General features: G+C 35.6%; 1 protein-coding gene and 1 non-coding gene across 2 annotated transcripts; both read right to left on the reverse strand.

Moving 5' to 3' along the window:
* Positions 1-17,355: 17,355 nt before the first annotated feature.
* TRNAR-CCG (transfer RNA arginine (anticodon CCG)) lies at positions 17,356-17,427 on the reverse strand. Its single transcript has one exon. It is a non-coding gene; the product is annotated as a tRNA-Arg (tRNA).
* Positions 17,428-37,889: 20,462 nt separating this feature from the next.
* Positions 37,890-94,563, reverse strand: LOC145675023 (uncharacterized). The gene is made up of 4 exons (XM_081745389.1): positions 94,360-94,563; positions 82,511-82,591; positions 64,183-65,664; positions 37,890-57,948 (listed from the first exon to the last, which is right to left on the reverse strand). Exons 3-4 carry the CDS (start codon positions 65,644-65,646, stop codon positions 56,011-56,013), a joined length of 3,402 nt encoding a protein of 1,133 aa, XP_081601515.1. The 5' UTR covers positions 65,647-65,664; positions 82,511-82,591; positions 94,360-94,563; the 3' UTR covers positions 37,890-56,010.
* Positions 94,564-144,179: the final 49,616 nt, after the last annotated feature.

Here is a 144,179-nt window from a genome sequence, read left to right on the forward strand (position 1 = left end):
GGGGTCGCCATCTGCGGCAGTTTAGGCTATTATAACAAAAGTCTAGGTCATAGATCATATCAATAAAACATGCACGCTATATATACAACAATAACTACAAGTTAAACCAGAAACTTCCAATAACTCGACAGCTTCTTACTTCGAAATAAGGGAAATGTTCAAATAACAGCAATCACATAACCTAATAAAGAAAATTAAAAGGAGAAATAGCAATAAAATACAGCGGAGAAAATAGAAAGAGTAAATACAGGGTTATTCAAAAAGAAAGAACAGATTTCAAACATTTATTTCTTCCAAACTACAAAAGATAGAAACATGATTCGAACGTTACTTGATTAAGAAAAGTTTACAATTTAAACAGCCCGGATAGAAGTTCCAATCATGGCCGCATTGGCGCTGTTTGTCTGTAGTCATGGTGTCCACATTCTGGAAAGTCAGGGAAAATCAGGGATAGTCAGGGAAATGGATTTTAGTCAGGGAAAGTCAGGGAAATCACAAGAAAAGCTTGCCAAGTCAGGGAAAGTCAGGGAAAATGCACAAGAAATTGTACGATCAATTACAAACATTACAATTAGAAAGATTTCTTGTATGTTTTGCAGTTGATTCCTGGAGGGACAAACACCATATGTTGATGGAAATGTACAAGTATTTTTGTATTCACCTTCTGATGCTTATCAGAAGGTACTTTCCCGCCTTCCTAGCGGCTCATTTTTTTCTTCCGTTTTTTTTTTTTTTTTTTTTTTTTTTGTTTGTTTGCTTTTTACTTGACAGTAGAGTATTTTGAATCTCTTCTTGGTTTCATACATACTTTATTTTCATCTTTTTCTAACACCTGTACTATAGGAATACCAAGTCAATATTTCAGGCTCTTTGGTAGGCTAAGCGAAAAAAATTCAGTTGTTAATATCAGTTGAAATGTTTCGCACGACCTGAGCCCAATAATGAAACATACCAAAACTGAGGGCTTGTCTAGATACTTAATAGATTGTTTCGCATGGCCTGTACCCAATGATGAAAAGCAACAGGATGATTCAAAAGACTTGCACCATAAACTACATCCGTCAATGATGCAGGCATAATGGGCTTGCTTATTCCGTGAGCGCTTGCTTCCCGTAAACAAACTTGGCCTAGCTGTCAGTCCAAAGTCCTTATCAGTTAACTATTCCTTTAAACACAGTGTTTTTTATATAAACAGGGCTCCCACTTGTCCTGTTTTCCTATATTTTGGAAATTTGTGACAATTATTATAGGACAAATATATATGTCCTTTATTTCCTTTATTTTTCAAGTGCAGTCCCAATGATGATTTAAATTGCTACATATTAGCAATATGCTAATTGTGTCTTAGGATTTTTTCTGAGGGACTAGAATATGCATATGCCTTTATGAGCTATACATATTTGCTAATTTAATTGTATTTAAATTTTTCTTGTATAGATCATTAGTTTACAATGCCAAGAAAAACTCGATTTTGCGATCAGTGGCTAAGTGATCAGTCCATATTTATTTTATTATTATTTTTTTAAGGATACAGCAGGTCTACTAAGTTTAAAAAGTAAAAAGATACTCTTATTTTGTATTAATCTAAATCTTGTTTCCGGTTGCCCTTGGAGGTGAAGGGTGACCTTTTCTTACAATACATTTATATTTTTTTCTGTGCTTCAGAGCATAATATTCTATTGTATCTACCTATCTACATAATTTCTAAACCGCAAAAGTTGGACCGCTTTGTAGTTACTAACATTGATATACTTACGAGATAACAGGTGCTGATAGTAAACTGTTACCCCAATTTGATTACCATCACTAATATATGTACGAGCTTTCGAGAACTAACTCACTGTTATCATCAGGCTTAGATGGGAGAATAGGATGGGTGAGGGCAGCACGGACGATGATGTGAACAGTGAGTTAGTTCTTGAAAGCTCGTACATATATTAGTGATGGTAATCAAATTGTGGTAACAGTTTACTATCAGTACCTTTTGTCTGGTAAGTATATCATTGTACGTAATTTCTAATTTCACTTCCAAAAATATTTTAGATGCCTTTCTTTGCATTGCTTCAGAAATTAATATCACTTTCTCTTTTTGCAGGTTTAAGTGGGATGTCAACTCAATAATCTGACCTTATGAGTCATCATAATGGCTAATAAGTCAACTTCTTTTAATGATCAATGGCTTGATGAAAAGTTGTACCCGGAATTTTCATGTTGGATTGGACGTGTACATGGAAATAGTGGATGTGCGTTTTGCAAAGTATGTTCAAAATCATTCAAGCTTAGTAACATGGGACGAAGAGCAGTGTCCTCTCATGCTAAAGGACCTCAACATCTTAAGAACTTGAAAGCTAAACTCATGCAACCTGCTGTCAGTGTGTTTGTGCCTTCCAGTTCAACAGGTCAGTCATCAGGTACAAGTGACTGTAGCCAGGAATCTGATCAAACTGTGTGTAAGCATAAAGATGATCAGCCAGAATCAAGTGAAGGAAATGGTGAAATCAATAGCAAAAATAAAGAGCGTGGTTTACATTCATACATACAGACCGAAGAAGTTATGAAGGCAGAAATAATATGGACTTTGGAGTTGGTTGCAAAGAAAATATCCTTGAATGCTTGCCAGAACATTAGCCAAACTTTCCAGTTGATGTTTCCTGACAGCTCTATTGCTTCCAAATTTACTCTTGGGAAGACAAAAGCCTCTTATCTAGTAAATCATGGCTTGGCTCCATATTTTAAAGATTGTGTTATGGATAGAGTTAAACAGGCTTCAGATTATGTCATATATTTCGACGAATCTCTGAATAAAGTAGTTCAGAGAGGCCAGATGGACCTAGTCGTAAGATTCTGGGATGTAAATCAACAAAAAGTTTCTACATCATATCTAAATAGTGTATTTTTGGGACGGGCAAGAGCCGATGATCTTTTGGAGAGATTCAGAGAGGGAATAGGTCTTTCATTAGACAATTTACTGCAGGTTTCCATGGATGGACCAAACGTAAATCTCCTCTTCAGGGAAAAACTAAAGAGTGAAATGTGCCAACGAAATCCCGATGGAAAAAGTTTGATAGACACTGGTGTTTGTGGACTACATGTTTTGCATGGTAGCATGAAAAATGGGCTAAAGGCATCACAGTGGCATTTAGACGAGACTCTTAGGGATATGTATTACCTTTTTAATAACAGCCCAGCTCGCCGGGCGGAATATACTACCATTACAGGATCCACCGATTTCCCAAAAAAGTTCTGTTCTATCAGATGGCTTGAGAATGTGGATTGCTTGGAAAGGGCTGTGAAAATTTATCACAGTGTGAAGAAATTCATACAAGATTCTACACTACCTAGTTGTCGGCAACAATCTTCTTTAAAGGAACAGATGAAAGACCCTCTGTTGAAGAGTAAGTTGGCTGGTTATAGAGTTGTTTCAGCAGAATGTGAAACTTTTCTTCGAAGATTTCAGTCTCTAAAGCCACTAATGCCTTTCTTGCACACAGCACTTTTGGACTTAATGCATAGTTTATTGGCTCGATGTGTGAAACCAGAAATATTGCAGCAAGCTGACTCTGCTCAAAAACTGATGTCTTTGGAACTTTCAAATGAGAACCTTCTTCCTTCAGCAATGATTGACATTGGTTTTGCTACGAGGAAAGTATTAAGAGAAACCGTATGTACAGACAAGGAAAAAGCAGAATTCAAACTTGAGTTTCGCAAATTAATCATAGGTTTAGTTCAGAAGTTGCGTGAAAGAAGCCCGCTGAAGTACAGGTTTGTGCGTGGTGTCACTTGTTTTGCCCCAAGTATTATTTTGGAGCAGCCATCTCTAGCAAGAAAGAGAGCGCAGATTGTTCTTGAAGACCTTCACAGTGCAAACAGGATTTCGTCAGATGTGGCTGAACAGGCAAAGAAACAGTTCAGTGTATTGTGTGTTGAAGCACAAGGTTCCTTGAAATCATACTTTTGCGAGTTTACTGCAAGACACGACGATTCTGTAGGATTAGATGAGTTTTACTACAAGATGCTAAAGGATGATGTCAAGTTTGCTAGCCTTTTGAATGTAGTGAAAATTTGCTTGATAATGTCACATGGCAATTCTCCGGTTGAAAGTGGTTTCTCCATCAACAAATCACTACTTGTAGAAAATCTTGTAGAACACTCTCTGGTGTCTCAAAGACTTGTGCATGATGCTATCAGCAGTGCTGGGGGTGTAGGTAATATATCCATCACCAGGAGCTTACTACAGTCTGTAAAATGTTCCAGACGAAGGTACTAAGATTATCTGGACAAACAGAAAAGTGTACAGCGCGAAGAAGAAAAGAAAGTTGTAGAAAAGAGAAGGATTAATCAAGAGCTAAAAGATTTAAATGACAAAAGACAAAAGTTGCAGAATAACTTGAAATCAGAAGAAAGTGCTCTTCAAGCAAGAATCGATGAGCTGGAAAAGAAGAAAGGCAGTTTGTAATATGGAACACTTATTAAAAATATAAACTCTTTTATTCCCCACTTTTATGGATAGTTGTGCAATCATAAGTGAGAAATTTACATGTGAACACATTCTCCATATTGTACAGAAGACGCTTTATTATTATTATTATCATTATTATTTTTTATTTTAAACCATGATATTTTTCAGTTTTATGTCAACATGTGCTAATATAATACATTTTGTAAACTTGTAAATGTACGTTAAAAAATCTTTCTGTATCTTTGTAATCTTGTGTGCATAATGTGTAATAAAATGTAATAATATGTAACCATACAGTTCAGCTCAGTCAATTTTTAAGAAGAAATTTTTAACCTTTTAAATGAACCTCGCATAAAAGTGTTTCCAAGAATTTTTCTCTCAGCCAACAAACGAATGTTCATATATGTATGTACATTTTGTCTGCGACGGAGATCGCAAGAGTTCCTCTCTCCTTCCCTTATAAGGACCTAAAATTCAGCACAATGGACAAACGTCGTCTCAAAACATTCCTGTCTATGGGCTGTCATGGCTATTTTTAGCTCTTGACATCACCAAACTGCGTAGCAAACCGATTCTTTTGCCTAGCAACACGACGAGACGAAAAGAAAAGGTGCTTTAGTCTGACTTACACTTACGAAGAAGCAACCACGTTGAGTATGGTGTGCGCAACTAAAATGAAGAAACAATTTAAAATAACGTTTAATTTTTTGTTAGTGTAAAACATAACTTTGGAAAAAATGTAGTGAGAACGAAGATGATCACAAATTTTAAAGTATTCGTTTACAAATAAATACAAAGTCATTACAGCGAGATGGAGTAAGCCAGCAGCAAAACCACTAGTTCATCAAAAAAAAAAAAAGATGTAAAGAAACCAACCCGCAACCTTCTGGACATATCTTCAGGAGCCGCCAATGACAATTCCTTTCCAATTGTCACAGTGAGTAAACAGTGCTAGTGAATAACAGAATCAACCGTGTGATGAAATATAACGAATAATTCGTGTCTACCGCGACATCCGCGTCTTTCGTATTAAATGGGCTTATATTATTGGTTATTAAAAGTGAAGTGCCACTATTTATGTATTATATGTTCATAAAGCTTTAGTGTTGTGAATTAAAAGTAAAAATCCAATAATTGAGTATCCTTTGAAAATAATAGCAATGATTTAAATTTACATGTGTTAATTTTAAGAAATAACTTAATTCATTTTCTTTTTTTTACAGCACGAGTGAATAGCGCCTATGCAACTTAGTAATACATACATTAATAAATTGCATCTGCGCTAAATGTACAATTAGAATTTATTTTATGTTGGTTCTCTAAAACGTTCTGGTTCGAATTCCTAAGATGTGTGTCCAGTGGCTATATGGTAGGCTGAAATGAATGATGCGATTGTTATCACATATTCAAGGAGACATATTAGTAGCAAAGGATCGAATCCCGGACCATGGTAGATGTCCGACCCCACCTAGGGATCTGTAGGATTTATGTACTGCAATTAAAGTCTTTACTCTGGTAACGCACACATGAGGATCGAACCCAGTACTATAATAATAATAAAAGGCGTACCGAATAAGATACGGACCCACGCGTGTCACAATAATGGCTTATCCCGAACAGTGACCAACGAGAACCCAACACAATCCAATTGTGTTACAATAATGGCTTTGCCGAACAGGGACAAACAGGAATCGAACCCTTCGGGTTACAACAATGGCGCCCGAACAGGGACAAACAGGAATCGAACCCTTCGGGTTACAACAATGGCGCCCGGACAGGGACAGAACTCCTGAACCGCTAAATCGAAACTAGTAATTTATGTACTGGAACGTTTGATAAAACCACATAAAAGTGACGCTAATTGTATTTTTGATCAAGGTAAATTGTAGTGCCTTCTTAGTACTTTTTAATTTTGTTGTTTGGATTTCGTAAATCAGTCATCATGTATGTGAATGGAGAAATGGTACCTGTCATGAAGGAAATGCGAAAATTTCTAAAAGAAAGAGAGTATGTAATGGTAGAAATGCAATTTAGATATAGAATAGAACCATTTACATTGCGAGATGTTGAAAATGCTTTGAATGTAGATCAGGAAGTATCCAAAATTCGTAAAAGAGCTAAACAGGAAGCTGCAAAATTTCTCTTAGAAAGCAATATAGAATATAGAGCAGGAGTTGAAGATAAAATTGTGTCTCAAATGCATGAAATACGCGAATCTGAGCTTTATCGTAGAGTTAAAAATGAATGTGTTTATAAATCAAAATCTGTTTCTTTGTCAGACATCAAACGTAAGTTAAACATTGACTTTGAAATTTCAGAGATAGTACGTATTGCGAAAGAAAGGGTAGCCGAAAGGATATATAAAAAGTACTTAAGACATCACAAGATTAGTTGTAATAAGGATTCCAGCGATGAAAAGAAGGTAAACTGTAAAACAACATCACGAAAATGGGTTAGGTTTGCTGATTCTCCTGTAAATGTTAATAAGTCAGAAAATGTTCAAAATTATGAAAGTTGTAGAAGGAAAACAGTACCATTAGAAAGAAAATTTGCTAAAAATAGCTTAGAATTTATTGAATATGAGTCTGTAGGTACTTTGTGGGACATTGCCCCCGTAGCTAAGAAAGCATACGCACGAACAGTGAAAAATGAATGTGTTGAAAGTTGTACTATTTTGCCATGTGTTAGGTCTCAGTCACCTCCTATTGTAGTAAATCAAGCCAATATTGAATTTCTTGACACTGAATTTGAACAGGTTGAAGAAATGTCTGAGAGTGAATTAAAGGTAGAAAAACAAATCATTCCTGTTGTTAATCACGTTAACATTGAGTTAGGCCAAGCCAAAGAATTTGTTTTGTCTCTGTCGAATAGCGTTTCAGAAAGAAAAGAAACAGAAAGAAAAAAGAATAACAACCCAGCTGTCTTGCAAACCCTACCAACCAAGTCGATCACGTCTAGCGTAGCTCCGTGTGTGAGCGAGCGATCAGCTGTTCCAGCTGTCATTTGTTTGTTTTGTAAGGGGACAAAAGGCATTCAGGGAGGCGATGCGTGCTTTACTACAGAAAAGTTTATTAAAGTGGTAATAAATTGCGTTGGAAAGGGGAATGAAAGTAGCCCATATGCGCAACCTTGTAGTGTGATGTATTTCTTAGAGGAAAATTGTTTTTATGGCACCTTGCTAACCAGTAAATTGGAATGCGTTCCGTTTCACAAAACTTGTTTATTTTTTGTGTCTGTTAGGGTTGTAGAGATTTGTCAAGAGAACAGTAGTTCTTTAAGCTGCGAGTTGAAAGTTAAAAGTATACAGATAGGACAAATGAATTATGTCACCTTTTGCATAGTTACTTGCACTTTCATTGTGTATTTAGAATATAGTACAAACGGCTTTACGCCAGATAGGCCTAATGGTAATGAACATAACTCAATAACGTGGGAAAAGAAACTAAAAACCTGTCAAGAATATTTTAGTAAATTACGAAATGTTGTTTGTCAAAGGGCAAGAAAATATAGTTCACAGGTTCAAGGTGGCAAAAAGCACCGGCAAAATAAAAGGAAAGTACGTAAAGTCAGACGAAAACTAAAAAGAGTTAAACGCATGCTGTATTGTTTTTCAAAATTTTCCAAGTATGTTCGTAAATGTTCTTTGAGGAATAAATGTAACAGTCACACCAATGCTCAGACAAGTGACCGAAGTTTAAAATTGAATCACATTAGTAACTTAGCGATTCGTGGCGTAGTAAATAGGTCAGGTGCTGACCACTCATCACCTACAAATAAATATCACGAACCTTTTCAGGAAGAATGTGGTAACTGGGTGAATAAATCCTTTACGTTTAATCGATTTGAGAGTGAAAGTGACAGTAAAATTAAATGTCAATCACCAGCTACTGTCGGCGATGTGCTATCAGCTGATCGTGACGTCATAACAAAAGCTAAGCATACAGGTAAATGGAAAAACCTAGTGAAAAGAAAAAAGCAATCTAGTGTTCAACCTAAATATAGTAAAATTGGTGCACGTCGAAAATTATCACAAAAGAAAAGTAATTGCTACTCAAGTAGGGATAAGTTAGTCAATTTCTTGTGCTATGCAGTAGTCATACATGTTGAGAAACCATTCACGTTATTTGTTTATTGGCAAATGAAACCTTTGAAAATTGTTTTTGTGTTGAAAAAGCCTCGAGTAGGTGTAGGATAAACGAAACTTCGTTAAGCCGGACTGCTTGTATTGCATGAAACCGACACTTGCAATGGCTTTGATATTTTAACAAAAAAAAAAAAAAAGGTTGGATTAGAGATACCATTTTTAAAATTTTGATATTTGAGATATACATAATATGAAATTACTTGTAATCGCATATTTTTTTTTTGTTAACGCATTCACAACAAAGTCTTAGTTTTTGAATCATAGAAAATATAGTGTTTCTTTTCGAAGTGCAAGAGTGCATTTGCGTAATGAAAATTATCAAATATAGTGAAAAGAAATAAATTTGCGTAGTGAAGATGTAGAAAATTTATATTAAATGTGTCATCACAGTGTCGCAATTTTATAAAATTAAAAATGTTTCGGATCACAAATTTAAATATTTCGGTGAGAAACCATTCGGTAATAAATCTGAATAATCATTTTTGAAACTAATTAGTGAAATTTCTCAATTTCTAAATAATAATTATGCGTCAATTAATAGTAATGTATACTTACGAGGTGGTATGTCAATTTATTTGTTTTAACCAATTAGTATGCCTCTGGGATTACTAATCAGCTGAGGATACTTGAATTTTGATGTGGTAAGTTATAGTAGTCACCTGTACCCACCTTCATGACGCGTCGATTAATGAAAAGAAAATGTAATGAGACATCCTATTATAAATAAGTATCAAGTAAGTGGTGTTCATGCCAGTTGTTAGCAACCATTGTTGCATTCACTTTGCATTAATCTTTTCGTTGAATACGAAAACATTTTAAGTCTTAACTCGAAGACATGGAAGCAAAGGTCCCTCCAACTATGGGTTATTCATATTATGTAATGCCCGGAGTAGGCAATTTTCTTATTAGTCCCCTCTATGTTATTTTTAAATTTTATCCAAATATCCTATCTTTTCACTTTGCTTCGGGGATGGAAATAAATGACATTTTAATGTGGGTAGGTATCTTCAAAATTTAGGAGAGCAGACACTTTAAAAAGTGTAATGGTGTGACAAACCATCCACTGCTCAGTCCATTCTTGGTCAAGTTTTAACCAGAATGTAATAAATGTAAAATATTATGGTAAATTAATATTGTTGTAGATTTAAGTCATAATTTTTATACCGTAAACAATATTTCGAAAATATTTATGTGTGCTCGTACTTGAATTTAATTTGTGTGCTATATATTTGGTTTATAGTAGCAATAATAATTAAAATACTACTACTAATAATAATAATAACAATAAATGAAAACAGATATACAGTTATTGTATTAGTTTTCAAGAATATTAGAAGTGGTTTTTAATGAAAATAAATATTGAAAATGAATGCTTTTTGAAAATAGTAAGAAAATAAATTCATGTTACACTTAAAGGTACAAGGCACTACATTAGTAAATATTTTAGGTTACAATAATTATTAAATATATTTGTAAAGATAATATTTTGTGTTTAATGGTAAACAATGATAGTAATTAGTTACTCCAATTATTAAATATGTTATTTTAAAGGAAAATACCAATAACTTTGTTTATATTTTGATGTGTTTGAAATTGTGGCACTTAAATATTTTGAAACAACAAATAATAGTAAAATGAAAGACATTGATAAACTTTACTGAAATTATGGCCCAACCGTAATCCGAAATTCGTTTCGTATGGCCCACGTGTTCGTTATCGTATTTCCGAATGGACTTTGAAAGTTTTTCGTTATATCGTCACAAGAAGAGTTAAGTGATGTTAACCCTTTGAAGACCAATGGATGAAATTTGGTGACACTAGTGAAGTGATCAGTGTTGCAGGGTTCTGTTTGTTTTTCCTCTTCGATCAAAAACAAACGTCCTGTCGAGCGCCTTTGTAACCATACAGTTCAGCTCAGTCAATTTTTAAGAAGAAATTTTTAACCTTTTAAATGAACCTCGCATAAAAGTGTTTCCAAGAATTTTTCTCTCAGCCAACAAACGAATGTTCATATATGTATGTACATTTTGTCTGCGACGGAGATCGCAAGAGTTCCTCTCTCCTTCCCTTATAAGGACCTAAAATTCAGCACAATGGACAAACGTCGTCTCAAAACATTCCTGTCTATGGGCTGTCATGGCTATTTTTAGCTCTTGACATCACCAAACTGCGTAGCAAACCGATTCTTTTGCCTAGCAACACGACGAGACGAAAAGAAAAGGTGCTTTAGTCTGACTTACACTTACGAAGAAGCAACCACGTTGAGTATGGTGTGCGCAACTAAAATGAAGAAACAATTTAAAATAACGTTTAATTTTTTGTTAGTGTAAAACATAACTTTGGAAAAAATGTAGTGAGAACGAAGATGATCACAAATTTTAAAGTATTCGTTTACAAATAAATACAAAGTCATTACAGCGAGATGGAGTAAGCCAGCAGCAAAACCACTAGTTCATCAAAAAAAAAAGATGTAAAGAAACCAACCCGCAACCTTCTGGACATATCTTCAGGAGCCGCCAATGACAATTCCTTTCCAATTGTCACAGTGAGTAAACAGTGCTAGTGAATAACAGAATCAACCGTGTGATGAAATATAACGAATAATTCGTGTCTACCGCGACATCCGCGTCTTTCGTATTAAATGGGCTTATATTATTGGTTATTAAAAGTGAAGTGCCACTATTTATGTATTATATGTTCATAAAGCTTTAGTGTTGTGAATTAAAAGTAAAAATCCAATAATTGAGTATCCTTTGAAAATAATAGCAATGATTTAAATTTACATGTGTTAATTTTAAGAAATAACTTAATTCATTTTCTTTTTTTTTACAGCACGAGTGAATAGCGCCTATGCAACTTAGTAATACATACATTAATAAATTGCATCTGCGCTAAATGTACAATTAGAATTTATTTTATGTTGGTTCTCTAAAACGTTCTGGTTCGAATTCCTAAGATGTGTGTCCAGTGGCTATATGGTAGGCTGAAATGAATGATGCGATTGTTATCACATATTCAAGGAGACATATTAGTAGCAAAGGATCGAATCCCGGACCATGGTAGATGTCCGACCCCACCTAGGGATCTGTAGGATTTATGTACTGCAATTAAAGTCTTTACTCTGGTAACGCACACATGAGGATCGAACCCAGTACTATAATAATAATAAAAGGCGTACCGAATAAGATACGGACCCACGCGTGTCACAATAATGGCTTATCCCGAACAGTGACCAACGAGAACCCAACACAATCCAATTGTGTTACAATAATGGCTTTGCCGAACAGGGACAAACAGGAATCGAACCCTTCGGGTTACAAATACGACAGTAAATAAGGTGAGAGTTGGCTGGCTATGGGGATGGTGGAGGCCAGAAAAAGTCGGGGAAAAATTGGAAATGCAGTCAGGGAAAATCAGGGAAAGTCAGGGAAATTGAGATGGAATTTTCTGTGGACACCATGGTAGTGAAATGGCGGCGTCACCACAGGAGAAGTCTTTTTGTGTGCTATAATTGGCAAAACTGGAGTCCATTGTTGAAGTTCAGCGAGCATTTCGCCGTCAATTTAATAAACAACCACCGCATCATAAGCAAATTTACGAGTGGCATCGAAAATTCGTAGAAGATGATTGCATCTGCAAAGGGAAAAGCACGGGACGTCCACGCACATCGAACGAGAATGTCGAGCGTATTCGTACACTTTACGAAAGGAGCCGAAAGAAATCCACATCACGAGCAAGCAAAGAACTTAACAATCCTCCTATGCCTGACACTCTTGAAGGTCTACGACATCGAATTGTTGAAGCTGTGAATTCGATAACTAGAGACCAGCTGATTCGTGTGTGACAAGAAATGAGCCACCGTTTTGACATTTGTCGTGTAACACACGGTGCTCATATTGAATGCACTCCATAATTACTAACAATAAATTGTCAACTTTTCTTAATCAAGTAACGTTCGAATCATGTTTCTATCTTTTGTAGTTTGGAAGAAATAAATGTTTGAAATCTGTTCGTTCTTTTTGAATAACCCTGTATAATACAGTAAAAGTACAAAAGGAAATGTAAATATAAATAGGAGTTTCAATATCAATAATAACAACGTTTAAATTCAAATGAAGTTTCATATTTACATACAGGTGAAACGAAAGACAAAATTGTCTATATTAGACATTTCATAAACCGAACACACTCCTCAGAATCCAGAAAGAGGTTTCGGAACATAAATCAAAATTGTTAAGATTAGTTACTACCCAAAACTTGCAATAAATTATAAGGAAACCTCGCAACACAAGAAATTGAGAAAAGATTTCCGTCGATCTGGTGAATAAAAGAAGAAACCCTCGAAAACATTACAGTCATATTGCTTGGTAATAAGTTGGCTAAATATTTACTTGTATACATTTTTATTTCTACAAATCATTCTCAGCAAGTTACAGAAATGTGTAATCATCCAAATGTACGTGTAAGATTATAATAGCATTTTTACAAAGTGTGTGTTGGAAGTGAGGAAGATTTCTAACGAGCTATCACAAAATTGTAAGTTTTCATAAAACTTTTTGCATAAGCGTTTCGCAGCAACAACACTTCCAAAAGGTGATTTTAGTGCAAGGAATTTGCATGATCATATTAACAAGTTTCTTTTTTTTTTTTCTTTTTTTTTTTTGACTTTTTGTTTCATTTCGTTTTACTTTCATCCATAGTCATACATGAAGCTCGAAGGAAGACGAGCGTATGAATTGGACACGTCAATAAATAAGATACAAAGAAATAGTTATTACATACTAAAAGACAATAACGCTATGGTGTTATATGAGACAAAATTACACTATACAATCTACAAGCTGCATTTAGTAGACAGGTATTCATCTACTGAATAAAAACAATTGTTCAATAGATACTTCTTTGTAACTGATTTAAATACATTCATTGACTCAATGTTACGAATATCTTTAGGGAGGCTATTACATAATGTTGGACCTAAGTATATGGGACGGTTTTGAAACAATGATGTATGGTGATTTTGAATATGGCGATTTTCCTTATATCTAGTATTATGACAGTGAAAGTTTTCTTTATTGTCACGTGAAAATTAATAATTGTAACACATAAAGACATGGCAGTGATGAAATTTGTAGTCTTATAAAAAGTTTTTTACATGGTTCGTTTACTCTTTCATTTGCTAATAATCTAACTTTTTTTTTTAATACGGAAGATTAATTTACTTTTTGAATAATTTCCCCACAAGGTAATGCTGTACAATGGTTTTCTTTGTTGTAATTGATTGTTTATGTTTTTTATTTCCTGTTGCAGTGTGTCGTAATTTTCACCTGTAATGAGAATACTTGAGTTGAGTTGATTTTGAGTTTAACGTCCCTTTTTAGCAGCGAGGCTATATGAGACGTGGACCTACTGATTAACGTGGAATCCGAACCACATGAGCTCCCGCCGGGAATCGAACCCGGGTCTCCCGCGCCAGAGGCGCGTACAATGAGAATACTTGTATCGTCTGCATATAAGGTTGACGCCACTGAGGTTGAATGTAGTTAGGAAGATCATAACATATAGCAGGAAAAGGACAGGTCCCAAAACCGAGCCCTGTGGAACACCGCTTAAATCTGGGTTGGAATGCGGCAAGAAATGACTACGGGATGACGTTTCTTTATTCGTATATATTATTTCGACCGATTGAGTCCGGTTTTCCAGATATGATTTTAACCAGTCATTTACTACTCCGCGTAAGCCGTAGACTTTTATTTTCTCAATTAGCATATTATGAGGTACTAAATCAAAAGCCTTTGACAAGTCCAGAAAAATACCTAAACACTTCTTCCCCTTATCCAATGCTTCCAGTAGCTGTTCAATATAATTATACATTGCTGTAGTTGTTGATTTGTTCTTTTGAAATCCATGCTGCGACGTAGAAATAATGTTGTGCTTGAAAAGAAAAGCAATAATTTGCTTAAGTATTGCAGATTCAAATATCTTTGAGAAAGGAGAAAGTATTGAGATCGGTCTAAAATTATCTGCATTTGTTTTTGTGCCTTTCCTATGTAGAGGTTTAATTTTTGCATGTTTTAATCTGTCAGGAAATTTACCGAGTTGAAAAGACAAATATATTAAGTAATGTAACGTTCTTGCTAAATGAATGCTACTCTTTTAACTATGGACATTGGTATTTCATCTAGACCCGTGGACCATTTATTTTTAGATCGTTTAGTTAATGTTAAAATTTCATTTTCCGACACTGGGCGGAGAAATATTGTTATTTATTTTGTTAAACAATAACTGCTCTGAAGGAGGCTGACTATTTGGATCTATAGTTTTCTGAATATTCGTAAAGTGATTGTTGAAAAGATTGGCAATAATAAATGGATCGCTAGTAAGATTGCAGTTTGATTTGATTTCTATGTTTTCTTCAATTAATCATTCTTTAGTATTAGTTTGATCTTTAACTAAACCCCATAATGTGGCGGTTTTATTTCCAGATTTTATTGTGCGTGTCGAGTAATATCGTGTTTTTGCCAATTTTAAGATATTTTTGTAAGTCTTTTTATACCTTTTATAGTACTATGTCATGTTACTTGTTAACTCGCCTCTCTTATATGCTAAATTTAAAGATCTTAACTTCTTACTAGAAACTTAAATCGCAGGAGTTATCCAAGATTTGTTATTTTTTTATTAGAATAGGGCGCAGTTTTCTGGGAAATGCCTCATTGAAGTAACGAGTGTATGTCTCATGGAAAATGTTCCAAGCTTCATTTATCGATTTTATGGAGTACATTTCCTCCCAGGTTTCATTACTTAGTATAAAATTAAAATGGGTGATATTTGTTTCATTAAATATTCTTGTGTATACAAGTTTGACTTTCGTGTGTCTGTTTCGATTAGTTTTTTTGTACAATGGGAATATTTAAATGAAATAATTGAGCTTCATAATCCGAGAAGCCACTATTTACGACTGTAACTGTGCAGTTTATATATGTTTTGTTATAAAGTAATTGATCGAGCGCGGTACGACTACGATATGTAATTCTTGTAAGTACATTGACCATTGCTGTTAAGTCATACGTATTTAAGAATAGAGTGAGTTGACCATAGATATCAGTTACAAGGAAGTCTACATTCAGGTCGCCTATTATAACAAAATGTTTATTAGACTGAGTAAAATAGTCAATAATTATTTCAAAGTTTTGGATAAAAATATTCAGATCGTTGTCAGGAGTTCTATAAACACATATTACAACCAGGATATGAGCTAATAATTCAACTACATAACTTTCAAAATGTTTATCCCTATTTAAATAATCAAATTTTGTTAATATTTTGGTTTCAATACCTTTTCTGCAATAAACACTAGCCCCGCCCCTTAACATATTTGATCTACAATATCCAGTAGCTAATGTAAACTCAGAAATACCTGTCACCATAATCTCGTGTTGCTTCATCCAATGTTCAGTTATGCATAGAACGCTAACCTCATTTGTGGACTCAGAAAGTAAAACGTCCAGCATATTTATTTTGTCAATAGTTAAACCTTTTTTTGTACAGTGCACACGAAATATTGCAAAATAAAATTCTGAGAAGTGATATAAATTGTACGTCAGTTGTAGAAATCTGCTGAGAAAGATGTCATGGGAAGCCGAAACACATTCTAGTCGGGGTCTTTGGTTGTAAGTTTTGCCCCTCAGATTGGTGGCTTTTGTCATGTTTTTTTTTTTTTTTTTCTATTTTTATAATAAACTGTTTAGAAAAAAATAAATAATCTAATATTTATTTTATAAAAATATACACTTTTTCATTGTATTATTGAAGCTATGCTTTTGCATACGAAGAAAAAGTCCGACGAACAATATAAACGAATGTTTGGATGATTTTAATTCTATTTTGTCCATATGACAGTCTGAAATGCTTTGATGATAAAAGTACTAAATTTATAAAACAGTTTCAAAATACAAAGTAGTCAATCATTCCATTTCAGAATAACAAATCAGACAATTCACAGTAAAGATTTGTACTGAGAAAGAAAATAGCTTTTCCCCGAAATGTACACAATTCAATAATCTTAGGTGTTTTTTGGGTAAGAACTTTTTAATGAATGGTAAATATGCATCCTATTGAAACAAGAAGCTGTTGCTAGAAAAACGGTTTATTTTGTGATTCGAATGTTGATCCTAAAAATTTTTCTCAAATTTTAGGCGCATTGTAACAAAACATTATTTGGTGTGACTAAAATGTCTGAGTTTGCTTCTAGTGGAGAACCACTTTATGTAACTCGATCAATAAATGAACCGAGATCTCAAATTCCGTACATGTACAGGCTGGGGCACCCAGTCATTTAGAAGGCAGTGTGTCGTTGATGAGGGTTGTGTAAAAGTGCACCATGGAGAATACATAATTGAGAGTGATTTTGCTTTACGAGTTACTTTGCTTTTGCTTACTGGACATTCTAAACATTTAGCCGTGAAGAAACATCAACAGTGCATTTGAGCAAGGGGTGGTGAATTAATGCCATTGGTTTGTGAAATTTTGTGCGGATGACACAACATTGAGAAATGATCCTCATGGCCATTGGCTGATAGGAAAAAAATGAAATGAAATCTTTAAGTTTTGCGTCCCACGGCTATGCCGGTTAGGCTAAAGGAGACGGTGATAATGAGAAATGAGTGAAATGGTTAAATGAAGAAAGTGGGAGGAAACGGGAGAACCCCGAGAAAACCCACGAGCACGGTGTTTGTCCACTACAAAGTCCACACGGCGCGAGCTGGGATCGAACCAGCGACCCCAAGCACCGGAGGTGAACGCTCTACCACTGAGCCACCGCGCCCCCACACTGATAGGGTATAGACCCTCAGATGAATAATCTTGCAATTACAGATGAATTAGTCATACAACGTACCATTGTCGTTCGATGTCTCGGCAGAATCGAGAAGTTGAAAAGTGGAACTCACGGACAACATGTGAGTTGATACCAACCAACAAGGATCGCCGTCTGGAGGTGCGCAGTTCACTCAGTACAAGGAACAACTCTCTGCATCGTATTGTTACTATTGATGAAAAATGAGCGTGTTATAACAATCGTAAACTGTCAGAACAGTGATTTTAGTAATTCTTTTCGGGCTATCATCCAAGTGAAGATATTGACATCCGACGTTTCGAATGCAGACATCGCATTCATCTTCAGGGATTGTAATGAAGAGACCGGGGACGTGAACATCTATATACGTATAATGACTATTTAGGGGCAGAGCTATGAATGGGGCTTGTGATTGGCTGAGGGAAATGCTGGCTGCTGATTGGCTGAGGGATGCTGGCTCCGGATTGGCTGTTGTGGCTACGAGAAATGGCTTTGTTGAATGTCAGTTTTTGTTCCTGAAAAGGGCCGACCAGATGGGGCTGAGTTGAAACCCATTGTCTCTATTGAGACTATTCCTTCGACGTCAGATAGCTATGGTTTCCTTTATTGTTCTGTTCCAAAAATTGTTGGACTTGGCTACTTTGGTAGTATTTGTAAAATCAATTCTGCGTCCAAGTTCTAGACTGTGCTCTGCTAGTCATGATTTTTCAAGTTACTGAAGTCCTATGTAGCTGTTGCGTTCTTTGCATCGTTGTTCTATTGTACGTTTAGTCTGTCCTATGTATGCTCTGCCACATTCACATGATATACCTGGCTGGTAGCCGGGGAAGACTTATTAAAATCATGTCGCCAGGAAAAATTCAAGTCCTTCTGTCAGAACAGTGGTTGGATCATAATCAATGTTTAGGATGATTGCGAAAACCATGCCTCTGACCATAAGTGTTGCTGGTACAACAGTCCATGATGGGAGTGATCCGTCAAGGCGAAACCATCATTACTGACCTTTATAACACTGAAGTCCATGAAATATCCTGCAAACATCCACCAATAGTCAACAGACATTGGTGTTCTAATATTGCATTACAATTAACACTCGCATGTTGTGACAAATGAAACCCTCTATGAATTGTAATTTGAAACCTATCATCATACCACTATATTCTACTGACGTCTCTTCCACCGATTATCATATCTCTTCCAGCATCTTGATCATTTTTTGGCAGGAAAAAACTTCTCTGATGACCAGACGACGAACCTGGTGGTTGAGAACAACTTCGCATTGCCGATTATAAAAACTTTTCGTCATGGGATCTAATCGTTGGGAAATCAATGGTAAAAAGTACGTAGCTGCAGCCACAGACTATTTTTAACTAACCACTTGTTTTAGTCTTTTTCTCTTCCTTTGAAAGCAGCACACGTCGGCAGACACTTCAATCGCCCCATCTCAATAATAAAAAGAAAAGAAATGAATTTTAATGTTTTATGCGCGGTGATTACATTACATTGAAACGATTTTATTTATCATTGCTGAAAAGTGAAAGAAATTTTAAGTTCAACATTTGATTAAGGTTTTCAAGAATTTTTTGATTTATTCAGATGAAAATAAGAATCGCATTTAGAGGATTCAAAAACTAGATGGCGAGATTTATAATAGAAATTTAAACAACTATAACGCCTTCTTAACAACTATATATTCATGTCAGAATTGAACAAAAGGTAATAAGAGACGGATCTAATGGAATTAAATGGTGCCTGTGTTAACTTAAATATGGTGTTTCAAATGGAATGAACTTCCATTTTTCAATTGGTTTTAATCCCTCTTTATTGATGTGTGAAATGCAATCCAATATGTGATATTATTAGTGTGTACGTCAATAGATTTGAGACAGCCAGCAAGAACAGTAAGTACACTAAATTTATGAACTTTTTCATTTTTGCCCTTTTTGGATCAACAGTACTTCAATTCCCGGTGGGTGTATTACATCAAATCACTATATTAAGTATATTAAGTATTTTACGAACTATATGACGCACTTTTTTCTTCGAAAAATTGCCTCCAAAATTCAGGTGCGCCTTATACTCGAAATTAATATTAAAATGTCTAGTGTTTGATTTAAAATTCCCGCCAGTCTTAAAAATGGCCATATATTCGATGTGCGGGAAACCTATCTCTATCTGATAATATTGGATTCAACTGGCAGCAGCAGTTGTAGCGAAATTTATTGATTCAAAAAAAAAAAAAAAAAAAAAATCAAGTATCGTTTGTTCTCCGTTCGCTCTGGGCACTGAGGCGATGAGAGTTGTTTGTTCCTTGCCACCAGCTGTTACGTAGACAGTTGTTTCTGTGTTCGTAGGAAGCCACGCCCCTTTAAGAACTCGTGCGTGCTTCACACGATGACGAAATCTGCCACTCAGCTGCCGGGCTGCTACGAATGTCTCGTTGTAGTGCAATACAGGTAATCGCTAGGGAAAGTACGGAATCAGCGTTTTGAGTCAAAATGAACGTTCGTAACTTAGAATTCTTGTTGAAACATGTTTAAAAACGAAAAGTAATTTAAAGTTAGTGATAATAGTTATCATTATGAATGCTATTTGGCATTGTATAAGACTCAAAACTACTGGTTTTGTGGCTGTTAAAAAAATAATGTAGAGGAAATAAAAGGAAGAAATAAGCGTGTATCGAAGTATACTAGTTTATATGGGTGGGTTAATCCCTTGTTCAATTTAAACACCATTATTACAGCGTAGGAGGAAAGAGTAGTTTCTGCTTGTGTGATTAGTTGTTACAATATACTAGAAGGCTTATTTTAAATGGGGACAATTTACAACTGAGTGAATGATTTATGATAAATATCTTATTAGTGGCGAGAGGCGGTGGGTTACGTCTTGCATTTGAATCATAAGAGCTCTGGGTTCGATACCGTTTAACTAGAATTGAATGCTAGTCCCAGTATAATCGATAGGACTTAATAGGATACGTTTTAAATATTTGGAATGAATGATTTCAAGCTATTTGTTACTGTGAATGGAGACTGGTAATGTGAAAGGTCCTGGATTCGAGTACATATAGACAGTCCTTAGTATCTCATAAATAATACGTATGAGTACGCTTAAATATATATTTTCTAAATACTAGGTACTAATAAATATATTGAATTTATTTAATAAATAGTTATTTAAAAATATATATATATTAATGTTAAGTTGGTGAGCAGACCATATTCATATTATTCATGTTTATATTCATATTTATTTGCCTGTTCATAGCTTACAATATGAGGACAACCCCCAATTAAGTATTACAGTTGTCAGATATGGCTTACATTCTCTATATGTTGTCAGTAAGATATGTTTCCACAGAGTAATAGCTTTTTTCTAACAATAATTCTAACAGAGTATTTCTGAATATCCGTTTTTCGTTAATTTTTTTTTACTTTGTTGGATATTTATTATATAATTTTATTCAATTCATATATACAGTTTTGCTAAAATTTGCATAGTTCTGCTGGATAATATACATATTACAATTCTGCCTAGTATTGTATGAGTGAATCGTATTAGCTAATGTAAATAGATCCTTGTGTTCGATTACATACATAATTGTGCGATATATATATAAACTAGGTAATGTCAATAATTTATATTTTTTAAAAAACATTATTACATGAGGATCGTTCAGGCATACTAAACATTATTCTAATAATTTTTTTCTGTATTCGGAATGTACTAGCACTTATTCTCGAATTCCCGCAAAATATAACACCATAGTTTATTATTGAAAAAAAAAAAAAAAAACTTGCTATAATATAAGGACATGACAGCTTCCTTGCACAAACTATCTTGCAACCTACGGAATGCAAAGCACAGTGAACTGAGTTTAGTATTAATGTATTCAACATGAGTATTCCATGTTAAATCTTCATTAACAAATACTCAAAGAAATTTAATAGATGTTTAACATAATTCTACAGTGTCTACAGTTATTGGTACAAGTTCATTTCTTTGGCCCGGGAATCGAAATTTGACAATGTTAGTTTTTCCTAAATTCATAGTTAATTTATTTATGTTTAACCAGCTAATAATTTTTGTTAGCGTCTTTGTAGTGAGCCTTTCTGCTTCATTTACTGAGTCTCCACTGACAAGAACATTTATGTCATCAGCATACATTTATATCATCATTTATGTCATCACAGTCTAGTCTGTTAACCAAATCATTAATATATACGACAAACAAAAGAGGACCTAATATTGATCCTTGTGGTACTCCTTTTGTTACTTTCATTATAGATGATTTAAACATTTTTCTTCTGCCATTTACCTCTTTACAGATGCCAACAGTTTGACTACGTTCAAATAAATGCGACTTTATCCAATTGTTTGCCACCCCTCTGATGCCATAAGAATACAAATTTTCTAGCAAAATACCATGGTCTATAGAATCGAACGCCTTAGATAAATCAACAAAAATACCAACTACATCGCGTACTAATCCTTGGGAGAATTTTAAGTAACATATATGTATATGTTTTCAGAGCCGTAGGCTCGCCTTGTTAATTACTAACATATACCGTATTATTATCGAGCATTACTCGGTTGGGCTCGACTGTTCAGATATTGCCTTAAGTGGCCATGTATTATCTCATCCTCAGTTATTAACAAATATCAGGCAGCCACAGACGTTAATTGTAATAAAATATTGTTATTGTTTTTCTTAACAAATTGTTTGATATCTCTGGGATTGCGGCATATGTATGTATATTATCCCAGTATTACTTCTAGTTCTTCTTGAACTTTGTGTGTGTCTTTATAACACAACTTTGAGTAATACACAGTGCACTGATGCGATGAACATGAGTCTAACATTTGCTAATAAAAATGGTAAAAATGTTGGTATTTTTTTTAAAAATGCTTAAAAATTAAGGTATGTCTTATAGTCCGTAAAATACGGTATTGTAAATTCTATTTGACTTCATAAACTGTAGATTTGGTTGAAACTTCGAAATTAATTAGAAAATTATTGATTCTGTAAAATTAGCATGAGAAAATATATATATATATATATATATATATATATATATATATATATATATATATATATATATATATATATATATATATATATGAGCACAGAAACTGTGAAATTGTTTACACAACTCAATGAAAATAGGTAAAGGTATGTTATATTTATATGTTTATTACTCATGTTGTTTATTTTAGAATAAATGTACTTGTTGTTGAAGTTAGGGAATATTCCTTTAAATTTGGTTTCTTACCCAACTCTCCGCATCAACGGTGTGAATCAAAAACCCTTTCCATAGGTGGCAGCTTACCCAGTTTGGTGCATTACTGCTACAAAATTTGCATTTGAACATAATCATATCCTGAGACAAGTCATATAATAAAATTCCAATGATGAGTGGTGTGTAGAAATTGAGGAATTAGCTGTATTTGTCCACTGCATAGAACATAATTTAATCTCATCATCAACGATCGAGGAAGAAGTGAAAGAGAAATATTAAATAAGTTTCCAAGCTTTGCACATGATCTTCGGTCACAGTATCAAGAATGCTCTTTCATCTTTGGCAAATGAAAAATAAAATGTAAGTTTGAAATGGCTCAACTGCTCTAGATTTACTAACGAGTTATTACTTTTGCAATGTGAAAGTGAGAGTATGAAATGAACTTTCATATATTTTATCTCGTACTTTTTTTTATATGCATTACAAAGATTAATTAAAAATAAAAATAAACAAAAAGTAAAAGATATCACCTTTCGTTTTCATATTTCATTTTATACTCTTATAATTTTATTTATTTTCGATAATTTTTATCTTCCAATCATTTTCTCTTTATCATGCAATTTTCTTTTAATCATCGTTTATTATTCCTTTGTTGTTCTGCACTCCTACCGACCTACCCGTCACATTATCTTCTTCCACCAAACTGCATCTACTTACAGCCTGGTAACACTACCACATGACCTTGCATTCCAATATGGCGTCCACCTTAATGCCTCTCAACTATTTATCTATGCCTATCAACTAAAAATAACGTACAAAGAGTGAAAAAGTGACTGACTGGACAGGAACTCGAACCCGGAACCTCCGCTATACTGTGCCGACGCGTTAACCACTACGTCACCCAGTCCATTTCCCAGAACAAGCACTCTCTCTCCCACCCTCGAGGTCGGTGCTCTGCACTCGGACCGCGTGGGTTGTACCACAGTTCCTTGCTGTGTTTGAACAATCCCTGTGTCCATATATATATCTGCTCTTTATGTCTTTCTTTCCTCCCAACTTCTTCCCCATATGATGAAGTAAGTTAGCGAAAAACCTCTAATATAGATTTCAGTGTTGTAATGATGTTTCCACTATTTTCTGGTAAGTGATTTATTATACAAAGTGTGACATATGTAGAAGTAGTACTACAGGGTTTCTACTGGTCAGGGAAGTCAGGGAAAACTCAGGGGAAAAGGCTGGAAATCAGGGAAAGTCAGGGAGATTTTATAAAATATATTTTTTCTAACATTAGTTGTACACCAATTTCAGCTTAGCCAACCATTATAATACCTATTTGGTTTCTATTGCGACTTTTTTTTTTTTTATTGCTGTACGTATGAGCAATTGATTACTATTTGTCTCTATAGAATAAATGTTCTCATGTATAAGTATTCACCGTTATATATTTCTTCTTTATATGCCAACTTCGTCCGCCACCTGTTATGAAAGTCAGGGAATTTCCTACCAAAGGTCAGGATACGTTAGGGATATAGGTTTCTCCAGATCAGTAGGAACCCTGTACTAAATTTATATTTATGAATGGAAGCAGGAGCACTAAATCGGTTAATGTTGTATTGAAGCACTATCCTTTCTCTCCATCTGCGTAAAGTTTAAAACTCGCTCAACCTTGGTAGTTCCTTGGTGTCACTCCGTCTTAAAGTGTGTAACCATGCGGTGAAAGTGAAACAAACGATTAACATAGATTTTTTTTTTTTTTTTTTTTTGTGCAAGTTAAAAAGTTGCCAACTAAAACATTCCAAATGCTGATCAGAGCGTGCGATGACATTGTATATCTATAGTACAAGTCCAGTGGTGTAAACGTTTCTCTGAAGGGAGGGAAAGTATTAAAAAAAAAAAAATGAAATCTTTGAGTTTTACGTCCCACTGTTATGCCGGTTAGGCTAAAGGAGACGGTGATGATGAGTAATGAATGAAATAGTGGAATGAAGAAAGTGGGAGGAAACGGGAAAACCCCGAGAAAACCCATGCACACGGTGTTTGTCCACCACAAAGTTCACTTGGCGGGGGCTGGGATCGAACCCGGGACCCCAAGCACCAGAGGTGGGAAAGTATTCAAGGCAATGATCTTTCAGGCAAACCACGGTCTTCAGTTACTGATACAAACATCAACAGATATGCGAAGTGAACACAATTGAACGATGCAGTGGCTAAACTAATTGAACTTGGGCAGGGAATTTGTTCGGAGAATTATTACAGAAGAATTAAACTTGAAGAAAATCTGTGTCGAGGTTGTGCAGAAAAATATCTCGCAGGAAGAAAGAGAGTGCTTCAAGAATTGTGTGTGACAGTTACAATACATTGAAAAGGAACCAGACTTGCTGGAATCTGTAATACCTTCGATTAAACATATATATTTTGCCTACAACTCAGAGACTAAGGGACAATCCATGGAGTAGAAATGCCCTGGTTTTCCAAGATCGAAAGAAGCACGCATCCATCCTCAAAACTTAAGGCAATGTTTGATGTACATAAAATTGTAATATTTGAGTGGGTTTCTACTGGGAAAACAGTCAATCAGCACATAAGCATTGAGATTTTGACCAGACGTCGCAAAAAAGTGAGGAGAAAGAGACCTCATTGTAGAAAAACGAACGGATTCTGCAGCAAAACAACGCACTGGCTTATAAGGTTCTATCTATCTGCAATCAAATTACTCCCCATACTTGATGACTCTCGCAATACACAACTTTTTTCTTTCTTCTTTTCAAAGGGAACTCGTTTTGCCTCAGTTGAAAAAGTCAAGTTGAAAACGGCGAAATCGTGTCCGTGGGTTTCCTCAGGATTCCTACATACTTTCCTCCAACATTTCTTCCCACTTCAATCATTCATTTTATTAATCATTCGTCTTACTAGCCTAAAGGGCATAAACATGGGACGTAAAATTGAAAATATATATATTAGGAAGCGGCAGATCTCCTAATTGAACTTATAGAAAGCAAACGACAAGCATAATCACCATCATCAGGACAGATGACCGAAGTACACTAACACCGCCGCTGTCCATGAAGAGGGTATAAAACACGCTGCTGGAACTCCATCGGCCATTGTACCCTTTTACAGGAAAAAAAAGAGGAAATAATATACATATTGTACTATTTACATATGTACATTTTTAATGTATATACATATGTACATCATATTTACAGTAGATTATATTACATTTATATACAATATTTGGTCTAGGAACTAATTCGTGCGGGTGGACAAGAGATGGCGCAACGAACGGAGCGTCCCACAGTTCCGTGTATCCACACGTGTTGCAAACCCCTGTCATCGCGTATCGTTCGTAGTATAGGGCAGTGGATTAAAGCGTCAACAACACCAGTTTGTAGTTAAGTGAACATGGCGCAATTTGTGACTGATAAAGTGTTTTTGCGGGGTGTCCTGCTGCATTACTTTAACATGCAGAAAAGTGCGACTGAAAGTCATCGTATTTTGGTGGAAGTGTATGGTGACCATGCTCTAGCTCAGCGAACGTGTCAGAAGTGGTTTGCACGGTTTAGAAGTGGTGATTTCGGCTTGGCAGACCAAGAGCGAGCTGGACAGCCAAAAAAATTTCAAGACGAAGAATTGACAGCATTGCTTGAGCAGGATTCGTGTCAAACGCAGGAACAACTTGCAGCAGCATTAGGCGTTGATCAAACAACAGTCTCCAAACGCTTGAAAGCCATGGGAATGATTCAAAAGATGTCACATTGGGTTCCACATGAATTGAAAGACAGAGACGTTGAAAGACGAAAAACCATTTGCGAATTGCTGCTTCAACGACAGAGCAGAAAGGGGTTTCTGCATCGAATTATTACGGGTGATGAGAAGTGGATCCATTACGAGAACCCTAAACGAAAAAAGGCCTGGGTGAAACCAGGTGAACCAGGTCCATCACAACCAAAACGAGATATTCACTGTGCAAAGGTTATGCTGTGCATATGGTGGGATATGAAAGGTGTGGTGTACTATGAGCTGCTGCAACCGGGTGAAACTATGAATGGAGAACGTTATCGACGACAATTAATGCGTTTGAAGCAAGCTCTGGCCAGAACACGACCAGAATGGGAGAACAGACATGATAAACTTATTATTCAACATGATAACGCTCGCCCACATGTCGCAAAACCGGTCAAAACCTATTTAGAAAATGTCGGATGGGAAGTTTTACTCCACCCGCCGTATTCACCAGACGTTGCTCCTTCGGACTACTACTTGTTCGATTGCATGAACAACGATTTGATTGGACAGCGGTTTACTTCTTCAGAAGATATCAAAACATGGGTCTCTGACTGGATCGCTTCCAAGGATGAGGACTTCTTTCGCCACGGAATCCGTACATTGCCTGACAGATGGGCGAAAGTGGTGGCTAGCGATGGACAATATTTTTCTTAAGGTATTTATGTATTTTGTGTTTGTACTATCCCAGCTTCAATGTGTGCGTACCAACCGCACGAATTAATTCCTAGACCAAATATTTACAGTATGGTACATAATATTAAGATATTTTACAATTATATACATCTTATAGAAGTGGATTACATTTTTTTTTTAAATTTTTGAAGTTCTTCAATTTTTTAGATTTTTGCAATGTTATGCTTTTTTGTGTTTTTATTTGTATTTTTGCTACTTTTTTACTTTTAGTGTTTATATACAGATGTGTGTACATGTTTATAAAATTGTACGTATTTACATTTTGTATAGCAATATTTACACATACACAAACCCTGCTGAAGTTCAAGAAGAGGTAAAGCTAGAATCATTTTCTGCTGCAACAGACGAACGTTCTCCAAATTGTAGATTTCTGCCATAAACTAATTTTTGGCTTTCCAAAACTTGCCTTTCAAATTCAATTAATTTAGCCACGAAAATGTGAATTTCCTGTAAATTTCTTGAACTATTTATTTTCCCACCTTCTTGTACTTTCTGAGAGAAAAGGTACGGAAGCAGTTCGTTTACAACTATGGCGACCCTGTTTGCAATCCAATTATTTACCAACCCATCTTAAACCTTCTAGTTTTGCTCCTTTGTTCGGTGCTTGGTTTGTCAAAGTTTCTTTCGAAGCTTGGTCACATGTTTCTTAAACTTGCACCTGGTCTTGTCTTCCGTTTTAATGATGACCGTTTCCAGCGCATCGGAGAGATTAAGTTGTTGCAAACCATGAGGTACTTCGACACTTCTTCAAACATCTGGCTTCCGCCCTCGGCACTTATTTCTCACAGTACTTTTGCTCATGGGTTGCCCACTAATCTTATTTGACCAATTGTTGTAACTTGTGAAAGAACACGAACTTCTGGTTCTATTCTCAGACTATTTCTTTGTTGATGTTGGAAATAAAAGGATAATTCTGCACAGATGGTGGTAACTGTATCGGCTCTAGAAAAAAAAAAAAAATCTCATGGTTGCTTTGCTGATTGAGATCATATTTACAAGAAGAGTCCAGGGATCTTGTCAGATCTTATCACTTCATTGGTGTTGGCATGAATGCAGAAAATGCCCTAAGGGAATACGACGAATGAAATGTTACCAATAGAGCAGAAACTCCCAATTTTAAAAAAACATGTCCTCCAATTCTCAAATTGGTCCCTAATGAACTTGGCTGCTGTACAAATCTTTCCGATTCGTGTCAACTATACCTGAGTTACATATGGAAATGGGAAAAGAAGAATTGGTAGCTCAGCAGTGGATTTTGAAGATGACCGTACGATACCTCTTTAAGATTGGGACTTCTCATAATTTTCTAGCACATAGAAACTGTTGGATGTGTTGTTAAGTAAGATTTCATTAGAAGATTTACAAATATTAACAGGTTGATCTTTTTGCAAGTATGGTAGTGTAGAGGCGTTGTTTTCTTCTCGTGGAGAGGAATATACTGCATTTCCACTGCGATCTAATGAGGTCTTTGGCGATGATGTCAAAAACTCAGGCCGAGGAGTACTTGGGCCACTTCCAGGAAGATTCTCTCTAGTTGACTTGGCGCTTACAGCGAAGAGAAACGTAGGTGTCGGCGTCTTTTTGCGAGGTAGTATTCCCTCCTCACCAGATGGCCCTCCTGCGTTTGGGCCTGGATGTTTTGAGCCCTGATTTTTTGGGCCATAATGACCTTTTCCTTCCCCTTTTCTAAAGCAATCCATAACTTCTATCATGAAAGTATTAACAATATTGTTTACAGAATCTGATCTACTCATTTCTACAAAAGTTCTCAGAACAGAGATATTGGTTTTCATAGTAACATTAGAAGCTTAATTGTTAGCAAATTATCTAGAAATTTTTAAAGAGAAAAACAAACTGTTAAACTTCTACACAGCCTATATTCTTAAAAGAGATGAATGAAACCTTTGTAAGAAGTCTTCTTCTTCTTCTTGACCTCAGCCATAGGTTGGTGGGCAACATGGAAATTTTAAAACTTTTCTCTCCCTTGGGAGAGCTGTTTTATACTTTGATAAGAAGTAAGCAGGCTATTTTCATTTAAATTTTGACTTTCCTAACATGTAAGAAGATTAAAACATTCTCTAAACAAATTAACTTTTATTTTCAGAAATACTCTATCTTGCTCTTCTATAACACCTAAAAACTAGATCTGAATCGCCCTCCCTGCTGGTTTAGTGACTAGCACATATGACTTTGGTGCACGTACCCCCGAGTTCTATTCCCGACAGAAAAGCACACAAGTTAATTTCACAATCTTTCACTTTTATTAATCATTCACGACGTCCTTTAGACTAAAGAGCATAACTGTTGGACGTGTCATTAATCATTTCAGTTTTGGAACTTAATGAAGACAAAATGTACATACAGCATAAACATATTTAAAAAAAAAAAAAAAAAAAAAAAAAAGTAAATTGCATCGCATTTCTATGTGAATATGACATCGATATTGAATTTAAATACCAGAGAGTATGAATGGAATCTCAATGCAGCATATATATCATGCTACAACGTATCTTAAAGGAATTGAGGTTCTTTGAAGATAATATCCATATACAAGGCGTGTTTTTAAGTAAGTACGTTTTGAAATTCGCCCGCTGCAGCGCTACAATCAGCATCCCGACACCCTGTGATTCGGTTTCTGAATGTTAAAAGCATGAAAGCAGCTAAAATTTACTGCCAGATTAGTGAAGTGTATGGAGAAAACATTATGAGTGGTGAAAACGTACGGAAATGGATTAGAGCTTTTAAAGATGGCTGCACAAATGTTCATATTGAGGAACAAAGTGGGCGATCTTCTGTAAGCACTGGGGGGCGCGGTGGCTCAGTGGTAGAGCGTTCACCTCCGGTGCTTGGGGTCCCTGGTTCGATCCCAGCTCGCGCCGTGTGGACTTTGTGGTGGACAAACACCGTGCTCGTGGGTTTTCTCGGGGTTCTCCCGTTTCCTCCCACTTTCTTCATTCCACCATTTCACTCATCTCTCATTATCACCGTCTCCTTTAGCCTAACCGGCATAACCGTGGGACGTAAAACTTAAAGATTTCATTTCATTTTTTCTGTAAGCACTGCAGACTTGGTACAGTGTAAGCACTGCAGAAAGTTGACGAAAAAGTTAAAGACAACAGAAGCTTTACGATTTCGTCGTTCTCTGTTATCTTTCATAATCTTTTCTCCTACACTTTACTAATCTGGTGATGAATTTCAGCCACTTTCATGCTTTTAGCACTAACTTATGGAAACGAATCACAGCGTGTATTTCACATTCGGCGGGATTCTCAATCTGCTGAGGCATTTTAACTACTCGCAAACAAACGTAAACATGAACGAATGTTTCTGTAATGGCGTCTGTGGTTTTCCAACAGATGTAGTACACGGCGCGCATGCGCGGGATGCCGAATGCAGCGTACCAGCGGCAAAATTTCAAAACGATACTCACTTAAAAAACACGCCTCGTACTAATCGGCCAAGTAGTGAGAAACGCCCACTGGATTTTTCCCAGGAGGGCAAAAGACTGACACACAAGCAAAGTCGCGAACATTGATGCACACAATACTTCATGTAAAATTATTATTGATGCATAGGTGGCAATTGCCTCTTCTTGCTCCCCGCTGAGAACGCCCATGAATGTTGTATTGGGTCAGGTGGAATTAAATGCAAAATTCTTAACGCCGGTACTTTAAAGTCGCGGCCACCGATAAACGTCCCTTACCCAAAAAACAGCCCCTTACGCAAGCATAACCACAAGTCTTTCCTGTGCGTGCTAAGGGACAAGGTTGTCACGTTTTTTCTTCAAAATGTGTGGACACCATATGTTATTTTTCCTTCTAGAGAAAGCCATTGAGAAAATCGTAGTAGAAACGTATTGTAAAAAATACATGTGAACTGTGTAATAAAATATGATCTAAGAAAAATGTTAAATGATCCAGTGCTTACAACATAGGCTAATTCAAATAGGACGAAAATATCAAAACTAAACACGAATCATTTTATTTATTTATTTTGTTTTTTAAGACACACTTATCTAGACTATTATAAGACAAAATATTCCCTTTTCAAAAAGCAAGGCCTAAGAAAAGATATTAAAAAAAAAAAAAAAATGTGTCCTATAGGGAAGTGAATGAGGGTTCAAATAGTTCTTACCAAGAATAGAATATATCACAAATCCTTGAAGTTAGGAAGATAAAACTAGGGGAATAAACTCTTCATTAAAATTAACCGAAAACATGTTTCAACGATTTCGAAAATTTCACTTCTATAGAAAAGAAAGGTCTGTAGTAATACTCAAATTTCCGATTATTTGTTCAGAAAATGCCGAATGTGAGGATTTGCTTAAGAAGGCGCGAAATTCAGTACATACGAACTTTATTACAAAATACAGGCCGCGAGTTTCAGATTTTTTAAAAATTCCTTTCATGAGAAGGGGAACTGAGGTCAATTTCTATTATATTATAATTTTAGTTTTATTAAAGAAATATCCTCAGATAATCAAATACGAACATTAGTGCAAAATGTCAGCAAAATTGCTAATTTCATTAGCACTCGGTTGATAAAGCCGTCAGTACCGAAACTTAAAACAAAATTTAAAACAGGCTATTATGAGAATGGTATCTATATATACACTTTACTTTTGTATTGAAATCAATGTAATTCAATTGAGTGTAAATGTCTTACATGAAAACGTATCCCAAGATTAGTGACGTGAGCTGGGTCTATGGTTCTCATCATTGAAGCCAATAAACTGATAATATTAAATAAATGTTGTTTCGAATTATTTTATATTATTCTAATATGTGGTCTCCTTTCACTAAAATAACTAGGTACCCAGGGGTTGAGCCCCCTTCGACCACCTTCATCCTCCCTGAAACTAGCTTTGCTCCTCTTCAAAGTATACGTTTTTTTTTTTTTTTTTTTTTTTTTTTTTTTTTTTTTTTTTTTACTTGGACTTCTCTGGCAGAAGGACCACGTCATCTAAAGTACTTATGAACGGCCGAAAAAAAATAGAATTTCCAATTAGCAAGAAAATACGTAGATAGCAGCAACCTACAATCACTTCGAATCGAACAAAACGTTGAAGGAAAGTGGAGAACTCAAACTTACCAATTGACAACATTGGTGGTCATAAACTATAAATCGAAGCGTTCTATAAGGAACGAAGTTTTCTGAGAAAGCATTCTAAGTTAAGATTTTTAATTCCTTATTTTCGTTTCTTTAATTTTCAAAACAAAGCGAAAGAAAAGTTTTAACTGTTAACCTCTTTATGTGTGTTGCTGCTCATTCGTGGGTGAAGATATATGTCATACTGTCTTTCTTTTCTTTCCTTTCTTTATATATAAACTTCAAAAATTTTTGATTCATTTATTATGGCTTGCAAAAACCGGAAACTATAATACTCAAGGGAAGAAAGGAAAATTACCATATTACCTTCCTTAAATTGTAAACTATAGCACCAAAAGTAAGTCTTTTGCAGAAATTCAGAATAAATATTGACCCTTTTCGATGCAATATTCCCCTTTCCACATTTTTTGTCCTTTTTTAAATTTCCTTCAGAAGAAAATAGGATTCATTTTTAAAAAATGGTATTCTTTGTTAGCTTATTTTTCCGTATAGATCTTTTGTGGGCAATAAACAAACAAGTAACTGTATCGAAAACTGTCGAATACCGACAAAATACAAGTTGGTGTTTAGCTTGAACTTTTTTTTTTTTTTTCTGTTATGACAATCTGGAATGGAAATCTGGCAGCATTGACTCCTTCACGACCTCCAGTGAAGTTTGCGGTTGCTAATCCACAGGGGGTCGAGGAAAGTCTTTCCTTTTCCAGGAAAAATGGACATTTATCCATGGCCCCAATTTTATGCATGTAGGCTGATATCTGTGTGCCAAGCTTTGGAACTACTACAATGTAGTAGAGGTCTGGACTGTCCGGAGATTTTAGCCCGGGCCCGGCCCGGACCATTCATTTATAATGTGAGGCCCGAACCGAGTCCGAAGTATATTTTAGCATTTAGGCCTGATCCCGGTCCGAGCTTATGTGATAATCAAATACGCCCAAATTAATGAAACTTAATAATTAACGCAAAATTGTATTTTTATTGACAGCAGCAGTTAGATTTTAATTTGCAGTTGTGCTTTAAAAGTTTTGCAGTTGTGCTTTAAAAGTTCTCCAGAAATAACGGTGTAATAAACATCGTTGTACAGTATATTGACAAAGTTAGGCTCGAGAAATATGGTTGTGTATTTAAAAATTTACGGCTTGAGCCGGTGATGTGTTTTGCTGGCCTGCGGACCGGGTCCGGCTTAAGCTCGCGGGCTCGACCCGAGCCCGTGCAGACCTCTACAATGCAGGGGCCCTGACAAGTCTGCATGCAATACCACATGGCCTGCCTTTTCAGTAAGATCATCTATAGCATTCTTTTGAATGATGTACGGCTGTTCAGGTAGATTATTCTTTTCTCAGCTGGAAACAATTAGTTCGTTTACGCCACACCGTGCTTGGAAATCTTAAAAGTCTTATGCTAGTTTGGGCGCCTTATCGAATATTGTAATACTGCCAAGATGCAATATTGGTCGTTTCAAACCCTTTTTGATGACGTCACAGTTCATCCTTAAGAGAAAAATTTTGCTTTCATACAAGGTACATTGGTGAAGTGTCCTCTGGGGATTCGTGTAAAATTAATTCAAATCCAAAGTTATCCGCAGCCCAATGTGTATTGTACTAATTTTAGCGGCTCATACCGGTAATTTCCATATTTATGGGCCTTCATATATCCGAAATTCAATCACACACTACTGTATCGTTCGGACACAAAATTGCTTTTAGTTTCTTTAGATGTAACTGGGTATGAATGTGGGCATATGCAAAACAAATTGGATCAAGTACTGCTTCTCTAACACATGTTACCCATATTGAATTCCGCCATATTGGATTCAACCTTCGATTTTTCAAATGGGAATAGGTGCAAGTGATACATCAAATTCATGTACAGTGAAACCTGTCTATGTTGCCACCATCGGTTCCATTGAAAAGTGGTCAACTTACAGAAAATAAATGTGATTGGTGTATTTTTAGAATAGGATTTCTAATATTACTCGATTGTAAAATTTTAATAAGCAATACCACGAGAGCTACTTTTAAATAATGCATATAGAGTAGTCATAACAATACACAGTACTAGAAAAAAATACTCCAGTATATTTAATATAGTTGTAGCTTTTTCTTCCTGAAAACTAGTCTGGTACACTGAATTATTCGGATGAAAAATACAATCACACAAACAACTATGAAATCGAAAGTAGTACGCCATTATTGAAATTCGTATTGAAACACACTGAGTTATTCAGATTGAAAACAAGTAAAGCAAAATTATAACTTCAATAATTTATATGCAGTTTATATTCTTCTTTTCGGCAGTGACACATATTTTCTGTAGATACCTTTCGAAAAGTAGCAAATCAGTTATTAATAACAAATTTATTCATGGTAGTTCATTCTACCTAGGTATGTCTTTTATTTTTTTATTTATTTATTTTTTCACATATGCACATTCTAATTTTGTAGTAACTACCTCTTCTTAATGAGCTACAAGTGTTTCCCTTGGAGAGAAAGATGTTTTGAGAAAATCTTCAGGGAATTCATATCTCAAAACCTCCGCTACCTTTCGTCAAGCAGTCAGGTGCCAATAGTTGACAATTGAGATGGTTAGTTTTAATCTTTACAATTTTTCGGAATTACTCAAGCTACCCACTGATGGAAGGAGCCGATATAGCTAATTGTTTTACCAAAACAGACAGGGTAAATAAATACTTCAACCATTTCCTGAATTCCTGTACATGTTTTTTCTTATTCGCATCTTCCTTCACCACCTCTTTGTCGGGGCAGTGTTCTGGCCATTGACCTCCAAGAACAAATCGTGGGAATCTATGCTTCTCTGTTTCCAGTAACAAATACAGAACATTTGGCTCTCATACAGGAATATGAAAGAGTTAAGAAAAATAACAAAACGTATTCGCGTGGCCAAGATACGCAGGTAAATTTGTCATTGTCAACATAGGATAAACATTGCTTAAATGCGGCCAACTTCCAAGATAGACAAGTGGCCAACTTTCAGAGTAATAAGTAACGAATGTCTTATGGGGAAATGCAAGTTCAAGACGAACCAAGCCAAGATAAGCAGGTGGCCAACTTGACAGGGTTTATTGTATAATTTTCTCGGAAATTCATTGGTGTAGTGTGTTTTGACTGCAACAAGTGATCGCTCTCGTTTAAAGAATATACGAGGTGTGACATACACAACACATCACATTGAAGTAATAACTCAGAATAATTAAATTACTGGTTTCTGTCGGTGGTGTCACCTTCAAAGTCCTCCTCTGCTTCAACACACTACTTCATCCGCCGTTGCCATTGTTTGCAACATCCACCTTCTGTAAGGTTCTTTAGGCTAGTACTTTTTTCCGCTTTTTTAATACTTCATTAACGGAGGTAAAATGTGTTCTCTTTAGTTGAGATTTGATTTTCGGGAACAGAAAAAATGTACGGGTCACCGGAATAAAATTTCTCGCTGCAATTCCTCAAAATAAATCATGTTGTACTGAAGTTATTAATGACATTTTCTTGTGGAATACGAATAAAACTTACAAGGCATTTTCAGCGAAAGGGAACTCTCACCAAAAAAAATTAAACTATTTCTTGTGGGTAGTCTCATGGAAGTGACTTATGCAATATTATAAAAATAATATCGAAATATGACCAAAATTTCCAGACGTGAGTCGTTTTTGGGAAAGTAGTCTGAAAAGAAACTCATGTCCAAGATGTGTCAACGTCCTGACACCAAGATAGCGACTCTATCCCCGCCCATTGCCGCGATGGGAAAAACGTCTGGTACCTTCTGGATAGCTCTCGTATATTGGTTAGTTGGAAATGACTCATATAGAAACCACCTCAAGCTGTTCGAAAAATTACAAGCAAAGCAGCAGACTAACTGCTATTTATTCGCGTTACTGCATCCAGTACGTACATAATTTATGAGTTAGTTTTACGAAGAAAAGCAAGAAAATATTACCGTTACTTTGATAGAGCTGTGCTAGCAATGTAAAAGTTTCCATAATAATAGATTGGAATTTCAATAATGTGTGTGTTCTGTTGAACTGATGTTACAGCCAGAAAATTTGGCAGTGGATGCATGTTGGACAAAATCAAATACTGAACTTTGATTAGATTCTTTCATCTTCAAAATCGACCCGAACGATACATGAAGAGATGGGAGCTGAGTGTAGTGAGGAATGCCCATTTCATGATACAATGAAACGCCAAAAGAGAAAACTCAAATAGTCGCACAAGTCTACAAGATGATCCAAGAGAAGGTCGTCCCTCAATTGTTACGGACCCAAGCGTGTGGCAAAGATTGAGAAGCGAGAAGTTACACACATTGATTCGAGCCGACCGACTGCAACTACCAGAAGCAGAGTAGAGCGGAGAGCAAAAGCATTCTTGACTAAAAACTCTTCCCGTCACAACCAACCTCTCGTGCTCTCTGCAAGGTCATATTGTCCGTGCTTTGGAACCATATAGGTGATCTTGATTGAGTAATTACAAAAAGGCTACAATCACAGAGCATATTACAGGAGTCTGCTGGAAAAGATACAGGATGCTATCAAAGCGAAAGATATAGGGATTGCTCTCGAAAGGTGTGCTACTAAATAGCAAATAATATACCGGCACATGACTAGCCGAAGAACACTATTAGGTTCCTTAGCCCCACCCATTATATTCACCCAATATTACTCTGTCCCATTACTTCCTTTTCCTAAATATGAAGAAACATTTATGGGTCATGGGGTGAAAACCTGGTTTGCCTCCAAATCCGTAGACTTTTATGAGACGGTATTAAGAGACTGATCTATAGATTAGAGACCTGTACGGGCCGAATTTTTCGGCCCGAGCCCAATCCAGCCCGAATGTACGTAGGCCCGGCCCAGCCCGGGGCCGAAAAGTTTTGGAGATTTTCGGCCCGATATTTTTTTTTAATTCTTGGCCCAAGCCCGGCCCGGGCCCGATAAATTTTCGAAGTTTCATTTTGTAACATTTTTCACGGGCACACTTCTTCAACGTTTTCCTTTATTCTAATTATCGTTTAACGAATGTCAATAATTATTAAAGAATTGCAATTAATCGGCCCCAGCCCGGCCCGACCTGAAGAGAAATTAGTGTCGGCGCGCCCAAGCCCGGCCCTTGCAGGTCTCTACTATAGATGTAAGAAAAATGTAATACAAGAAGGGCGCGTTCGTGGATCAAACTGCAGATTCCTGGCTCATCTCTATCATGGTGTAACAACATTCTGGCCTTCCCTCGTACTAACTGCTACGCATACTTCTAATCCCTGAGTTTATTTTATTTATTTATTTATTTATTTATTTATTTTTTAAAAAAAGGGTTTCATAAGATGCTTTCTTTCAATCTATGGATATTGGAACTGGTTCTACTTTTGAGGGTTTAATCCAAATATAATCTCGACTAGCACCAAAACCAAAGCTGAAGTTTTTGTGCACGCTAAAGGTTGTTTCTGAACTACATCAGAAATCAAGAATATTAATTTACTTCATCATTGTGTTAAAAGCATGGAATTTAGTTTACATATGTATGAGAAGCACGTTTGCAGATACCATAGTTTTCCCGAGGCGGAGAATGTTAATATTAGATATTAGAAAACAAACACAGATAATTAATTTCTGAGAAATTTATATAAGGACTTTTAAATAAACTCTCATTACAGACTTCCCATATATTCATCTACATTTTAACAAAACAGTCTTTTTTTACGAAACGTTACAGTGGTTTCAAGAATTGTTCACAAAGTTAATAAGAATATCACATTCTACAGAAAATACAAATATTCTACATTCAACACATTGCACAAAGAATTGTACAGTATAAAGTACATTATTAAGAGCCACACAGTTTTAATAGAACAATATGTACAATCTTCTTCAAACAAACCCGGTCACCCATCTTTCTGAAAAGCCCTATATTTTTATCCATAAATGGAATTTAATCGAATTACTTTTATCTTTTCTGGTCAATTGAGATATTGTCTTCAAACCAAAGCATTATACAGGGTGTCCAGACAAAAATAGTACCATACTTTCAAGTGGTATTATGTCGCTTTGGATAATCGTATTTAAATAAAATTGGTCATATTTGAAAGAAAAGCTCAAACATTTTTATGTATATGTCAACAATGAATGACGATGTCAATTACGGACGGGATCAAACGCACAAAACGTACATTCAATCAGGTTTACTTTGTGATTAGTCGATATGGGTTCAATGTTGGATATTTAGCAGGCAGTTTGCTGTTTCTGCTGGAGGTCACTTGGGAAGAAGAATGCAATTACTATTTTCCAACAAGATTGGACACGTCCTCACTGGCATTCACATATTCGGGTACATCTGAAAGAGCGGCTTCCAAGAAGACGGACTGGACGTGCCGGAAATGATGATAATGTCTTCTACAAGTGGCAGCCGAGATCGCCTCACTTAACGGTCTGACTTCTATTTATGGAGTTACATAAAGGATTGTGTCTATGTACACTCATGTCCAAAATGATTGTCGCATATCCATAACTACCTTCTTGTAAGAATATAATTTGATAATGATTTTGCAGGGTACTTTTAATACTGATACTATGTGTATAATCGGGAAATGCATATTCGCGGTAAATTTCATAGGAAAAGAATTACAAATACGAAAATTAGCGTGAGTAAAACAAAACATTGCTAAATGGACAAGAAAGTTTTATTTTCGTTTTACTGTTCTTATTTTGTTATATTCCTACAATATATTTATAGACATGCGACAATAATTTTGGACATCAGTGTACCTCCATTGCCTTAAAACCTGCAAGAAGTGCAAGTTTGTATCAGTGCTGCCATTCAGTCCATTTCGTCAGATATATTGGTGGGTGTGTGGCGTAAATGTGAATGTCGTCTTGATGTCTGCATCGCCACTCGTGGGACCCATATTCAATGTCTATGAGTTATAGTAAACAAAATAAATAATAAAAAAAAGTGAGTTTTTCTTTCAAATGTGACCAATTTAATTTAAATACGTATATCCAAAGCGACGTAATACCTCTTTGAAGTATGGTAGTATTTTTTATGAACAGACTGTATTTTATACGTAAGGTTAAAAAACACGGCTTTCGAACAGAGATGGATGGCCCCTTAACTTTTTTTTAACAAGACTATTTTTATCAAAAGGAAAATATTTGACGACCTTCAATTTTTTTATTCAACGTTAAATAAACGTTTGAAGTATATAATAATAAAAGCATTTACATAGATGCTATGGCACTCCATACAATATTTATTAGAATTGTTGCAAAATGAGTATGAACAATGAAAAATATTAATCACGTAAATAGATTATTACATTGTAGTTAAAATAAAGTATATCTTTAAACTGTTTACCTCAACTAAATACTTACTTGACATTGAATGAAACTGATCTTTTTGTAAGAACAATACATAGGCAGAATTACAGATTTTAATTTGACTACCAAACTCTCATATACAGTTTGCAGTATTAATATGTATGAATTCAAGGATTATTTTTTCTAATTTCTCAGGATACGAATGATGCCGTGCCGTGTAAGAGGCGAGTGAGGCAACGGTCCCGGGCGCCGAAGTAAGGGGGGCGCACAATTTTGGAGCAAAGAAAAGAAAAAAGAAAAATTACTTAGAATATTACTAGTATGTACTTAAGTCCTTTTCCTGCTTTAGGAAGTGGTTCTATAATGTTACTCATGTTAGGAAAATGCATGTGCACATATATAAAATGGAAGGAAAAAAATAATAAAAAGTGCTCAAAATCAAGGAAAAGCACGGTTTATTTTTGAAATTTTTCTTACGCTTCGCACAAACATGGTAGCGCTTTGTGGATGGTCTGTCAACCTCACTCATATGTACGGGGACGCCGTCGTATACTCGTCCCGGGCGTTGATTTTCCACGGCACGGCACTGTGAATGATTGATGATTCTATAGGTATTCTGATGATTCTAAGGGTATAAAGGGTTTCGGATAATGAGATTCTTTAGTTTGATTCCTAATACTCAAATATTCACGGAGTTAATGACTTGTCTACTATACCGCCGAAACTGCTTCTTGTTTCAGTCAGCCCCTCTGATGATCGTTAAATCAAGCCAATCACTCATTTTTTTTTTTTTTTTTTTTTCAACTTGTTACAGTTAAGTCTTCTCGCATCAACAATAAGTACCAATATGGATTTTTCCTTTCTATTTCCTAATTTACAAAACTCCAAACTTCTCCCAATATTCAGCTCTCATTACTTCCAAGATCTTACATAAAAGTTGCACTTATAAAATAAATTTCCCTTTTCCGTTCCTCGAAAATTTTAGACATTATCAATCACTGACTCTGAGGATCGTTCCTATCTTCCATAATGTTGAAGCATGCGCATTACTTCATGTTTTCACGATGGACACCCATTACCGCTGGAAATTATAGAAGCCTATATTCATTACAATGTACTGTATTCTCTTCAACATACTTCGCTCTACCAACTACTTTACCTATACAGATACATCTTCCCGCAAAGATTTTAGGTATGGGAAAACATAAGATTAACAATCTCGTTTTGACACTATTCGACATCCAATGGAGGAGGGGAAATATGTCAGAACATTCTCTTGGCGGCTGAACGTTACTGAAAGATTAAACAATAACTTGAAAGAATTTGGAATTATCAAGGATAGTAGTAAAGGCATTTTATGAAGTAAATAACTCTGGATAAACACGGTGAAAAAAAAAAAAAATTGTCGAATGCAAGGAAAATCAGCAATTGAAAATATAAGGAACAAAACATCAAACTGCTTAGGATATGCACTGGTGTGATTCTCACAAGTGACGTATCATGGAATACACAACTAGATGCTACTAAGAATGGCTTGTTTCTAGACGGAAATTTTATTATAAAGGGGATAATAGTGCCAATGAAGATATTAACAAAGATGTTTGATGTAATTATTCAACTGAGCTTCACACATGGGACTACGATATTGATAGAAACTATCGAACTGATAAACAAAATAGAAGGGATACACTAGCATTACCTAGTTATTTCATAAATATTGTCAGAGATTTTGACCAGCCGTTTGGCCATGCTGCGTATGACTGAGGGAGGGCTGCCATCTGGGAATTGTGGATCCCTGAGCTGTTCATTCCAGGGTAAGACATGTATTGGAAACGTGTAACGATGGAGTGGGGCGACTATGAGAGTCATGATGCATTCATAACGCACACACAAGGTGAATGCCACTTCGGATTCCCACCACCCCGACACTACTGCAAATCAGTCAACGATTAAACGGAAAGTGTCAATGACCGGCAGTAGCGACAGACCTCGCATAGTGAGGACACCACAGGTTGTTAATGCCGTAGCTGCAAGGATTCGGGGAAATTCTGTCAGGACTCAGAACCTACAAACAACATGCAGATCACTGACTGATGCGTTACACCAGCAGGAGAGTGATGAAAGCCAAACGTGTCCTTAAGCGTCACGCAGGAAACCGTCACACGATAATTCTTTTCCGACGAGAAGCTATTCATAGTTAAGCAGCATGATCTTGTGTATGCATCATCAGTGTAAACTGTGTTTTCAGGGTGCAAAGGTCCCATCACCCAGCATCAGTCATGGTGTGGTAGAATGTGGGCTTCAACGGCACAGCACGGCTGTATTTTTGTGAACAAAGATGAAGACATTGGCTATCGTGTATGAAACCATAGTAATGGAGTCAACTGTGAAACCACTGAGTACCACTATGTTCCCCAACCAACAGTGGATCTTCGAACAAGATTCTGCTCCCACGCACAAGGCACAATCAACACAGAAATGGCTAAGGGCCAACGTCCCAGACTTCATTTTCACATCAGACTGGCTCTCTTGCACCCTGGATCTGACTATAAACTGTGATGAGTACTTCCATAAATAGCCTGCAAAAAGAGGCATCCTAAAGTGGACTCCCTGAAGCGCGCCCTGGACAAGGCAACCCGCCACTTCCCCATCGACACTGTTTGTGGTTCCACTGACAAGTGGCTCGCCAGACTCTAGGCCTGTATCCAGGTTCAAGATGGGCATTTCGAAAATTGATTGGTGCTCTTTATATTCCACATTTCCATGTATCATTTTGCAAATGGATGTGAATATAATATCGTCAACACTGTGCCTGTGATTCATTTTCAAACTTTTTGACAGTATTAATAGAATAACTAGGTATACAAATGGGACAGCATATTATACTTTTTCAGCACCTAATGAAAGCAGTGTTTTAGTATGACTCTTATTCATTAGTTGGCGATATTTCAGTACTATGAAAACTTAACAGTAGAAAAAAGTAAGGATGTCATTAAATTATTCACCACACTACATCTGCGAGATCTTGGTCCTGTCGCTCAAAACTAAAATTTGACTGACAGTGAAAAGATCCGCTTTTAAACTGAAAATATTAGCATCCATAATTTTACATGACCATACGTCGTAATGTCCATACCAGTACTCAGGCTATAATTATTATAGTCACTGTGCCACTCATACAGACAGAAACTTTCTCCAAGTTTTTTTATAAACATAAGATACTCTATAGAAGCCTAATCTGACTCAATTTCAGGCAATTCTGTATGTTAATAAAACGACTTAATGCCTTACAAGTGCCGGGACAGACCCAGTTTTCTCACTAGCTTGCCATATTGAATTATGCAAATACTTGAACGTCCAGGATGCAGGATATATATATATATATTTAATTCATAAATTCTATTTTTAAAATAATAGTAAATTTAAAGCATCTTATAAGAGGACAAATTAATTATTTTTTTCTAATAGATTTCTTATAAAAATCTATAGATTAGACGAAGCTATTATAATGAAAATATATGTTAGTCAATTTAGTTTTCTTAGAAAACAAATAAGTAAATCTAAATTTTTATAATTTTTATTATTCAACTAAGACAGTGTTCGCTTTCTTTAACGAACAAACAAAAAGCTGAAATCCTCACGCTTTTACAGTCTGTGATTTACCTTTTGTAAGATAGAAATCAAATGAATATATTGTTATTAATAATAAGAGAAGTAATAATAGAAGTTTTATGTAAGATCTATCGAAAGTAACGGAAATCACTGCATATGTGAGAATAAGGGCACCAAATAATTACCAGAACACCCAAGCATGATTTAACGTAAGAAGGTTAAATTATTTCTTTCTAGGGTTTATAGTTTCAATCCAGTTCTTGGCAAGCACGAAGTCTATAAAAGGAGATTAGGATGGAACAACAGAAACCTTGGGTGTCATCACAACAGTAAATTTTTTAACCAGTCAAATTTCTTTAGCTTTTTGCACACACGCGTGATGCATTATATTTTAGCATATAGGAGTTACAATAATTAAAACCATTTACACTTAATTTGTTTCAATTTTACATAAATTTACGATAAAGAGCTTCTGAAAGATGAAAGTTCAATTTTATTAGCTGCACATTTAACACAGAATAAGAAAAGCATATGAACATAGCAAAAGTTACATCTACGAGGAGGAACCCGAAAGAAACCGGCTTGAAAAAGTGCCGCCGTTCCTGGGTGTAGTACAGAGTTCTTCCACTAGGTGGATCTAGTAGAGACCTTCCCAAATCAGTTGTATAAGCGGCTTCTGCATAGAAGATTAACGTTTAATCGTGTTATTGTTCTTCTCAACTGTTCTCGTTTGCCGCCTGCGAAACCGTTATGGCAGATTCAAAGGAACAAAGAATGTGTTTGAAATTTTGCTTCCTACTTGGAAAATCCTAAACGAAAACTTACCAAATGCTTCAACAGGGTTTCAAGAAGGATACTATGAACCGCACACATTTTTTTCGGTGGTTTGGACGCTTTAAGTGTGGTGAGATGAACGTTGAAGATCATGCTCGTTCCGGGTGCTCTTCATCATTTCGAAATGAGGAAAAATTTTTTTTAAAAATCTGCACAAACAAGGATCGATAATATTTCAAAACAGAAGTGAGTTGGAGCTCGTGTCAGCGTGAGGTTTTGCAAATGAGACGTGTTGCCGCTAAGTTTGTTTCTCGCCTGCTCACACAAGATCAAAAACATTTGTCTGAATTTGAGCCAGGACTTGAAAAATCAGACTGAAAGTAATCCAAACTTTCTGACCAACGTGATGACAGTTTCCGAGAAAGGAAAAATGAAATGAAATGAAATCTTTGTTTTACGTCCCACGGTTATGCCGGTTAGGCTAAAGGAGACGGTGATGATGAGTAATGAATGAAATGGTGGAATGAAGAAAGTGGGAGGAAACGGGAGAACCCCGAGAAAACCCACGCACACGGTGTTTGTCCACCACAAAGTTCACTTGGCGGGGGCTGGGATCGAACCCAGGACCTCAAGCACCAGAGGTGAACGCTCTACCACTGAGCCACCGCGACCCCTTTCCGAGAAAGGAAAGTGTTTTGATGATGTAAAGGGTGTAAAAAGAACTTTGCAAAGCGCATTCGATGATATAAAAGTTGAAGAGTTTCAAAAGTGCTTCAAATAGTGGGGAAAAAGACTGAAGAAATGAACTGCATTCAATGGAGAGTATTTTAAAGGAGACTGAAAGAATTCTGAAAAAAAAAACAAAAAAAAACAATGAATTATTTTTTTTAGAACAAAAGTCCGGTTTCTTTTGGGCCCCCCTCGTAAATATAATTAAATTCAATTATAGTTTAAGGTTGTGCTTTTTTATTTCATAGAACATAACTTTCATGTAATAAATAAAATATTTAATATTTTTTCTTCACTTCTCATTAGGGTTTCTTCATTTGTAAATAACATTTAATATAATTAACATTTAATGCAAATTAAAACAATAAATATCCATTTTTTTTCTGATACACGGTATAAAGATCTCTTGCTATAAAATCTTGTCTACATAATAAAGCTATCATAGTTATTATTTATATAGAATTTCATTTTCAGCAACATATTCGACTAACAAACATCTTTACAATATCTATTTTTCATATTAAAATGATAAGCATACTTACGTAATATAAACACGAACAATCAAAAATAATAATAATAAAAAATTGTGCAAATAAACACATAAACACAATGTATGAAATTTCGAATTTTATATTGTCTCATAAAAAGAACAGCAATAAAATCCTCAGGCAAGATATATCGTGATTAGGTACGAGGGGCTTCCAATTAGTTATCTACCTAGATAGGAAGAGAGGGGCGGAGGATAATGACGACTGACACGCATGCCAAGGCCACTGTGGGGAACCCCGCTGCGCAATTTGAGGTTAGTCGGAACAATGCAGTGGCTATAACAGAGTGTTTGTATTACGGTGCGAACAATGGATTTGCAGAAGTTGGAGCACCGCTGGATCATCAAGTTTCTCACTAGTCATTCTCTCTACAGTCCGGACATGGCCCCTAGTGACTATTTCTTCTTCCGAGACCTGAAGAAACACATGCGGGAACAACGAGGTCCAACAGACTGTTTCCCATTGGTTTGCAAGCCATGACAAAGACTATTTTTTCTCTGGGATTTCTTCGCTGCCCTTAATGTGGCGATGGTGCACAGACCTCCAGATGAGCCTATCTGCATTTCTTCCTGTCTACGAAGATAACTTATTGGACGCCCCTCGCAGCTTAAACGCCAGATATTAATTTACATAAGATACATGTACAAAAAAAAAAAAAAAAAAAAAAATGAAGTTTACGAAATATTATCTAACTTTCCATTACTATCCTCTGATTTCTGTGGTCATAAATTTTCGATCCAACGTCAAGATCTTGTTCACGCCAAACACATCAAAATGAAAAGGTAAAAAACTTAAAACTCATCTAAAATTTAAAAGTATTATATTTATACAACGTAGGAGGATAACTTAAAGATTATATTAAAATATATTCAAAGACCCATCATATCGAAATAATTTAATCCCAGAAAAGGTAGCCTGAATGTGATAATGCAGTAGGTGCTCTTTAATCCGGGATTCTACAGTTCAGTGCATTCCATAATCCGACATCGATCGTTTTTTTTTTATAGGTGGATTCGGGCATTTGTTGACCTTGACCGCCCGGTTGCGCTACTGCGATTTTAGTTCGCTTAGTGCTCATCATGACTGTTATTTTTCTTTTCAGTACAGTAATTCCTGTTTTCTACTGGGTTACAGATCATATTTGCACAATATTACAATTTTGTACTGTAAAATGTTGTCGAAGTCCAGCACAAGTTCTTCAAGTGCCAAAAAAACGTAAGAACATGACTCTCGTCGTACAGCAAAAGCTAGAGATAATTAATAGTCTCGAAAAATGTGAAAAAAAGAAATCTCATAATTTCAATATTGGTTCTTCGACAATTTATGATATAAAAATTATGAAACACTTCGAACAGAAGGATATGTATATTGTCTGTACAGATTCAGAATGTCCATAAACATATAAAATACGTGTTTTAATCGTTTGCATTTCTATCTAGACTTATTTATCTTTGGTATTCCCATTAAAACCATATTGACGTTCGGTACTCCAGCACGGTCGTAGTCCCGAACATGCCGGATTAAAGAGTGTCTACTGTAAGTACAAGTCAATAACTGACGAGGTCACAGAATTAACTTTTTTTTTATCTTTCCCTTTTCAGTTTTAATTAAATACTAGCTGAACCTGCGCATCATTCACATATGAGCATGAATTTCCGTGTTATTCCTCACATCTGTACATGTTTTTGTAGAGACACGAGTGAAAGAATTCTTGATAAAAATCGGCAAGAGTACCATAGAGGGTAGATTTTTTCAATACCTCGCACCGTTTGCAAGATCTGAACCTACTTCCGGTTGGGGGTTTAATTCATGTACAATCGGTGTTTTCTTTCTTCTTTCATGCAGTATGTAATAAGCAAATACATTACATACACAATTAATTATAATGTCAGTGATATTATATGGTGTTAATTGGGTAAAACACTCCAAACAACAAAGATTCACCTTACACTGGATAAATGGGTTATCCTTCGTTTTTCATTGTCATCTGACCATGAAACAAACGCCGGAGAAATATACTAACCCCCGTATACATATGTGTGGTGTTGGAATGTATCACTCGTAGAATATGATGCTTTTTTTAAAAAAAAAATTTCAACACTTGCAGTGTACCCCTAAAAAATGTAATAACGAAATAATGGCCATTTTTTTAAAAAAAATATTCAATTAGAACTGAACAATCTACATAAGATTTGCAATCGATCAATGAAAACGGCATCTTTCTTGTGGTTTCCGAGATATCATTCATTGTCAAAAGAATTGACCACAAACATATAAAATTTTCTTGATCAGAAACACATAAACCTAGCATTTAAGAGTCTTCATCCCGGCGAAATTAAAATACCGCTAATTTTACAGTAATTATGTGATATCTTCAAATAGATAAAAGATAATCGAAATGTGGAACAAGAGCGCCCTAGACAATATTATTTTACATGAGAAACCGTTATCACGACTCACTTATCTGCTTTCGATTTCGAGCCACTTTGAAAATTGGCATTTATTTTCGCGTTTCTAAACAGCTGAAAACGGAAAGCCGCTAGGTGACTTGTGATAACGGTACCTCACGCAAAATAATATTGTCTAGGGCGCTCTTGTTCCATATTTCAATTATCTTTTATCTATTTGAAGATATCACATAATTACTGTAAAATTAGCGGTATTTTAATTTCGCCAGGATGAAGACTCTTAATATAGAGGTAAGTTATATTTCTGATTAGCTTGAGATTTGCTAATAGAGATAAGAAAGTGAATAATCTCAGTTTGATGAGAAATACTCATGATGTAGTAAGCGACGTTAAACTTATTAACTAAACAAAAAAAGAGCCAGAAATGGGAAGTTTTTTTGAATCATATTTTACCCTTTTCATTTTAGTGTGTTTGAAGTACGGAAAATTCTTGGATTGGATTGATGAATTTGCAACTACAAAAGAAATTGGAGGGCATTACTAATAAGATTCTCTCAACTTGATTCTAATTCCCCGTTGAATAGGAATTATCCGAATAAAGAAAAAGACACGTTTTTTTTAAATGTTATACAGACTGCACACGAATTTCAGAACACTATCAGAAATCCCTATGAACCTTCGACAAACCCATTAGTACGGATACGGACGAAGCACAACAAATCAAACTCGTACTGGCAAAAAGTTGTATAAAGCTCAAATATGTACACAATACAAGAATATACACTAATATTCTTCAAATGAGACACAAGATTATTTTAACAAATTATAAAGCTTCAAATATGTTAATTATTTCTTATATACAACAGATATCTTAGAATACACCACCGAATATTGATTTGCGGATAGTATTCGTATGTTTAGTGAGTTTCAAACAGTTCAATACATCTCGTCAATATACAAATCAATTTAGCTACCACAATCCATTTAGCTGCCGAAAAAGATTACTTCAATTGGGTACGCTTTACCCAATTTTCAATACGCGAATTAAGCCTTGCATAAATAACATTTGTATTTTGCATGAATATACATCCTAATAAAAGTGCAAAGGTTTCCAAAGTAAGTAGTACAGCTTACCATTTTAATACATCGATATCTACTTCATACTGTCATTATGTATACGTATCTTTCTGAGGGAATAAAACTAAGGATTATCTCACAACCTTTCTTACCAAATAGTACCAATAAAATTATTTCAATGCCCTGTCTTCAAATAATATAGAATATTTCTACCAGTTTACTGAGCTGAAATTATTGGAACTTTATATTCAGGTAGCATTACACAGGTGCACTACACTTTAAACAGCCCAACAGACGTCAATGGACTCCAACGAATATGTTCGAATTTTTTTTCCTTACCAAGAAGGAACGGAAGTGCTCCTTGAATTATTCTGAATCATTATTAAAAGGCGTGATATTTTCGAATGAAAATATCTCTTTATAAATTATATCTTTATTGGGAGATATTCATAATCGTCATCATAGATATTCTGCCATTATTGGCAGGTCACTTGCAGCAACTGAGAAGTTCCTATTCTCCACGGTTTTTCGCTAACTTTCTCGTCCCCACGTATGATTTTTCTGTTTTGATATTGTCCATCTCCCTCCCTCTTTCTTGCCACCATACCCTCTAACGCGTCTTCCTCTTCTCAGTAATATCTAAAATTGCTCTTCTCTCCCCTACCATATCTAATACCCTCTCATTTGATATCCGTTCAACCCAGGTAATTCTCTCCAGTCTTCTACATATCCTCATTTCCAAAACACCCAGAAGTTTTTCATCATTTTTGCGTAATGTCGATGTTTCTGCCCCATACAAAGGACAGTACAAAACAATATTCCACACGAAATATTTTATGAGTTTTTCTTCTCTCTTTTTCAAGATCCCACAAAATAGACTTTTGTTCCTCCTAAAGGCTTCTTTCACCATTCCTTGCTTTTATTTTAGTTTACACTTCATATAACCACTAATAATACCACCAAGGTATCGAAAACTAATCATCTGTTCTAGTATTTTCTCCCCTTCTATTTCTATATTTGACACCGACCGCTTCGTCCGAATCACCATGGCTTTTGTCTTTATCCCATATTTTTCACAGTCCTTCCTCAAATTAACATATTTTTTTTTCTGATTTTGCCACAAGTACCATATCATCTGCAAACCGTAAACATCTAATCATTTTATCTCCTACTAAAATCCCTGATTATCTAGGTTCTTTTTCACTCTCTCTTTTAGATATATATTAAATAATGATCGTGAGAGACAGCATTTCTATCGAATTCCCCTTCCAGTTCCATGATAGTGTCAAATAAATTCATGAACTTTTTTTCTTAAAATTATTTCGGTAGTGAATTAATTTCTCTACAAACAAATATTCAAAACATTGTGTGAACGTTGTTAGTCCTTGCAATATTTGCATTACTGTGATTACATAATAATTCATATACGGTTGGTTATGCTGCCCATGGTTCAACTTTCGTGCAGAAGAACCTGAGATGGTCATTTGCAATGGGAGATAACTGGAGGTCTTGCGAACTCAGGCTTTCTACCATCCATAAGAATCGCGCTAGCCCAAACTCGTACCTCATGGGTTCGGGCTACTGCTCGCTACCCACTTACAGGACTCGCGCCCAATTACTAACCTTTAGCCCAGTTGAATATCTCGGGAGAAACCGACTTCATTTTATGCTTGAAGTACACGTGATTCGTTTCGCACATTAAACTGTACATTTAAGTTTCATGTAAGTTCGGAGCTGAAAAGGGACAGCAACACAAAGAAGACAGCCAATATTTTATTAATAATGAGAAGTTTTGCTCTTACCTTCTTTAATTTGGCAATATTATTGTTTATGCCCTTTATCACCTTATTTACTTAATATGTTCATCGAAGAGGATATAACCACAATGAAAGAAAAGACGAAAGGAATCAAAATTAATGGTACACATATTCACTTCATTAGATTTGTCGATGATATCGCAAACTCAAAAAACGAGCTAAATACAATGCTTAGAATCTTAAACCAGGAGATGAAGCTCAAGCTAAAAATCAATACCCAAGAAGACCAAAATCATGATTATAGATAAGAAAAGAGGTGAAGGAAGAGCCAACAAAACAATAGAAGAAACACAGACTCGAGAAAGTGGCCGAATTTTGCTATCTCGGTTTTAATATAGAAGAAAACAACAGATATGTTAGTGAACTAAAAAGAATAGCATTAGCCAAGAACGCCTTTCAAAACAAGAAGAACCTTCTTCTGAATAAGCACATTAACATTCCCGCTAAGAAAAAATTTATAAAAACCTTTGTGTGTAGTGTTTTGACATATGGTTGCGAAACCTTGACGTTAGCAAAACATGAGAAAGCCCGTTTTGAGGCAGCAGAAATGTGGTTTTGGACAAGAATCGCCAGAACTAATTGGGTTGAAAAAGAAGAGTAATAAGATGGTACTGCAAGAAGTGAATGAGAGAAAAAACAACTAATCAAAGTCACAGAAGTACGAAAAGCAAAACTCATTGGTCATTTACTTAGACATGATGCTTTCTTCCAAAACATATTCGAAGGCAAGATACTAGGGAAGAAAACGAGAAGACGACCGAGAACATCGTTCCTTAAAAATATGATCAATAAAATGTACTTCCTACAAAAAGATGAAAAGGACTGCTGAAAATAGGAAGCTGTCGCTGCAAAGAGAAGGCTTAGCCTTTTGAAAAAAAAAAAAAAATACTTTATTAAGTTTATTGTCCTTGCATTTTCGCTCCAGAATAACAAATTTGCCTTTAAATACAATGATTAGTTTAACCTCGACTAACATGACGTAGAAAGAGACGGAAGACTCCAAAATAACATGAGCTGGGACAATATCATGGATCTTTGGCACCAGAGCTGAGCGCTCTACTAATGAGTCACTGTCTTCCTTGATATGTACTTTTAAACATCCTAGACTGCAGCACGAGGGCGCGGTGGCTTACTAGTCTCTGATGTGAGAGTTCCTTGGTTCAATCATTCACCTTCATTATCCTGAAGATCATAACCGCGGGACGTTAACTTAATGATCTCATTATATTTTATATTTTAACAATGCTACAAACTTTTGATTTGTTCGGAATATATGACATTTTCAACAATGTCAAGCTGACCTACGGATTTCATGCGTCTTAATATGATGATGATTTCAAGATGGGAAGAAACCATGATTCCAAAGAACAATACATTTTCAAAATATTGCTAACAATTGCTGTTAAGAAATTACCTTTCTCTTTCTTGTTTTTTCTTCTGTTTAACTGAAAGATATAAAAATAACTATTGATATACGGACTCAAAGCGATTTTATCTTATTTCATTCACAGTTCAAAATCAAGAAGTTAAATATAACTTTGAAAATTGGTGTTCGAACTTTCATAAAAACGTAATTCATTACATGAAAAAATAGATTATATCTACTTGACCTCAAGACTTTCTATCTTGAGATATTTCTCTCATTCCCTTCAATTAAAACATCCATCTACAAGTAAACTACTAAGGACAGAATAAGGTGGCACTTATGATTTCTTTATGAATGAACCGGGTTAGATTCTTAATATGGGTACAAGCAGCTTGATAATCAGTAGAGCTTATCTCGAATAACTTCGAGCTTAAAAAAAGGTACGTCAAGCTCCAAACAAAGCGAGCTACGGTCGCTTTTCTCTTTCAACATGTCTGCATAATGGCTAAATTACAAAATCCATTAAAAGACAGAATGCAATTCATTCCTTCTATAGCTGAAGTAATGCAATTGATTAGCTATTTATCTGTAGCTGACCTCTAAAGCAAATGTTTACGAGCCTGACATACTAAAAATAATACAAAATTTACCATTTTTCTTTTGCTTGTTTTTCATAAGTGAAAGGAGATAATGAATTGCAACTTACCACAATCATAGATAATGCTATTCTACAACAGAAAATATGAACCTCGAGAACTTTCAGTGTTGCTATCCATAGAAATTACAGTGTTGCCAGAACAACATTTCTTCAAAAATCTAAGTTAAAGCAGGGACTAGAAAAAATGAAATCTTGAAGTTTTACGTCCCACGATTATGCCAGCTAGGCTAAAGGAGACGATGATGATGAGAAATGAATGAAATAGTGCAATGAACAAAGTGGGTGGAAACGGGAGAACCCCGAGAAAACCCATGCACATGGAGTTTGTCCACCACGAAGTTCACTTGACACGAGCAGCGATCGAACCAAGAACTCCATGCACCAGACGTGAACGCTCTACCACTGAGGCAGCGACTAGAGGAACAAACTCAGCTGCATTTGATTACGTATTATATTGATTTGGTACCCCGTGAACTACTTTTTAAATAACATTATTATTTAATTTTAATAACTGTATGTAAAAACTATTTTGATTATTACAAACTAAATACAACTATTATTTAAAAAGTAGTTCACAGGATTCCAAGACAACATGATACGTAATCAAATGCAGCTTAGTTTGTTCCTCTAGCCGCTGCTTTAACTGAGATTTTGGGGAAAATGTTATTCTGGTAACACTGTAATTTCTACGGATGGCAAGACTGAAAATTCTTCAGGTTTATATTTTCTGTTGTAGAATAACATTATCTATGATTGTGGTAAGTTGCATTTCATTATCTCCTTTCACTTATGAATAAACAAGCAAAAGAAAAATAGTAAATTTTGTATTATTTTTAGTATGTCAGGCTCTTTTAAGTGAAGTATCTGATTTACAATGTCAGTCAGCTGTTCCTATCACAATAACGAAAGGTCTAGATTTTCTGTTAAAATCACAGTTTTTTGAAGAAAAAAAAGAAAGAAAGAAAAAGAAAGAAACTATAATATCCATTACAGATAAATACACAATTCATATCCACTGTACTTTAATAATAATTTAAAGTGTTTACGTGCACCTATGTTGCTTCCTTCTCTGAAATTAAAAGAAAGAGATTGCAGCTTTAATAGGATTTAAAATATCCTAATTTTAAATTTCAGAAAAGAGGAAAACTGATAACTGAACTAGCGGAAAATGAGAGCTCTAATCTTCCGTTGGTATTTATTTATTTTAATTCTTCTAGGCTTAACTAGTATCTAACAACTTTTGTAGAGGCAATTACTTCTATCTTATAAATATATAGGGTCAGTGAGGGTAATTATGAGACACCCCCCACTGATCTTCAATCACTGTACGATAAATACAAATTAAAAAGACAGGTATTTAGTGACATCCTTCACAATGCTCTGTCTACATTTTTAAGTTTCAGTTTACAAAAGTTTGGATGTACCAATTTTTTTTCACACACTCATTCAACAAAAAAGTTTTGAAATTTGAAATCCTATTATTAACTTTTATAACTACTCGTGCAGTAATATCACAATTGTGAAACCAATGCGTATTGGTGGAAGCCTGGTGGGTCAGCAATTACAGGTTAAATGGAATTTGTTCCTTGGGCTTTCGTTTCAGAGTTACAAATTCTTTTGTTGTTGTATTTCCTTTTGCTTATATGGAAGGTACCGGTAATTATAAGACGCATGCTAAATTAACGTTTTCATTTTATTTACTCCACATAAGCTGCTAAATCATCAATAATTATTTTATTGAAAATAGCCTAGACTGCATATCAATATATTAAAACATAAGGAAATAGAAGCATCCTAAGCTCCTTTTTAGTGAACAGCCTAGAACTTGATCTAAATTTGTTTCATAAGCCTGTTTCGTAATCTAAAACTATCTATAGCCTACAGGCCTATTATAGTCAACTCACAAAAATGTTAGAATAACATCAGTAGATATTTCCACTTTCTTTCTTAATTATTTTCTTGAAACTCAGAAAAATATTTGTATATCTTTATATAATAAACACAAAAATAACAAAGACTTCTTGTCTCACAATTGGATTTCTTCATACATCAATATCACATACAGAAAGTTGAGGACAACAGATGTCTCGTAACTACCCACCTGGTGTCTCAATTATCCTTTTGGGATGATAAGAAATTTCCTGGCAGCAAATTGATACTCTATTGGCACCATAAACTGTGACTAGCTTAATTGCTTTCAAAACTAATGTAAGCTGAGTAAGGTAGAAAAGTTGTGAAATCTGTCTCATAATTACCCTCACTGACCCTATAAGGAATTCTCTTTATATATATGGATCATTGGAACAAAAGAATACAGACGCGGGAATTTTAAAAATTTATTCCTTCGCTCTCTTGCATTCCTACAGACACCCTCATGTTCCATTAATTTCATCTTCCTACACTTAACTATATTTACTCATAGCTGGTAACATTATCACATCACAGCTGGTAACATTATCACATGACATGACGGGGAAGGGGGAGCTTCCAATACTACGCCCGCCTAGAAACTTTTCAGCTTTTTATTGTTCTTTATTTTTTTCCCTTGCTTCTTCCCCTTCCTATGTAAACAAAAGATTACTTCTACTCCCTCTAATACATACATACATACATACATATATATATATATATATATATTCCATTAAACAGATAGAGAAGGCTGGCTGTCTCGTTAGTAGTACCTTAGCCGTACAACGTACATCCAATACTAATGTACTGGAAGTTAAGTTCGGTTTCCCTACAACTCAAGTGATATTTTACTACTTTTTTTTCCTCTTTCTTTTCACTGAAAAATGTTAATGCAATACAATGCATTAACTGAAGAGACTGATCGTACTTCAGGTTAAAACAAATTCACATCTAAAGTACTCACATAATAGAAGAATGCCTCTACAAAATGATTGCATGAAGTTGGCAGAGTTCCCTAGTAGCTAAATTAAGAATGTTATAACATAAAAGGATCTGCCCATATGTATCTTCATCCCATTAACTAAATAAAGCCAAAAAAAAAAAAAAAGCATCGGCACATCTGATTGGCTACTCTCGTTTCCGCCATCGTGTGATTGGTTACTTTCGTTTCCGCCATGAATGCTGGCTCAAAACATTGCGATCCTATTGGGCGAAGTGGACAGAGTGGGGGTGGCTAAACTGTGACGTATGGCTTCACATTTTGTTATCTCTATTTTATATTATCTTTGGGCTAAATGATCTTTGACGCACAAGACTCGGGGTTTGATTCCTGTGAGAGTACATTTTAGTCGGATCTCCCACTAAATGGTAGGTCCAGACCTCATATAGCCTTACCACGGACGACAATCAATCATCTCGAAAGACGAGTAATATTTATCCGTTCAGTGATCAATTTTCCCCTTTCCCCAACACTGTTCCACATACACTGCCATGTATGAAAATAATTCAAAATCTAACCCTCAGTATTCACTGGTTCTCTCGCATGATGAATACGGACATGTTTATTATGATTGGACTTTGTACTTGAAGCTTTCCCACAGACATGACAAACATAGGGGCGTTGACCAGTATGGACTCGAAAATGTTCTTTTAAATAGTAGCTACGATGAAAGGTTTTGTTACACACAGTACACTGGTACGATTTCCCCGATTCATGCTCTCTCACATGCCGAAGACAATTATACTTCCTAACGAACTGGCAACCACAGTAGTTACATGTATATGGCCGCATATTCTTGTGCGACCTCATATGAGCGACATAATCACTTTTACGAACGTATGCGTTCTTACATAAGGTACACTTGAATGGTTTGGTGCTACGGCTCGCGTGAATCCACCTGTGGAGCTGAAGGTTCCATTTCGTGGTGAATTCTTTGCCACAGATGTTACACTGGAACGGACGTTCTCCGCTATGCACTCTCATATGGATGTGTAGGGAAGACTTCAAATAGATACTCGAACACACTGGGCATTCCACATTCTCCTCGCTTTTCCCGCCTTGCGGAATGTATCTCCGATCGTGCATTTGGCGGATATGGCGAGTCAAACTAGCAGAATGGACAAATCGTTCACAGCAAAAAGTACACGATTTTGGTTTCGTATCGTGGATTTCTTTATGCCAATTGAGTTTTTTCTTGGAGTGAAATATTTCACCACAGTGACAAAAGAAATCTTTCACTTTCTTCTTTATTTTTAAATGAATTCTGTTTTTGTGTTGAATTAAGTTACTGTAACGGCGAAACGACTGGCCACAATATGAACACTTTAATGGAGCAGCTCCCGTGTGGGTATTCATATGCTCCTGAAGTTTTTGCTTCGTGAAGAACGCTCGATCACACGAACTGCACTTATAGTTCTTGACTCCCAAGTGTCTACTCACATGCAAACGTAAGTTCTGTTTACGTAGAAAACACTTACCACAATGTAAACATTCTAACGGATGTTCTTTCAAATGCTCATTAAAAGTTTCAACATTTTCGAATGTTTTATCACATACACTACATTTACGTTCTGTGCTCTTATGTACCACCCTCCTATGAACCAAAAGAGCCCTTTCATTTGAAAATACACTCGTGCAATCACTGCACTGTAGCTGTTGCTCTGTCGAGGTATTTTCACTACTTCCCACATCTCCTTCGACCTCGTTCGAAGAACCGGTTGTGGTTTTCACACCGCTGTCCGTTCTCTCTTCCTTGATTGAAGGCAGGAATATCATCTCCCTCTTAATACTTGAAGTACTATCTGCTGGTAGTTTCTCGTTTTGAACACTGGGCTGGATTTCCGTTGAAATGTTATAATTTTTCACTGATGCATCACTCTTCACTACTGATTTTTTCTTAACACGCAAATTCACTTTCCCGTCTCTAGTTTTGACCACAGCCTTTACTTTGTTAGTTCTTCTAATTTGCGTTGAACGCGAAGGGAGTTTTGTTGTTTTTTCCGCTACAGAAAATGCACTTTTACTGGATTCACCATTTTGTGTTGCAACAAGAGGACTAGAAGTCTGCAATGATAGTGATGATGATGATGGCAGCGATACTGGTGATAATGATGATATAGCTTCTGATGGTGAAATTAATGACTCAACAGTCTTTGGCATATCCAGGTTGCTTCCACTAGGTTCACCATGATGCATATTTTGATGAACACGCCGTTCTTTCGGACAATCGAATGTTTCAGTACATAATGAACACATATACCGCTCCTTCTGCTTAGCCTTATACCTTTTACCTGTTTCCGCATCAAGTTCCCTGGAGTCTTTTGTGACTAGTGAATCCGGAGAAGGTGTTGCTGGTCTATCAACGTCTGACGCATCAGAACCATCCCATGTTTCCATAGCCAGCAGATCATACGATGGGGGCACACGAGAGGCTTCATCCTCTGGATATGTCTACAAAAGATTTAAGAATAAACCAGTAAATGTACAATTACAAAATTTTTAGCATCATTCTTGCTTCTCCAGAAGCTCTCTCTAATTATTACATTCATCTTTGACATGCATATTCCTGGTCCAGCATACACAAATCTCTACTAAAGGATTAGCCTATACGAACACACACGACGTTGTATGGTAGTTGACCTGTAGAGATCAAGTATATTAAAACTGATCCCAAGTTACAAAAAATTGGTTACTTACCAATGTATCCTTCCGCGGGAAAACTAAAAATTCTCCAGACATATCGGAACAACAAGCCACTTCCGCTTTCATTGGTAACAAGGACTGTGATTGGTCAATAGGCGCAATATTAATACCAGAATTAAAGAATACATTAAAAAAAAAAAAGTCACAAGAAGAGAGTATGTCGGGATTCTTTACTCATAAATATAAACCGACTCTAAATCTGGATTCTGGCAATTTTGATAAAATTTGGCTACCTACCTTTGATGTGTACTTTAGTTCTGCCAACAGTGACGTAGCATAGACACCAACTGCCTTATGCAGAGTCGTTTTGACGAATGATTAGCGTCATACTAAAGGCCTGACTACTACAGGAAACATGTTAGTCGAACTCTTTAGTATTGCACTAATCACGCGTCAGAACGACTCTGCGTAAGACCCTACACTTCTTTCAAACTCAACTCTCTTCCACTGTGCTCTGTTTGATATATATCCTTTGTCAGAAAAGTTCCACGTTTTTTCTTTCTTTCTGAGTTTTCAATACTAAAAAGGAACAAATGTTGTTTGTATGTTACCTGGTATGTGTTCCTACTTTATGATCTTGGCTATGTTTCCGCGCAAACTTACTAGGGGAGGGCTGTGCTTATCAACACACTGTTCGGGTTGTTGTCGCAGTAGTTAAGGTGACACAATGGATGCTGACTGTGAGCAAAAAGTGAACAATAAGTTCTGCGTTAAGCTCGGGGAAACCCCTATTGAAACGTGGGACATAATTAAACCACCATATGCAAGCGTGGAGTCGTGTTTTCGAGTGGCACAAAAAATTTCGTGAAGGCAGAGATTCAGTGCAAGACGATACCAGAGCTGGTCGCCCATCTACAGCACATACCAATGCAAACGTGGAGCGTATAAGGCAGTTATTGCAAGAAGACCGTCGTGTAACTGTGCGTACGATATCACAAGAACTGAATTTGAATCGTGATATGTATCGTAAGATTTTATGCAAAGATTTAGGGAAACGGAAACTTAATGCAAAAATTGTCTCTTACTCACTAACAGACGAACAGAAAGAGGAAAGACGAAGAATCTGTTGAACTATTGGACAGAGCCAGACGTGATCTCACATTTGTGTCAAAGATTATTGCAGAGGATGAAAGTTCGTGCTACCAGTATGACCCTCACACGAAGCGTCAAAGTGCTGAATGGCGGAGTCATGGATCACCAGCCTCGAAAAAAGTCAAACGACAACCTTCGAGAACAAAGACAATGTTGATCGCATTCTTAAATAGTAAAGGATTGGTTCACCATGAATATGTTCCTTCAGGTCAAACAGTGAACCAAACTCTTTACATCGAAGTCTTGAAACGTTTGCGACAAGCAATTCGACGTCCCCGCCCTGATTTGTGGCATTCTCAGGACTGATTTCTACTTCATGACAATGCAAGGCCCCATACTGCTTTATCTGTTAACGAGTATCTGACTAGACATTCTGTTATTGCCATCCCATATCCGCCCCTCTCACCTTGTGATTTTTTCTAGTTTCCGCGAGTGAAAAGATGCCTGAACGGAAAGCTCCATCACGATATCGGAGACATCCAACGGGCTGTGACAAATGAGCTTACAAGCATAGCAGTTGAAGATTTCCCTGCTTGCTTCCAAGACCTCCAGAAACGTTGGCAATTGTGTATAGATAGTCAAGAAGACTACTTCGATAGGAGCTAGGATCATTACTTGATAAGTGCAATATTTCACTTTTTTACGACCTGTGTCCTGGAACTTTTCTGACAAAAGTTATATATATATAACGTTAATTAGGTGGCATGTATTCCTGTTTCCATACCATATTTCTTTTATCCGTTTTTATCCTTGTTATCTCATCACTAAAGACGGAACTAGCTTTCTATTCCGATACATCTAGAGAATAGTTCGTTTTCCCACGGGAGGATATATTAGTAAGTAACCAATGTTTGGTTCATTCAACACTGCTAGCACTGCAGTGGTCGCGTGGTTTAGTCCGACAATAGTCCCTCCACTTAAAATGTATTAAATTTTTATACAGTTAACGTTTATTGTGTATGAATTCCATGTCAATGGATTATTTAACAACTTTTAAATGAAATAGAATCTATTAAGGTAACAAAAATAATAAATTGTCATAACAACAGAATTTACTGAAAGGGTAAAAAACCCGTCTGGAGAACTATTGTCGTCCACACGGCCACTCCAGTGTTAAATCATCCTCTCATCCGCCCACATAATTTTAATTTTATTGATTTTAAGTGCTTAAAATGTATTAAAACTATAAATAACTGAATAACGAAAATGTCTCTTGTTGTTCAATTATAACAGGAATAAGTTTTCCTATTTCAATTAAATATTAATGGTGTTAATAACAAAATTTCAAGCAGTTAAGGCTTATTCTACAAGACAAATAAACGTAGATTTCCACTTAAAAAAAAAAAAATCATCCCTACTCAAAGAATCAGGTTCACACTGAGGTCTTTTGTACTATTTCATGATTATTAAATTAACTAGTGAAATACTTTGTCCTGAAGCTCGTCCATTATTATTTCAGATCATGGGACAGCATTTATTGTGATTCGAGTTCCCTAGTAAGTAGAACTTTTGAAAGCGTAGTATACTGATTGGCGATTTGAGCTATTTTGATCATCTGAGGATTTAAATAAATAAAGCTCAACAAAGAAATCTAAAAATGTTATTTACATTAGTAACAATGATGTCGCTAACAAGACTGATTTCTGTTTTCTAATTAGTTTCAATTCACCAGCGGTTAATATCTGCCGAAGCATTAAAACTATGTTCAGAAACTGAAGGGCTACTGGTTTGATTCTAAGCAATGTAAGCTTGTGGGAGATTTTTCTCTTTCCCCGCTTGATCTATTTTCTTTCACCAAGTCTTTCTGTGGTCATACGTACATTTGATTTTGGGTGCGCATTGTAAGTTTTCTTTTTGTTTAATGTAAAATGAATAAAAACATTCAATAATATGTATCAATAAATTTATCACTAATTTATCTAAGATTCAAAATCAGCGACCTAGGAATCTTGATTTTCCTTGAAATCCAATTATTTTTACTTTAAAACCCCTATATTGGATTCTGCATTTTATGTTTTCCAAAAGTGATATGACATTCAAAATCAGAAACCTCGGCAATCTCCCAATATCAATTTGTATTGAAATCAAATTATTTTTCATTATGTCTGTCATATTATATCCGCCATTTTGTTTTTGTTTTTGCAATTTTTTTGATTACATTTTATTTCTTAAATTTTGTATATTTTTTAATTTTTAGAATTTTAAAAAATACGAAAAATTGTAATTAAGCAAAAATTTATTGGTTTCAATAAGAAGTTCAAGGAAACTGAAGCCTGTATCTGTCAGAAAATTCCGATCAATAAAGAAAATAACAGCTGTATTTTTTATATCGAGTGGAATTCTGGAGCGTGTCGTTTTGGACACACAAAAGACAATTACGGCTAAGTGCCTCCCTAAAGTCATAGAATCTATGAAGAACCACAAACAAATTGAAGAATGGACACTTGGTTCTTCCATCATGATAATGCTCCAGCTCACCGCGCAAAAGCCTGCACCGAATATCTGACCACTACAGAACTGAAATTTCTTAAGCACCCTCTTTACAGACCAGATCTTGCGCCCTGCGACTTTGCACTGTTCCCGTATGTGAAAATGAAGCTGAATGGGATGCTGTTTTCCAGTGATGAGGATCTTCTGTGGGCATGGGACAAAGAGTGCACCTCACTCCCTAGTGAAACTCGACAGATCTGCTTTAACGATTGGTTTCGGAGGATGGAGAGGTTATTGAATGTGATGAAAATTATTTTGAAAAAATAAATAAACCTGTATCGCAATATAAGTATGCTTGTACGTTATAAATAAATCTAGTCAAACTGTATCTAGTGTTTTTCTTTTACGTTTGTTGCAACATCGAAAATATGAAAAAATTGGACTCACTGCCAAAGAGAGATTCGAACCACAGCTCGGGATTTGTTTAACCCTTTCAACTACGATTTATTTTCTGAATTTCCTGCCCCTATCTACCATTTATTTTTCTTTGTATTTTTTAAATGGAAATTATATAACTTTCAAATTATCTATATAGTAACCCTGCGTGATGCTACAATAGTTTAAATTTTATGACGAGTGTAACTCGTCATTGTGCGATTTGGCACCGGGAGGCCACGACGAGCTAGACTCGTCATTTCAGTACAAGGGATTAAGATATACTGAAAGCAAATTTAAACCTATGAACGAATGTATCACAGGCTTACACGTTACATGTTAAAGCCCTTAAAAAAAAGAAAAGAGTTCCAACTAGTGTTTATTATATATACTAAAATTATAAATATATATATAAACTAAAATTATTCATTACTATAAAAGCTGATGCACCGATAACAAACCAAGTGAACAGATTTTACTCTTTTATTAGAAATCAAATTTACGTCTATGTCAGTCGATAAAATTATACGAAGGACGTTTCGAAAGTAAGTTTCGTCATTTGTTTTGAACGAAAAGTGGTACACTAGGTGAAACAAACAATGGCCATAAGAAACCATAACCTGTTGCTGGTTCAACGACGGAAGGAGCGTCAGCGGAGGTTGAATGACTCATGCGCAGAGCGCCGAAGAAGAGAGAGTAGCAGAAGACCGGTGTGCCCAGGTTATTCGAGTACAAATCACGATGGCAGACAGACGTGTGCTGACAACGTGATCACCAATGGAAGTGCGTGCTATTATCCGATATAAATGGGCACGTGAGACTGGTATATCCGTCATCTATGAACGCCTACAGACTGTAAATGATGAAGAGGTCATGTCTCGTCAAATGGTTTGTCGCTGGTGTTGCATGTTCAATGAAGGAAGGAAGAGTGTGGAGGATAAAGGTGAAAATGGGCGTCCCTCCACATCCACGAATGAAAACAACATTACTGGAATAAAGGACATGATGTAAGCGGACAAGCGCATAACGGTATCAGACGTGGCGTCCACACTGCGTATTGGTCGCGCTCAGGCCTATCATATGTTCCATTATGTGTTGGGTTACCGAAAAATATTTGAAAGATGAGTCCCGAGAAACCTGACCCCGGATCACTTGATGAGGTACACACGAGAGGGAAGTGAGTTCCTGTTCAGAATCATCACAGGCGATGAGACATAGGTACACCACTTTATCCCAGAAACCAGGCCGCCTCAATGACGTGGAAGCATCCCAGTTCACCAGTGAGGAAAAAATTCAAAGTGTTATCTTCCACAGGAAAGATTATGGTCACAGTGTTCTGGGACGCGAAAAGTGTGATTCTCCTTGATTTCTTCCACGAACTGACGATCAATGCGGCACGCTACTGTGACATCCTCACGAAACTCAGGTTTGCCTTTCGACCAAAGAGACCGAGGCTCTTGAGTGAAGGTGTTCTCTTGGATGACAACACAAAACCTCACACAAGATTAGATTCGTCGCTTCGGATGGGAGAGATGGGATCATCCTGCCAACATCCCCGATCTTGCCCTATCGGGCTTCCACCTGTTTGCATTGAAAGCCGCACTCATGGGACGTCATTTCTAAAGCAATGCTGAGGTAGAGTAGGTTGTGTGACAATTCATTGCGTCGCAGGACACGGAGTTTTACTAGAGTGGTTTCTTCAAACTGATTACACGCTACGACAAATGCCTCAATGCCGGTGGCGATTATGTCGAGAAATAGTGCAAGGTGTATAGTTCATGATGTTATGGTGTATTTGGTTTGGCAATAGTTTCCGTGTGAAAAAAATGACGAAACTTACTTTTAGAACATCTCTCGTACATGTTTCAAATAACAGAAAACAACCAGAAACGGAAGGAAGGAATTTTCTTTCTACAGAAAAAGTTAATTGAAAGAAACCTTACTCCCTAATGTTTCTGGTTCGTTATTAATACCGACAAACTGCAAAATATAACGTAGCTATTACTCACTATGAATTCAACTTACCTGTATCATTGTATTACTGCAGACGGAATTTTCGTTATCTCCAATACTTTCCTGTTCGGACAATTCTCCTCGAGGAGGCATCCGCTCATCAGTCTGAATGTCTTTCACAGTAGCTTCTGGCGAAGAGTCACTTTCCTGTTCGTTATCTGATCCACGTAGAACTGGCAAATTGGGGGCGAGGACTTCTAAAAGATCCGGGTTTTCTAACAGTTGCGAAGGGATTATAATGTGAATACCATCTATTTCGATAATATTTAAAGGCCCGCTGGAATTTAAATCGATAATTTTGGGTTCACTTTCTGATGTTTCCTGTCTTTCATCCGTTTTCTTATTGACTTCTTGTGAGGACTGTTCATGATCAAACAAGTCTGACGTAATATATTCAGGATCAGGCGTACTTTCTTGTGTCACAGGAACAGGCAGTTGCAGATTGAGATCTGAAATACTTTCGGCAAGATCTCCAGCTTCATTTGAAACGTTATCGTCAACCTCATCTTCAACCTCATGAGAGTTTTCTCCCTCCTTCAAATTTAAATCTGTGCGTACCCTTAACGACGGCTCTTCTTTTACCGAATTCGCTTTATCCGCCGAAATTTTACGCGTGGTTCCCTTTATTTCCTCATTATCAGCCACGCAATCATCATCTTCCCCTAAGTCCGTCTCGCAAGGAGTTTCTCTATCAGATGATGGATCAGCGGAATGACTACTATTACCGCAGTTTCCTTCGGAAAGCAAGTCAGCATTCTCCGAGTCCGGAAAATCTGTTTGGAACGCTGATGATATGTTAGTACATGGCTCTTCAACCCTCAATTCGTTACTACATGAAACAGCCTTAACAGAAGTATCACGTTTATTAGGCTCACTAGTAACTGATACTGGTGCTGCGTTATTTGCTGCAAGTACTGGACTTGACACATTAGAAGTAGCTGTTCGTACGACTTGCGATGAAGAAACAGGGACAAAAAGAGGAATTGAATTAGTGTTTGCTTGTACAGTTGGAAGGTATAGTTGACGCATAAGCTCATCATTTCCTTGAGCACTATTCGGCTGCATAACATATGGCGAATATACCATCTGCATAATAGAGTTTGTGGGACATCCATAAGGGACACTTCCATACGGAGATGGAGGTACAACGGCGGGAACTGTAACCATATGGGGGAAAATTGTTGTGCCATTGTTTAAGAACTGTTGATATGTCAATGTTGTCACATTATTACCCACTGGAAATTGATTTCCATTTGTTTGTTCAACTTGAGTCGATGTTTCGCCTCCAATGCTTTGCTCCTTGGACGAAGAAGACACATTTAAAGCAGCACCAGAACCAGCAGTACTACCTGCACACCGCACTAAAGCCTCGATCACCTGATCTTTGGGATGTGTGTTCAGATGACTTTGTAATGTTATTCCCTCCCTTAAGTATAGGGTACACACAGGGCACTGTACTTCCTCTTTTCGAAGCATTGTTGGTGCTGCTTATGTCTGCAATGAAAAATACATATACCAAATTACTATCATTCATCTTACAATTTAAATTCGATTTTCACTTACTAGCAAATATTATTATACGTGATATACAAATACCTATACATTTAAGCAGTTTAATTTTAGACCATAAAAGCTGTACACAAGCACATTCAGAGACTGAATTTAACTTTCTAATTTTTCTGATGCTTCTTTGTTTGGGATTTAGCACCCTTTCCCAGTAGTAGCACCGTATGAAATGTGGATCGATGCAAGGGATCCGGACATGCTTAACAAGGGACATGCGCACCAGTGATTCAAACAATAGTTTTAGACGTGGTGTGCCAGTGGCAGAGCGCTCACTCTAGTAAGCAAGGTTTCTGGTTCGACGTCAAGTGAACCTTGTGGTAGACAAACTTCGTGTGCGTGAGTTCTCTCGGAGTTCTCCCGTTTCCTCCCACTTCCTTCATTTCACTATTTCATTCGCTACTATCATCACCGTGTCCCTTACCCTTGGTGCATAATTGTTGAACCACACACAGATACAAAAAATACATAAATAAATAAAAAGAAATAAAAAATTCTGCGCTCTAAAATGAAATTGCTAATCTTAAACCACAAGGGAGTTGCAAACAAAAGCTACGGTGTATTTTGACCCATGGTAAGTTAAAACTAATGAAGTATTTATAACCGAGTGATTTACAAGTAGTAAGCTGAAAATTTGATCGAGTCCAACTAAAAGGAATAAATAAATAAATAAATAATTTTCAATATGATAATTCTAGTAAAAGATGCAGATAATTACGTGTTACCTGCTTTTAATTTTTAAAATTTTCCGTTATGAAAGGGGTTCAAATAATTTACTATAAAATGAAGGTGATGGAATATTTTCATATCTATACTCATTAATAGCATTTAGGAATTGGCTTACTGTAACTCACTTGAAAAGAAAAGAAAGAAAAAAAAAACGGTTGAACAGCACGTTGAGGTAGTGTTCTATTTCTCGCTACGATACAAGGGCATAAGAAGAATCCTATCGTAATTGAACGTAAGATCAACAGTGAAGAAATAAATTGTTAAATTTTCACAACACAAGCTCTACAACAAGACTCTTCAATATGAAATTATTTCCTTCCAGAAGCTAAATCAGACAATAAAAGTACTCCTTGTAACGGCTAATACAGTGAAAGCTAAAACCAAACTGACGTCAAGCGGAAACCTGTGCTTAGAGGGAAAAAAAAAAAAAAAAAAAAACTGTGGGTTCGCGGTTGGCTGCGACAACTACCATTCGGAACAGCCTCTTGTAACAATCACAATCCGATGCGAGTTGCACAACTTCAACATCTGCAGTTGGGTTACATTTCCCAAACGGCTGATTCCCGCTAAAAACACTTTATCGCAAAAACAGTGTCGAGAATACGGGTTATATGTACAAATTCTCTTTTACCTCACTGCCAAATGTCGTGTTTATGTAAGATGGACGCCCAAAGATACTTATGCTCCGAACTATTTCCTCCCAATTGTGAAATATATCGGCAGTTCTGTAATGCTGGGAGTCGCAACGTCCTAGTATTTTGTGGGTCCTATAATTACTGCTAGATATAAAGACCTTTACGGTAACCAAGTGCAAATTTTGATTCCTACTAATGATGCCATTTTCCACGATGAAAATTTCACCCTCCTGACGGTTTATCGCTGCAGAAACAAAAGCTCGTAATTGGATTCTATCTTCCGCCCAAACAATTCATTTACGATGTTGTTACCTACCTCCCATAGATATTACTTTATATGATTTCCCCACCTTCTTAGTACGCTCAAAGTCTTTCCCACCCGATACCACCGATACTCCACACTCTATATACGCGACCATACGTCGCATGCAAACGATTTACCATGCTCTTTTTAATGGTCTTGATCTCACTGTATGTATGTATTATTAAGTATTCTGCGTTTACGCAGGTCCCGGGACTAATGAGGATTTTTCTTTTTTCAATTTTAGAATAGATTTCAGCTTGAAAATGTTTCTTCCACGTTTCTCGATCTTCAGTTTCCTCTTTTAACTCCCAATATTTTCTTCTAGTTTTCAAATCATCGATCAGTTGTGTTCTTCTTCTTGCTACCCCTCCCTTTCTTTCTATCTTTCCTTCTATGGCGGTGTGAAGAAGACAATTTCTTCGCAAGATGTGTCCAATCCAATTGGCCTTCCTACGAAGGCTTGTGGCTGAAAGTGTCCTCTTCTCTCCTATCGGTTTTAAAACATCTTCGTTTGTTGCTCTCTCTGTCTATTTTATCTTCTCCATTTTCCTTTAACACCACATTTCGAAGTTCTCTATTAAAATATTTCTTCTCTAGCTTCCGTAATGTCAAGTCTCTGAACCATACAGACCAATGCTCCACATAAAGCACTTAAAACTTCTTCTTAGGTTCAACATTGAGCCTGCTAATTAAGAGTGACCTTTTCTTGTTGAATGCTTCTTTAGCTATGGCAATTCCTGACTTGATCTCTTTGGTGTAGTAAGCGTCTCTCGTCAAAATACTTCCTAGATATTTGAAATGATCGACCTCTTCAAGTTCTCTTTGTTCTACTGTGATCCGTAAGGGCGTGTTTCCACGGGATATTCTCATTACTTTCGACTTTTCGATGTTAATTTCCATTCCATACAATTTTTCAGTGTCAACTATTTTGTCAATCATCTCCTGTAGTCCTCCTTCGGATTTAGCTATTATAATCGTATCATCTGCATACCTGATCATCTTAATGATCTGCCCTCCAATCTTGAAATCTCCAATTCCCATTATGGTACGGAATATGACAGGAAAAACGGACTGTTACACCTTTCGTTTTTCCGTTTGGTAGGTCACATGCTTCTAACTTCTATTCGTTCATTTTTTAACACTAGCACTTGATATTGTTGGTCATCAATATGCTTAGCACAGGATTCACACTAAGATTCTCGTATTGATTTCCCTAACTAAATAAGTAAATTTTTTCCCTGCTTGCGAAACCGTGAGCACTTATTATCATTTATATTTAGGTTAGATTTTTTTTTTTTTTTTTTTTTAATCAGCCTTCATTAGCTCCAAAGCTGTTCATTTTATTTTTCAAATGCAGTATAAGCTTACTTTCTTGATGTAAATCCTGTATTTGGAATACAATAAAACACTAGTGCCAAACAACAATTACACATCAATGGCATCTCTAATATCTCGCATTTTGAACACATTCATAAAAAAGTAAACGAACATCTTAATTTGGGTCCTTTTAAAGTTTAACCTCCCGACGCTCCTCAAGCTTCTCTTCTTTCTAAATTCTTTGATAAATTTCGGAAACTTAATTTCTCTTGCCATAAACTTGTTACTTCTTTCGCGATTTTCTTTATAGTGCTTTCCTTCCTTTGCTGGATGCTCCAACAAATAGATAGCACTAAAAATACACGATCCATTCAATAAATAACCGGAAGAGTTGTATAAAAAATACAAAACTTCGACAAAGTTTATGCTTCTTTGCTATTTTTTTGGTGGTGTCCTAGAGCTATATTATCAGATGGGCCTCGTGAATCAGTGAAGCAGCATTCTTGCAGTTTTGCACCAACATGGAACATCGGAGTGTCATTGAATTTCTGTTAGCTGGAGGACTGAAACCAATCGAAATTCACCGTCGGATGGTAGTGCAATATTAACGTGTGCTACAAATTTCAAACTGAAATAACTTAGTACCTTAAAAACTTTTATGGTTGGGGGGAGAGCGTAGTTCATCAGAAATTTGTAACACCGTGTATTAAGACAACTCAAGAATAAATCTTACGAATTTCTTAGGATAAGAAATAACAGAAATCAATTTCTTATGGATATTTTCGACATCATATCACAAGCTATCAGGACTGATTATAAGAATCTACTAAATAGTAATGACACAGAAAATTAACCATTATGACTATCCCACATCGTAAATAGATGTAATACTCACTGGCTAATTCGGGTCTGATGATCTCCTATCGATGTCTTTTCACTATCCGATCTTAATTCCAACTCCCCAGTTCACTCTCCGTACTCAACCAGTAAAACCCTTTTCCAGGATTCTGACGCTTCCTTGTTGTAGCGTAGAACTTAGCTCAGGTCTCCTTACGAAATGCCTTACTTTGTTATTTCCTTATAGGAAAACTTCATATAACTGTGGTGTGATGCCTACGTTATCTGTTTTTATTTCCTTAAATAAATAGTTCGATTATCGCTTCCTTATTTTACAATGGCCAAAATAAATTTCCAAAAAACATGTTTGAATTTTGGGTACTTTACAATATGGTGAAAGTTGTCTGAAATGAACATTAGTGTCAGTTCATGACGTACTAATGTTCAAGAAAGTGTGTACGAGGTGGGTTCCAAAACATCTGACATCAGAAATGAAAGAAAGGCGCATGGATGTGTGAAGGGAACTTTTTGAACTTATCTGGCCACTCGTACATTTATGTTCGGCTCAAACAACTTTCACCATATTGTACTACCATTCGACGTTGAGTTTCGATTGGTTTCAACCCTTCAGATAACAGAAATCTAATGACATTCCGATGTTCCATGTTGGTGCAAACCTGCAAAGGTGCCGCCATTTTGCTTCACTGATTCCAAGCATCCTGTTCGCGAGGCAGGCGTGCCAGGTCCATCTGATAATAGTTCTAGGACACCATCAAAAATAACAAAGATGCACAACTTCGTCAAAGTTTTGCATTTTTTATACAACTTTTCCGCTTATTTATTGAATGGACCTTGTAGACTGGATTTGAGCGTTACCTTGCTGTTGTTTCTCAGTGATTATTCTTCTAGTGGAACAGTTGCTGTTTTCGTGTAAGATTCTTGAGATTATTCGTCCAAATCTCGTTGGAGAACTTTTCTTATGAGACACCACAATTAACCCTTTAATGAGCAAGCATTGATAGCATTACCATTAAACTATTTAGTTTGCTTTTATGGTTGAACCATATCTTCCTGATCATAATTTCGTAATTTTTAAAGTATATTTGTACTTTGGTTACAAAATACAGGGTGTTTAATTCAAAGCAACATTGCCATAAAATAAGTCTTATGTGTAGCTACTGAGCAGCATTGCTCTACTGCGGTAAAATATCATAAGAATACTCTCAGTAATTATCAACAGTTTCGTTGAAATATTTTACTACAGAACAAGAAACCACAAATAAAAAATTAAAAAAAAAAGAAATTTCACGGAACGTAGGAGATAAGCTTAAAATTAGAAGTATCTAAAGAAGTGACTCGCAAATCGTGTATATGAATATTGTATGAAAGCAATAATGTCAATTAAATGATCACTGAATTCATGCGGATAACGAAAATATAATGCAATGTTGCTTGAGAGCAACACTGCCATTAAAGGGTTAAAAATGATAAAATAGTCATGTCCCACTCGACGCGAAAGTATATACAGCTACACAACAACGTCATAAAATTAATCAACAGCGCTCACACAACGCGATACATAACTCCAGAGTTCTATGTTCCACTGTCTCTGAACGCGGCATACACACGTCGTCTATGCAATAAAGTTCTTTCCTGCCTATTGCTAGCGTTGCTTACCAGCATCTTCCAATATCAATTCTCTAACTTGTCTGTCAACAAGACGGAATTATGAATCGCAACAGAGATCTTTTACAAAAACAATTAGCGTTGCTTAACAAGGAAGCTTACACACTCAAAAACAATGGTTGTTTCTTAAAGCTCCATCATAAAGTTTTAGGAACATCCAGAACGTTCTAGAAAGCTCAAGAAAGTCACAGTTACTTCTATTTGCATAACAGTATTGCATTATACACATTATATAATATCTACAGAGATTTCAGAAATTTCATTGATTTAAAAAAAGAAAAAAAAAACTTTTGAGCAAAAACTCCACGATTTATGATACAGGAAATAAATAATTTTACAAAAAGCTAATAAGTCATAACTCTAACGTCATACTTCAATGACCGGTCGGCGTAAAATACAAACACTAACGTACTCAGGATAATCTTATTATATATATATATATATATTCCAGCTATTGCTTCTGGCACTTTATTTGGAATTATCTTTGCGCCATATGGTTCCATGTCATGTAACATAATTGTCGGCTATACCTAGTCTTACCATAAATACTGTCCCAACTTTTGAGGGTGGCTGTACTTCCGCCCGTACAAGCGAGCGACGTCAAGAGCGGTATCATGAAGTGTGAGTCATTGCTAGATGAGCAGAGGAAGTGTAAAATTGTCAGTTGTACGTGTTCAAGATGGAACGGGGCAAGTACGAAAATCGTGGAGCCGTGATAGCGTTGAACAAGGTAGGCAAATCACCAGGGAAATTTTCAAAACCCTACAGAAGCTGCAAATTACAAGAAAGAAAAAAAAAAACGTTTACCGCACGTTCAGCGCTTTGTTGAGACCAGAACTTTGACAGATCGCCCACGGCAAGAAAGATGACGCACATTACGAACTCCAGAACTTGTGAAAGCTGTGGTGCAACGTGTCCGACGAAATCCAGTTAGGAAACAGTTACTTATAGCTTGTGAGCTAAAGATGAAAATATCTATGTCTCGCATGTTAAACAGTGACTTCGGACTCCATGCTTACAAACAACGCGAAGGACATCTGCTGACAAATGAACTGTAACGCCAGACTCCTAAAAACAAAGCGCTTACTTAAACCTTACGCAGCGAATGGGCATCGTCGAATCCTTTTCACTGATGAGAAGATTTTCAGATTTTCAGTGCTAAGATGATTTGCAATGCGCAAAATGATAGGATATATGCCACATCCTCTAGAAGCTGGTGTAAAGGCTCTAAGTGGGGGTCAGCATTCTGCCTCAGTCATGATGTGGTGGGGTGAGAGTTACGAGAGCACAACGGAGCTCCATTTCTGTGGAAAGGGGATCAAAACGTCAGCCAAAGTGTACCAGCAGATAGTGCTTGGGAGAACTAGCAACAGCTTCCAGCACGACTCAGCCCCAATATACGAGGCACTGACAACGCAGCAGTGGCTGGAGGCAAACGTTCCAGACTTAATTTTCACTTCTGCAAGTCCAAATCTAAACCCCTTGGACTATAAATTGTGCTCCAAGCTTCAGGAGATAGCTTGCAAGAAGAGGCATCCCAATATTGAAAGTTTAAAGCGGTCTCTTCGGAAAGCAACTGTAGATTTTTCAGTTGATGTGTTGCGTAATGTAATTGATGAGCAGTCACACAGACTTAAGGACTGCGTGCATGCTAATGGCGGTCATTTTGAATAATTTGTGATTTTGGATTTTGGTTCATAATGTATGCATGTAACTCATGGTATTAAACTATCTCTAATCATTTTGTGTCAATGTGCTTAAAACTTTGAGGCAGTATTTATGGTAAGACAGGAAGACTGTATAGTTTTGTTCTGCAAGGTTGGTAACGTTGCGTCCGCAAAACAGTCAGTGTTCGGACTGGTGATGCTGTAAGACTAGCACGAAAACTGTGAAGTATTACATTTTGCTAACAAGCGATAACTCGGTTTCGTAGGAAACTGTCTTAATGAGTATTAGAAAAGAGCTCTTCAATTACGTAATACTTTTCGTTATGTTACTTTTACACGTAAATCAGTCTCTTTACTGAAAAATTACCAGTAGCTAAAAGCAATACGACGTGTTATCCAGATTTTTCTCGAAAACTTTATCATTTGCTGATCAATCGTAGTAGAGTCCTGTAACAACAGATGCCAGATTCGCGTATCTTATGAGAAGGGCTAGGATTTTTGGTGAAGTATTGAAATTGGTGGGTGGAAAAGTAAGAAAGAAAAACAGTTATCGCTGGAAATTTGGTGGAATGAAAAATTTATTAATTATACTACATTGCAAACATAATTTTAATATTTTTGTTCCAAATTCTACACGTCTAGATATTTGATCACTTGAAAAATATGTCCTTAGTTGATCATTTACAAAATGTAAATAAATATCACAAATGACCTTCGATTTTTTGACATTTCAATAAAAATGTACTGAATTTGACAACATTAATCATCTCTATGTTAGAAAACAGCTGACGTTCTCGGTTTGCTGGAAGTATTTTATATTGCGAGAAGGAGTGAAAGATTTTGTTCTAGCACTGACTCAAACTCTTTTGTTTTACCAAATATAATTTGTGATTTTACTCACTTTAGGCGGGAGCAGAAATATTTAAGTTTCAGCATGTTTTTAAATTATCACGTTATTAGTTATACATTCTTCACAATCTGAGAGAGGCCGCAGAACTTTTTTCATTTCATGTTTTAACGTCGAGAATTTACAAATCACAAACGGTTGGAGATAAAAGGATGAAAGAAAAACTGAGATAGGAAATCACAGAGGCTGTGTGAATCATTTCAGTGTGAATTCTGCCACATTCAACTAAAACGTCCAATTGTTGTAAATCACTAACATTTGGAGCTAAAAATGATAAACAAAAAGGAAGATAGGAAAATGTCACAAGGGGTATCGAATGGATTTGATCTGATTTTAAGTTTAGCGTCCCGTTCGGTAGCGAGCCTTTATAAGATGTGGACATAAGAGTTTAACGTGGGATCCGAACTACACGAACGTATCGAATGGAGTGCTATGTTTGTTCTACAGGCCCCCATATCAGAGGACCACGAAGACATGCACAATTTTTAAACGGTTCAGCAATAATGTGATACATCACACGAATCGAAGACCAAACATAGAGAGATTTTTTTGTGTGTATGTGGGATACCATTTACGAAATAGCCCCTAATGAATTCTGAATTCTCTCGTAAACGGTGTCACCAGCGAAAGCTTCTTCCTATAAAAGTTGCTTGGTTTTCCCATCAATAATGGATCAAATATATCTTACTGTTTAAAATTTTGCGGTAGCACCCGATGTCCTCTAATAGGATACATTATGGACCAAGCAAGACGCATAATTAAGATGCCTTTTACATTTCCCTATCTGACTATTTGTTTTTTCCTTTTATCACCAGCCATTAGTGATTTACAACCATTTGACGTTTCATTTCAAAATATATATATATATATATATATATATATATATATATATATATATATATATATATATATATATATATATATATATATATATATATATATATATATATCCCACTGAGAACCCTGTAATGTAAATAAAAAACGTACATTAAATTTTATATTTTTGTTGTAAATGTAATATTTTGCATCTGAAAAGAAAAACAGCCACACTCATTTCCTAGAAAGCCAGAAACAAAAGGTACAAACATGAGTGAAAGTATTAAAGCAAAGCACGAAAATAGAAATACATAGACATGAAAACCAGAGCTGATGCGTATATAAGCTTTCTTGAACGTAAACAAAGGATCACACTTTTCGGTCTCGTCCTGTTGAGACAATCAACCAACCATTAAGTCTTCACTCATCTAGCGAGAATCGATAGAAGCCTCGAACGAGCATAAATGACTCATTCGTTTTCAAAAGGCTATATTTTCAACAGTATTACACGTACGCACATGAAAGATATATGAAAAGAGCCACAAAGTCATCAAGTTTGTATTGTGTAGTCCACGTGGCAGCACGAGGTGGAGGGCACAAGACGGGGCAGCCACTGATTAGGACATCCCGCATCGCTGGATTGAGCGTATTTGTGAGAATGACCTAGTTTTGTTCCCCTGGCCTCCCTGATCTCCTGATTTAATACCCTGCGGCTCCTTCATGTGGGGGTACGTTAAGGATCTTGTTTATGTACTCCTACTATCGCAATCCTTAGTTGAGCTCAAAGAACACATCAGTGCTGCAGCGCAGACAATTGACAGGACTATGCTATAAAATGTATAGAATGAGTTTGAGCATCGTCTGAACGTGTGTCGTGTCACTAAAGGGGCACATATTGTACATCTGTAGAGGGTATATAAACTTGATGAGTTTGTGGTTCTTCACATATATATCTTTCATGTGTGTACATGTAATACTTTTGAAACTACAGCCTATTCAAAATGAATGAATCATTTATGCTAACCCCTGTATTATAAGTGTTATCTCAACTTATTGTTAAAAATAAATTAAAGAAGTTTTAGAATGCGGAGGTTTTCCGCTGACAGAAGTATTCTCATTTCCTGATTTCAAAACGCCATAAGTTTCATGTTTACATTTTATGTTGTTATCATAAAATGTCATTAATCTGAACAATGTAAATTGAATTGGTTTCCTTGTATTTGCTCATTAAAAGATGTATCTAAATTTATTTGTTCCATCGTGAAATTCTTAGATAGCCTACTTATATATTCATCAAAACGTTCTTCCCTTATCTTCATTTATCTTATCATGTTAACCACGATTTAATCAAATTTTATTTTAATTATCGAAACAACCCTCCTTTATTGATTTAGTGGTTAGCGCGTGCCTTTGGTTCGAGTAGTCCCGGGTTCAATCACAGCTTGGAAGCGCACTGACATTTGAACGCATTACAGTGGCTTGGATTTCACCTTAGATTGTAGTTCCACGTTTCATATAGCCTCGCGGCTAGAAAGGGACGCTAAACTTCAATAAATAAACGGAAACGAACACTGAACACCAGAAAAGCACGGAATCAATCACTAGAATAAAAGAAATTAAGATCTTGAAGAAGTCTTTATCGACTAGCGAATAAAAAATTGTTGAAAATTACAGTATGCAGCAAAACAAGCAGTACTGAAATTCGAATACGGATGGCGCGCAGGTGCGATGTAAAATGAGCTGTGAGCGCCACATGTGATCTTTTGCTGTGATCTTATGCTCACTTTCTTGCTGTTCTAAGTTTTGTTTTCTTCTGTCTGTATTCTCACGATAGTTCTTATGTGCTTCTTTGTAGTACATTAACATTTCTTCAGTGATATTAACTTCATTTACATTTTTACCCACTCCTTAGTTGCGTGTGGACTAGCGTGGTGGTAAGAAGTTGGAATCAAGATAATGTTGCTCAATTCAGAGGAGGTGTTTATTATGATATGTCGCACAATATCTTCGTTCATACAGTATGGGGCAGCGTCTCACTGCAGGAGATAAGCGCGCACGTCTACTGTATTGCTCTGAAGCTATGGCATATGAACATGAAGATTTCATTATCAACATATGGTTCAGTGATGAAAACCATGTCTATCTTGATCGCTACATCAACCGAAAGTTGATAATTGACCCATTCTTGCCTGATTTGCGCCGTTTTTACCGCACCAAAGATCTGTCGTTACAACAACAATGGACGCAGCAAGACGGAGCTACAGCCCACACTTAAAGTGATTCACTTGCTCTTCTGCCACAAGAATTTGGACACCCCTTGATTTCCCGTGGAACGGATTTTCCATATTCTTCCCACTCCCCTGATTTCACAGTTCCAAATGCCTACATATTGAGTATGCTGAAGGAAGCAATTTTCTGAATAGATAACATCCCTACCACTATACCGGACTTAAGAGAGACGATTCGGTTATTTGTTTTGTCGTTCCAGCAACCTCTGTTTATTAATATGTTCATTGATCTACAGGACAGCTATGAAGAACATGTGTGACGTAATGGTCAACATTTTAAACACATGATATACAAGCGCAATTCCTCTTAAATTTGCAATATATGCAGGCCTCCCAGTAGGACATTGAAAAAAAAATCTAGGTCAGTTTGGTTTATACAATAGAATATTATGCTTTGAAGCACATAAAAAATATATATATAAATGTATTGTAAGAAAAGGCCACCCTAAATCCCAATGGGCAACTGGAAACAAGATTTAGATTAATACAGAATAAGAGTAAATTTAAAATTCTACTCTTTAAGCTTAGTAGACCTGCTGTATTGTTTTGAAGAAAAAAAAACTAACTGAAATAAATGACTTGATTGACTGATTAAAAGAGAAATTCTTGTGGACTGAGTTGTCCATGTCTTTTCCTCGATCGACCACTATTATACTTATATATTTTTACATTTTAAAGGTACAATAATGAATTGTAAAACACTAGCGTACGTGTTACTTTTGCAACACCTTTGTTGTGGCATGTTTAAGTCTTTTGGTTCCAGCCTCAATCAGGGCTTGTGCAGCTGACACGTCATCCATGAGTCAATGCTTTATTGTTTTCTGAAGCCGAATGTTTACCCCTGAAATTAATTTTTTAGTTTCACGCACTTCAACACACACGTTTTCTTCCACTCCTTTTTTGTCACTCATTTTTTGTATTTTTTGCTGTGATCTTATGCTCACTTTCTTGCTGTTCTAAGTTTTGTTTTCTTCTGTCTGTATTCTCACGATAGTTCTTATGTGCTTCTTTGTAGTACATTAACATTTCTTCAGTGATATTAACTTCATTTACATTTTTACCCACTGCGTCTTTAATCATTCGTGGCCCATTAATGGTTTCTTCATTCAGTCCTTGTCTCTCGGATGGCATCATGTTCTTATTTGTCGAAAAACTACGTTCATCTGATGTCTGCCCGTGTGAAAGTGTTAACACTGCTTTCATAAGTTTAGTAATTGTTGGATACTTTGGTTTCCTTGTATTATTTTCTAGCAGCATTACTTTGTTCCAATATACGTCAACACTACAATCAACAAAAAAGTCATCATGTACATACTCTGATCACTCATATAAATTCGTCACTCGTCTACAGCTTTGTTCATTTCCTGACAGGTAAATACCTGAGGCACACAAGACGCTAATCGTTTCAAAGATGACAATATATTATTTTGCTCTTCCTTTGCACGTCTAACAGCAGGATGCAAAATCTGGCTATGTTTCAAAATTTGATTGTTTAGCGGCAGCCTTTGTAGAAGCTAACTTGTTACTGTTATGAAAAACTTCTTCGCATTTAATGTGAATAACCTTTGTTGCACTTTATCAACTTCTTTCACTGCCAACTGTGCGCTTTCACCGATATCAATTTTGTTATCTGGCAGTAGATTTTTTTTCTTTCACTTTCATATTCAGAAGTTCAGATCCGGTTTTTTCATTGTACAGATCAAATCCGGTTTATTTTATTTTACAGATCAAATACTGCAACTCTTGCCATTATTCTTTGAAGTAGCTCAACTAATTCATCATGTAAAATGTAGATAAGCGGTTCCTGTTTTTGCATAATCACACGAATTTATCAAACGAAGTGCTTACACTAATAAGAAAATGTAAGTATGCAAATGTAACAGGAGATCTCAAGTTCTGACGGATTCTCTTGTAGCGTTCTGACTGTAATGAAATTTAATTTTGCTTGGGAAGGAAATTTTAAAAATATTCTGTCGGTGCTGGTAACAGAGAGACAATTCCAGAGCAACCAAGATTTTCACCATTTTTCTGCTTTCCATGACTTTTCCACGGCGTTTCCACGACACACTTTTATTTTCAGGTTTTCAGGACGCGTGGGAACCCTACATATTATGTAAAGCAATAATGAAAGCATTGGGATATGTTGGTAAATACAATACACCTCAATGCCTAGCCAATACTACTGCACACACTGCTGAAAAAAAAAAAAAAATGCTAACACAGCTTGCGTTATAAGAAACCGGAGCATGGCGGGGCTCCTCAGCTCAGCTTCATTGGGGAAGAATAAGCACATAGGAAACAAAGAAAAAAGAGTGGACATAGAAGGATAGGAAAAAGCAAATAAAAAAGTAATAGTGAGAATTAGTGACTAATTTCTCAAAAAAAAAAAAAAAAAAAATGCTAAGATTGCTAATATGTAGCAATTTAAATCACCATTGGACAGTGGCGGATCCAGGATATGGTCAAGGGAGGGGCTAAACCGGATAGTTTGCCGCTTTATTCAGTGTAAAGTAGGATTGAAGCCCATTTTATCCTGTGTATACCTTGAGCGTCAACCGGGATCCGCGCCTGTCACTGGAACTGCCCTTGGCTTGTATTTGTAATAATTCAATCACTAAAAAATACAGGAAATCAAGGACAAGATTAAAATATAGGACATGTATACAAAAATTTCCAAAATATAGGAAAAAATGGGAAAATATAACAGCTGGGAGTCCTGTATATGTCAAGTAACATTTAGTTGACATTTCTTATATTTCATTGTGTTGTACAAAAAATAAATAAATAAATGTCAACGATATGATTTCAGTACTGTTTGTTTTGACGCATACTGTATAACAATGATGTTATCTTCGTATATAAATAACTTTTTAACATTTTTGCCGCAAAGAAATTTAAGATAATTTGAAGAAACCTTAAAAAAAAAAAAATCGGCCAAGTTGGGTTGATTTTTTTCAAACCATGAACCGGAGTCAACTAGCTCAGTCATGAAAATCGGTAAGCGTATCAGCTACGAACTTTAAACTAACCACACAAAATATTCGAAGGTATCAGCTCAAGCTAGAGAAATCTGAAACAAGCTTCTTCATGTGGACAATACTCCAGTACACTAAACCATTGAACGCCATGCAATAACTGTCGAAAAAATTAATGACTATTATTCTACCCCATCGTACTCGTCGGATTTACCCCCACCAATTTACCACTTTTCCTGAATTCAAACTGAGAATTATCGACCAATAATCCCTACAGTGAATCACTATTCTTCTGTGGCAACTGAACAGAAAATTCTGGACAGCACCTCATACCTCTGTAAATAAAAATCAATGGTTGTGATCTTATCATAAGAAAATAAGAAAATGCTGAAGAATTTGAAATATACATATACGTATACATATGTATGTTAACAGAGTCCTAAGGGAATGAAGCAATGTGTGTAAATATAAGGTGTTTCAAAATTACGCGCGCATGCACTATTTCCTCTGTCTGCCGTTAGAAAGCGCTACTAGCAAAGATGGCGACTAATGAGCAGAAAGCTTTTTGTGTTTTACATTTTGCAAAGGTTGAATCTGTAGTTACAGTGCAACCATAGTCTGTATGGAGAATTTTAAGGAGGCGCTTAAAACTACGTCCTTATTGTTTGCAATTGCTACAAGCTCTAAAGCCTACAGGTTACGGTTTATGTCCCAACTTTGCAAAGAAAATGTTCCTGTATGACGATGAAGATTTTCTGGGTGAATCGACATTTCACTTAAGGTTACTGTAAATGGACGTTTTGCCGATAGATGGCACTACAGTCTTCGTATCTCTCCCATGTATTTTTTACCTTTCACGAAAATTTACAATTTCTCTTACAAATTTCCACCTAGAGACTTTAAATTTTTAGAGAAGGAACTTCATAATATATAAAGGGAACAATCCGTGCCGATTTTTTACTTAGAATTTTCTTCATTGTTGAAACAGTTCCTTTGTTAAAGGTTTGGATATCCATTTCATCAAGCCTTTTCAACAATGAAGAAAATTCTAAATAAAAAATCGGCACGGATTATTGCCTTCGATAGATTATAAAGTTCCTTTTCTAAAAGTTTGAAGTCTGTAGGTTGAAATTTGTAAGAGAAATCGTGATTTTTTGTGAATGGTAAGAAATACATGGGAGAGATACGAAAACTGTAGTACCATCTATCGGCAAAACTTGTCCCTTTAAACCAACCTTAAGTGGCGATGTGAATACTCATAATGGTCGCATCTAGGGTTCAGCAAATCTGCAACGAGACTCCCTTATGCGTCATATCCCGGCGGAAAGTTTATGGGACTTTCTCGCCTATCGACTCGATGTGTACCGTGTAACGAATAATACTCACATTGAACACTTGTAGCAAAAACTGTTTGAGTTGCTCTTTCATTTGGTGTATTATTTACAATTGTATGTTAAACGTAATAAATACCCTTAAAACCCTGATATTCGTTTTCAAACACCCTGTATATTTCTCCACGTTCAAATCTACGTTGTCTATCTCATCACCAAAAAAAAAAAAAAAAAAAAAAAAAAAAAAAAGAAAGAAAGAAAGAAACTAAACCATTGGAAATGAAATTTCGAACATAGCACTTGGCTTGGAATGAATTTTTATCATGCCATTTTCAATAAAAATGAGTATCCTACGAAGTGTAGTTTAAAAATTGTACGCCAAAAGTAGAGTATCACATGAGACTCCTACGTCAGGGAGATAAAACTTGATATATAATCCTTACTAACCCCTTGCGTACCAGTGACATCCATGTCGATCGATGAAAATGTATTCCTTATTAAGGATCGTATTAATCCAGATGTTGAAATTTGTTGGTGGGTGCAAGGCAAAACTTGGTTCTACTGTTTCTCCTTAGGTGACAGCACCTTACTTGACAGGAATGACAAAAAGATTGTCTCAGTAGATGGTAGACCTAAGAGACCATTCAATTACAACATACATGTGTGTGTTTTGACGATAAACAATTAGCAACTTCGAGAGCGGAAAAGGGAAACCTTTGTCTTTGATCTCCAGTCAGTGTTACCAACCTGAAGCAGCATAAAATCAATTCAGAACATCAGAATTTCCCTTTTTTACCCTAAATGTTCCACAATGTAAATAATTGTTTTTATCAGTAATGTGAATGCTCTTCTCACGCGCGAACAATAACTATGCTCTATATAACTGTCTAGCTCTAGACAGTCTTTGAACAGTAAATGAATCCGGTATTCAGAGGGGCGTGAGAAAATGCCTGGAACGAAAAGAGTTGAAAGTAAGTGGTCACATGCCCCAGTGTTTTTGAAAATGTTGATACTTAACACGAGAAAACGGCTAAATCGTTTCAAATAAATATCGAAACGTAATTAGTACGTACCTCAAAGCACGCTTTTATCATATTATTTTCATTACAGTTGATATCCCAAAGGGAAGATGAATATTTAAATATATTCCATAAAGCTATTCTTCCCGTGCGAAGAACGGTAGCGAACAAATACATGTCACCCATAATTGAACGATAAAGTCTATACTCTTATTAAATGAGCTAAACTAACACTTAAGGAAATAAATATTGACCTCCATACATACCTTCCTCTTTGTATTCCTGTTATCAATCACATCAGTTGGTATAATTATGCACAACTTTATCAAACTACGTGGAGAAACTTGCTGGAAAGGATAAAAAGAAGTACAACTGTTAAAAAAAATACATGGTTTAGTAAAAATTTACGTACCAAAAATGGTATGGTGCTAACACATTAGAAAAATGGCAGATACTAAGCCTAAAGACTACGAGAACAATTAAGATGAAAACGAATTCAAACAAAGAAAAAAAAAATGGATTGCAGTCTCTTTGTTTCCGAAGTTACATAGATTAAACACCTTTTCCAAGAGTACAGTTTCAAGCCTAATTTTAGGCCCTTTGGTTAATATAGAGAAGTCACTAAGTGATTATATGCACTATTTTGTAAACCAAGATATCCAGGAGTTCATCAAGTTACATGCAAATATAATAATACTCAAATTGGCATGACAAAACGCAATGACAGAGATCAACACCCAGCGTTTATTTAATGAAGAACAATATAAATGACATCTTACGTTAAGTCGTAATCGGGAATTAAAAGGAATACTTTTGATTTTTTTTTTTTTAAATCGAACCAAAAAATTAAGATCTTAATGCGGGTGAAGAAGCGTAAATAAGGAATAAGATATATGAACAGCTTTACACGAGGCGTATTCTAAAAGTAAGGACTGTTTGATGATTAAAAACAGACGCTCATGCGGAACGGGATTTATTGCCAGTTTACTTTTCCACATAATTACCATACCGTTCCAAACACTTTTCGTAACGCTGCACCATCTTCCGTAAACCCATAAAAGTTTGCCGCCTGGGATTAGAACCACTTGACAACGCCAATCTCGTTTCCAAACTGCTGTCCACCAACGCTGTCCACTAAGTCAATCGTCGATTACTTCGCAGTTTTTGGTTCACTGCTTCACGAGGTCATCGGTCTGAACACTACGCCTGCTACTCCGGTCTTCATCGTGCACGTTGGTGCGGCCATTTTGAAACTCGCGACACTATTTGCGAACCTTTCCTGCACTCATTACTATAGGTCCACACACTAAGCACAACTCCCGATGGATATCAGCAGCAGATGTTCCTTTTGCAAGCCAAAATCGTATTACACCCCGCAGTTCACAACTAGCGGGAGAAACAATTCTCGCGGTCATTGCAATCTGCCTTCAACGGCTACCAAACTCCTCTGACTCAAGACAATCACTGCAGTGGCTTTGTCAACGGTCCGTCGTTGGCGCTGCATGTGTGAAATTGTGTTACGTTCTACCCCATTCCAATATACGTCGACGACCCTTACTTTTAGAATTCGCCTCGTATATAGAAAATATTAAATAATGATCACTGTATCAAAGTAGTTTCTACAAACAGCTTATATTCTGACAGCACTCACAAAAAAATGGATAAAAGGAAGTGATAAATAGTGTATATCAGTATAGAAACAAAAGTGCTCGGTACAGGATGATGATGAAGGGACTGAAGATCGAGAAGATAACTATCTTCCAGATGATTCTAATAAATGAATCTACAAGACTGAAATAGAAAAAGAAGAGGAAGAGAATATGTCTGGCGAGGCAGACGATGATTTAGTAATGAATGAGAGGATTTCGATGATAAATTCCCCGGTGAAGAAGATGGACCAGAGTAAGAGACGAAGACGCCCTTGATTAGAGTGAACTCAAATAAGAAAGTTTTGATTGAAATATATTGTTAGCTTTTGGATCAGAGGCCACAAAATTTTTGAACGGCCCCTGAATCAAGCTTTCGTATTTTCTACGGAAGAAGCATATCATACTGATTGTGAGTTAAGTGATAGTTTGGGTTTGGCTACACTATATGTAGTAGTTCTCCATATATAAGGCGTACAAGAAAAAACTTGATTGAAATATATTTTGATCTAAAAATGGGACGAAAACCAAGATCTACTAGACAGAATGCGACAAGAGATCTTAAGAGTTAGTGTGAAAATGCCCCGATCCTTTCCTAAATTTAAAAGAGGAAGACGAGGTCACTTGTCGAAGCCTCCCAGGTGAGAGAAAAAATATATCCCAAGAACGTAAGCCGTCACAAAATAGAAGATATTTTCCCTAATAAAGCTTCCATGATAGTATCTATAGATAGCCAGCTCGACTCGCATCTTGTCAAATTAAAATAATTAAAAAGGTATCGGCCCAACGATAACCTTCAATAGGCATTAGAACAGAACAAGTAACATGCGGGTAAGGAAAAGAGTAGGGAGGTATAGTAATTATGTTAAGAGTTTACTTTTCCTTGTAAATACTGTTACATATATTGTATTCCCTTTGTAGGGGTAGGTAGAAAAACCTTTGTACTACCGGTTATTATAAAATCTTCTAATAAAATACAACGTATTTACAGAAATATGACATTCTCTAATGTGAGGTAGAAAAAAGGTGACCCAAGACCGTGCAGCCGCAAGGCAGGATCTCCACAGAGCTCCGAAGCAAGCTAAGGCAGGAGGAAGGGGAGCCGCAGCAAACTAGCGGCTTTTAGGTTGCGTTTCTACTAAAGCTCCAGGCAAGCTAGAGGAGGGGTGGTCCATCGCAGATAGTTGTCCGCTGTATTATCTTCGTTACATAGGCGGTGCTGGTGTTCCATTGTCTGCTTCTGTAGTAATCTAACGTGAAGTGTAGTACTCCACCGTAAAATACATGTTGCTGTTGTTGACAAACAGGAGCACGTGTAATGTTTATAAACACAAGCACTTGGTACATTACAATATACATGTATACGGAAACCAACCAACGTAAGACGAAACACAAGGAAAAGGACGACAAGATGATGAACAGAGAAATAGAAACCATCCCACTTTATGCAACATACTCTACAGAGCGGCGACAAAGAGGAAGACTCTGCAGATTATCACCACTACAGTATAGATGAGACAGAGAAAACGCATTGACATTCAAGCTAAGTCACGAATTCTTCGCCGTGTGCGGATGAGAGAAGGGAAGTCTTTTTCTGAACTCAATGAGACGATGGTGGGGCATGAAGGATATCCTCTGAAATGAGAGTGCCCTATGTAACGAATCGTGAAGCGATAATGTAGTAATAACTTGTTGTACTGAGGAAGTTAGTAGCAATGATTGAATTACCAGGAAAAGGAAATGTAAGATAGAGACTACTATCCTACTCACGATTTTTTCTTTTTCTTTTGGAAGACATTGAAAAAACACGTTTGGCTTGTGTCAATCTGTACGCAACGGAAAGGTTGGAAGTCAGAAAATGATAGAAATACAACGTTAAGCTAAACGACACGGAAGGAAAAAGGATTGAACATCAAAAATCAACGATAAATGAGGACAGAAAGAACCAAAGGGAAATGACTAAATAAATTCTCAAGCCGGTAAACAACGGTTGGGTGGTTCATAGCAAGGGAATAGACAAGTAGTATGGGCGCTACCAGTCGAAGTCGAGTAGACTAATAACTTAACTCTACCCGTGAACGCCCGAAGGTCGAAAGAGTAGGTGCCCAGAAGCTAAAATGGGGGAAAACTGAGGGACACTAAAATAATTCACTGAGAAACACAGTATATAAATCCATGAAAAACCAGATATAAATTAGATATGACGGTCAATCCATCTGAAATGGTCCTACAATGATGAAAGTGGTTGCACGACCATCTCGTGCGTTATATAGGATAGATGAATGTAAAACACCCTCGTGCGTTATATTGGATAGATGTAAAGCAACCTTGTAAACACATTAGCAGCAGCAGCAGCAGTAGTAGTAGTAGTAGTAGTAGTAGTAGTAGTAGTAGTAGTAGTAGTAGTAGTAGTAGTAATAGTAGTAGTAGAAGAAGAAGAAGAAGATTAACCCGTTTTTGCCCGAATTTTTTTACTTTCGAATTTTTCTGAAAATTTGTGTTTTTCTGAATGAGAGGCTTCTATTTGTACGGTTAATATTAAATTCTGCCACTTTTCGTAATTAATTCGGCGGTTTGGGCATGTTCCAATATTGGAACACCAGGAACGAACGGTACCAGTAAGATTTTTTTCCTAAACTCTGACATTACGAACGAACGTGACAGTAATGTTTGTTATATATGTTATTTATCCAGAAATAGAACACCCCTCTATACCCCTAAATTTTCTAGAAAGAAATATCGTTATAAAACAACCGATCAATATTCATATTTTTATTTTGAAAACATACGAATATTATATATTACACGAATATTATAGTATGAAATACAGGACGAACAGTATAAAATATAAATATTTACTACAGAATATGAATATAAATATTTTTTTAATGGTTCTAAACTATTTATCCTATAGTTCTTGTAGGGAGGTATAGGAATAAAATATTAACACGATAAATTTTCAGATATATGCAAAATCAATATAGATTGATATTTAGGAAATAACGTTTTATTTTCTTCCCGTCAGATCTGACCAATTCAAGAACTAAAATTACATTTGAGTGTGGTAAGGTGTGAAGCCGGAGCTATCCAGTGATCAGAAATGTCATGTCTTAGACCTCTACGGATGAATGACAGAAATTCCTTGCTTGTTTTCGCCCTTCCGCTTGAAGATGGTAGAGAACTATATTTCTGCAAATATATTTCGACTATACTTCTTGTGAAGCCGAGCTAATCTAATGATGCGTTTGTTTCTGTTTTTCTGTAGAGTTGCCAAGCATTGTGGAAAGGGGTATCAATACAGAACGCAAAAGCAGGGCACCACCATTTTCTGGATCTGCTTGAAATTAAGTAACTTTCAATGTTTTCATTCATCCTATCCAGTCTTCCCATGAACTTGTTATACTTTGAAACAGTATTAGGTTGTGGAACTGATAATTTCTTCTCCCTAGCAATCCCATCTCTTTGCAGGTTCCTCAGCATTGCACGTAGTTACCAAATGAACTACGCGATTGTCATTCCATTCCACCAACATGCATTTGCTATCTGCGTCGGGTTGAAACAAATGCCCACACCTTCTTTCTTTTGTTCCTGTAAATCTTTTAGTGGGCAATTCTCTATTCGGTTCTTCATAATAGTTCCAGTGAAACCAATACCCAAATCGGCTAACTCACTTGCTAATGAAAGTGATGAAAATAGTCTATCAGCGTATATCTTGAAATGCATATCTTTTCGAATTCAATTTGTCAACTGTATTACAACGTATTCTCCCAAGCGATTGTGTTTAGGTGTAATTACATCTCGTCCAACGTATGGCCGAAACTGTACCAGGTATCCTCGAGATTCACACATACACAGCGCAAATAAAAATGAATTCTTACACAATAATAATAATAATAATAATAATAATAATAATAATCTCTTATGACTACATGGTTAACGTTCTCGCATTTGGTGCAAGAGACCCAAATTCGATTCCCAGCAAGAGCATATGTGATTCAAATCCCATGTTAAGCTCTAAGTCTAGTGTTGAAGGGAAGTGATTTTTTGTTGGTAAATTAAAAAATCATAAAACCATCAGGTATCTCTGTAGAATGTACAATCCTACTACAAAGGGAATTGAACCTCGGACTCAGTGCACCAAATACATTCGTGATACTAACTAGTTCAGTGAAGAATTATACATCCAGCATACATCAATGCTCTATTCCTTTTCTGAAAATAATTTATAATATGTATATAGTGCAAATAGTATAAAATTACAACCAAATAATATAATGAGATATTTTCGATACTTTTAGAATGATATGAGTGGTTGCGCCGCAGCTGGAAAAGAAGTAAATATAAGCAGAGAAATTGTATGGAAAGAAAAATCATTTATATTTTAATAAAAGAGTAATATACATTCCAAGTTGTGAGACAGAAATGAAATTTTACAATAATGAAAATAATGGACCCATTCGTTCCTGGTGTTCCATTATTGGAACATTGTACTTTAGATTACACTGTACAAGTTATAATTATTACTTTCTCTATAAATCTTTAATATGACTTGAAACAACTATTAATCAAGGTATCTGAGGCAATAAATGGACAAAATTATAAAACTAAAAGAATATTTTCTTACTTTCTTTCCTCCATGGTGTATGTAAAAATTTATTTGACAATGACGTCACCACCGCAAGGTGCAAAAGCTAATAGAGCAGAAAAGAAGTACATCACCTCTTCATTCCATCCCTTGTGAATGCAGTTGGTACATTTCCAACTAATCGCGGTAAACTGTAGCCAGCTGAGCAGGTATTTGCGTTATCTCTAAAATTGTTCCAATATTGGAACACCGGGAAAAAACGGGTTAAGATTATTTGCATTATTAATATGAGCAGTATGGTGAGTAAAAATAATAATAATGAGAAGAAGACCACTAATAGGCTATATTGTTGGGCCCGTTAACTAACGAAGAACTTCGGCCCGTTTTGAGTGTCCTCTAGCACTGCTCTAAAGGTTTTAAAATCCACTAACAGCCATACCATAGCCGGGATTCGAAGTCGGGATCCTTGGGTCGCTGGCTTGACGCCTGAACCAACACGAACATGAGGTCGGCAATAACACGAAGACGACGACAAAGGAATAATAATAATAATAATCCTATTCCCGTGTTCTTAACCAAATTCCGATTGCGACCCCCATATTATCACATCCTCTTGTCAGCGACCCCCTTATAATTTCTGTCTTGTAATAAGCTTGTGTCGGATTTTTAATACATCTATAATAGTAGAATCCATTTCCTTTATATAGTGGATACAGTAACTTCCCTAAAAGCGAATGGATTAAAATCAAATCTGGTCCGTTCATTCATATAACAAACATCGAATCCAATCCGTCATACTGTTTCAAAATGGAGGCAGTTTCAAAATTTTAAAACTTCATAACTCCCTGAATTTTGAATCATATGATAATAAAATAAAGTGCATTTGCATTCTTCTGGTATTTCAGTATGTAGTTCTCATTAGTTTCATATGGCATCTCTTTCATTAAAATTTGTTTTTTAACCAACTCTGCAACTGCTGAAAATGTTTAGTAGACAAATTTTTGTTGTTCTTGACAGTATGCATACAAATAAAAATTACCTATCAGAACAAAATTCAAAATAATAATTTAAAAATATTTTCCGGTAGTAGATGCTAATTATATTTATTTATTTCGCTTATCTTCGCGACCGCCAGGTTGAGAAACCCTCTTGTATACTATTTTTTCTTCTTGCAGACTTCATGTTCCTGTGGATTGAGGAGTCAAGCCAGCGACCCACGGGTCCCGGCTGGGGTATGGCTGTTTGTGGATTTTAAAACCTTTCGAGCAGTGCTAGAGGGCACTCAAGACTAACACCACCTCATCTCACAATAGACATCGCACCAAAGCCGCAAACAGTTCCAGCAAGTGACTGAACATATAAGAACCGGTTCCAGTCACTGTCCCAGTCAAAGTAAAATCCTACCTGAGTTAGATTAGGGTTTCAGAAAGTCGGATTCATTTGGTTAAAATTATTCCTGAATAATTTCTCGTGTCTGCGTAAGGATACCAACTAGAGCAGGGGATACGGACAAAATCTTGCGGCTGAAACATCGCCGCCCAAAATCTCGCCACCCAAAACATCGCCTGCAGCTTAATAAAAATTCAGTGTAGTATAACAATATCTGCTGCTTTTCTTATAAGTAAAAAAAAAAAAAAAAAAAAAAAAAAAAAAAAAAAAAAAAAAAGGAAGAGCTTGGTGTGGTGAGAGTAGGGGCGCCGAAATCTCTAGCTACGGCTCTGTATATATATATCCCACTCCCCCTCCCTTTTGTTGAAATTATGAAAGACATCCTAGGCTCGAACCTCATCTATGTTGAAAATTTGATTGAGATCGGTAGGATGGTTCAAGAGGTATAATGTAACAAACATTTAATTTTTATATATATAGATTTCCAAAGCATGCATTAGAATTTTTCTTGTCATTATTTTAATGTAATTATGTGTTATTACTAAATATATACATATAGTAATATATAGAACATTCTACATTGAAGAAATCGTCGTGAAGAGGTTTTATCCTGACATTTCTTCCCAGGCGACACTACGTCTCGCTTACTTTAGACCAGACGAGATTCTGTAACGCGAGATCATTACAACGAGGTTTTGGTCAGGCGAGATTTTGGCAAAGAGAGGTTTTGGCCCGGCGAGAATTTGTACCCAAACCCTAGAGCAGGGATTGAAAGTTCTTCCCGTGGTGCTTGATACAGCAAACTGACATCAACCCCAAACTTAACCCAAAATGAGAGGAAGGTTCTAGAACACATGTCCCCTTTTATAAAACTAATAAAATACATTTTACGAAAGTTGCTTTGGTTTCTTTTCGTTCCTTATTCTCTTCTGTCTCTTCTTTTCTTCCAGTTTTTAGACTATTTTATTGTTTAAATATATTATTACAGAAATTAAGACCACAGAACTTCAATCTTTGAGCAGTACACTATCATGTTTGTTTACTTAACCATGTTAGTGATATGTAGGTCTATTGTTTTCTACATAAAGTAATAACAATGTTTAAAATAATTACAATTTTAGATAAATAAAGTTTTTTTTTTCTTTTTGTTATATGCTTGATTTCACGTGCACAAATTATATTTTAATTTGCTTTTAATTTATTCGAAATTCCATTCAGTTTCGATTTCGTATTCGAAGTAGATGTTGAATTGTTCATTGGCGTCTTGGCGGTAGACGACGTGGTATGTGATTTTATTGTGTCAATCTGTCGAAGTATTTACATATTGCAAAATATTGCTTTACACCTCATGTTCTGTGTACATTTTATAGTTTGTTTCAGTGTTCTGTCTTGACTCTATTGTGTTTGCAGGCCCGTATCTAGGGAGGTCTAGGGAGGCCGGGTCCCTCTAAGATTTTCCTGGTAGGCTTGCAAGTGAACTGTGATATGGTTGGATCGGGCTCCCCTAACTTCTACCGGGCCCCTCCTACAATTTTGGGCTCGCTACGAGACTGTGTGTTTGGGTTTTGAGAGTTTACATAATGTATTTTGTGACATACAATGTAGTGTTCTTTGAAATTCATTTGTTCGCAATGGGTATATTGTTTTGCATTATCTGATGTTCCTGATTACTTTATATATATATATATATATATATATATATATATATATATAATGCAAGTTGGGTGAATTACGACAAAATATATTATTTGAAATTCCAAATTAACCAAAATTCCACTTGCATTGAAGGATTTCTTCTAATAACATATATTTTAAAATAATATACGTTTGGGGTGTGTGAGGGCTTGCCCCTCCTGTTAATTTTATAGTGTAGATTAATGGAAGAAATTATTTTATGCAAGTGGTATTTTGGTTAGCTAATAGTTTGAACAATACTTTATAGTAATTAACCTAACTTGGCCTCTGGGTGGTCGACCTGGAGAGGGATATGTTATCCCGAACCTTGCCCAAAAAGAGACTGATTTCTGGAATACTTCCTTCCAATTCCACACTTACGGTGAAGATAGGTTTACTTTACTATTGTTTTCACTTACACTAATTCAAAATTATGTATTTTCGGTGCTGTATCAGTTTAGGCAAACATAAATTTGAAAAACTTTACAAAAGAAAGGTGTTATATTACTTTGGAATACCAACGTATAGGCCTAACTACTGGAAATATATCGGGATCTTACATGTATAACAAGGTAGAAACATGAAATGCAAAATGTGCTCTTTACCACGGCGTACTCCATAAGGAACCCGTGAAGTACAATGTGAAGGCAGTGTACAGTGATCATTGAAGTGTCGCAAAGCTCTGCGACACGGAAGGCGTATGTGTTTATGTCATATGAAGTGTTTTTTCCACTATCCCCGTTTATGTGTATACCCACCAGCGCTGACGCACCTGTTTCCTTCAGACTCTCATGTTTAAGGTTCCCAGATTTTGTAAACAAAAAAAAAGATACATTAACCTCAAGACTACATATAGTCAGATTTCCTGTTTATTGATCAGTGAACTAATTATCTGTCTTTTCCCAGTTACAACTCACAATTTTCCAGTTCATTCAATACACAGTTAACACAAATGAAGCCCCACAAAGGACGTATACAGAATGTGAAAAGGCAACATAAGGCGAGCTGCCTGGCGTCCCTTATTCCGAATTATTGTCTTTAACAAGTCCTAAATTTTGCGCCAATTACGACACACCCTTCCATTTATGATTGAAACGATACATTTTTCTTTGTTGCGATATCACTTGAGTCAGAAACACTACCTTAAAAGAAATAGAAATTTACCATTTAGCAAGAAAAATACATTTACGCTAAATTCAAAACAATAAGCAAAAACTTAAATCTCTTGAAAGACTTACGCAGGCTCTCCAAGTTTGACAGAAAACAAAATCCAGTATCAAAATTAAACAAGATACAGACCTTTAATACCACATGCTGTGTTAGAGAAAGTTGTTACGGATTTTTAACTTGGAAATTTTATCATATAAAGGGAAAAAAATATAAATCCAAAATTATTGTATGCGTACACAACATCTTTAGAAATGTTTATCCAAACATGGGAAAATATACTAAACACAACTTAGTTGGGAGTATGTTTAGTACAAAGGGTTCAGAAGCACGTAAAAATCACAAAATTTACAGGAGAAATGAATGATACAAGTACTTAGACGTAACATAACGTAACCAAATCTAACCCAACCTAACAAACTAACCTAATATTAGTAGAAATAAGCGAAATTCTACCATTTTTTGGAAAATTATGCGGGATCCCTACACTAATGTAACATAAGCTAACCTAGCCTAAACTAACCTAACCTAATCTAATCTAAACTAACCGAATGTGAACAGAAATTACCAAAATTGTAACATTTTTTTTAGAGAAAAGAGCTGGACCCCTTCTGCTAAACATAGACCCTTAGTTGTAAGAAGAAATTGTGCCTAAGACGGTAGACAGGACGAAATAGACAGTTTAAATGCGGTTAACATGCAGTGACTCAGAGCATTATCGCCATTGTTGATTAAAGTTCCAAGAATGAAGGAGCCCTGCGCTACCGACTGAAGTATAAAATAACTAGCAGTTAATGCCCATAACAGGGAAAAATACGTTAATTTCAATGGAAAGTGATATTCAAGAAATTATTTACATAACATATACCCCCTCTTGGATATTTTTTTAAAATTCTTTTTTCTTGCTCTGGAAGCTAAACAACTCATAAGACGTAAGAAAGGATGTGATTTCAAACTCCCTGTTGTTTGCTTGGTAAAATTAATTGGCGATACAAATTTACCAAAAGCCCGTTTTTAGGTGAGACATAGTAAGCGTAGTTCTCGCAGGTTGAATTTTTTTCAATCTGAAGTACAAAAATCGGAACAAACTGGCGTCCCAGAAGCCTTTTTCGGGACAGCTGATTCTTTTATTGAAAACCGGGACGTCTGGCAAGGCTACCCATGTTCTTACTCGCTTAGAGAGAATTATCTTTTTTAATAGCAATGTAGCACAAGTTTTATGCACCGTAGTTTTCCACACATTGTATTCAAATTGAGCCCTCCTAAAGTCAATCTACACTTATTAATGCAATTTGTCTAAAGAAACTCATGATCGCAAGAGTGCATTTCCCGCTAAGAGAATATAATATTTCATGACTATAAGTATGCCTCCATGAAGTGGGATAACACGGGTAAAAATTTTTATGAACAAAATATGTACTTGTACTGCGTGTTAACATTTTTACATGACATGAAAAGAATCTGTAGTGTTAAGTAAACAAAGACACACTTTCATGAACATTCCTCTTTTCTTGGTTAAATAACATTTAAGTTCGTTTTCAGATTACTCGACAAATTAATTCGTTTACTATATACTGCCTATATATTTATTTATTTGACTTATTGCAAGAAAAAAAAATGATATTCAAACAATGGACTCTTCCTCATAACTTACCTTTACAAACCAAAAACATATTCATTACAAGTCTTTTGTGTGGAAAGATAATAACAAACATCTTTTATACTTTTCCAGCACTACATGATACGAAACTACTAGCATATAAATAAAATTATTATTAGTTCACATTCTTCTTAGCAAGCCCACTTCTCACCAGCCTTGGTTGTTATTTGTGGTTGTGGGGGACAGTAACAGGACAGGTTTGCATAGAGACATCTGACGACAGATACGCGAACAAATTTAGTCCACGAAAAAGAGTATACCTTCTCACTTACAATTAGTTAAAATTTATTTATTTATTTATAGATTAACAAGTTGTGTGAACAATTAATTACAGCTACCTATTACATCAGACATTGCTATGGACAGCAATAAGAGTAATTTCTGTACAGAAAGGGTTATTCAGGAGAGAACTCAACGAAGGAATCTCTTGCTAATGTTTAGTTCTCAAGTAGTGATAATTTCAGATTTTCTCCAGAAGGAAAGGGAATTTGAATAACAAGGGTAGAAGTAGTATTAGGAAAATAGTGGTAAACCATTAGGGGTGTTCGGAATTGAGATTTCAATTCCGGAATTCGGAATGTCGATAATTCCGGAATTTTTCGGAATTCCGGAATTTTCAGAATCTCGGAATTCCAGACTTTTCGGAATCTCGGAATTCCGGAATTTCGAAATTTCGAAATTCCGGAATTCCGAGATTCCGAAATTTAGTATCGTGTTCTGGATTCCGGAATTCCGATCTTCCGAAATTTCAGATCTTGTTTCGAGATTCCGGAATTCCGAACTTCCGATATTTGCGATGAAGTTTCGGAACTCCGATTTTCCGAAATCAAATCTGTTAGAGGCTTTATATTTTAGTATAGACATGTGGGAAATACCAACTGAAAATGTTCGTTGTGTAACAACAGTAGTGCCAATACTGTAAAGGCCATTGTTGACTTGAGCGATTTCCAACATTTGAGTTGTTTCGGCCATACTTTGAATATTAGAGTAAACAAAGCCCTTGAGCTACAGGGACCTTCGGAAACAGACAAATTATGAGTCAAAGCAGGAAAATGAGACATGCGCTGCAAGAAGAGTAAGATGCATTAGGCCTTCTGCGTAAAATACTTCCGTCATGCACGCCAACAAGATGATTGTTTACTTTCTGTTTGATGCTGGTAGTTTTAACACGCCAAGAAGAAATAGCAAAAGTTCTGTCTCAAACAATATATAAAAATCTTATCCTTCAGAACGAAGAAACAGAATTATTAACTATGATTATTATTTAGAATTATTAACTATTATCGCCCTTACAAATTCTTTGTGAGAGTATGTCAGCAGAACCATCTGTTACAGCGTCGGACATATGGCCATCATATGAACAAATTTCAAAAGATTTTCAAGTCGAAGAATCTCAACTGATAGACGATATATCATAACAAGATGAAGCAAGTACGCAGGAAACACATCTTTCATTCTATGACTTTTTGACTGAAGAGGGAGATAGTGAACAGATCTTAGAAGCAGCCTCAAAGAAGATGAAAGAAGCATGAAAATGGAAATTTTGTCTCTTCTCAAATCGCGATTCGAGAAAGATGAAAGAAGCAGAATTCTGAAGAAAATTTGTGCTTTCTTAGATCTCAGGTTTAAAGAAAATAATTTGTGTAAAAATATTGAGATAACAAAAGGTAGAGTACTGTATAAGTTGAGACTTATTCCAGCAGGAAATCCTAAAAAAGATAATCGAGGGAATGTTGGTACTAAAAGATTAGACAGTTGCCTAAAACGAAGGACATTTGGTGACAGGATAAAGAAGGCAGTCACATAGAATAATTGAACCTGTACCTAGCCTTAGGGATGCAGATTTGGAGGAAGAGCCACTAATTTGGTGGAATAATAATTCCCACCATCTTTCAAGATTAACAAAATTAGCGAGAAAATATTTGTGTACACAAATAATCTTACCGCTGAGCATGCTAGGCAGTTAATATTTCTGTCCATGAACAAAGCTATTGTCCCAAAAACATTTTAAAATACTATTGAATATAAGCTAAATTTTCTCATTGTTTCACATCTCTGGCTTAGTATAACAGGGGATTCATAAATCAACACGAAGTACAGAGTCCGACATAATTATTCTAACATAAACATGTTTACTAGATTTATCATTTCTATAGGTATGCAAAGAAAGTAGACAAAATTACAACTGCTACAAAATAAATTTGAGTCTTCTACTAAATATATAAGCTCATGAAAAGCATCGGATACTTATTTCCACTACCAGAAAGGATGAAAATAGTCTGTTTACATCTGGATATCAGCATTCAACAGAGAACAGCTAGTAATTAGTCATGTTCCCATTTCTATGGATTACTACGATAATTTTTTAACATGACTGTACTTTTTGTGCTGACTGCAGAGTTCATATTTCTCCACTCTGAAGAAGTTCTTTCAGATGGTCCTTACTTCTAATGTGATGTTTCCTAACACGATCTTCGAGCTCATTCCAGATGTTCTCTGTAGGATTTAAATCTGGTGATTTGGTCGGTATCTTCAAAGTGTGAGGAGTGTTATACACCATCCAAAGCCTCATAATTTCCGCAGTATACTTTGGATCATTGTCCTGATGGAAGTAATAACCATTTCCCAATTCTAGCTTCTGTGCACTCCTCTTAAGATTGTTTTCAAGAATTCTTTTGTATTCAAACTTTTCCATGATTCCATCTATGAGCACCAGTTCCCCAACGCCTGATGAAGCCATACATCCCCATACCATCACACTGTTGCCTCCATGTTTCACTGTAGCTACCATGTTCTTAGCTGTATTTGATAGCCTTCACACTGTAACACGTCCATCACCCTTGTATAAGCAGAATTTGTTTTTATCCGACCAGAGAACGTGATCCCAGAATTCTGTTGGCTTCCCCTATACAGGTTAACAAATTTTAGACTTTTTCTGATTCACACAATTCACATATGGTTTCCTCGTAGGAAAACTGGCATTGTAACCGGCACTATGTAAAACCCGTCCAACTGTTCCTGTGTGCATCACAGTGCCAGAATATTGTTCAAGGCTTCCTCTAATCTCAGATGCCGGATTCTGCTTGTTTGGCTCCTGTCTCTAGTAGTAAGTTTAGAAGGAGCGGCGTATCTCGGCTTATTCACAACACTATTAGTCTGTTTGAAGCGCTGAATGATGGAGAACACCATGATTTTGCTTCTGTTGACTGTACTATCAATTTCGGAGAGGGGTTTGTGTTGTTTGTACAGATTAATTACATTTCTCTCTTCCACTGTTGTCTCCTTACCTTTACACCCCATGTCACTCGTGAATGCTTAGCTTTACACTACAATTGCGAGCTGCTGTTGCGAGGCACAGTATGAAATCAACGACTGTGTGGTGGGGGCATAAAACATGCATCCAGTCATGTGTCTACTCGTTTGGAGACGTTATGTCGTCCTATAAGTGAGACCGCTGGAGAAATATAGTAGACTCTATATATTGTGTGCTAAATACATGCATTATGATATTTTAAATATAGTTTCGGAGACACATAATGGTAACGTTTATATGTTTACAAATTCAACACTACTAAGCAAATATGATGTATGTTGTTTATAATTCATACAATGTAAATAAAGTATTAATTATATTATTCCAATACTTCTGTCGGTCTCTGTATCTGTTTTTTCTTATTTTCAAAGGTACGGTAAATTTAAGCCATTGAGAAGGGCATAGTTACCAGTGTCATTATCACTGCATAGATGTATCTGTATATTATTCAAATAACATTCCCTTTGATTTCATAATGTTAATACATTATTTCAATATAATATTTCAATTAATATATTTCTTAAGTTTCATAATATTTCGTATTTAAAATGTTGTTTGTACAGCATAACATTTTCTTAGTTTTCTAGTGTTACGTATTAAATATGCGTAATATATATTGTTATTATATTATTTGTATAACATTTCCTTATGTTTTATCATGATAGGTACTTTTTATTTTAATTTGTAGTTAATGTACATTTCCATTCTGCCTTTTACATATGTCCTAGTAAAACTAACCAGACTGAAAACGCTATGAAAGGATAAAATAATTTTCAAAAGTAACATTTTGTAGTAGAAATAATTTACAGATACAATCAGGTTTAATGGCATCCATCAAATATATAGGATATTATTTCTAATTTTTAAAACATTTATTCTTTTGAAAATTGTCGCGAACATAACTATCCTCTCACGAGTCGGGATCGAAGAACTGATTTTATACATCAGAGTCCGACGAAATAAAGGTTGTTCTATAACCGCGAGTACCGTGTTCAGAAAAGTATTAAAATGTTGTACAATGATAGTATTGGATTTGAGGTAATGTGTATTTTTTTAGTTTTTGTAAATTAATTGTAATAATGTATATTCTAATCTATGAAAATTTATACGAAATTTATATTGCATTAACCAACATCTTTAAACATAATAAGGTATTTTTTGTTTGTTTATTTTATTGATCTTATGAACACGTAGCCTAACTTATAAGAGTAAGAATCTGCTATTATGTAAAGCGCTGATAGAAAAAATTACGGTAGAAACTAAAATTATAGGTTTCCTTGAAATTAAAGAAATTTGAGAGGATTAACATTCTATTGATATGGCATTTCATTATTACTTTATGTTGAAAGCTAGATTGATTGTATATTTATCCACTGCTTTTACAAATATTAAATACAGTTATTACAAATATATTACATTGTATTTCCAATCTTCCGCAGTTAGATCTATCATATTTTTATTTCTTGTTTATATTAACGCAAAATACATTTGACATTAAGGAAAGTTTTCATTTTGTGTATTAAAAAAGGTATCATGGTATAATTAATTTAATTTTTCTGCCATGTTATCTACAAAAATTACATAATTATGGTATAGCATTATGCAAAACCTACCCTATGAAAAACTATTTGCTATCAGCTAGTTACGGGACCGACTACGTATGTGAGCTCCGAACCACATGTTTTCGTTGAAAAGTTGTTTTCCTAATACAAGAAAATAAAAACTAAGAAAACTATGAGGGAGAAGAGCTAGATGCTTTATCTTATAAAAATGGATGTATGTTTGTTCCAGCATAATTCTGGAACACCTGAAGCAATTTCAACCAAACTTGGTACACATATGACTAAACTAACTAATTCTATGGCCTGTGGAACCCAGAGGTTCAATGCCGCGTTCACAAAAGCTCTCCACTGACTTCTATCCTTAGCTAACTGCATCCAGTTTCTACTTTGTATTCCAATCTCTGCGAGATCCATTTTAATATTGCCCTCCTATCTGCGCCTAAGTCTTCCTAATGGTCGTTTTCCGATTGGTCTTCCAGTCAAGATTTTCAAAGCGTTTCTACTTTCTTCCATTCTAGCTACATGACCTGCCCACCTAAGCCTCCTAGACTTGACGACCCTAACAATGTTGGGTAGACCGTATAAATTATGTAGTTCCTCGTTATGAAGTTTCCGCCATTCCCCATTCCCATTCCTCTTGGGTCCGAATATTCGTCTCACGATCTTGTTCTCAAATACTTTCAGTCTATGTTCTTCCCTCAGTGTAAGCGACCATGTTTCGCAACCATATAGAACAACAGAGATGATTATCGATTTATATATTTTAAGCTTCAAATTCCTCCACAAAATTCGCGAGGACAAGAGATTTTGCGCCGAATAGTAACACGAATTCCCTGCTTTTAGTCGACATTTAATGTCTTCGTGAATATGATTTTCCTCGGTTAATATTGATCCTAGATATTTGAAACTATCCACTTTATCAAAAGTATTATTTAATATTTTAACGCATCCACAATTTTCTGTATTACGGTCCCGACACACTTCCACGTATTTAGTTTTCTCTGCATTTACTTCTAAATCCATGTCCCTGTAAGCGTTTAATATGATCTCTGCATTTCTTTCTATTGTTCTCCTATCATCCTCTATTAAATTTACATCATCAGCATATGCCATAACCTGGTGAATACCGTTCAACTGTAGGCCCTGGTTGCTATTTTTGATTTTCCTTATAGCGTATTCCAGAACAAAGTTAAATAACTTAATAATGGCGACAACGCATCTCCTTGTTTCAGGCCATTTTCGACGTGAAAGCTCGTGGACAAAAAATTTCCTACCCGGACTTTACTTTGGGATTCATTTAAACATATATTAATTAATCTAATTAGCTTTCTCGGTATTCCAAGTTCTGTAAGAACGTTGTATAATATTTCTCTCCTAACCGAGTAGTATGTCTTTCTAAAATCTAAAATCTCTTCGTGCGCAGAACGAGCATTTCAGCTACGTATCCAGAACCTGGCTTCTAAACATTAAGGAGTACGAAGGTGAATATCGGCTCAAGTGTGCAAGTAAATATATACGTAATGAATGCGAAAATCGCAATCTATGGCTTCACCCTGTTACTAAGTTTTTCATTTTCTATATGTCATTTTGAAGCCACGCAGGGAAGAAACTGGTCGATACTCTATCCATATTGCACTAGTGACCCAGCTAGCAACGATGTATAAACATGTTAGAGCCTGCCCTTGGATAGAACATTAGAACAAGACAAGAACCAGTAAATGAAGTCTTTACACTTTGTTCAATGAGTCCTTCTGATCAGCTCTTTTCGTTCTGCAGAAAGACGGAGTATTGCCGCCACTGACAATGAGTAAAAAAGAGTAAGTTTCATCATTACATTGTCTGAGTGTTGATGTCTATCTCATAATCATGTTACTTGAAGATTTCAGATGCTGACATTTCAGCATTCCGAGATTCCGATATCCTGGATCGACGTACCGTTATTGGGAATTTCGAATTTCAAAGATTCAGAAGTGCTAAACCGAAGTCCTCATATTCTGGAATTCATAAATTTCTAGCTGAAATTTCGAGATTCCGAGTTTTGGAAATTCCGAAGTTTCTGACTAAAGTTCCGGAATCCCGAGATTCCTGAATTCCGATATTTCGAGGTGAACTTTCGGAATTCCGAAATTCCGGAATTTAGGAGATTTCGAAATTTCGGAATGAACTTCCTGGATTCCGAAATTCCGAGATTACGGAATTCCGAAATTCCAAGATTATGTTTCCGAGATTTCGAAATTATGGAATTCCGAGATTTCGGAATTCCGGAATAACTAAATTTTTAATTCCGATTCCGGAATTAGGATTTTCATTCCGAAGTATTCCGGAATTCCGGAATCCGGAACACCCCTATAAACCATTTTGAGCATGATCGGTGTATGTCCCCCTAGTAGGGAATTTCGTAGCTCCGGGGAAAATTTCCCACCGAACCAATCCTAAAATCACTCTTTTCAAGCCCTTTCAAATAGTACTTTTGAACACATGATAGTTCATATACTATTCAAAACTTATTATTATTATTATTATTATTATTATTATTATTATTAATAATAATAATAATAATAATAATAATAATAATAATAATAATAATTTAAAAATGAAGGAATAACATGTTTCGAAAGAGTGCCTGGAATGAGGACACTCTTTCAAAATTAAAACCTATGCAAGTTTCTGTTCTTTTCAAATTTGTAAATAAGTAATAACCAAAGAACCCCTACACTTTTGATTTCTGGTCCTTCGCAAGAACTTTGATGACTTCTCATCCCCTTTCATCAAGTTTATCTTTTAACTGCAGTCAGGTACATATGGTCTTAGCCTTTGTGGAGCCTAGGGCATGGAGCCAACGGGGACGAAACATCAAAAGTTAATATTGACAACAGAATATCGCCGCTCAAAATATCGTCAAAAAGTATAGAATTATTCTCAATTTCAGTGGTGTCTTTGCTTACAAATAGCAATATTACGCATGTAGTGTGTTGTTACTGTCAAGAATAGTGGAATAGTACTTGGTTTTTAACATCTTTTAAATTTTAGGTTTTGTTTGCCATGAGTTTTGTAAATTCCCTTTGAATATTTCTTACAAGATGACTCCCAAATTCTAAATTGAATAAAGCTAAAAACTGAATATTGGCTAATAAATAGCCTCCCTAAAATATATTTTCAGCGCTGTTGTTCTATTTGAACTTAAACTGGCATATGCAGTTGTTAGTTGTCCAATGTTTCAATCTTTCTTGAGATTAAACCAACATACTTTGTGACACTTTTGGATAGTGTGTGCATATCTTGTCCTGGATTCAATTACAGATGGGAGAGTATTACAATTTGAACATTTTACGGTAGTTTGGATTCTATCTTAAACTGTTGTTCTACGTCTCATACAGTTCTGGTGCTGAAAAGTGACGCTAAACCTCAACAAATATCCATCTAACAAATTAAAACATTCACCATCTGCAGACACAGAACCTTCGATGTACATGGGCAACCACTTGCAAATATACGAAAATAATCACATGGACCAATATACAGTGAGTAGACCAGGTGTGTCTTGTACACAACAATAGGACAGCAGGCTGTCTAATTAAACGGGTATTATGAGTACATACATGTCTGTGGACCAGATGTGGTAGGACAAGTCATTAGAAGGGTAAAGTTTTATTACCCGACCGTTACGTAATCAGACTGGTTCCTGGAAGTGTTGACCGTGAGGAGAGATGGTGTAGTTTATATAAAGGTTGTTAAAATATGCATAACATACTCTTGGGAAAAATCAGATTGACGTCATTTTATTTTATTTTATTGGATCGTATTTTTTTAATATTTCGTAATACTTTTATGGATCGCTTCGATATGAAAATCTATAGAACAGCTATGCTGTGATCATACTAATTATTTTAATTCGCTCGGATGCTAAAGCATACTCCGTAGAACAGCTACGCTGTGATCATATAAATTATTTTATTTAATTCGGTCGTATGCTAAAGCATACTCCACAGAGCAGCTATGTTGTGATCATATTATTTTTCCCAAATCGTATGTTATACATACTCCATAGAACAGCTATGCTGTGATCATATTAAAGATTGGGAGGAAATAAACTTTATTCATACGAGACATTTTTTTAATTTGAGAGATCATATCTTTTAATTCCTTGTAATGATAACTCAAACACTGTGTGAGCTTACTTAAAAAGCACATTTTACGGAGTACGTATACTCTGGCATGATACGCTATGCTGGTACATATACAGAGCATGATTCTCGTACGTCTTTCTCTGTCGAACTCAAAAGACAAACTGAACTTTTCGCTTGCTTTTTGGAAACCGTCTGCGTGGGAGTGAAAGATGGCATTCTGGAGTAACGACCTTATAGGTACGTTTTAAAACATAAAGACAAATACAAAATAAGAGCGACGCCGCGCCTGGTAGACATCACAGAATGCCGACATTGTAATAAAAACAAGTTTGGTGCCGCGGTAAGGGATATAAGATATTGTCGGCAGAGAATACAAAGAAAATAAGATTGCAGTAGATAAACATTACAGAATACCGACAGAGTAATAAAAACACGTTTGACGGTGTAGCAGATGAATATCACACAATGTCGGCGGAGAATACAAAGATGATTAAGGCTGTAGATAAACATCACACAATACCGACGTGTAATAAAAAAGAAGTTTGATGCTGTAGCAGATGAAAATAAGACATTGTTGGCGAAGAATACAAGAGAAGTTTGGCACCACGAATGGTTGAACATGACGCGACACTGAAAGCGAATACAAAAGAACTGATGATTCTGTTGAAACATGATGCGGTACTGAATGTGAATACAAAAGAAGATTATGACATGGATGGAAGAATGTAATGTGATACCGAATGTGAATACAAAAGAAGTTTCGTAGGATGAAGGGTATTAATAATAGAATATTAGTTGTAATCCTTTTATTTTACGTAGATGATATATGTTTGCCTGGTAGATGTGTTTACGCAAATAACAATAATGATAGAAAGTTGTTGTAATAGAATCTGTAAATGACCACATGAATAACATAGATTTTATTTTAAAAACATGTAAACTATTTATTTGCATATGGGCCATATAAATATTTTCTTTGTACGTAGATGGCAAGTGATTGATTAGTGCACGATATGAATAACATTATTGAAGGAATACCGTTGTAAGATGTGAATGATCGTAGCACAATGTAAATAACATTAATGACGTTGTTTCAAAAGAATGTTTTGAACAGGTCAATGATATATTAAAACATAAATGAAATGTAAGTACATATTTTCTCCATACCTATACCTATGAAACTTGTATAGAGAATTTGGAAAGTACATGTGAAAATATTTTAATTGTTGTAGGGGAATGTGAAAATTGTTTTAAAGTACCATGTTATATGACGTTGTAGGTAAAGTTTTCCTTATATATGGGGTATAAAGAGAAAACTGGCATAGTATCATCATGGAGTCGTTTCACAGGTACAGAGAGAAATCGAGCTTTGCAAGAAAGTAGACTGGGATTCTTCGTTTGAGTTTGTTGAATCCCCCAAGAAAAAGTTTAAACCCAAACGAGAATCTATAGACTTGTTTACCGAGGAGGGATCCTTTTTTTCGGCTTCTCCAGATTTTATTATAAAAAGAGAAATTATAGATTTGAGACAGGATCCAATACTAATTACTACATCACGAGCTGGATCAAAAACAGCTTCACCAGTGCCAGGACCGTCTTTAGCAGTTGCAGCAGCAGCAGGAACAAAAGTTTCAGGTTCCAGTGATAAAGTGGAGCCTAGTTGAAGAAGAAAAAGACAAGCAATTCCCGAGTTATTTAATGACGAAAGGAAGAAGAAATTTGTAAATTATTCGATGAGATAGATGATTGCAAAACGGACAAAACATCATCAAGTGTTTCACCTTTGGATTTTTTAACTTCTTCGCAATAGTTCCCAATGGATTTGCGTGTGCAATCGAAACAGTGCCAGTGTGGTAGTAACTTTCCGAGTGAAAATTGTGTTGAAGACAGTATTTTAAAGTGGGAATCAAAGAGTGTTTTACTTTGCCAATGGTGTAGCAAAAATTATTTCAATCAATTTGGCCATAGGTGTCTCTTCCAAAGAAACTAACATTAGAGGCAGAAGCCTGGAAGATTATGGCCAGTAAAAATGCGAGAGACGTGTATAACGTTTATGTGAGATCACATCTTAATAGTAAAATAAATAAACAACTGTTTGTGAAAACATATAACAACATACTAAAAACAGAATGTATTGAAATATTAGTGAACATTTTACTAGAAAAAGACAGAAACGATGGATTGTGATTTCTTTTTTGTATATAACATTATCTGTATATATTTTTCTATAGTTGTGTGTATATATTATTATGTTTGTATATTTGTATATATTATTTTTCTAGTTGTGTGTGTATTATTATTTGTATATATATATTATACTTTTTGTATCTTTTACTTATATATTATTTTTATATTCAAATAAATATATACAGAAAATTCATTTTCTTGATTTTTATTTAATAAAAAACTTTTCCTAAATAAAAGGTATCATTGGTATTTTACAAGGTGAAACTTATCATATATAAGTTTATTTTAAACTCTTAAACTTATGGTACACGGTTTTATTTTATACGCTTAAACTTATGCTACACGATTTTATTTTTTCCTCTAAGTTTGATATTTGATGAGTGCTTTTTATTTTTCTTGAAAATTTTTACTGTTACTTTGAAGTATTTAAAAAGTTTGATGGGCATTTTTACTTTCTTGAAATTTTACATTAAATTATTTAAAAGTTTACAGTATACATTTGGCAACTGGTTTATTTTTTAATTTAAACTATTTTTTGCAAGTTCACAGTAAGTATTCTTAGGGCCTTACGCAGTAATTATTTAAAAGTAGAGAACTATGTTGGTGTAAGAGTATTATTGTAAATAATACGAATTATTTGTACGTTTGCACCGTAGGTGTTCTTAGGAGTTTACGTACCAATTATTTAACAAGGAGTGTCCGTAGGCAGCCAGCGAATGAAATAATCACACTCGAGTTTTGAGAGCTTCTACTTGAATTTTAATATTCTAGCAACTATGTTACTATGAGTTTGCACAACAAATGAACGATTAAATGTCAAAATCGAACATTGTTCATCGAGTACATTTTTTACGAGAGAATAAAATATTCACAACCAAAAACTAACACCTACTTTCCATTAGGAAAAGAGAATATAAAAGACAGAAACTGATCTAATAATTAATTTTAAAAGCTCCGTAATGTTATAGTATGGATTTTATTTTATATAGTTTCCTTATAAAATGCAGAAAGATACTTTCACGTTATAAAATGCAGAAAGTGTTTTTACATAATTGAATCATAAAATGCTGAAAGTTATTTTTTACATGCATGCAATACAAAATGCAGAAACTTATTTTTTTACATAGGTGAATCATAAAATGCAGAAAGTTATTCTTCATATGCATGCAATATAAAATGCAGAAAGTTATTTCATATTAAAAAATGCAGAAACTTATTTTTTACACACGTGAATCATAAAATGCAGAAAGTTGTTTTTCACGTTATAAAAATGCAGAAGGTATATCTACACACGCGAATGATAAAATGCAGAAACTTATTTTTCATATAAGTTTTTTTACATGCGCGCATTATAAAATGCGATTTTTTCATATTATAAAATAAAAAAGGTTTTTCACATACATGCATTATAAAATGCAGAATGTTTTTTTCGCATAATTGCATTATAAAATGCAAAAACTTATTTTTATATATATATATAAAATTCAGTTATTTTTCATATACACATGTTAAAGTTTTTAATTGCAAGAAATCTTTTTTTAAGTACGATCATGTAAAAGGTATTTACACAAGAAAAATTTTTAAAAACATGCATGTAACAAAATAATGAAAACAACTAATATAAAGTGATAAAAAATTATTTACAACTTTCAATATGATATATTTTACATACAAAAACAATTGTGATTTTAAAATGTTAATATTCCTTGAAATAGTGTTTAATATATTTAATATCTTTAATATTATCTGTACACTCATCTCCAAAATGATTGTCGCATATCTATAATTGTCTTCTTGTAATAATATAATTTCATAATGATTTTCCAGGGTACATCTAATACTGATACTATGTGTATAATCGAGAAATGTATATTTGTGGTAAATTTACTAGGAAAAGAATTATAAATACAAACATTAGAATGAGTAATACAAAATGTTGCTAAATGGACAAGAACGTTTTATTTTCGTTTCATTGTTCTTCTTTACTGCTCTTTTGGCATGAAATTTGCTACATACATGTCTTTGCCGATTATACACATACTAACATAAAAATAACGGCGAGTTCGTTTTCAAATTATATTCATAGAACAAATATTATAGACATACAACAATAATTTTGGACATGAGTTACAATTACATGTTGGTGAATTTAATACTGACAGTTTTTATCACTTGTTTTCGTTAATTTACGCACTTGGTTTTTATTATTTTGTAATTGATTAAAAGTTTTTTTCATTAGCATCATTTTACAAGTTTAAAAATGTATACTATATTTTAAATCTTTTTGTAAGATTAACTCTATAATTAACTGAATGATATATTTGTTTAACAATATGTTATATAATGCATATGTAAATGTCAATTCATCAATTTCAATATAACTATGCATTGGTACATATAAATCTTCAAAGGTTTGCACATTAACCATAGCAAGCAAGGCGTTATAGCATATCATATCATACTCTAATGTAACGCATTCATGTTCATCTAAAATACTACGATTTTCTAAACAACCGTAACACAAAAGTTTACACTGGTTTCCATCGTGCAATACACAGTAACACAAATTGTTCATTCACAGAAAAAGAAGTACACTGATATTCGCAATGGTCGTACAAATTTAGGGAAACACATTGATACTCACACTGAAGATTGTTAAAACACATACTTATCCTGTTCAACATACGCTTCTCTTAAATCAGATATATGATAATAATTAAATATAATCTCCGGATATGTATAGTTAACTTTGTTTATAAGATATGGAATAATATTTGCATCTATATATTTCACATACATTGTTAGATATTGTTTCAATATTTCTTCACGTGTTGATTTCTTAAATAGGAAATTATACACAATAGTATTTAATTCTTTATCACTTTCATTTATACATTTATCTTTGTCACTACGAATTGCACAACTTTCACAAAGTAATGGTTCAGAAATATTACACTTTTCTAGCAACTGTTTTACACAAACTTCACTTACCTCATTAGGAGTACAATCACACTTCACATCGTTGAATATCAGAAGTCATTAGAAATTGTATTTTGATCTACTATTTCCTCTTCAAAGGGTATTTCATTCGGATATCAGAAATTTTGTCTATACACAGCATCACGTATTATATCTTGTGTGGGATATATAATCTTATATGCTTCAGCTTCTTCAGGAATGTCGGGATCACTTGGATGTACAAGAATTATTTTCTTTTGTTTTTCAAGTCCAAAACGTTTTTCACGTGGTGAAATATACTTAGAATTTAGACATTTACTTTGTTATAAGGAAAAATTGGTTTGAATTTCACCTTTCCTTTTCTTATTATGAGAATAAAAATTGTTCTTACATGTTTAGCATTTTGCAAATCTTTATTTTTCGCTTTGCACCCGCTGAAACAGCTAGCGTTTGATTGTACATCTTAACACCTTATCACTCACTTTATTTGTGCTAGTACAAGTACACGCATGCGCAGAATTTTTAGTGCAAGTCAGGGGCTGCGCGAAAACAAATGCGCAGAAAATAAGTATGAACATGTTAAAAGTTTTCCATTGCAATATTTGTTTACGTATTGAATTACATTCCACGTATTTTAAATAAGAAATTTAAACTAGAATAACATTACTTTTATTTTTTATTCTGCTTCAATATAATAATTTAAGAATAACATTAATTATATATATGATCATATGAAGATATACTGTGAGAAAATAGATTTTTATTCATACAAATGTAATTGGGTGACAATTCAGTATTTGTGTGTTACAGCATTATGTCTATGAGTAATGTTTCATAATACAATATATACACACAAAGTAAAGAAATATCAAAGGAATAATTCTGACATATAGATGTAACAGTAGACATATACGTGTTATGTTGTGGATGAATGTAATGTTAGCAATTGCAAACATTGTAAAACCATCACTAAAACTTACTGTATGCTCATGTTTTACCGCACTCCCACAACAAACGTTATAATAATAAACCACGTTATCAGGGAAAACGAAAATGTCAGATTGGATTTCGAACTACATGGTTTTGAGGTTAGTCATTTAAATAGTCTTTTCCATGGTTACATGAATTCTTTCTTCAAATGAAGCAGGAATCTTCTGGATTTCCTGCGTGGTGCAAAACTAAAGAAGACAATGAAAAGTACATTAAAGAGCATCATGCGTATGAAGGCATACAACTAAATCAAGACAATATCGGAACGAACCCAGGCATGAGGTATATTACAAAAAAAATATTCCACAATTCATTGTACGATCACACAACGATCAGACTTACTGCAGACAAAATTTTGACTTACTTACTGTTAACGCAATACGACATGCAAACAGTCGTCCACCTTTGGAGAGCAACATTTGATTGTCACATACAAGGGCATCGAGAAGGAAAATAAGGCATTAAAGTTTGAAAGGAAATGGTAAAGACATTGGTAGTGCTAAAGCTTTATGAACTATTGACAACAGTTGGACTTAATGCAATATTACAAGGACAATATTATATTTGTGCAAAGCGCAACTTACAATTGGGTTTTAACTTAGGAGAACTAACTAACTATTCAAGTCCAAGTCGGGTGACATGTTATCGTTTCATTACAAGAATACAATTTCGTTATTACAATTGTTACTCATGGAATCGGTCAAACAACCTGATGAACTTATTGATTTGGATGTTTTTCCTAGCCTACTGTACTATATACGGACAAGAATAGTTGAAAATTACCATTCCAAGGGAATGTGTAGCCAACGAAAAATATCATTTATTGATCGAACTATAGACACATTTTAAACGTGGACAGGGTATTATTATTAGTTTAGCAGAATGTGTATTAGTGTTTGATATCACTGATCGTTATCATGAAATTGGTAAGATTGGAAAGATAAAGAAGTAGATTTGTAAAAACACTTCAATCAATTGATATTGCTAGGTAAAACCTATGAACTTAACAAGATCAGGACATATCACATACAACGTATGGTACCATAGTTTGAAATACTAAAAACTACATTTCGTAATTATACGCACTTTGTGCTAAAGGGAAAAGAAATAAGTATTAAGTGCTCAACTGAAAATGAAATTAAAAAACTAATCCTATATCCAAGCACTATTTGATTTTGTAATATGATATTCGTTCAAAGACATTGAAGAGAACACTGTTGTAGGAATAACAATTGAGAGCTCAGCTTCATGACTGAACAACCCTCTGTATGTCTCACGGAAAGGCAAATCGGAATTGAACTCGGAACTCCTCTTCACCGTGATAGAGAACAGCTTCAATTCCAATGAGGATTATTTATTTGGAGGTAGTGTAACTTTTAAGGCGCACAGTGTGTAAATCCAAAAGGGAAGAGGTAAGAATCGAACCCGTGGATCAGCCAAGTATGAAAATTATACCACTCTTTTGGAAAAGTGAGTCATCCCAATGGAAAAAATATCTATTGTCTTCCAAAGGTTATCATCCTCGGGAAGGCTAGGGCCAATAAGAAATATGAACAAGTATACAACTTGAAAAATCAACCTGAGCGACTATTAAAGCAGGCCAAGGATTTGTGTGATTATGCTGATGTTACAATTGAGCATCAAAATGGCTGCACTATTGCTGATGCAAAAAACATCCAAAACTAACCCTGAATACCAGATCGTCATCTATGAGAAGAACAAAATGACTCGAGAGTATAATATAATATATCCAGGAATTAAAATATGGCAAACAAATTTACATCTTGTATGAGGACAACCATTACCAATTGATAACTAGTGCCCGTAAACTTTTGGGAACCGATGGCTTTTGTGATCATTCCTTGCAGGAGAACAATAAATCTGCGATTTATTATTATTTTTTAATGAAGATATTACTATCACTTATTTAGTAAAATTTTTCATACATTCTTACATTATGAAACTTTTAAGAGTTCCCAACATCCCCTAAAGATTTATAAACACTTCTTTGCTATAATAATAATTGTAACAAAGGAGTACCTTCCAATATTTTAAATTGGTTTGTACAGTTTTTAATTTTGTAATGGCGCTAATCAATTCTTCTGTAACATTTACCACTTCCTTCGCCTCATTATCAGAAGAAATGTTTAGTATTATTGCACTGCACTGAACTACACAGTAACTAATTTGAAGTTTCTTAGACAATTGCTACAGTAAGATTAATTTGTTATCAGTTTTTTTACGCTCACAGAAAAAAATCAAGTCATACCAATCCTTTTTAAGTTTGGATGTGTAATACACCCAACGAACATCGACAAGATCATTCAATGAAACACAGTTCTATCAATTGCTAGCATTTTTTTTCAATCACGAACACAACTCATAATTTTTAATCACACTGGTTTCTATTCACAAACAATGTTCACAACTTAAAATCTTTCTGCAAGAATATTTCTATCAAATGTTTAACAAATGTATCATTATGAACTGCTTCACAAAGTACGATCATACATCTCCTGAAACTGATGCAGAACTTCACCTTGTATGCCGATATTCATAATAATGCTTATCATATTTGTCTTGAATATATTTTTATCTAACAGAATCCAGTCATGGTTTATTCTGTCCACTTGTACATCCACTGCAAAGAAGCAAGCTTCTTCTTTTAGATTCCCACATTTGAAACGTGTTTATTAGACATTGCATGGTTATGTGAATGTTATTGCAGTAACAGATGCACACATCTTCACTACTATTTTCATTAGACATTTTGATTTCTAATCTTTAGTAACCACAAAAAGAAGTAGAATATTCCTCTATTCAAACACTATTTGAAAATATTGACTTTTTATGTATATATGTATGTAAAACAGTACGAAGAGAGAGATGAAATACACAGTCAAACATAGATTTATCCTTTCTTATATATATTTATATAGTGGTATTTATATAGTTTTAGTGATCTCATTGTAGAATTTTTACCAGATATATTATTGTTTTATTTGGAACGCCAACTAAAACGGGTTTAAACAAGCATAGTATGGTAAATGAAAAAAACATTTGACCCTGAAACTCCCAGTTTTTATTTTGTATTACCAATAGGCTACATTCTTTCATGATTATGGAGTATACTTGTACCTTATGTTTAGATTAAGATTAGTTTTCTAAGTTCAATGCAACATCTTTGCTACAGAAAACTCACATTTTCGCTTTCACAGATTCCAAAACTGTTCACTGTATTCACCTAATTATTTTTTCAATGTATATGTTCTCACAGGTTGAATTCACATTACATGCTGAACCAGTAATATTATATTTTAATTTGTTTTCGTTTTGATAAAGAGTATCCCACATATAGTGTAGTATAAAACGTTTGAAAGTTAAAGGAGAGGCCTTTTCTAATTCTTGCCTACTAGATTCTCCTATACTTAGGTCTTTGCATTTGTCATTTTCTAACTTTGATCATCCTAAGCTGCACCCATTCATCATTTTCTTACTTTTGACCATACTTAGGTCTCTCTAATGCTGAGTTTCATACTTTGAGCACGCTCATGCCATCCTAATAGTCATTTTCTACCTTGAGCATCTTACATTTAAGCCTTAGCGGTTCACTTCCTTTTCTCTCTGCTTTTGGCATTGCTTGCAAATCAATATATATCCACACACTATTTCCTTCGTAAAATTCAGCAGAGTCGTCCCCAAGGGACAGTAGCTGTTCTACTATCGCAGAAAAGTATGTATACAAATAACCACAACGAACAATGTCTGAAAATAATACTGTTTAAACGCAATAGGCAAGATCAGATGGTAACAACAACACGTTTAAGGGTTAAGGACCACGACAATGTTTGTTGGCATTACATGCTGTAGGTTGAAAATATATTTTGCAGTTGATGCCCAAACTAACTATTTTGCCTTTGTTGCAAATACATGCAAATTTTCATGTACACTCGATAAATCTCCGAATGCTAATATTGATCACAGCACAGTACACTTTTTATTGAATGATAGATACTGAGACCTTCATAGCTATCATGTCCTTAGATGTTAAAACTCAAAGAAAGAAAAATCTAATTCCTAACAATATTTTAGTAAACTGTGCAAATTACAAAATTTCCAACATCGCCCTCCCCCTACTTCCTACTGAAGAATAATTGTTTCATGAAATTGACATTTATTATTACGGGTAAAGTGTGGTATATCTCCTACTTATCTGATTTCTCGAACATATATGTCAGCGTTTCCCAACCGGTGTGCCGCGAATGGGAAGTTGGTGTGCCGCGAGGAAATCCAAACAAAATTATTAATTCTGTGGCAACCAAATTGGAAGACATGAAAAAATGTATATTTGTATTTCACCTTATTATTAACCGCTACATTGAAAAAAAATACTGTAATTGTAATATATTATTGTATATACATTAATTACTGTGTGAAGGACCTGCGCATTCTGTCCTGCAGTCAGAAGAATTAAATGTCCAGGAAGAAAGTGCATTGTTTGATGTGAGGAATGACAGAGGTTTGAAGCTCCAGCACTCACAGCAAGACATGGCATCATTCTGGATTTCTCTCCGAAAAGAATCTCGAGCTATCTCTACAAAGTCTGTGAAAGTTCTCATTCCCTTTTAAACACCCTGCTTAACTGAAGCAGGATTTTCTGCAATGAACACAACCAAGTGTAAGAACAGGTCACAACTATTAACTCCGGGACACGATATATGAGGATTTGTTTATCAACTACCCGTCCACAATTGACGGATAGTTGCACATTAATTTTGCTCCGTGCACCAACTTGTCTTACTTATTTTTGAAAATTTGTAGTTTTCATATATAATTATTAAACAATTGTAACCTTCAATTGACATTATTGAAAAATTGTTACATTACTAATATTATTGAACAATTCTAACCTTCATATATTAATATATTCAGATGTTTCACTGCATCATTTTCAATGAAAAATAATATTTTAATCTCTTATACAGGGTGCGGCACGTAAATTGAACACATAAAATGAAATGTAATGTATTGAATATGATTAACTACAACACATAAATGAAATGTAATGTATTGAATATGACTACTCACCTTCACAGCAGCCTTCACTGCAGGTGCTGAAAGTGTCCTCCGCCCACTTCAACACACATGTGAGCACGATTGAGGAGATTCATATATATACCCTTGTCAGTTCTTGTGTTGTAATGCTATTGGTGACATCCTGGATCCTGGTCTTGAGTTCTTCAATTGTGTGTGGATTTGTTTCGTATACTCTTCCCTTTAACAGTACCCATAAGTAAGTCACACGTGGACAAGTCTGGTGACCGAGGAGGCCACAAGCCTTTGCTGATTGTCCTCTCTGGTGTAAACATCTCATGCACAAAAGACAATGATGCAGCTGATGTGTGGCATGTTTCACCGTCCTGCTGAAAGTAACATAACTGACGCTCCTCTTCGGTCAAGTGTGTATAAAACTCCTCCAGGATTCCCATATACACGTCACTGTTCACTGTCGTCTCAAAGAATATGGGCCCAATAACGCGTGTGGCGGAAATGGCACACCAAACACCAATCTTCTCATCATGCAAGGGTACCTGGTGGATTGCGTGTGGATTTTCTGTCGACCAATACCGGTTGTTTTGGGAATTTACGTACCCAGACAGGTGGAACCACGCCATGATGAGCATTAGTGGATCCAAGAAACCACTGGCAACATTGCTCAACAGCCATGAACAGAAATGCACCCTCTTCTGCAGGTCAGGCTCCTTCAGTTCTTGCACAACACTTATCCGGTACGGTTTTAACTTCAGTCCCCTTAAAACACATCTGCAACTTCTCTCACTAGCATGAACCTGTTGACTCAATCTCCTGGTTGCATCTTTAATTCAGGTGTGCAGACAGTTGGTCGTCTGTTCCTGGGAGCATTTTGAACCGATCCTGTACGCCGCCATTTTTCAATCAATTCCTGAATGGTGCTTTTTGCTGGCACAGAACGTCCTGGAAATTTCTCCCGAAACAAATTCTTTGTTTTCACAAAAGATCCAGTGAGAATGAACCCTTCAACAATGGCATCACGTTCGGGTATCGAATACGGCATTATCACACACTGACACTCACCCGGCTTAACACACAACAAGACCTTTTTCTCAACTGGTTTCGACAAGTTTCACTGGCTGCGGCTGCACGTGACTGCTGCAGGTCACGTAAGTCGACCCGACCGCGACACGCCATCTCTTGGTAGGAAGGTAGATTATTTAAGTGTTGCAAAAACACAATATACCAGAATATTACGACGGGCCGGTTTTACGTGCCGCACCCTGTATAATAAATTCTGAAACCTTCATATATTATTTAAAAATTGTAACGTATATTAACCATGTTAATAAATTTTTGAATTATATTTGAAGCATATTTGAATTATAAGTTTCATGCTGTGTTACTTTACTGTACATATTTAATGTTGTGAAAAAGTATTTGTTATTATTATGACCATTATTGCTTCTTTATTATTGCAGACTATTTGGTAACTAAATGTTAAAATATCATTCAATCCTTTCGACGAAGCAAACATGCATACAATTTACCTACATTTGTATCTTCAAAGTACGAGATTTGTTTGTTCGTTCGTTATTTAGTGATCTTCGTTTTTAGTGAAAGGTTTATATTGTTTTCGAAAAAGTGTTTTTTTTTAAATATGAGTCCTATATTTCATTCAATGTTTTCTATCTTTAAATTAGAATGAAAAATAAGCATAATGATTTACCATACGGAACAAAATAGTGATCGAGCTTTCTTTTTCTGAGAAGATCAATAATTACAAAAAATACGACGGTATTTTATATTTAGAACTAATAATAATATTAATATCATCTATGAGTGTGCCGCGACAAATCAAGTTCCACCCGTAGTGTGCCGCAAGTTGAAAAAGGTTGGGAAACGCTGATATATGTTGTACATTCAAAGAACAAGTACTTATTCAAATATCTTTATATGTATATGTAATAGGTTACACATCTCTGATGTGATGGTTTCTGATTCGATCCCCAACACTCTGTCTTCCTTTATTTCATTTATTCATTTATCCACTTGTCTTAAGAGGAGTTCTTCATACTTGTTAGAAACAAATATTTCAGTTCAAGTATACTTTCTGAGTTTACGTTCTTGAGAGTATTCATCTTGTTGGTATTCAATAGCTTTAGCTATATGACGTACAATGTATTTCACGTGTAACTTTTGGAGTGCTTACTTATCATTTATTTAATGTTCAAAACAGAAAAGATCCTAATAGTTTTCCAAAGAATTGTTCACAAATCTACCAGCACGTCAGCCATAGCTTAATATTCCTTTGAGGAATTCAATTCATATATTTTATTTTCCGTATTATTTTTAGGGTTCGTATGCATAGCATACTCCTTGTTAAAATTGTTTTCAATGCTAAAAATTACAGTGAGAACTACCAAATAGTTGTAGAGAAAGATAGGGACATGTTTCGCAAAAACCATGGACTTTACTGAATTCAAACTTTTTGCAAAGTGCAATGGCTCAGTGATAAAGTGTACATCTCTTGTGCATCTTGTTTTGATTGGCATTTATATGTCAGCATTATCCATCTCTTTTACCTTAAAGAACATAAGCACTTGGACGTTAAACTGAATGAGCAATGTAAGTTAACTGGTAGAGTATTCACGATAATTCCAAAACACCATCAAAGTTCCTCCGTAGCTAAGCGGTTAGCGTATGTGCTTTTAGCATAAGAAACCCATGCCAGTTTCTGGCAAAAGCTTAGATTCCACTTTTAGGTCCACGTCTCACATAGCCTACCTGCTAAAAGTACAAAAATAAAGTCAAGCTTTTTAAAAACAAAATTAAGCTATTAGCGCTCGGGTCCTTAGTATGGAAACACAATTCCAACCGTGGTTAATCTGAAGGTCCACGTCTCATACAACCTCACTTCTAAAAGTAATAATAATAATAATAGTTTCTTTCTTCCCTCTTTAATGTCAGGTGTGCCTATGAGACGAGACGAGATAAAACAAGAGTTACATAATGGTTAAGCGGTTAACGCATACACCTTTGGCATCTAATTTTTATTTGTACGAAACATTTTCTAATGTCACTTTCCATTTTTTAACAAGGAGTATTATTGTAAATAATACGTGAGAGAACAAATAAGTTAACAACGAGTAATTTTAAAATTACAAGTCAAATAAGAAGGTTCAATTCCCGGTGGAAGCTCATAGGATTCAGATCTTCACTTTGTCTCTTTCGTTTTGAGAAAAAAACTTCTAAGTCTAACAGTTTACTGTGTAAGGACTACAAAAAATAGCCTTGATGATGAACAGGACGCTAAACTCCAAACAGCACACTCCAAACTTATTCACTCTTTTTAGGCATTTTGAGTACTTGACGTGAACCGAAGTTTTTGTTGTCTTGGTTAATTTTTTCATGTTTTTTTTTTATATTCATGTTAATATTATGTAATTATACAAATGGAAAAAGGAGAGTTTGTATTGAATCAAGGACCTCACGTACTTTAGATACGTGTTCTACTTCTTTCTTTTAAAAAATCTTCCTGTTTCTTTTTTTACTCTTTGTCAACTGTTCAGGACTAACGGAGATGACAGCGAAATGAATACAAAAATATCGAGGACAATTAAAATTCCAAAGGCTTACCGGGAATCGAACACGCGACCACATATGCCAAAGCCATTGAGCGACTGCTGTACGTTACAAATTGCTACTACAGGTACAGACATACATAATGCATTCAGTGCAACACTTAATAGCGATAAAGATATCTGCTTTAGTATTTTTAAAATTGTATATAATATTTATTTAGTGTTTTAACATTTCTTAATTTTACGTCTTCGACTGTCTTCAATGAGAAAGAAGGCGGTGAGAATGGAACGGCACTGATTAAAGGGGCTCACTCGAAATCGCATGACCTCAGACTCACTATCCTGATGAGTTTGTGCCCACTAATCTCAATGAAGCTCACCCTAATTCATACTCGCTTTAGCTCGGGCTCACTGCCTTCAATAAGGTAGCCTTCACACTAGGATGCTGTGATCCGCCCGCGTGAGCTGCAGCTGCTAGCTTTACATTGTCTTAAATGTACGCCTTCACACGTGCGCTTCGGTGCAAGTGAGCCGTGGCTCTGAGCTGGCTGTCTTATGAAAGCCCTTCACACGTGAGTAGCTCACAAGATCCTAGTGTAAAGGCAACCTAAGGCTTACAATATTGTACCGATTCACTTCATCGTACTTACATTAGCCAAGGGTTCAGGCTCGCTGTCAATGGAGATCGTATTCGTACTCATTATTGGGGCTAGCACTAATGTTCACACGCATTGAACTTGAGACCTATTGAGCCCGATAACTTGGCTTGCAAGTTTAGATATCTTCAAAGCAGTATATTACCATCTCAAACTCATTGTATGTGTTTTTATCGTTATATAGCTACGAGTCAAAATGTAGTATTTTCCAACTATTATCAGTATTTTCCAACTGCCTCAGATATTTCTGCAAAAAATACATTAACCTATTTTCAAAATGTTCGCCAAGAATAACTCATAAATACGTCTTATTGGAGCACTGGTTTGAAAATTAGGAATATCTGGACAAATACAGACTATTGTTTAGAAATCTTTTCTGAAATGAGTTATTAATTTTTATTTAAAAAGTTATTTTCTATCCTTAGCGTTTTTTAGAGTGCTTTGTTTTATTTTTCACCTTTTCACTACTCCAGTAGTATACATATCATCTGTCATTACAAAAAAAAAAAAAAAAGAAAAAGAAAAAGAAAGAAAGGATGCAATTTTTCTGCAAGTTAGCATCAACTGCTCCTTGTAGCAAAGAGAGGTACGATAAAATCAGCTCACACAACGTTAAGAGTCACTTGATTGACCTTATTAAAACTTTTAAAGCTATAAATCTTAGTAAGTAACAAAATATATTGGGCCTTATGCAGTCATTCTGACGCGTCATTAGTACCATACTAAACAGTTCGACTAACATATGTTTCCTGCAGTAGTGAGGCCTTTAGTATGACCCTAATCATACGTCAAAACGACTGCATAAGGCCTATTATCTTTATTGTTGCAGTTTACGTAATATGTAAGTAAAGGCAAGAAAACCAGGAAAACTGTTACATGCTTATAGTTCTACATAAAAAGAAAAAGAAAAATTATTACGATGCTAGAACTTCACAGCAGGATTGTATTAGATGAGTGTGTGGGCTAGTGGTTTACTTCTAACCCTTTCCGGATCCTGGCTTTTTGAGCTATTTTTTAGACTTTCAGTCAAGCAGCTACTGTATCGTCACTATTTATCCTAGGATCATGGTTCATACCTCATTCTCTTCAGAATAGAGCTGGCTTTCAAATGGTACCACTTGCATGCTCATACTATATACCAGAAGCGGGAAAAATGTCAATCTGAAAGTTTTGGAGGGAATTTTTTTTCTCGAACTTTGGCCCCCCTGGACCCCCTGTGTGAACGTAGCCATCTTAAAATATCTGAGAAATAGTACTTGGTATACTGAACGTGTGTGCCAAATTTCAAGTTTCTATCTTGAATAGTAAGGGAGGGAGAAATTTTATCAAAATTTCCCACAATGCCCCAAATTACCACAAAACACTATGACCTCAGGGAAAAAAATTCCTGACACATCCCTAATTACCCTAGGGTCATGTGTCGTCCATATTCTCTTCTGAATAGAACTGTCTTTCAGGCGGTACCATTCACATGTCTCCATCATGTAACTAAGGCGGGAAATTGCAGAAAAAGGGATTTTTTGGTCTAAAAATCCCTTTTTTCAACTTTTAGCCCCTCTGGACCCCAGTGTTTTAACGCAGAAATCTGAAAAAAAATCCGTTAAATACCACTCGGTGGACTGAATGTTTGTGCACAATTTCAATCTTCTAGGTGCAAAAATAGACCCGCCAGAAAAAAAATTCAGAAATTTACCCATGTTACCCTATACAGAAGTATATTTTGAAAAAAAATTCACTGAGACGTCCCTAATTACCCCAGAATAATAATTCGACCGTCATTCTCTTCTGAATGGAACTGCCTTTCAGACGGTATGACTCACGTGGCTCCATCATGTATGTGAGGCGGGAAAATCCTGAAAAACGGGATTTTTTGTCTAAAAATCCCTTTTTTCAGTTTTCCCCCTCTGGACCCCCTCTGTCTTAATCCAGAGATCTGAAAAAATCTGATAAATACTACTAGGTAGGCTGAATGTTTGTGCACAATTTCAATCTGCTAGGTGCAAAAGTAAGCCCGCCAAAAAATATACCCACCATGTCCCATTTTTCCCTATATAGAAATATATTTTTCAAAAAATCCCTGAGACGTCCCTAATTACCCTAGGACAATGATTCGACCGTCATTCTCTTCAGAATGGAACTGCCTTTCAGACGGTATGACTCACGTGTCTCCATCATGTATGTGAGGCGGGAAAATCCTGAAAACGGGATTTTTTGGTCTAAAAATCCCTTTTTTCAGTTTTTTCCCCCTCTGGACCCCCTCTGTTTTAATGCAGAGATCTGAAAAAAATCTGATAAATACTACTAGGTAGGCTGAATATTTGTGCACAATTTCAATCTGCTAGGTGCAAAAGTAAGCCCGCCAAAAAAACATACCCACCATGTCCCATTTTTCCCTATATAGAAATATATTTTCCAAAAAATCCCTGAGACGTCCCTAATTACCCTAGGACAATGATTCGACCGTCATTCTCTTCAGAATGGAACTGCCTTTCAGACGTATGACTCAAGTGTCTGAAATGAATCGGGAAAATGACGAAAATGTGAAGCGGGAAAATGACGAAAAATGGGATTTTGTGGGTAAAAATATCCCTTTTTGACCCCTTTGCCCCTCTGGTTCCCCCTGTTTTAGCACTGACATCGGAACAAAAAATCTGGTAAATGCTACTCGGTGGACTGAATGTTTGTGCAAAATTTCAATCTTCTACGTAGAAAAATAAGCTTGCCAAAAAATATTGAACATACGCTTAGAAAATGAGAAAATAAATTTTTGACTTATGACGTCATCACCCCCTATGTCTGGACGCAGGACGGTCTGAAATCATACGTAATGTCTTCTACAAGGCCTCTGGACTTGGAAAAAAAACAGACGAAAAAGCTCAAATAAAAGAGAAATTACGCAATGCACGATGAAAAATGCGTATGGTACAAATTGTACCATAGGATCGGGAGTCGTAATGTCTTCGTTAAGGTTAGATATTACATTTCAATTTTCGTGGAAGGAAAAATCGTAAGAAGTTGTATTACGCTTTTAGATTTTTTGCCATGATAAGGAAACAATTATAATACAACTAAAAAGAAAGTTCTTTTTGCTTCGATTTTCGATAGATTTTGCTTTTTATTTTAACAAAACTATTATATGGCTTCTTCCAATCTTCCAAAATAACCCTATTGTTTGAAGTTGCATGGAGTCCACCAAGAACAAGAGAGTAATGGGGGATAAAATTGTCTCCATGTTGCAAGTTTTCACATTATGTATATCTAATTTCGATAAATTAAATATATAGGGCGGTATTCAGAGAGAATTCGTTAATTGAGGATTAATCACAAACTAGTTAGTGAGCATACTAGGTCTTTACTAAGAAAGGTGCACTTTTTGGTATTCAGAGTATACTTTGAGTACAACTAAAAGGATGATTTGGGTATGATTAACTTATATAACCCCAATGCATCGGGTCAGAAAAATAAATGTGGCAACTATCGAAAAGTAGATCAGCGCATGTGTAGTCTGTAAAAATGAAAATGCATGAAATACGAAATACGAAATGTTGTGTCGCTCGCTAAACCATAGGTAAAAGATTAGCCTGTGCTCTAGATTAATCACATGTGATTAACTTCGTCAAATACTACGTCCTAATCAGAGACTCTGAATACAATTTTGATAACCATCCGTTAGTCAAACCGTAGTATGGCGTTAATCCGACGTCAAAACGACTCTGCATAAGGCCCATAATGTTTAACGTCCAACGGCTGTGCTCTTTACACTTAAAAGAAGTGGATGATCAATAAAAATGAATAATTGTGAACATATATATATTTTTCGGTTCTCTCTCCAGGAATTGAATCCGAGTCGGCGTACACCAAATACTCACACACTAACCACTAGGCTTGCGTCAAAAGCTGATTTCGATAAATAGTAGTGTAGCTATACTTTTTTAAAATGATATTACAATTATCGCCATTGATTATGATTGAAATCTCTCAAGAATAAGCTAGTAAAAGAGGGTAAATTCTAATAGGTAAATCTCCAAGTTTCCTTAATTAAATAAAGAAAATAATTATAATTTTTGGTTAACTTTCCCAAAAATGATTCGATTTTGATGCAATGTGGCGTATATTTCTTCTCAATGACCCCTCTGAGTAAGGTTAAGGTCTGTCAATAAGATAAGAGTGAGTCTCCAAATCACAATATAATATATGTGATTTTATACTAATATGACGTGTACTTTATTTTAAGCTTTCCATTGATTCCTCTGGATGCAGTTAAAATTAGTAAACAATAAAGGGATAGATTCTCCATAACAGCTATAAACTGTGCCATGATAATTTTCATAATCAACCAGTTGAAAACGAACGAACTTAAAAAAATATATATATATTTTTCTCGAAATTTATATGAAATTGTACTTTAAATTTATTGTATATGAAATTGTATAATTATTGAGTCAATAATTAATGACGCAATAATTATTGGGTCAATAACTAATGACGTAATAATTATTCAATCAATAACTAATGACGCAACAATTATTGAATCAATAACTAATGACGCAACAATTATTGAATCAATAACTAATGACGCAACAATTATTGAATCAATAACTGATGACGCAATAATAATTATTGAATCAATAACTAATGACGCAATAATTATTGAATCAATAACTAATGACGCAATAATTATTGAATCAATAACTAATGACGTAATAATTATTGAATCAATAATTAATGACGCAATAATTATTGAATCAATTACTAATGACGAATTTATTATTATTGGATCAATAAGTAATGACGTAATAATTATTGAATCAATAACTAATGACGCAACAATTATTGAATCAATAACTAATGACGCAACAATTATTGAATCAATAACTAATGACGCAACAATTATTGAATCAATAGCTAATGACGAAGTAATTATTGAATCAATAACTAATGACGCAATAATTATTGAATCAACAACTGGTATTGGTATTGATCAACACCGATATCATCTCTCTATGATTTACGGTTCCCGAAATATGGTTCCTTGTGTATCCCGAAATCGTAAGTTTTTGGCCAATTTCTCGGGAACGGTAAGAGTGACGCGAAAAATTCCATCACTTCTTTCAGATAGTTTTTGATGCTCTATCGAATGGAGGACTCAACATTGAAAAATTCTCAAATAACAGACACACACAGACATGGAGAATTCACTAACGAACTTTTTTTTTTTTTTTGAATTTGTCATACATGTTTCTGAGGAATTCTAGTCACCCCTTATGCTTGGGTTTCGAATCAGTCAAGGATAAAGAAACGAAGAATTAGGATTTAGATTTCTGGGCTTTCGACATCTAAGGTCATTTATCCCGTCACGTTTGAGGGATGACGTCCCTCGGCGAGCACACTATTCGGAGAAAGAGATGGAAGAAAGGATTGAGGAAGGAAGGAAGCGGCCTGGGACCTATAAGTTAGGTACCACCCCGGCATTTGCCTGGTGTGAATGAGGAAAACCCCATTCAAGGTGGCTGGCCTGAAAAAGCTGTTACCCTTTTCCGACCAAGTGCCCCCACCGGGAATCGAACCCGAGACCGCTCGCACTGAAGGCGAGAGTGTTAGCGACTACGCTACGCGAGGCCACGATAAAGAAACGAACTTAACACCCTATTCATGATTTAGAAAATATTTCTTCTCACGATAGCTTTCGGAAAAAAATTTAAAAAAAAAAAAGATTTTGATAGAATATAGTGTATGAGGTTTCCCCACAATCTGCTACTTGGGGACGAAATCTGTTAGTAATAATAGAGGCATGTAACTCTCCTGCGATCAAAGAAACTACGTTCCGGGAAAATCTCTAAAAGAGTCTCCGACTTTTATAAAATATGCTGAAATTGTTAAAGTATAAGGCAACGAAAATCTGTAATTCAACAAAAAGAAAACCTTTCTCATTCTTCTACAATACATAGAATCATTAGTTATAGTTGAATCGAGCGTAGCAAACTTCGTTTCGGTTTGTTCTCTTGCGAGGAATAAGGCTTAAAGTTGCAGCTTAATCAAGCCAAGATCGACTATTTCACTGAAAATTATCAAAAAGTAATATTTGTAGCACAAAGTGGCCCATCCATTATGGACGAATGGATGCTTAAAAGTACATACACGGTTAAAAGTACATTTTTTAAATTTTTTAAAACTATTTATTTTGTATTAGAAAAGGATAAGAGGCTCCAAACATATACCGCCTTATGCAGACTCGTTTTGATGTATTATTAGCGTCATTTTTAAAGGCCTGACTACTGCAGGAAACATGTTAGTCGAATTCTTTAGTATGGCCTTATCACGCGTCAGAACGACTCTGCATAAGGCTCATACAAACTACGTGAAATAAATTTAAGATTGTAGCAAACTATAATTGTTCTAAAGTAAAAAAAAAAAAAAAGTTTTAAAAATGAAAATTGATTTAAAAAAGGAGAGCAAAGCTCCCATATACTTAACAGAATGGACGCCATCTTGACCCCCCCCCCCCCAACAAACTTCTATCACTCGACCCAATTTGCATTTGTGTGTCTGTGTCCTCATTTGTTTTTCCCGTGGAAACTCTCGCATAATTTATCCGATTTTAATGAAGGTTGCTTTGTGGTTTTCCATTGCCTTTCGAAACATTAGTGTTCTTTTGATTTGATCTAATTACATCAAAAGTAAGACGGAAACAAGGGTAACATTATCCTCATGTTGCAAGCCTGAATATATACACGCAAATAATTTTCCAGTATAAACTAAGTGAAAATTATTGGATTAAAAAAGAAGAAAAACACACACAGTGTACTTTTCTTTTAGCCGTCTATACTATTCCCATTAGTTGCGGTAGGAATCGGAAAAGGAGATGCGTGGAAAAGATATCAGGTTCTCCCAATTAAATAACATAATAGGAAAATATTTTTCTCGTTAACTTTGACCAAAACGACTCAACTATGAGGTAATGTGGCATGTGTTTTCATTGAAGGTTATCAATCATTTTGATTGCATAGTGTTGAAATCAGCCCAGAATAGAAGTTTGAATTACCTCCACATATATATCGGGTGTTCTAAAAAAAAAAAAAAAATAGCGCCCACGGACCACAGAGTGCTATTCTACCGGCCAAAATAAAGCAAAAATATTATATGATGGTATTAAGCCCTCCAGGGCCTCCTTCAGGCGCTATGAGGAATCAAAATTTCACAATGTGTCAACGTCGAAGATTAACTTGGAGCCATTAACATTACTTTACGAATACAACAAATATTTGAATCGATTGCTACACTAATAAGTGATGCTGGTGTCAATAAATATCGACTTTAGCTGCCATCTGGAAAGAATCAATAAAACTATTTGATAGATTGGTAGATCTAATCTACGATTCTTTATTTGCGACATTGCCACATAGTGTAATTTGTGTCTCCAGACGGGGACTCAAAAGATATTTTTTTAATTTAATTGAATAATGCTCTGTGGTCTGTGGATGCCGTTTTTAGAACACCTGATATATATCTTGGTCCATTTGGCTACGGGCATATAATATGAAGCACTCACCCAACTACCTCTATAAAAAAAATTGTTGCGGAAGTACCGCAGGATTCTGAAACATGGATATTTAGATAGAGTACATACTAGTTCTTAAATAAAGTCTTGATCCGACTACAGTAGGTCCCATAGTTTTGGAGCTATGGACCTTTAAAGTTCATTTTTCCATGTTTTCGGCAGCCTATAACTCCGAAAGGAAGCATTTTTGCACCCAGGTTGGTCTATACTTTGTGTCTTATCTTGGTGTCAGGAACCACCTCCCAAACATTGTCGGTGTTGTTTTGAAACACCCTATATATATATAAGGGTGGTCCTTAATTTTTTATTTCCGAATTTCTTTGGAGAGCCCCCTAAAATGGTTCCATGTGGGACTAAATTAAGCCAGGAGAAAAATTAGCTCCATTGAAGAATATTAAATGGTGCCTCAAGCGACCTAAAGTTTTGAATCCGATTAGAATACATAGTATATGGGAATGCATAAATATAGAAAATATTTTAATTATAATTTTGTAGGCAAAAATGTTTGTTTGCTTGCAGTATTTTTGCTGCCTGACATTCGATTTTTAATATTAAATTGAAGCTCACCAGAATATTTTATATCTATTTGAGTATGTGTATGCTATAGAGGAAAGGGGTAAACTCTGGCCACAGAGAAGGTATTTCCTTATACGGCCTTCCCATCCTCACAAGGGAATGAAACTCTTGATTAAAACAAAAATGTTATTTTAGTTCAAATGTCATGTTTAACATTTGAATATTTCAATTTTCTAGCTAGCTTTAATGGAAAAATGCACGCTGGGAATACAACCATGTATCGAAAAGGAATTTATTTAATTGGTAGTGCCAATGAACAGATTTTGGGAAGTAAATTACCATCAAACAAGCAAGCTTTGAGTGTCTTTTTCTACAACTTAAGAACGGTAAATCTGACAGTGAGGGAAAGTGCACGATTAGCTGTTAAAGAAACTGAGGTATTTTGGCAAAAGGCAAGGATCTTAGTAAAGGATACCCAACACAGTGTTGACAAGTTGATTGTATTGTATGAGAAATGGTGAGCATTACAGAAGAACAATGAAACGTCGAGTGAAGTGCAAAGGCAAAAATAAGTAGTCTTCTCAAATATCTTGCCTGATTTATTTGATATGACACACGCTAATGCTCTAGGTATAATTGAAACCAAGAAAGATAGTTTCTTTTGTCTCAAAGACAGAAGAGACGAGGTCAACGGTGCTTGCATTCTGCTAGAGCAGAAGCTCAAAAAAAAAAAAAAAAAAAATCTATACCTTCCTTGTAGACACTATATTTATGAATTGATTTTAAAATGTGTATTTGATAAGTGTTGTGTTTGGTTTGCAGCTGGACCGGACGTTCCTCTATTCAGGGGTGGATCCAGGACGGACTTCTGGGGGGGCGGTTGTAGTACTGCTACTTAGAGCTACTTTTAAGAGCTCCAACTCTGGGATGGGTTTTATTTATATATATAAGATAAGAAAGTTTCCTCTTCTGGGGGGAGGGGGCGATTGCCCGATAACTCCCCAGGATCCGCCACTGCCTCTATTTAAGCGTTTTCAGAACGAGTGATCTAAAATAAGTTGCAATAACTTTATTCCAGGAATTGATGATGATGATGATGTAAGGAACAATATTTCCGATATAAGAAATGAAGTGTTAAATTTTGCTATAAAACTTGTAGAAGCAGGACACAGCAGGAAGATTACAAGGAATTTTTAGGACTGGTCATCATATTCTTGGGTGGCATACCTCCTCCTCGAGGCGTTTTCTTTCGTCTGCCTGGAGCAACTCACCATGCAAGGTGGATGGGAAAAGCAATCTACTGTTTAAAAACATTTCTCTTTTGCCAACAATTTCGTTTAACAAAGCAAATAGAAACGGATCTTCGGAGAGTATCAGGCCCGTATCCACGGGGGGGACTAGGGGGCCGGCCCCCCTAAATTTTCACGGTAGGCTTGCAAATGAACTATAATATGGTTGGGTCAGGCTTCCCCTAACTTCTACCGGGCCCCCCTACATTTTTGGGCTGACTAATGGGCCTGGATCGTATGCATTTTTCTGACACGACTATATGTGCAAGCTTGGTTTAAATGTGATTGAGCATCCCATTCACCATTACAAGACCTGCAATTTTTGAAAGGTTTGTACAGTTATAGACAAATAGATGCTCAATTCTCTTTCTAAATTTTCTCGCCGTCTCTGGTACTTGGCAAAGGAACACATAGGGTTTTTTTTTTTTTTCGAAGTTAGCATTATGGAAGAACAAAAAATGATTGAAAGAATTAAAACTGTAAGGAGAAACCGTGAAACAGCAAAGAGGCTTGATTCAATAGATGATACGATAAAAATTCTTGAGAAAATACACATTTTCCTCAACAGATTTAAAATACCTAAAGGGTTTCTTGAGTGTGATAAGATTTCATGGTCAAATAGTAATGACTATTAAATTCATTCACGTAACAAACGATGCAGCAAAAAGAGGAGTGAAAGTAATAGAAGATTACAACAATGTTCTTACGAAAAATGAAGAGCAGCAACAGTTTCTTTTGCGAATGGTGAAGGTCCACAGACAATCTTTTCCTAGATGTATCCAAAGTGAAATATGTAGCAAATAAGATTGAACGCTTACCATAAAGATATTACACAAACAAGGGATATTTCAATTTCTTCCAAGTTATAATTTTTCTCTTTCCTCATAATGATCTATGAATCATCTTGATGGAAACTTATTTTTAGTTCATAGCGAAACAAAGATTTAGGTTTCTCTAGCAGTTTGTTTCACTTTATGTTAAAAAAAAAATCCAAAATTCTTACAAATCTGTTGTCCATAACTTCTACAATAAGAAGAATTTCGTTTTTCACGTGTAATAACTCTTACATGATTATAGGTATCTTGAAAATAATGTCAGATTTGTGCTTCTGGTAAAACGCTACCTCAAAACGATATGTCACATGACCCTTTTCCTATTTGAAACATTTTACCTGAATTTAAGATGGCTGATTTCAAGATGGCCGCCATGATAATGCTATACAGGATTAGATTGGTCTGTTTTTCTAGTTTCATTATTCAAGATATCTTCCCATTTCCTTAAGCCGTTTCTAAATTACAAAAGTTTCTTCCAGATTTTCCCCATACACTATTAGTCTAGTAGCTTAGCGACTGGATCATGCAAAATGTGATACCAACATACCACTTTCAGGGATGATAGACCTATTAATAAGAAGTAAATCCTGATATAGACCCAAATCGGTGGGGGTCTTGTTTTAGGTATATGACGTCATCAATATGGCCGCCTACGAATTTCGACTTAACTGAGTTTAAAAATGTATAACTCCATTACCATTGAAGGTAGAAACTTCCTTTTACCTTTATTTTGCAGAGAATACATTGTACCTTTATTGTCATTATAAATACTTGCCTTATATTGCCGCCATTTTTAAATATGGCGTCTCAAACTGGAAAAATGTTTATTTTCAAAACGATTTTCTATGTTTTATAGCAAATAACTTTGAAACTGCTATGATTATGGGAAAATACTCTGGTATAATCGTCAAAGGTCATTTCAATAGCTTTCGAATGCGACCAGAATCATTGATGTATCTCAACAAATAACCGAGATAATCAGTTTTTTGTAGGACTAAATGCCGAACTTTCGTGAATAATGTTCGAATGTATGCGTAGACGTAGTTATATGGCATTTGTAGTTCCATTACCCTTTGATAATAGGAACATAGTACCGCTACCAGTATGTTCCTTTTAACGTGGAGAATAGCAAATCACAAGTGTTCATCTTCTGTCCGTGCTGAAAACCCTTTATAATGTCATAAATCCAAGATGGCCGCCGCGGTTTATCTCCGGTGAAAATTTCTCGCCACAGAAAAATAATAGAAAAATGCAAACAAAAGCCAATCTCTTTCTTTGGATGTGAAAAAATCTTGACATAACATGTGATTGACTCTCCTTTGTGTCTACAAGCCAGTATATGACGTCATAAACACAATATGGCGCCATGGCTTACATATGGATTATGAAAATTATTTATTTCTCGCATTACAGAAACGATAGAAACGTGCAACAACCATCAATATCTTTTTTCATATGTAGAATCATAAAGACATAAGTTTTGTCTTTTCTTTCAGGTGAAAGGCGAGTATATGACGTCATAAACCCAAGATTGCCGTCGACTCTTAAATATGTGTAATGCATAATATTATATGATTTATTTTTCTCGGCCCAATTCAAATTTTGGTACACGGCCATGAACCTTGAATCATTTCTTTTTTATTTGCTGGACAATCGATTTTATTCAATCGGTGAAATTATTCTCCTATTGTAGTGCATTGGATCAGATTTGTCCCTGGATGTTTGCCCTGGATCATATCAATTATGCCCGTTGGATGTCAGTATTCGTAAAGTCTTTGGGAGAATTGAATGTACGAAACCCACAAGTATATGATGAATTTCAGAAAGGTAATTTTGTGGAAAGAAAGACTAACAGTAAATATTCGTACATGTCCCACGACCAGTTACATGAACAATATAATAAGGATCTAAAATGTGAGGGAGGTGCCATTGGTCTATTTGATAATGAATGTGCTCTTCTGCGTTCGATGGTTTCGGGTCCAGTGATTGCAGGATTACTAACCGAACTTGAGAAAGAGGCAGAAATAAGTGACGATTCAGATTATCACAGTCATCATGAAGATACAGACGCTTTTTCCTCTAGATTCAAAAAACATGAGAAAGCTTTAATAAATGCATGTGAAGATGATGACTGAAATACATTTGCTCAAGAAAATGGTGGCCTAATATGCGTTGCCACATATGCTGTTATGGATGAGAAAGCAGCTGAGTCTGTCTTCAAAGCAGAAGAATTGGGAAAGCAACAGGACAAACATTTGTTCGGAAACGGCTCATCGAATGCCAGACGTCTTTAAGAGAACCGATTAAAAGAAATAAACTTTCGCTTTTTCACACATCGCAAAAAGAAGGAACGAAGAAAGGACTCACGGAGTCAATTTTAAAGAGTTACTGTAACCTGTTTTCTCGCTTATACAAAGCTTGTCAAAGTCGAGGTGGAAAACATCAAAGATTTCTTTGCTCACGAAAACCTTTCGTACCCTCCGTCACTCTCTTCAAATGGTGAATTGCGCAAGGGAGCAAAATCAGATATTATTTACTTGCTTAGAACCACTTGGAACATCACAATACGATGTACCTAGTGTATCGTGTGTTATATTTGATGAAGCAGTATTAGCTCACATGCTGAAGCATATTCCGGGACAGGCGTTTTCTATGTATTACACTAACACATTTCAACCATTTTTAGAAAAGTTTGCGAGTGATGTCTTCAGAATAGACATAGTCTTTGACAATTATGATCCCGACAGTCTGAAAAAAGAAGAACGAGACCAACGAGGAAAAGGACCAAGGATACTTGTGAAAGACTCCACACTGACTCCCAAAAAATTGGCATTGTTCTTGAATAATTCTGAAAACAAAACTGATTTATTTCGACTTCTGTGTAAACACTCACAGAACATAAGTGATTCTGGTGGTAAGAGAGAGATTGTGTGTGCATGTGATGATACCGCAATCAGCAAACTCTAATATGGACGTGATAAGCCTTATGCCCTGCAAATAAGAAGAAGCAGACACACGCATGTTCTTGCATGCCAGCAACCACGGACATAAGAATATCTCAATTAAAACTGTCGCTTCTGATGTTGTTATTGCCGTTGCTTTATTCTTTGAGCTCAATGTATCACACTTGTGGATTGAATATGGGAGTGGTAAAAATAAGAGATATATTCCTGTCCACGAAATTGCAACAAGCCTAGGAAAGTCTCACTCAAAAGCCCTGCTCTTTTGGTACGCATTTGCAGGGTGTGACACAGTGTCCGCTTTTGGTGGTCATGGCAAGAAGCCAGCTTGGCAGGTGTGGCAAGAATTCCCTGAAATAATGGATATATTCATCAAACATTCAGTTACTCCTGCTGAAATTTCAGCTCAGGACTTTGCAGCTCTTCAACGCTTCACCGTACACCTGTACGATCGCTTTAGTTCTTTACTAAATGTTAACGACTGTCGACAAAGATTAATGACGAAAAAGAATTGTTCTTACGAAGGAATCCCACCTACAAAGGCAGCCTTATTTCAACACTGCGAGCTGCCCTACAGGCCGGGTGTTACTGGTCTCAAGCTCTCCAGAAAGTGTCCATAATACCCGAAATTTGTAAAGGGGTTGGAAGAAGGTGGATCGTGGTCCTTACTTCCAGAAGTTTCTGCGCACTGTAGAGAACTTATTCGCTGTGGTTGCAAGACTCCTTGTCAACATTCTTGCAAGTGTCAAAACTTGGGGTTAGTGTGCACTTTGTTGTGTACCTGCAATGGACAGTGTGATAGAGTAGATCATTTTATTGTGAGTTGATCTTGTCTAAATAAGAAATGTGATTAACAAAAATTACTTCCCCTAGTTCTCTGAAGTACGTTTCAGATGTTAAGTTATTAGTCATACTATCTCACAAATATTTTCTCTTCCAAATTCTTAACATATTTAATTGTATAACTGTTTATTGTGTTGCAAATTTATCTCTCGCTGATATACTGTTAAATTTATACATTGAGTCTGTTTCATAAACATTTTAATACAAACTCCAAAAATATCAAATTAAGCTGGGCGGTGGTTTGAAAATGTGACGCCTTTTGCCTCGAGCTATTTTGTAAAATAATATAAAAAGCATAATTTTCAGACAATTATGTTCTCAAGGGACTGATTAAAAATATTTTAATGTAAAATATGTCTTTCGAAATGCACAGTTCCCATATTCCTTGAAATATTCATTTAGCGCAAATACTAGTGCAAGCCTTATACTTTCATATAGAGCATAATTGTTTAATTAAAGAGAATATATTTCAAATTTATTTTCGAATAATGCATAATTTCAGCTTTGTTAGTTTTTCAGTTTAATGCATAATATAATATTCAAAATACATACAGTGGCTACTTTGTATAACGATGTCATACACTTAAACAAGACAAATATTAACCTTTGGGCGCAAACACGATACACCTTTCTGTTACTTCATGATTTAACTTATTTAAGGAGAAAAAATTGTTGCTTAGCACGTTTCTATCACCTTTCTTAGGTGAGAAAGGCACAGTTTTCTTCATTCATATTTAAGAGTCGAAAGCAATCTTGGGTTGATGACGTCCTATACTTTCGCCTCAAAGAAAAGACAATAACTTATGTTACTTTTTGATTCTACATATGAAAAAAGATATTGATAGTTGTACGTTTCTATCGTTTCCCTAATGCGAGAAATAAATAATTTTCATAATCCGTATGTAAGCCATGGCGCCATACTGTGATTATGACGTCATATACTGGCTTGTAGACACAAAGGAGAGTCAATCACATGTTATGTCAAGATTTTTTCACATCCAAAGAAAGAGATTGGCTTTTGTTGCATGTTTCTATTATTTTTCTGTGGCGAGAGATTTTCACCGGAGATAAACCGCGGCGGCCATCTTGGATTTATGACATTATAAAGGGTTTTCAGCACGGACAAAAGATAAACACTTGTGATTTGCTATTCTCCACGTTAAAAGGAACATACTGGTAGCGGTACTATGTTTCTATTATCAAAGGGCAATGGAACTATAAATGCCATATAACTACGTCTACGGATACATTCAAACATTATTCACGAAAGTTCGACACTTAGTCCTACAAAAAATTGATTATCTCGGTTATTTGTTGAGATACATCAATGATTCTGGTCGCATTCGAAAGCTATTGAAATGACCTTTGACGATTATACCAGAGTATTTTCCCATAATCATAGCAGTTTCAAAGTTATTTGCTATAAAACATAGAAAATCGTTTTGAAAATAAACATTTTTCCAGTTTGAGACGCCATATTTAAAAATGGCGGCAATATAAGGCAAGTGTTTATAATGACAATAAAGGTACAATGTATTCTCTGCAAAATAAAGGTAAAAGGAAGTTTCTACCTTCAATGGTAATGGAGTTATACATTTTTAAACTCAGTTAAGTCGAAATTCGTAGGCGGCCATATTGATGACGTCATATACCTAAAACAAGACCCCCGCCGATTTGGGTCTATATCAGGATTTACTTCTTATTAATAGGTCTATCATCCCTGAAAGTGGTATGTTGGTATCACATTTTGCACAATTCGGCCCTTTTATGCTGCTAAGCTACTAGACTATATGTATTGTAATCGGATTCAAAACTTTAGGTCGCTTGACGCACCATTTAAAATTATTCAATGGATCTAATTTTTCTACTGGCTTAATTTAGTCCCACATGGAACCATTTTAGGGGGATCATCCAAGGAAATTCCTAAATATATTTTCCCCATATAAATAAGGACCACCCTAATATATATATATATATATATATATATATATATATATATATATATATATATATATATATATATATATATACAGACCGTTCCATAATTCGTGTAATTTTCTACAGCACTGGGAGAAGATGAAGTTTTCACACTATTAATATAAAATTTGGCACTCTTATTGAGAAATATCTGAATTTTTCGAAGATCTAAAGGAAATAGGAGAAAATTGCTGTTTAACCCCCCTTTTGGGGGTGTAAACACAAAAGTTCATTTTCCTTATGGGAGATTCAATGTTAAATTTTGGAAGCACTTTTCTCTAATAATTATTCGTAAAAATTTGGGGCAAATGAGTTGTATTTGCTACAAAATGCAAAAACACTAATTCACAAAGCTAGTAAAGCCGTCTCAAACATTATTTTGGGAAAGCCCCCCTTTTGAGGGGCAAGGGGCGTTAAATGGTGGTTGGCGATGTGTCACCAAGATCCCAAAATTTATTTTCGGAGTGCCAGTAACAGTCAGATTAATCGTGAATGTCACTGAATTAATGCTCTAATGCTCCTTACATGTAAGAGTGACTGATAATAGGGCTACAGCCTCCTTCCAAAAATAAGAAAATCACCATAAATATCCTTAGTAAAGACATACGAGAAGAAGGTATTTTTTGTTAATTAATGTGAAATTTGGCGTCATTGTAGCAAAAGAGTATGCGTTTTTGAAATCTGGAATGCTAATTTGGTAACGCACCGCGTTAGGGGGGGAAGCACAGGGGGCGAAACATTAGATGATGGATCTTTATAAAAATTCAAAATTTTGTTCCGGAAATGCCAGTGAGCGTCAGGTTTTTTTACAAATGTCACAGAATTAATATTGTAATGCTCCTTGCATGTGCCAGTGACATGTGAAGCTATAGGCCCCTTTCAAAAATAAAAAATACCATAAATATCCTTAGTATTATCATACGGGAAAAATGATTTTTTCTCAATTAATGTGAAACTCGGCGTTGGGTTAGCAAAAAGTAATGCGTTTACCAAATCTGGAATATTATTTTGGTAATTTACCGCCTTAGGGAGGCACAGGGGGTGAAGCATAAGTTGTTGGATGTTTATAAAAATCTCAAATTTTATTTTGGAAAATCGAGTGTGTCAGATTGATCATAAATAATGAAAAATTAAAATCCGATGCTCCTTATACGTGCTAGTGACTGATATTGAGCTACAGCCCCTTTCAACAATTACATTGAAATTTTATAATAAATATCCTTAGCAGAGGCATACAGAAGAAGCTATATTTGGTCAATTAATGTGAAATTAGGCGTTGTGATAGTAAAAATCTGGAATATTATTTTGGCAATAGAAGGCACAGGGCACGGTGGGTAATTTGGTACCTTTAGTGGTCATAGGGGGAAGACTGATAGAAATTCCAAATTTTATTTTGGGAATGTTCATGAGTGTCAAATTAGTTGCAAGATGCACAGAATGAATACTCCATATTGATTTTATGTACCAGTGACTAATATGTTACTACAGCTATCTTTGAAAAGCAGCATAAATTCAATATGATTATTCTTACGGAAAGACCTACTGGCAGAAGGATTTTTTTTTTATAATGTGAAATTTGGCATTATTTTGGAAAAAAATGTTTGGGACAATAAGATAATACCCATATGTGGATTTCTTTTAGGGGCGTGGACTCAGAATTTCTTTTGCCTAATGAGAGAGTCACATGGGTAAATTTGCATTTTTAGTTAGAAAATACAATAACACTCTTTCGCTTGTACAGTCCGCGGCATAAAAGTTGTTACAAAAATTCTAAATCCAAATTAATAACAAACTCTTGCCCAGTTTTCTTATGCATTCCCGCAATACATGTATCAATCGATTAGTTGCTTCTAGTATTTATTCCAACTCCTCCCCGTCCTCCACCTCTCCTTGTCTAAAGCAGTGTGTGTGACGTAGTACACTCTTTCCATTCAGCTGAAAAAGAAACAGGAATCAAGTTTACAACGTTATAGCTTTAAAACAGTCTTTTCCATTCGTTTGTTCTGAAATATTTTTAAGAGCCTAAATTAAAGGAAAGTCACACAATCTTCCCAGAGCTTCATAAATATCTTTAGTTTCATTCTTTTCTTTCTTTAAAGAGTGCAAGCTAGTAAGATGCTCCTTAAGAAATCTATGGAAATTGCCAAGAGCTCTAGAATATCTACGGACAGAAACAAGTTTTATTCAATGATTTATTTAATTTCTTTTCAGTAAGTGCAAGCAAATGTTTCAGGGGCGTCATTTGGGCAGGACAGAAGGGTGTAATTCCCCCTCTCTTGAGCTTCATAAATACGTATTTTTTGATCAAATGTATAGTAATACACTAATAAAAAGTGAAAATCTTATGTCGCCGGAGAATCTCTTCCTTCCCCCCCCCCCCCCCCGAATAAAGTCTAAAAGGCACTGGTTTTAACAACAAACCGATAGTGTTACGGTAGCACATTGCTAAAGAGCTTACATTTGGTTTCAAGAGTCGAAGGTTTGATCTCAAGCCATACGACTTCCTGGATGACATTGAGAGAGAAAGAGAGAGAGAGAGGGATTCAAGTATGGAGACAGAGAGGGATGATTTGTATACACAGGTTTAGAATTGGGGAAAAAATGATCGGACAGCATTCGTATTATGACGAAAATTCTGATTTTGTGAAAGATAAGAAGGGAAGTTTTCGAACTACGACAATCACATTAGGCAGTTGTCGAATTAATGTGGAGAACTCTTTTTAGAGCATCAGATGATTACGAAAGGAGAGAAAGATCTTCAGAACTGAGGAATTAACATTTTAAAAAATCTGATTTCGGCGACGGGTTTCGAACCACGAACATTGTGATTATCGAACCATGACTTCATCCATTCTGCTACAGAGAATTCTATTACTTGTTCACATACGTTTCCCTTAGCTGCGTTGAAAGCTACCTTAAGGGAATATTCCAAAAGTTGACTCGGTGGATGCGCCGTTCAGATAGGAAGTAAACCTCTTGTAACTTAGTTACAATGTGCAAAATGAACTTCCTCTTCTTCAGGACACTTTTTAAAGCTTTAAAATTTGTTACTATTGTTTTAATTAAGTTACATTTGATAGAACCATCTGATAAAGTAGTGCCAAGCCCTGTGCGTCATTGTCTGTTAGGTGAATGGTTAATGTAAGTTACTCCTACGTGGATGGTCCGAGCTTCCAATCAAGTCCATTCTTATTGATTATTTTATTTGAGCTACGCTCATACTGTATATTCCACAAGTTCAATTTTGAAGTAATGTAGTCACAGCTAGTTTAATTCGAAATAATTTTCCAATATTATTTTGTTACTAAATTTACATGGCACTCCTCACCGTTTGTAGAACTGCATAAATGCAAAATTGTTTTAAAAGTATATTTTACTTTCAAGTTTTATTGTTTTTTTAATTGTCCAACTTTATTTTATAATTATTTTCTATTTCTTAATTGTAACATATTTTCTATTTATATTGTATTCTATGTTACACGTTTATTATTTATATTTTATGTCTTACCTTTGAAGAGGAGCTTTTGACAATTCAGAGCAACAGGGACATACACAGGATGCAGGCCTTTGCAATCAAGAGCTTTTGCCCCCACGAAATCACTACTTTTTTTTGTAAATTATATCTAATTTTAGAGATGATGATAGCAGGGGCGGATTCAGGGGAGTGCGTTCGGGCGATCACATCCCCCAGAATAGGGAACTTTTTATACTTTGTATTTTAAAAATAAAACATATCCTAAGTATTTTTCATCTTTGTATTATAAACTTAAATTAAAACCTAAAGTAGATAGGCCTTACTTTCTTAAGAAAGTTAATTCTGCAGAAGAGCTACTTCTCCTTTTCTAAATTTGTTTTTTTCGTTTCTTTTGTTTCTTTCTTTCTTTCTTTCTTTTTTTTCTTTTCTTTTTTTGCAATCCGCTCTTACCTTGATTTGACTTCGAACGACCGCCCCTCCCAAACAATCATCCTGGATCCGCCCCTGGATGATAGACATTTTAGTAAAATATGCCCTCAATCGCTGAAACAAATTCCTGTCAAGCTTTCGATCGCTGAAATAAATTTCTGTCTACGGCCCTGCAAAACAGTGACGATTTTAGGGAGTGATCAGTTAGTAATGCCTCCCTGGAGCAACGACACTTCCCCAGAAGTCATATCTCCGATAATTCAGAATGTGATTTGTGCATTATCACTTTTCACTCTCAGTGTCTTGAAACGCACCAAAAAGGAACTGTTCTCAAGTATTTACTGGTTCTCCCTATGACCCCATTTCAATATGGCCAACCTTGGACATATACACATCTGAAATATCACCTTTTATGTCAGTGATCCCGAAAATTATCCATTCGACACAAATATAGGATATTTTCTATTCTTTATTCCTGTCACCCTCCCATTGTCAACTCGAAGCCAACCAAGGCTTATTTTGGACTTACGCAGCATTCACAGTGTCACTTTTCATCTTTGCATATGAATTCGACACTAATTTCGTTCGTATTTGACTACTTTTACATGTCACCTTCACCTCTTGGTAGGGATTTTTTCAGTATCTCGCCCCCACAACTATGGAGAAATTTCAACCAACTAAGTATAATTATAAATTATCATCTGAAACAACAGTACGGGTGATCTTTTTCGCAGAGGAATTCGTTAACTACTGTTTCAATATCAATGTATTGGCTTTTTTCCCTAAGATTGTCAAAGGGCTAAACTTCATCTGCACTATTGTGCAATGAATATAGGTTTTAGTGGTTTAATTTACTGAATACTCGCTTAGATGTTGCTCTCGTCACAGAAAAAGTGATATACAGTTATAAAAGAAAAATGAAATGAAATATCTAATTTTTACGTCCCACGATTATGCCGACTATGCTAATGGAGAGAGTAATGTTGAGAAATAAATGAAATTGTTTAATGAAAAAAGTGGGAGGAAACGGGAGAAACCCGAGGACACTCATGCACACGGTGTTTGTCCATAATAAAGTTCATTCGGCGTGAGCTGGGATCGAACCAAGGACCCCATGCACCATAGGTAAAGTTATAAAAGAATAGGCGTCTAAACAAATACGGAACACTACTATCAATGAGAGTTATAAAGATTAGACTTTTAGTTATTTCATTCTAAGTTAAAATTTCAATCAATCTTGTTCTTCAGTACTGTTCGAAAACTTAAAGTTGTTGCTGCAAGGACGTGATAAATCTTTTCAGTAGACTTCGCAGTCTATAGCTCCTTCACAACTTCCTTTTCATCTAAGGCTAAGTAGTTACATTTTAGACATTGAGGAAAAAGTGTGAAATTAATTAAAACCCTTCAAACTGGAGTTACGAATCTTCAATGGACCCCATTTTGCTGTTGGCCTGTCCGATCATTTCTTCCCCAATTCTAAACCTGTGTATACAAATCATCCCTCTCTGTCTCCATACTTGAATCTCTTTCTCTCTCTCTCTCTTTCTCTCTCAATGTCATCCAGGAAGTCATATGGCTTGAGATCAAACCTTCGACTCTTGAAACCAAATGTAAGCTCTTTAGCAATATGCTATCGTAACTCTATCGGTTTGTTGTTAAAACCAGTGTCTTTTAGACTTTATTCGGGGGGGGGGAGGAAGAGATTCTCCGGCGACATAAGATTTTCACTTTTTACTAGTGTATTACTATACATTTGATCAAAAAATACGTATTTATGAAGCTCAAGAGAGGGGGAATTACACCCTCCTGTCCTGCCCAAATGACGCCCCTGAAACATTTGCTTGCACTTACTGAAAAGAAATTAAATAAATCATTGAATAAAACTTGTTTCTGTCCGTAGATATTCTAGAGCTCTTGGCAATTTCCATAGATTTCTTAGGGAGCATCTTACTAGCTTGCACTCTTTAAAGAAAGAAAAGAATGAAACTAAAGATATTTATGAAGCTCTGGGAAGATTGTGTGACTTTCCTTTAATTTAGGCTCTTAAAAATATTTCAGAACAAACGAATGGAAAAGACTGTTTTAAAGCTATAACGTTGTAAACTTGATTCCTGTTTCTTTTTCAGCTGAATGGAAAGAGTGTACTACGTCACACACACTGCTTTAGACAAGGAGAGGTGGAGGACGGGGAGGAGTTGGAATAAATACTAGAAGCAACTAATCGATTGATACATGTATTGCGGGAATGCATAAGAAAACTGGGCAAGAGTTTGTTATTAATTTGGACTTAAAATTTTTGTAACAAATTTTATGCCGCGGACTGTACCTATGATGGTGCATGCGTCTGAAATTTTAGTACGGCCATTCCTCCTTATTGGGCAACATAAAACAAAGAATTGTCCGGAGCGTAGTCATCCAGATATGTTGGAGGTGTTCACAGTTGCTCTAGTAAATCGCATTAATGCATTCATGTCTTACTCGTTCACGAGGGCATGCTGAATAAAAGTAAGTTCCTTTTATCTGTCTTACACTTACGAGGAAGGTCCATAAACCCTGAGAGTTGAATTTTGATGAAAATTTGTGACAAGATTCAGTTCGAGTTGCTAAGTAATGTAGTAACAGTCACTCGATGCGCAAATGCTTCGTTGAGCTGCTACACCGACGCCATCTTGAAATCCAGTAGGCAATGTCCAAGAATACCCTTTTGACACAAAAATGAAAAAGCTTTTGATAGATCTGACTTCAGTATTGTAAACCAAGACAGAGCATCTATATGTGGGAGTACTTTCAGTGCGTGGTCTCCATTTTGAAAGGCACCATATTGAATCGCGGTCAAATATGATAAATGGTAAGGGAGTCATGTGGGGTATCAAATAGCACTGGAATTTACTCCTGAATCCATTTCCATAACCAAAGTTTACATACCTGTTTTCACGTCAGAGTTAAGAGCTCTCTCGTTCACAGGAACATATAAAAACTGTGCAATTAAAATTTGTGTTATGAAATGCAGTCGTGCGAGGATTTTAACTAATGCAGTAGTAGTCACTTGATATATAATAGTCACTATACCAATCATATCTTGAGACTAGTGAGAGAAATCGTTAATTAAATTGAAATTCCTGTAGTGAAAAATGGAATAGCAGCACTGTAACAAATTATACCTATTTCAAAGTGAGCTATATATATGAGTCTGTGTGTTGCGATTATGCATAGCATTTAAATGCTGTAATATAAGTTAGGTGCAACGGCACATATGACTTTACAAGAATATATCTTGAAGTTATTAGAAAATTAATAGAAAAATAATATGAACTGATGCAAATAAGCAAATATTAACCTACTAATCTTCTGCTCTTCTGTTCTGAATATGGAGATCCAAAACGAAGTGATTAGCACACAGTATCGTGGAGCAGTACAAACACTTAAAAAATGCACGTTTGTCAGAATCTTCATGACCACAGACACTATTTTCTACTAGTCTCCAGAACAGAGCTGGATTTAGGATTGGTGGGGCCCTAAGCTACTGAAGATAATGGGACCCTTTATGTGTCCAGATGAACGTAGGACCCTATATACAGAAATGAAGAAACCAGTGATATTTTACGAAGCAGACTAGCAGAAGGGGTCCCATTACTTACATCATAGGGGCCTACACAAACGAAGCACTGTTGCTATATGTAGATGTTACTTTATTTATTGTTTTTCTTATATTTTGAAAATGTACATTCAATTTTTTCCATGAACTTTTTTGGCCACCAAGAGTATGGGGCCCTAAGCTATAGCTTGTTTAGTTTATACGTAAATCCGGCACTGCTGCAGAACATTTGTAAATGATCCAACTATTGCTCCTGTGACGTACCCACATTTCTGCCATGCTTATGCAAGCATGTCCTTTAGGACTGGCGCACAAAATTGATGCACACTTCAGAATGCATTTTCATTGTGAAAATTCTGCCATATAACTTGTACACCGAACAAGTGAACACCTGCTACAATTAGTTATTTATCACAGCTTTGATATGAAAACTAGTCTTGCCCTTATTATAAGCAAGTGTTTTATCGTTAAAGGTGGAAAGTTGCAGATATTTAATTATTTAATATTGAAGAAAAAATCAAGAAAGAGGCTTGTTTTATGGATTGCAACTTGGTATTGAATCTTGTAATAATCTTTATTGCCATCTATTCTTAGCAGGTATGTATGCATTCCCCTATCACTAATAGCAGAACAGACGCAAGAGAACTGAATTCTAAGTTTCCAGGTGTACCTTCTTCCCAGAATGGGCTGTGAACTGATAATTTAAATCCCCTTAATTGTTCAATGAGTCAGCAATAAATCGATTGTATTTAGACAAACTGGCAATAAATATATTAAAGTATTTTAACTTCGTAATATGCACGGTGAATTATAGGTTGTCAAGTATGAGTATTGGAAAAGAACGCAATATTCTGCAACAATGATGGTCTTTGCCTAAGGTTTGAAGATTGGAGAAGAAAACTTAACGCACTATAACGGACCACGGAAAATTGCCTAAAATAGATTTTTGGTTTGATTCAGTCCAACGTCCCACATGTTTGATTCAGTCCACGCTAGAGGAGACGTGGACCTACTGATTATAGTGGAATCCGAACCATTTTGGTCGTTCAACTAATATTCACCAGTTTATATCATTTTTCTAATATATATCCGAACAATCCCTTTGGTATTTTCTGCTCGTCAGTACTATTAGGCATGTGTTTCATCGACGAGCAGTCTATTCCATCGCATTTTGAAATAGGCATAACTTGTAGCATGCTGCTATTCCATTTTTCACTACAGGCATTTCGATTTAATTAACGATTTCTTTCACTAGTCTCAAGATTTGATTGGTATAGTGGCTATTGTACTGCATTAACTACTGCATTAGTTAAAACCCTGCAAGTGCTCGCACGACTGCATTTCATAACACAAATTTTAATTGCACAGTTTTTATATGTTCCTGTGAGCGAGAGAGCTCTTAACTCTGAAGTGAAAACAGATATGTAAACTTTGGTTACGGAAATGGATTCAGGAGTAAATTCCAGTGCTATTTGATACCCCACATGACCCCCTTTCCGTTTATCATATTTGACCGCGATTCAATACGGCGCCTTTCAAAATGGAGACCACGCACTGAAAGTACTCCCACATATAGATGCTCTGTCTTGGTTTACAATACTGAAGTCAGATCTATCAAAAGCTTTTTCATTTTTGTGTCAAAAAAGTATTCTTGGACATTGCCTACTGGATTTCAAGATGGCGTCGGTGTAGCAGCTCAACGAAGCATTTGCGCATCGAGTGACTGTTACTACATTACTTAGCAACTCGAACTGAATCTTGTCACAAATTTTCATCAAAATTCAACTCTCACGGTTTATGGACCTTCCTCGTTCGATTAATGAATTCTTTAAACAATTTAGTCAATGACAACTGAGCCAAAAGAAAAGTGTTGTTTTTAGAGAGGGATAATATGTTTTCTTGGGTTTATGGTATAGCCTGACTCAACCTGA

The sequence above is a fragment of the Thermobia domestica genome, chromosome 18 (assembly GCF_964235325.1).
Source record: "Thermobia domestica chromosome 18, izTheDome1.hap1.1, whole genome shotgun sequence".
NCBI classification, from domain to species: domain Eukaryota; kingdom Metazoa; phylum Arthropoda; class Insecta; order Zygentoma; family Lepismatidae; genus Thermobia; species Thermobia domestica.

Excerpts from the sequence above, each read along its gene's own strand:
- LOC145675023 (XM_081745389.1), bottom strand. The coding sequence starts at position 65,646 with ATGCTTCGAAAAGAGGAAGTACAGTGCCCTGTGTGTACCCTATACTTA. Across the intron at positions 57,949-64,182 it reads GCAGTAATACAATGATACAG|ACATATCCAGAGGATGAAGC; the intron begins GTAAGTTGAATT and ends AATCTTTTGTAG.